The 144179-nt window shown below is 37.1% G+C and overlaps 9 protein-coding genes across 16 annotated transcripts in view; 6 read left to right on the forward strand and 3 right to left on the reverse strand.

Annotated features, from left to right (window-relative positions):
• Positions 1–3838: 3838 nt before the first annotated feature.
• LOC306843254 (AP-1 complex subunit gamma-1) lies at positions 3839–31002 on the reverse strand. 2 transcript variants are annotated; one of them, XM_079374621.1, is made up of 23 exons: positions 30892–31002; positions 20868–21071; positions 20631–20755; positions 19604–19745; positions 19407–19503; positions 18782–18858; positions 17735–17830; positions 17018–17098; positions 16841–16939; positions 16696–16751; positions 16348–16461; positions 13971–14111; positions 13472–13526; positions 12786–12908; positions 12215–12304; positions 12002–12126; positions 11784–11888; positions 11537–11678; positions 10512–10638; positions 9795–9887; positions 9554–9714; positions 7957–8055; positions 3839–7592 (listed from the first exon to the last, which is right to left on the reverse strand). In XM_079374621.1, exons 2-23 carry the CDS (start codon positions 21066–21068, stop codon positions 7491–7493), a joined length of 2451 nt encoding a protein of 816 aa, XP_079230747.1. In that variant the 5' UTR covers positions 21069–21071; positions 30892–31002; the 3' UTR covers positions 3839–7490. The 2 variants fall into 2 exon arrangements, with proteins under 2 accessions (XP_079230747.1, XP_079230748.1); XM_079374622.1 differs by lacking the exon at positions 30892–31002 and adding an exon at positions 30467–30605.
• Positions 31003–34150: 3148 nt separating this feature from the next.
• LOC306881948 (zinc finger protein 821-like) lies at positions 34151–47611 on the forward strand (the record flags this gene model as incomplete). The annotated part of the gene is made up of 6 exons (XM_079436338.1): positions 34151–34190; positions 42821–42952; positions 43151–43263; positions 45612–45710; positions 46587–46750; positions 46834–47611. 6 exons carry the CDS (start codon positions 34151–34153, stop codon positions 47609–47611), a joined length of 1326 nt encoding a protein of 441 aa, XP_079292464.1.
• Positions 47612–60515: 12904 nt separating this feature from the next.
• On the reverse strand, positions 60516–66882 carry LOC306882711 (ataxin-1-like; the record flags this gene model as incomplete). Its single annotated transcript, XM_079437551.1, has 3 exons — positions 66764–66882; positions 63371–64473; positions 60516–61814 (listed from the first exon to the last, which is right to left on the reverse strand). The coding sequence occupies exons 2-3, from the start codon at positions 64346–64348 to the stop codon at positions 60516–60518; spliced, it is 2277 nt and encodes a 758-aa protein (XP_079293677.1). The 5' UTR covers positions 64349–64473; positions 66764–66882.
• A 1535-nt stretch (positions 66883–68417) lies between these two features.
• Positions 68418–73688, forward strand: LOC306883112 (elongator complex protein 5-like). The gene is made up of 8 exons (XM_079438213.1): positions 68418–68595; positions 68667–68727; positions 68807–68887; positions 70636–70847; positions 70976–71151; positions 71588–71683; positions 71768–71868; positions 72879–73688. The coding sequence occupies exons 1-8, from the start codon at positions 68541–68543 to the stop codon at positions 72985–72987; spliced, it is 891 nt and encodes a 296-aa protein (XP_079294339.1). The 5' UTR covers positions 68418–68540; the 3' UTR covers positions 72988–73688.
• A 2382-nt stretch (positions 73689–76070) lies between these two features.
• On the forward strand, positions 76071–85973 carry LOC306879130 (CTD nuclear envelope phosphatase 1A-like). 3 transcript variants are annotated; one of them, XR_013784987.1, is made up of 8 exons: positions 76071–76542; positions 80083–80149; positions 80289–80407; positions 80871–81059; positions 81192–81303; positions 82424–82554; positions 84360–84444; positions 84531–85650. XR_013784987.1 is itself a non-coding variant. In XM_079431857.1 (7 exons), exons 1-7 carry the CDS (start codon positions 76429–76431, stop codon positions 84589–84591), a joined length of 747 nt encoding a protein of 248 aa, XP_079287983.1. In that variant the 5' UTR covers positions 76071–76428; the 3' UTR covers positions 84592–85973. The 3 variants fall into 3 exon arrangements, 2 of the variants coding, with proteins under 2 accessions (XP_079287983.1, XP_079287984.1); XM_079431857.1 differs by lacking the exon at positions 82424–82554 and having other exon boundaries at positions 84531–85973; XM_079431858.1 differs by lacking the exon at positions 82424–82554 and having other exon boundaries at positions 76074–76542; positions 81192–81210; positions 84531–85658.
• Positions 85974–86304: 331 nt separating this feature from the next.
• Positions 86305–92311, forward strand: LOC306882321 (gamma-aminobutyric acid receptor-associated protein). Its single transcript, XM_079436867.1, has 4 exons — positions 86305–86749; positions 88913–88991; positions 91423–91541; positions 91630–92311. Exons 1-4 carry the CDS (start codon positions 86660–86662, stop codon positions 91693–91695), a joined length of 354 nt encoding a protein of 117 aa, XP_079292993.1. The 5' UTR covers positions 86305–86659; the 3' UTR covers positions 91696–92311.
• Positions 92312–92982: 671 nt separating this feature from the next.
• LOC306882307 (uncharacterized protein) lies at positions 92983–103267 on the forward strand. 2 transcript variants are annotated; one of them, XM_079436845.1, is made up of 13 exons: positions 92983–93194; positions 93350–93487; positions 93577–93625; positions 94815–94886; positions 94978–95102; positions 95218–95301; positions 95382–95495; positions 96395–96503; positions 96687–96718; positions 98347–98477; positions 98732–98825; positions 98940–99037; positions 102316–103267. In XM_079436845.1, the coding sequence occupies exons 1-12, from the start codon at positions 93147–93149 to the stop codon at positions 99009–99011; spliced, it is 1068 nt and encodes a 355-aa protein (XP_079292971.1). In that variant the 5' UTR covers positions 92983–93146; the 3' UTR covers positions 99012–99037; positions 102316–103267. The 2 variants fall into 2 exon arrangements, with proteins under 2 accessions (XP_079292971.1, XP_079292972.1); XM_079436846.1 differs by having other exon boundaries at positions 92997–93194; positions 94845–94886.
• A 454-nt stretch (positions 103268–103721) lies between these two features.
• Positions 103722–120070, reverse strand: LOC306882330 (excitatory amino acid transporter 3-like; the record flags this gene model as incomplete). Its single annotated transcript, XM_079436879.1, has 12 exons — positions 103722–104436; positions 106145–106279; positions 106382–106576; positions 107672–107794; positions 108876–108983; positions 110406–110590; positions 110665–110769; positions 110851–110893; positions 112172–112286; positions 112366–112458; positions 115203–115343; positions 119971–120070. The coding sequence occupies 12 exons, from the start codon at positions 120068–120070 to the stop codon at positions 104196–104198; spliced, it is 1584 nt and encodes a 527-aa protein (XP_079293005.1). The 3' UTR covers positions 103722–104195.
• A 4221-nt stretch (positions 120071–124291) lies between these two features.
• The window catches only part of LOC306843391 (rap1 GTPase-GDP dissociation stimulator 1-like), a 48407-nt gene continuing 28519 nt past the window's right edge, over positions 124292–144179 (forward strand). For 3 of the 4 annotated variants that reach the window (XM_079374866.1, XM_079374863.1, XM_079374865.1), the window contains exons 1-4: positions 124294–124655; positions 128582–128692; positions 131466–131588; positions 143379–143504. In XM_079374866.1, coding sequence (XP_079230992.1) covers positions 124652–124655; positions 128582–128692; positions 131466–131588; positions 143379–143504 — 364 coding nt within the window. In that variant the 5' untranslated portion in view covers positions 124294–124651. Of the gene's footprint in view, positions 124656–128581; positions 128693–131465; positions 131589–143378; positions 143505–144179 lie in introns of all 4 variants that reach the window. The other variant, XM_079374864.1, reaches the window with a different exon arrangement.

Here is a 144179-nt window from a genome sequence, read left to right on the forward strand (position 1 = left end):
CACTGACCTCTGTCACCCAAACTGGAATGATTAGCTCTTCTTGTGCAATGTGTTTTGAAGCAGTTAAACTTTAAACTGAACGTACATTTTGTAGCACGCTATAAATCAGGCATATTGAGATAAATGTGACGTTTTAGCAAATATAAAGCATAAAGTCTGTGACTGTAAACGTGTCAAGGAAGCTGAGTAGGAAGTTGAGGAAGAAATGAGGACTTACCAGTCTGACAACAAATTACATAAAACAGGTTATGAATTCACAACTGTTTTCTCAGCAGTAAGCACTTATATATTCTCTTTGTGTTATATGACAGTCACATTAAAACTAGGCTATCTAAAACGGTCAAAACTGATCTTGGGAACAATTCAAGTTCAAGTTTATTTGTATAGCGCTTCTAACGAATCGGTGCAAAGCAGCTCTACAGGAAATTAAGTTTCCACAATATATTTATATATTGCAGAACCTTAATATATTTCACTTATGGCAAAATTAGGTAATTCTGTATGTTGTCTGAGCTTTGGCATCCTCTGAGGTCCTCTGAGGGGTTGGCATCATCTTTTCTCAGGTGTTCGGTCATCTCAGATCATTTAAGGGTTGGATCCAGACTGAAGCTTCTGTAATTCCTAGTTACAGAAACAGAGAAACAAATAGAGACATAATTAGCGTAGCTGCTGTTCCATCTAAGCAGAAATGATTTGTTCAACCCAAGCTAAAGAATAATAATAATGTACATCAGATATAACTGAAGTACAAGATTATAAGATGCATTATGTGAATGCTTGGCTAAAGAGATAGAGTAGTGGAAAGAGTAGTGGACTTTGCTATCCTAGGTACTACCAAAAGTCCAGAGTTTTGCGACCTTAGGGAGAGGGTTGGATTGTAGCGTGGTAGAAGACAAGTTAGGTACGCAGGAGCTGAACCATTTAGGGCCTTATAGGCAATATTTTGTAAATGATACGGAACTTAATAGGTAGCCAGTGCAGAGACTGTAAAATTGGGGTAATATGATCATATTTTCTTGACCTGGTAAGAACTCTAGCCGCTGCATTTTGGACTATCTGTAGCTTGTTTATTGAAGATGCAGGACAACCACCTAGCAGTGCATTACAATAGTTCAGTCTAGAGGTCATGAATGCATGAACTAGCTTTTCTGCATCAGAAACAGGTAGCATGTGGCAATGTTTCTAAGATCAGGCTCCTGAAGTCCCTCTTCAGTGTCTCCGTCTGCCGCAGCTTGGTGTCGTTAACCCCCGTGTGCAGCACGGTCCGATGCTCTCGTCGCCCTTCAGGATCGCGGGTATCTGTGCAGAAACATCGAGAACACGAGCACCGGGGACACAGTGAGTGTGCACTTTACCTTCAGCTAACGTAACACGGACGTGCCGGACGATGGAGTCTCCGACGATCACAGCGTCGCGTTCCGTCTCGAGGAGGGGAGCGAAGCGGTTCTGGGTGGAGATCTCGAAGACCGGAGGGGGAGAGGTCGTCGCTCAGGGCCTGGCTCGCGTCTTCCGCTGCTGGTGCACCCAGGGTCCATGGCGTCCCGGCGCCGGAGTGAAGGACATCTGGGAAGATCGCGTCCTGGGTGCACAGGGTCTGTGCAGAGAAACACACGGAGTAGAGGTGTTGGGAGTGTTAGCAGCGTGCTGTATACTTACCCCGGACTTGTGAGCGTCAGCCCGGGATGTTTCCAGCGTGGCTCTCCGCTCTCTCAGCTGGGCCTGCTTCTCCACGGCCTCCAGCTCCAGCTGCACCGAATGCAGCTCAAATGTGTCCTCACCTGCACTCAAAGGTAGACACAAATCTGCCATTTAAGCAAGTAACAGTGAAACAATGGTAATGTGTGTGAATAGAGTATTAGCAGTGTAAGCGAGATTAGCGGCTGCTATGCTGCTGATGCTAACGGGCTATAAGCTAACAGCAGACTCGAGAAAACAAAAAACTAGTGATAACAAGGCGCTCTGATTGGTTTTGTTTTAGAATGCTATAGGGGATATATTCACACGTTATAGAAACGAAAATGATAATGTATAAAATAGCTTTTAAGATAGAAAATAGACGATAAAGAATCAATTTGATGAAGCTCAAATTCAAAACAGTCACAAATCAGCGTAATTCAGTCTTTTAATATGAAAAGTCATAGAAGTGCTATTTAATCTGTAAAACACAAGTTATTACTTTTGATTTATAACAGACATTTATAATGTTTGTTTTTTGTAGCGTCTAACGTCTAATTTTCACACTAAATTTGATCAAATGTTAGAGCTTTAGATGACATATGAGACATGTCATGTGTGAAAAAACAAAACAATGTAATATAATTTTATACCCACATGTTGGACATTGCTACACTCTTAAAAATAAAGGTTCTTTTTTTGCCATTGTTTCTTTGAGGAATCTTTCATGTCCATGGAACCTCTCCAACATACAAAAGATTCTTTATACTGGACAAAGGCTCTTTACATTTTTAAAATGTTCACAAAAAAAAAAAAAAAAAAAAAGATTATTTTAAGAAATTTTCTCTGAAAATGGTTCTTCCGTGGCATCACTGCTAAAAACTCCCTTTTGGAACCATTATTTTTAAGAGTGTAGTGGACAAATTTAGTTGTTAATTGACGAAACACCTTAAAGGGGTAGTTCACCCAAAAATGAAAATGTGATGTTTATCTGCTTACCCCCAGGGCATCCAAGATGTAGGTGACTTTGTTTCTTCAGTAGAACACAAACAAAGATTTTTAACTCAAACCGTCTGTTGCAGTCTGCCAGTCATATAATGGCAGTCAATGGGATTCATGGCTTTTAGAGTCAAAAAAACATACACAGACAAAACCAAATTGAACCCTGCGGCTCGCAGCGATACACTGGGGGTGAGCAGATAAACATCAAATTTTCATTTTTGGGTGAACTATCCCTTTAAGTACAAATGAGATGGACACAGACATGTGGACATGTCATAACTTCAATATAAAATTTTGCAATCAATGATAGATAATTTCCTGATCTCATCTTTGTAGATAAAGAAGGTCTTCACTGTGGTGTCAAAGACAATTTTATTAACTTTCACAATCTGTTTGAGGCCTGAGAGACCTTAATAGTTTAAAACTACAATCAGGTTTTATTCATACTCTGATCAGACCCATGATATACAACATGAATAAATGCAATTAATTACAATCATTACTATGGTAGCCAGAAGCCACAGTTTAAAGTTAAATGCCTTAATGATGGATTTGTTTTACAAACACACAGCTTATACTTCGCAAGGCGTTAACTGATGGACCGGAGAGGTGTGGATTACTTTCGATGTTTTTATCAGCTGTTTGGACTCTTATTCTGACGGCACCCATTCACTGCAGAGCATCCATTGCTGAGCAAGTGATGTAATGCTACAAATCTGTTACCATGAAGAAACAAACTCATCTACATCTTGGATGACCTGTGGGTGAGTAAATTGACATTTTAGGGTGAACTATTCCTTTAAACACTTCGATAATTACTGTCTGATGGGTTTTGATTTTGGTTGAAGGACATTTAAAAAGAATTTAAAGGGGAAATTTAGTTTTTTTTACCATTTTTACAAATACAACACTGGAGTCAACTGAACCGAACAGAGGGTTAAGATGAACAGTAATAGAATAGGATATGAATAGTTATTGCATAATTTAGACATTGGCTTCCATGCCATACTATTGCAGTTTCAAAGTTTAACACAAGAGGGTGACAGTAGACCACACTGAAATAAAACTCAGTCCAGAGATCATTCACAACAGTGTTACCCAGATTCTGTTCAGCTATAAAAAAAATAATAAAAAAAATTTATTTCCACAACACAACAAACATCAAGTTTGACTGTTTTATTATTTCATTTGATCATTTTCTCCAACCCAAAGACGACAATACACAGCATAAGTCTAAAATATCCCATGTCATTTTCATCCATCATCATGAACTCAGTCCAACACTCGTTCCTCGAGGACATGGGACTGTGATTCAGTTCAGCATGTCAGACTCAATGGGGTCGTCCTCCCCTCCTGCACAAGTTCAGATGTGCTGAATAGCAAGTGTAAAACATCTGAGAAGGGGGCACATGTATAGATACACTCAAAAAACAAAGATACCTTTACAGATTACAAAGGGATTCTGATGGAGAAGGCAATCGTCCAAGCATGTGATACAAAGTCCACCTGGTCAAGCAGTTACACCCAGTCCCCCTGATTGATTGAAATCTGCTTCTTAATGAAGATTAATTGAAGAATCAACAGTATATTTCCAAATGTACAAAGGTCTGTGCATGTATTGCAAGATATAGTGAATAGTGGTGACTTGAGAAATCTAACAAGATGTTTACATAGAGTAGAAATGACTATTTACATTGCTTTTTTCACATGCGGCTGAAAAACAATCATTGTTTGTTGCTGACTCGGCAAGTTGAAAGATGGTTGTTTCGCCCTCTTCAACGCGTAAACGTCTTAGTGTAAAAAGCAGCAGATTCAGAAAGTCAGATTTTGGAAAGGCTCTCACGCAGTACCATTTACTATCATTACGCACCTCTCAACCGCAGGCTGTCGGTTAATGTAATGTAAGCTCACCCAAGAGGCATCGAAACATTCAGGGACGAGAGCATGTTCTCACACCAGGTATATTTCGCTTTTCCCAACAACATTTTATATGAAGTTGTGCCTCAACTCCAAGTGCTTCACCGTTTGGGAATATGCATGGGCCTAAACTGAATGGAAGCATCAGCAGAGATGGTTTTTGGGAAAACTGTAACTATAAACTTTGGTTTTTAAGCTTTCCTCAATGTAGCAATGTCTCTATAAAGAGGTCTGAAGATACACTCTTAAAAATAAAGGTGCTTAAAAGGTTCTTCAAAACAATGCCATAGAAGAACCATGTTTGGAAGAACCATTCAGTCAAACCTTCTTTCGCTACAAAGAACCTTTTGTGAAACAGAGGTTCTTCATACGTTTAGGTTTCTTTATGGAACAATTTAAACAAAAAAGGTTCTTCTATGGCATCATGAAGCACCTTTATTTCTTCTGTGGAACACAAATGATGTTGAAACTTAAAAACGTCTCCATATAATGAAAATCAATGAGTCTAGTCTCGATTTGGACAGTTGACATTCTTCAAAATATAGTCTTTTGCGTTGCACAGAAGAAAGTCATTTATATGGGTTTGGAGTGACATGAGGGCGAGTAAATGACAGTTTTAGGCCATCAAATTGAAAGGAGAAATGATGTGTGTCCATATGCAGCATTTCATTCTTTCAGTTGCAATCCACCGCACATCTAGTCCAAACAAAGCCAACTCAAGATCATGTGCACATGACACCCCTAACTGAACGTCATGGGTCTTCAAATGGGATTTTTTTATTTGATTTGATCTGTTTGATGCGTTTTACAATTATATACAATATACAGGCAGCACATAGTACATTTTCTTTCCAATAAACAATCAATCAAACAGGTAAGTTGTTAAATTAGACTATTTTCTGAGGGAGAGCTTCAAACATTATACACTGTGCAGTACTGGAAGGAACTCTTAGAAAACAGGATCTTAAAAAGGGATGAAGAGAACAGCTGATGCATCTTAAAAGCCCTCCGTATGTACAGAAAAAGCTAAGAAATTGAAAGAATCCCAACAAAAGACAAAGAGGCCAATAAAATGAGAAGTCTTTTTTTTCTCCATATACATAACATTGCTAAGAAAAAAATCCCAAGCCCAAAGAACATCTCTTGATTTGGTCACCAGACTTCAGTGTGGCATAGCCAATATAGTTATGCAAAGTGATGAAGGAAACAAAGAGCAGCGAGAGACGACGTGAGGGTACGGACGCAAACTGAGCATTTCCATGACTTGATGAAACAATCATAGTGCTCTTCCGAGCCGACAAAGACAAAACAAGACGACAATGTGAGGTATATTCAGGTTAATGTTGCGAACTGCCAGAAGCTGCAAGAAGAGACACTAACGCACGCCGACAGTATGCCCTCTGAACAAGAACTCGAATGAAATGACAAAACAAAAAGGTCCTCTACTCTTCAGACATCACGTTCTTGCTCTTCCTATACTGATAACTGTTCATGTCTCAGGGTTTTCTTTTTAACTGGTTATGACAAAGGCACATTGCTTTAGTTCAGGCAATATTTCCGTACTTCAAATCACTGCAGAAAGTCAAACAAAAGAAAAAAGTCCATTCAGTGCATATAACTACATTCATGAAGGCCTTATATTCATAGTCTATATTTACAGCATCTACGCTGACCGTAACCTCATTATACATTGCCGAGCCTATAGTTGTGTTAATTTAGTGAGAAATCAATTTGAATTTCAAGATCACGCTCCTTAACTACATTTTTAATAGATTTCGATCCTTAAGGACTGCGCTAAAAATCAAACGTCTTTAGTGTAGGCTATTTTCAATCTATATAAATGTATTTTAAGATTTAGAAAAACAATACAAGAACACACCATCTGTGATGAGTAGAGGCAAACAAAACTATATGCCAAATTAAGGGGAAAAGTGTCCGGCTTTGATGATGCAAAACTATTGGGTGATGTAATCCGCACCAACAGTAACAAGCAACACTCTCTCTCTCTCTCCGTCACCTCAAAAAGAGGCGTTCCAGTTTCATCATCAATGACATTTAGACGCTGTCCTGAAGAAATCAAGAATCAAGGTATGAGCTTGCCTATTCATGATGATACATGTGATGAAGGTCAAACACTTCTGGACAGATCTGTTAAGTGTGTACCTTATGGTTTCATGTGAAATACGGTGTAGCCACAACATAGCTTGTATACGTAGCATTCATCTGGTATACTTTATTACAGGACATTAGATCAACCTTACACGAAAATTAAGAAATGCCATGTACGACAATAATTTAAGGCGCCATCACAACCCATTTTCCTCTTGATTCTGAAATACTTAAGGTGCAAATGTTCAGACTTTGCAATTAATTCAGTATGTTGTTGTTGTTTTTTCTTTACTTTTCTTAAAATACACCAAACCCATTAACAAGATTAAAAACATGGACAAAATCAAACAAAACAGACAAATCAAACAAGCAGCTCCTTTGTATAGTGGCCACGAGTGATGTTTCCCCATGTATGGGCCCTGGGCGGCAGGGTGAGCCGGAGTGCATTACAGTGACAGATTAAGTGAGAGTGCACAACGCTAAGTGTGAGTATGGACATTTTGCACTAACCCCGAAGCGGAGAGAAAGACAGACGGGCAAAGAAACAAATGAAAAGATATGCATTGAGATATTTGTGATTTTTCTTCATCATTGTCACTGTAATCGTCATCCTCATCAGTCTTCATACCATCAACTCTTGACTGTGTCAGGAAGATTCCACTGCTTCCCATGCAACCCCAGGGCAGCGATCTGTGGTGATGTCACGGGGGATCATTTGGGAATGGGGAGGGGACATCTTTCCCATAGTTCCCTTGCTGGGGGTCTTTAAGATTGAGAAGGGTAGCAAATCACTGCCAGGACTGAGGGGGGAAATTGTTGACCTCGGCCAGGTCTTGTACAGGAGAGCCTTTGTGAGTGTATGTCAGCTTGACCCGCATTCGTAACTGTTGCTGTAATAAAAGACAGGATATATATAAGTCAGTATATAGTCGGAATCCAAGAAAAAAAGTCTATCTGAGGGAGAGATTTCGGAAAAACGGTAGATGTGAGACCCTTCACTGAGTTGATTTAGAGTCAGCTAGTGAGACGCCGCCTTCAGCTTAAACCATCAAAATCACAGCGATTTACTTCTAATTTTAAACTAAGATCCATAATGGCTGGCATTGGCTTCAACTTCAGTGTAACTATATTCAGCTTCGCTCGGCTCAAACACTCATCAGACTTCTGAAGGTGTTTCAGGATGAATGGACTGATCTCTGAAGATCTACTGCGATAGGAAGCTGAGTGTGGCCTGGGCTCACAGTAACATCTTACCTTCTGTGGGTTGAGAACCCTGATGACCTGCGTGACACTTCCCTGGTTGAGTGCTGGAACTACATTACTGCTGGGGGACAGAAGCTGCAGCTGGAATGTCTAAAAACACAAACAAATGATTCATTCGACTGGAGCAGAAATGCTATAATTTGCATGCACATGAATATTCCAATATTAAAAGGAATTTGGTCATGTTCTGATTGTGTATGCATCACGTGAATGCATTAACCTGATTCCAGAGTTAATAAAAAAAGGTTACTTCCTAAGATCTGCACAAATACAATTAACACTGTATGTCCATACAGAACAAAACCATACAATCTTTTTTTTTAAAGTTATATTTATGGGCTTTTTCCTTTATTTGATAGGACAGTAGAGAGCAGACAGAGGGTGGGCAGGATCGGGAAAGGCTTTAGAGACAGGAATCAAACTCGGGTGAGCACAGTTGCGCTATGTGTTGGCACACTAACCACAAAGCTATCGGTCCAGACAAACCCATTCAATCTTAAAATAAATGATATCTCAGATCCCTTTACTTAAACAGGCTGTTAAACACACTGAACTGCAAAACAGGGCAACAGCAATTTTAAAATACTTACGACATGTTTTAATCAATACAGACATCTGTATTAAAATTGATTTATGTGCCAATAGGCCAAGACATGAATAATAGGTGGATCAATACTGGATTTTTCTTATACAATAATAATGTGCTCAAAGAAAGACAATTAAAAAGATTATTGTGCCAATGCTAGTAAAATCAATATAATGATTGTGTTAATGTCATAACCATTTTCTTCCTGTGACGGGCGGCACAGAGAGAAGCCACTGAATTAAATGGCAGATGCAATTTTTTGGTAACCAAAATGCCCGTAGTACCCAGAAAAAAATAAATATATAAATACATAAATAATGCATAATGTGGGACTTTAATTATAAATCCGCCTGAAACACACCGGGACTCTTATTTTGAAATGTCTATGCTTTATTGCCTCTAGCTGCTCATTCAAAAAGATGAGGGGGATAAAAAAAAAAAATGCTTTCTTATAACCTTCAATCTAGAACATAACAGTGCTGCCTTTTGACTTGCAGCACTCACATTTATTTAATGAAATAATAGCCTTTTGAAGTTTAATAATCAAATTAGACTCACAAATCCTGTTTTTCTATCCCCAAATTTAATAATGACTTTTATTATACCATTTTAGATATTTAAGACTTTTGATGACCTTAAATTTGATCAGGACTCGTGACAACTCTGTGATTGGCATAATCTGATTAAACAAATATTCTGGTTTTTAGAATATATTATACTAGAAAAACATTCTGGGATATGCCATTTAAACGCTTTATGCTCCATATCCACAGTAACAGAATGTGCATGTCTACATTTATTCATAACATTCTTATTAAACATATGCAGGAGTACTCTAATAGCACTGGATTATGTAACCAAAAGGTGTCAACCAGTCCTAATATAGGACATTGTATTTAAATAATCAGTAAAGAGGGAAAAAAAATTGCATTTTAAATCATTAGCCAGGTTAACCAACTAAGGTTCTCCGTAGACGGTACTAGTAGAGGGGAAAGAACAAACCTTTGGTACTGCAGCCTGGAACACAAATTCTGTCATGTCAACCTCGGTGGAGTTGGTGGCGTGGATGGTGATAACTGCAATATTGGGACTGGGGTTGGACCTCTCAAATGTGAACTCGATTTTCAGACCATTTTTGTTGTATGCCGTCATTGGCGGAATGACTGCAAGACAGAAACAGATATGATAATTGCACTGTCCTAATTTGCATGAACCTCTATGATGAAATTTAATGCAAGCTCACCTGCTGCAATGTCATTGAAGAGGGGTTGCGAGGTGAGACCGTCCAAAAGGAAAGGGGGCTGGGACATGGGCACAGGGGTGGGGGTCGGACCACCTAAGGAGGGAGAAGGAACAATGCTATGAGCAGGGCTTCACCCAAAAATTTAAATTACAAGTGAAAAGAAGTCATTCAGGTTTGGATTGGAATGAGGATAAGTAAATAACAGTATTTTTATTTTTGGGATAACTCACTAATTTTAAAACAGTAGATTGCGACTGGAACAAATCTAATCCAATTTCAGATTCTAAAAGTTGTTATATGAACCCTAAACACTGCAACACGATTCACATATTTGTTTGCATGTGCATTACCTGTATTCCCAAAAAAATTGCAGCATTCGTAAATTGTAAAACATAAGTAAACAAATGCATCATAGCACAGTGCATGTGCGCTAGGTACTTCTGAATCTGATGTCAGATTCACATGCTTCGTATTTTCCTGTTGATCAGAATATTTCAGCTCTCATCTGATCAAAATTTAATTCAGATCAAGCTCAATCAGAACGACCGAGGAGTTTACATGAAGGCTTTTCAATCCGACTGAGCCATCAATAAACAGGTTCTTTAGGTGCACGTAAATTTAGCTACTGTAAAATTGGTCAGTGCTCAAAACAAGAGGACACAGGAATTTCAGGGTGTGAATTTGCTACAGAGCAGCAGAGGTGTGCAGCAGGCTGACCTGTCAGAGAAAGGTCTCCCAGCAGATCCAGCAGTTCTCCTCCAGCTGATGCAGGCTTTGTGGGAACGGTTGTTTGGATAACAGGTACCACATCATTACCTCCGAGTAGGTCTAATAAATCATTTGCCTGTAAAACAGGAAACACAGAGCATTAGCATACAGTAAATATTTCACCACAGTTCAATATCTGCTCAATCATACCAGAGAGATTTTTTCATTACTCTAGCAGAGGTTATCAAACTGTTACAGACTCCAACGCACCATACATTTTGTACATCTCCCTTACCTAGTAGACCAGCTCATCAGATCAGATTCATTAGTAGAGCTCTCACTGAACTAAACTATCACGGTGTCCGAATTGCCAAACTGTAGCTTAAAAAAAAAGTACATAATTTGACTAGATGAGGTATGCAGAATAAATGCATTCCCAGACACTACTGACAGACTTCTGACCGCATGTTCTCTGACCCATAACATGCTAATCACCATGAAAATAATTTACTCAGCTATTGTTCAAGAAGCACAATTGAACCTTGAGGAATGGCGTTCTTGGTGCCTAAAATTACTTGCGTTTGAGCTGCCCCGCTCATATTCCTCTGCCTTTTATTTTTTTCTAATCTGACGGCACTGTATCGCCCACGGCATCATGAAATTGACCTTATTTTAAGGTCAAATGCCATACAGAGTTTAACATTGACGAAAATTAGGCTGTGAGGTATAGACTGACTTAAATTTCACAAGTGACAACTTTCAAACCTTGGGGAATTTTTGTCTATGGAAGTATTTGGGAAAGACGTTACATCAGCTGATCAATCGGTATTTTGTTAAATGATAGCACAATCCTTAGAACACACTGTACTTCTTGCAAAGTAATGATGTGTCATGTATACTGTATTTTTGACACCCTGTTTTTTGCATAATGTCTATGAGGGAAATACTTAAGAGGCTGAATACACCGTCAGATTATTGAGATTCCTAAAAGGTGTACAGGTTTGGATTGAGAAAACATGCTCTAGAAAACCCACCTGACTGGCTGGTTGAGTGATGTTGGGCAGATGTTTTGTGTCCAGTATGGTTGATTCTGTTTCTCCATTGGTCTGGACAATCTCTGCTGGGCCGTTAGCGGCTGTTTTTTCCATAATAGGCATTCGCTCTAGTAATGCAGGTCTTCATGGGAAAGAGGAAGAAAGAGGGTGAGAATAATAAACTGAACATTAAATGTTAAAATTAAGTGTGACAAACACGAGTCTGGAACAGTAGGTGAGCTTTTACCTCATGTGATCATATTTTTTGAAAAGTGCGTTATATTCCACAGCTCTCTGCTGTAGCTCCACATCTATGCTGCTGCCGTATATCGACACCACTTTTTTGATTCGACTGTAGAGCAAATGAAAATAAATGAAAGATCAGGGCCTCATCCGTTTGGGTACACAAGCTCATTTCAAGAAAAAACATCCTCATGTGACTCTGAACAGGCAAGGCATGCTTACTTCAGGCTGCTGAAACGGGTGGACAGCTTCATGATAGCAGTCAGGGAATAACCTCTCGTTACAGGGGCGGACAAGTTAGAAACGAGGAGACCTTCTAAAACATCCAGGACCTCATCTTCAGAAACCTGAGAGATGAAATTGGATACAATTGTTCTGCCTTTAAAAAAAAAAAATGTGTTTGTGTTTGGTTTGAAGGGAATACAGGTCATTTACCTGAATGGGTTCCTCCTCCTCACACTGGCCTGAGACCAACAGGTCTCCATACTCTCCTATGCACCAGGATGCCACCTGTACAAGAGGTTGCTACAGGAAGAGAAGTTTGAGTTAGTTCACACAGACATAATTCTGTTAACATTTAGCCATCCAAATTTCATTCCAAACAATCTTTAAATGGGGTCTGATGCATTCAGGGTCCAAATATAGCATACATTCTACTCTGTTGCTCACACAAAGCTATTTTTGACTTCAGAAGACTTGGAATGTAGACAAGTTGAATGATTTTTTTTCAACAGTTCTCTGTCATTATCATCAAATTGGAGATCAGCATCTGATACCATTTACTTTCATACAGTGGATGGAAAAGAGCAGCATGAACATATTTTCAAACATCTTTTGCATTTGAACGAAGCCCAAACTGTCACATGGGTTTGGAACAACAACATGCTAGTTTTCAGTTTGGGCTGATTCATTACTTGTATGAATCTAACAGATGACAAGTTTTGCAACTTTGGGTTTGCAAGTTTAAAGTCCAGTGAAGAGAAAACAGTGTTAAGATGACTCTAACCTGAGAGATGTCATCCAGGAGGGCTTTGTAGAGTCTCTGTACAGTGTAGGCATGCATCTCTACACTATTTGTGATGAGCTGGATAAGGTTGGGCACAGAGTCATCTCGGACATAACTCCCTGCCTACAAAAGCAGGTACATCAGAAGGGCATTTTAAACCACTTTGCCACCAAAAGGGTGCGTTGTGTGCATTTCCACCAAAAAAAAAAAAAACACACTGTTACAACACTTTGGCTTTTAACCAGGAAACTGCTAACAGCAACACTGCAAATCTATATTGAAATAAATTGTGGATGTTAAAATGTCCTCAAGTTTATTTGTGGGCAGGTTATGTCATCATTTGGCTCAAGTTAGTAGAAATGCAAGCTGAAAGATGTCTGCAGATCCCTGGCCAAGCACTGGCTTTAGCGTGAGCAGCATTTTGGTGGAACATTAAATAACATACAGAACTCAAAACACACCTCACCAAGACTAAGATTAAGAAATGCAGTCAGAGATAATAGGATTATTTTTCACATTCTATACTCGATATCAAGAATTCATCAGCAACCGTTACAAAACATTGTCCATTCCTCAGTGTACTTTAAATTTACATCACGTGATAAACTCAATCATGAATGTGATCTAGTTTAATGGTAGGAGTAAAGCAGATTATTAGTGAGAAACAATGAAAGCAAGACATTTACCGTTGTCAAAACCCTCATAATGGTGTCTATGTGCCATCTTTTGGAGGGTGCATACCTGAAATAAACAAGTGTTAGATATGTGCAAACCAGCAGTATAAAGCTTACAAAATATAAAACCAAGCCACACCAAGGCAAAAAGCATCAAACGAAGTAAAACGCTTTAAAACACTCTTAACCAAATCCCTTTTAGTGCTGTCAGATATAAAAGTGTCAACAGAATGAGATTCTGACGATGGATCACTCATTTTATCATCACACAGCCATGAGTTGCTCTACTTAAACAGCTCTTTAGCTTTTCAAGAGCTTGCTTATTGAATTCGATCGGATTCACTTCACTAGGCTTTTACACAATTTTAACTAATAAAAGAGGACTGCAGGATTTCAAAAAGGCTGCAAGGACGTACAACATGACTGCTGTGAATATGGAAATCACTGGTGCTTCTTCTCGCATGATTTCTGCACAACATGATTTGCATGATTTCACAATAAACAGCCTTACTTCTCAGCAGCCAGGAAGATTCCCGATGCGCAGTCCGCTTTGAAATCAGGGTCACAGGAGTCCAGGAAATACAGAAGCTCTTTCATCATGCCCCGGATGTTGTTGCCGTTAACCAGGGCAAAGCTCAGCTCCATCGCTCTCCTGTGAAAAGGACAAGCGTAATCAGCTATGTTTCCATCCACCTATTTTTAAGCACATTTTGGAATAATCGCATATATATATAAAAAAATAAAAAAAAACTTGTGCACAATCGAGTAGGATAAACTCTTTATCCGATAAGAAAAAATGCGCCTAAACTACGATGGATACACATTAACCGAATAAATTCCACCATGCACAGTGAAAAAAATCATGTGATTTTGCCGGGATAACTTGACTAATCAGCGGAACAATCTCGTTCACAGCATCTACAGGTCCTTCTCAAAAAATTTGCATATTGTGATAAAGTTAATTATTTTCTGTAATGTACTGATAAACATTAGACTTTCATATATTTTAGATTATTACAACACAACTGAAGTAGTTCAAGCCTTTTATTGTTTTAATATTGATGATTTTGGCATACAGCTCATGAAAACCCAAAATTCCTATCTCAAAAAATTAGCATATTTCATCCGACCAATAAAAGAATGGCCATTATGTTCATTTATGCACTCAATACTTGGTCGGGAATCCTTTTGCAAAAATGACTGCTTCAATGCGGCGTGGCATGGAGGCAATCAGCCTGTGGCACTGCTGAGGTGTTATGGAGGCCCAGGATGCTTCGATGGCGGCCTTAAGCTCATCCAGAGTGTTGGGTCTTGCGTCTCTCAACTTTCTCTTCACAATATCCCACAGACTCTCTATGGGGTTCAGGTCAGGAGAGTTGGCAGGCCAATTGAGCACAGTAATACCATGGTCAGTAAACCATTTACCAGTGGTTTTGGCACTGTGAGCAGGTGCCAGGTCGTGCTGAAAAATGAAATCTTCATCTCCATAAAGCTTTTCAGCAGATGGAAGCATGAAGTGCTCCAAAATCTCCTGATAGCTAGCTGCATTGACCCTGCCCTTGATAAAACACAGTGGACCAACACCAGCATCACTGACTGTGGGTACTTGACACTGGACTTCAGGCATTTTGGCATTTCCCTCTCCCCAGTCTTCCTCCAGACTCTGGCACCTTGATTTCCGAATGACATGCAAAATTTGCTTTCATCCGAAAAAAGTACTTTGGACCACTGAGCAACAGTCCAGTGCTGCTTCTCTGTAGCCCAGGTCAGGCGCTTCTGCCGCTGTTTCTGGTTCAAAAGTGGCTTGACCTGGGGAATGCGGCACCTGTAGCCCATTTCCTGCACACGCCTGTACACGGTGGCTCTGGATGTTTCTACTCCAGACTCAGTCCACTGCTTCCGCAGGTCCCCCAAGGTCTGGAATCGGTCCTTCTCCACAATCTTCCTCAGGGTCCGGTCACCTCTTCTTGTTGTGCTGCGTTTTCTGCCACACTTTTTCCTTCCCACAGACTTCCCACTGAGGTGCCTTGATACAGCACTCTGGGAACAGCCTATTCGTTCAGAAATTTCTTTCTGTGTCTTACCCTCTTGCTTGAGGGTGTCAATGATGGCCTTCTGGACAGCAGTCTGGTCGGCAGTCTTACCCATGATTGCGGTTTTGAGTAATGAACCAGGCTGGGAGTTTTTAAAAGCCTCAGGAATCTTTTGCAGGTGTTTAGAGTTAATTAGTTGATTTAGATGATTAGGTTAATAGCTCGTTTAGAGAACCTTTTCATGATATGCTAATTTTTTGAGATAGGAATTTTGGGTTTTCATGAGCTGTATGCCAAAATCATCAATATTAAAACAATAAAAGGCTTGAACTACTTCAGTTGTGTTGTAATGAATCTAAAATATATGAAAGTCTAATGTTTATCAGTACATTACAGAAAATAATGAACTTTATCACAATATGCTAATTTTTTGAGAAGGACCTGAATATGTTGTTTTGGTCATTCTGAAATGCCTGAGGAAAGTCCGTCAAAGTATTTCTGTATAATTACTGTCTTGCACGACTGCATTTCCAAACAGCAGGCATCCACCTCTGAAAGCAATGACCGCATTTATTGTGTTTCATCTGCTCGCTCTGAGGCACAAGTAATTTATTATATATGAAAATGATAATATTCAGTGGCTTCTCCTAGATTTCTTAGAGATATTTAGTGCCAGTTCATCAGGAAGTGACGATTTTGTCCTCTTTGACTCGTTGGATGGAAATGTTTTATGCGATATTCCAGTTTTGCGCATAAGTTAAATTCACATCTTTGGATGGAAACCTAGCTAGTGGGACTCATCCTCTTATGCCATACGTGATATATAAATCCATACACAGCCTGCACATAACTTACCTTTTAATGGACACATCAAGGTCTTTCAAGCAGTCCACGATAGTGCTTCGATGTCTCTGCACAGCATTGTGGTCTGTCTGCACAGTCTTCAGTAGAGATGTCAATGCCACATATCTGATCAGGGAGAGTAATAACGTCAAAGCCCTATAATTTTGACAATCATGTCTAGAGTGGACAGCACATGAAATGAGCCATTTCGGTCCACGGTAAAGCTGATGTCAGAGACAATGAGATCAACATTTGAAACACTCAGTCGATGGATCACTCAAGGTCTTCATCACTGAACAGCATTAAACTGCTTTCTAGCTGGCCACTTCATGAACGTCACACTCTGGTCAAGTCACATACCTGATGTTTTTGTCATTGTTGAGAAGAAAACGTCCCAGAATGTTAATTGCTAAAACCTGTAATAACAAACAACAGCATTTTCAAACACTTTCTGCACACACCTTTGAACCACTCACACACTACTGCCAATCTGAGTAACACTCACCCTTAGTCCACTCTCTGATTTGATGTCCATAATAGTAAGAACCGTTTCGTAGAGGATAGCATTGCCTACATTTTTACTCGTCTCTGTGTTTGTTGCAACCTATTCAAAATAATTAATCTTTAGATGTTACAAAGGAAAGTTATGTGGTTATAAAGAGGATCTAATCAGACTCCTTACCTGTGCAAGAATGTCATTCATAGCTTCACTAGAATCATCATCACCCTTTCCCAGAATTCTCAGTAGCCTCAATATCCGCACCTTAAAAATGCCAAGAGACACAGTGTGGCCCAAAGGAGCTCATCAGATTGCTTCAGGGTATAAAGAAGAGGTTTATCACCTCATATGGGCACAATGGATTGCAAACTTAAGGACCACTCTAAAAATCAATTTCTTGCATCTGACCAAACAAATGACATGAGGTACATTACAAAATTTAATTCACATCGACTGCAACATTAATAGTGCTGTAAGAGATTTTATTTTATGTAATGGCACTCAGAAAATCTCTACTGAATGACATATCATTAAAAATGGTGTCCTAAAATAACCCTAAGTGTGGTAAAAGGGGTTGAGCCAATCAAAAGAAAAAAAATGAAAGGCACTTTCTGCCTGTCAGTCATTTCACATGTTCATAGATCAGTACATATAAGGGAAGCAGGAAGTGGAGCGCATGTTGAAATGAATCATTTAAGTAAAGCGCAGAGCAATTCTGAGTTTGTCATGGGAGAGTGCAATTTTGCTACCACTGCAAAACTACAACTGGAATAAACGTTATCTTTGCAGCATCGGTTTTAGAAAAAAAGAGGTGTGTCTAATTCAATAAAACAGGAGAGCCAACATCACTTAGGGGACTTTTAAATTCACCAACATTGACAAGAGATGATGCGTCTTTACCTGCAGGAAAGGGTCACTGATGCCAGACACATCGTGCTCGGGGGAGTAGCCTGACATGATCAGGTTCTTCAGGATTCGTACAAGTTGTGGAACCAGCTAGAAAAAAAGAAACAGTGGGAGAAGAAATGAAAGACTATCAGCAAGTTCACAGCAGGGTCGTAGAGATTTCAAAACAGGACAGCACATAAAAAGGGTCAGTAAGTGTCAATACACGTAGGCACCCTGAGTTGATCATCTTCCAATAGAATGGTTTCACTATACATTAAGACATGGAGATCATGTCAGTGTATATTGTAATTGTTTACCACTTTTTCAATGTGTATTAACAATCCTTATTAATTTGGCAAAAGTCTCCATTTCATATGTGCCCCCACTTTAATGTACATATTGGAAAAACCACAACCCAATAGTGACCGTATGAAAGTGAAATTAATCTAAAAGGTAAACGCAGGACAAGTGAAAATGTATGTGATGTCTACGTTATCCTGAATAAAAACAAAAAGAACACACTTAAAATGACAATTGCCAAATAAACAGTACATCAAAACCAAAAATTGGACTACATCTACAGTGACTATGATGATGAGACTTTGTTTTGTTTTCTTTAAGCATGCACCAGCTATGAAACCAGAATGTCCTCTTACCTTCTCATTCTAACACAATGCAGGAATTGTAACGAAGACAAATGACAGAAAAAATATGAAGTAGATGTTAGGGGGGAATAGGAAAAAAAGTCACTTTCAGAGAATAGTTTAACATAATGCTACGGTTATGAGCATGAGAGGTGGGCGTGCTGGCACAGTAGATCAGGCTGGGGGTGGGAAGAGAGGAAGAACCTGTATTCATCTCCCAGTGAGATAAACACACCTGCAGCTAAATCCAGGACAAGCATCCAGATTTCAGTACGGACTACAGTCTCATTTCAGTAGTCATGTCAACGCTATCAGCAGCGGATAAGAGTGCTTTTGTCTCAGAGTGGCTAATGTGGTGCATAAACAGTTTTAGAGGTGACTGCTGAAGGTCAAGGCATTAACGCTTGCTACGTACCTTCCTGAAGTGAGAGAGCATGTCAGGACTTCGCTCACACATTTCAGTGAGCAGGACAACAGATGTGTGGAGAACTCCTGCAGAAAACACAGAAAAATACACAGATTTCCTTATCAGATTTCATTATATAACTCACAAGCAAGTTTGTTTACATGAGGAAAATTAACAATTTTCTCCTGTTGTTGCTGAATGTGAAAGACTGACTTAAATCTGAACATATTAAAAAAAAAAACTAAAGTTTGCTAATGCTTAACGAGGGACTGAGTAATTTTACACGGGAATATCAACTTCACATTTTAACATTTTTGCTTAATTTGATATCATGCAGGTTTCTGTAATTTTGTCTTATTCTGTTTATGGAGGATGATGGGGGTCCATAACAAATTGAAACAATATTTCCAAGAAAACATGTTTTGCTTAGAACATTACATTAGGAAAAAAACCTTCAAGAAATTGCAAATAATCCAAGTTTACATTTTTTAATTAGCATGCATCAACTTTTCCAATATGTTTAGGCATATACGATGAAAATGTTCTGCTTGGTAAGAACGATACATCTATTTATTCGTAATTTAATGACAAAACAATTTGACCTATGGGAAAGGTTAAAAAGTGCAGCTCTCACCATGATTTTTCTCGCTGAGCAGGTTTTTTGATGCTGGCAGGAACATCTCCATCAGCTCCGGGACTTTGCGGATGACGTGAACCGCACACAGTGCTGCCTGAGGGTGAAGAGCTCATGTCAAAACCATTCACACATTCAGAGCTCGACATCCAACTGGACATGAAGTCGACGTTCAGCTGTGGAGGAGTGTGAAATACCTTTTTCCTCAGATAGGAGTTTGACGTTTTGAGGAGTTTCTCCACTTCTCCAGCTAAGTCACGGCACATTTCGGATGAGCCCATGCAGCCCAGGGTGCACAAGGCTAGTCCTTGCACATACTGTGTACTGTGGTTCAAGTCACTGCAGAGAGAAGATTAGATAAGGATGCACAGCAATGCATACAATCATTTAAGACAATGGTTCTCAATTGGTGGGATGCAGCGGAAAAATGATGCTAAAATTAAATATATTTCAATAGTTAAGACAAAAAAAAAAAAAAAAAAAAAAAAAATAATATATATATATATATATATATATATATATATATATATATATATATATATATATATATACATACACTTTTAAAATGGAGAAATTGAGGAAGCCTTCTGTATCTTTTGTTTATTTCAAAGGCTGTGCATCCATTCAAACACTATTATATTTTAGTGCAAATTAATCTAAGAAGAACTGACAGCAAAGCAACCAAAGTCATTCATTTTCAATGAGAGCTGGCAATTACATGCAACATTCCTGTAGTTCAAACAGCAGAGCATGGTGCTAGCCACACCAAGGCCATGGGTTTATTTCCCAGGGAATGCACAAACTGATAAAAATGTATATACTGAATGCGATGAAAGTTGTTTAAAATGCATAAAATATGGTTTGTTCGGACCACAATTTGTCGTGAATTACTGGTTGTTGAGAGCATCAAACAATCAAATTTAAGCTATGCTCAAGACACCACAATTGTTTCCTGTTCAGTCATAGTTTCTTGAGTCCTCAAGAAAAATCAAAAGACAATTACAACAACATGGGGCTTTTTTGCCTTTTGTCTTTTTTATAAATAATGTTTGAGATACAGTAAATGGAACAAAGAAAGAGAGCAATTTAAGATGCCATCACACTCAGGAAGCAGATCCCCATCAACCTGCACTTTACACTCTCCACCTACAATGGTCTCATTAACCTCCCACCAATCACACAGCCAGCTGTGATTCATGGAAGTGTTGAAACAAGCTCACTCACTTCTTGATGCAGTTTGTCATTAAGAGATGGACGTCCTGCCTCTCGTCCAGAAGTAGCATGGCTCCCAGGTATCCTATCCGTTTGTCTGTGAATTTCTGTGATGCAATCAGTTTCAAGCACTCCAGCTGAAAATTAGATTTTGCCCATCAAACACTGCAAAACTCTGTCTGTTTAAAGTGGGCGCTTCCTGCAGCCCTTTTAAAGATTCCTGTAATTTCTGAAATACTGTTTTCTCACCTGGCCAAAGTGTGCCGGGTAGCCCAACATGTGCATATAAAGCAGCTTAGCCACATTTCTACAGCGGTATGTGTTGTCCTCTTCTCTAAAGGATGACCTAATGGCAGCACACTCTTTCTGGATCATCTCTCGCTCCTCGGCCTGGGTTCGAGCCGTCCGGATTGTCCGGATCAGCTCCCGCAGTCTGATCGGAGCTGGCATCCTCTGTAATGAAAGCACAGTGTCAGCCAGTGGAGTGTCACAGCAGTGCCAATATATCTGCCAAGACAAATGATGATTTATACAATGCTTGCATTTGCCAGAGCAACATGAGATCAAGTGAACATGAAACAAATTCACAGTTTTAAGTGGCAGTTTTTCTCAAATGAACCTGTGAAAAACTTGTGAAGTGACTGTCAAAGCAGCTCTGGAGATGAAGTTCATGTGTTAATGTCCTCAGACGCTGAAAACACAAGAGTTCGTGAAGTAGACAAAACTACGCCACTCATTCACACAGATATACGCAGAACATGTAGACTTAATGACATGCGCTGACTGGGCTGTTGTCGTGTTTTATATATATATATATATATATATATATATATATATATATATATATATATATAAGGTCCCATATTGTACACCTTTCTGGAGTTTTATTTTAGGTTTTAATGTCCTTAAGAATATATATTTGTGGTATAAGTACCAAACACCATCTCAATATATTTTTACAACTCTTCTTTCTGGAGCTCTGCTATGAACAGGTTGATTTTGGCCTGTCTAATTATTATTCATGAGCCTCTCTTCTGATTGTCCTTTGTTTTCTGAGTGACGCACGGCCAGGCCAACCACAGGTAACTTTAGCTGGAAGCAAAAAGGGAAAACTGGAGGCAGCCCATTCAAACCAGAGCAGATTCGGATACATAAGGAGCTTAAAATATCATCTTGTTATGATGTTGGGTGCCAGAATCGCCATAATAAAGCCTCAAATTAGAAATTTGATCGCATACCTGCTGCCACTGCCAGACAAAAAAAACGACAGCTGTGGTTAAACGTGATAAACCGAGTGGACTGGACAGAAACGATCATCAAAAATGCTCGCGTTTGCAACACACGCTTCTTATCAGAAAAGGTTCAATAAAGTACTGTCTTTTGTTGTTATGGGTGCGTCTCAAGATTTCTTGCATCTCATATCAATAAGGTGACTGAGTAGTTCGGACATGACATTTTAGGGAAGTCACAAGGGCTCGTGAAAAGGCACAGCTACTTTATGCAGGCTGTGTGCATTTTACTGTGGATTGACTGTTTTGAAACTTATATGGTAGTTACATAGCCCCTAGACCTCTATTATCATGAAAAAAAATCAGTTTTGACAATATAGGACCTTTAATATGATATCAGTGTTTTTCCTGGGTCAAAAAAGGTCTTCGGTGGTGGCTGATAGTCATCCACACACAGTAAAGTACCCTACCCACGTGATCTGCAAGCCCAATACTGACCACAACTACAATAAATGTAAAAAAGAAACAGTTTATGATTTTTGCTTTTTATTTTAACTAATAGTCTAATTTTCTACCATACATCTGAATAAAATTAGGTAATTTACTACACATTGTCATATAAATAACCAGAAATGACTGGATTATTAAGGCTAAATCTTTTATTATTATTATTATTATTAAGGTCAAATCTTATTAAGGCTAAATCACACTTATGATCTCATATCTGAGGTGTTCTGAGCAAATGATTTGTTATTGTTATTCACCGATTCAGACAGTGACGTCTTGTGAGGTGAGTGTTGTGACAGGTGACAGATCAGTTGTTTTAACCATTCGTTAAAATAAGTCATGTCATGAATCAGACATTAGCAGACGTTAATGTGTTGTGCTAATCCCAGTTGTTAGGGCATCGCAAAGGATTTGTCTCAACACGGAAAATGCTTTTTTTATTGAAAGTGTGTTTTGGGTTAGTTGCCTGTGCTGAAAGTCAGACAAGATAAGCAGACATGTTTTTGTCACCACATGAAACATGGATTCGGTCTTCCGACCTTTTACCGTCAAGTCAGTTGATTTTAAGGGAGGGAGAGGTAAGACAGTTAAACAGAGAGAGTGTGCATTGAGGGGCTCTCTGCTCTCTCTCTCCCTCAGTTCGCGTGCACACTATCACAAGTGCAGCAGTCATTTACATCACTCATTAATTACATTGATCAAATAAGGCTTTGGCAGGACAAAGTCATTTTGGCGGCCACCAAAAGAATTTCGATGCATGAAAAACCCGGGATATTAATGTATAATGTATGTTTAAGACGTTGACAGGATGCAATACAGTTTTCACACTAAACCCCCTTTGCACCTTTAAATCCTCTTTAAAAGCACCACATCTACATCCATATTCTTTCAGACCAACTTCCATTGTGTTGCATCTCAGACTTTTTTTGGGACCATCTCATTACAAATTTTTTTCCAATTAACAGCATAATTTTAAAAATGCATCTATAGCTCACTGGATTCAGCTGGTCTTATATAAATGCTCACAAAGAAATGCATCCACATAGGGACAGATGAATCTTAAACCTGCCTAATTATACAGGCTGTCCTTAAGGCCAACTAGTTGACTAGCCATTCAAGCAACACACTAGTTGATTTTTAAAATATGCAGTTTACAACCCCCATTCAATAAAAAAAACAAGGAAAATCTTTTCAGACCTTTTTAGACATCAAGCTTAATGAACGATATCTGTTTATATAAAGTAGGGCTGGGCGATATGGCTGAAAACTGTATCACGATATCAGTGTTTCATATCGGTCGATGTCGATAATGATTGATATTTTTTTAAGGTGGTAACGTTACATCAAGTTCGTGGTATTACCAGTCTTGGCGGGGACGACGGTCTTGCATAATTTGCAGACGACATTTGAACTGCCATACTGGCGAGCTGACTTTCTCTTTTATTTACAATTTCCTCGGTCGCTGCGGCACTCATTTTCTGCTTATGAAGAGGAATCCAGCAGACCAGCCAATAGGGTCTGGCTGCAGACGTGCACTCTCAGCCGCACGTGCGCACTTAGACACGAGACAATGATATGGCGCGGCGCAACCAAACTTGATACTGTTACATGATTGGCTGTTAGCGTGTCACTCCCTACGTTGCTAGGTTACCAGAGAGCGAGTGCCTTTGTTAATGCAACCAAACTTGCTTCGCAACCTTCGTTTTCTTCCGACGAAGAATAAAAAATATCGAACGTTTTATCGAACACATTTTTTATTGATATCGTTCACGTGTCTATCGCGATACATATCATTATCGTTTTATCGCCCAGCCCTAATATAAAGCATGCTTTTCTCATGACATTAAGTAATAAGTTAGCTTTTACAGTCCATAACATCAACCAGTTGTCAAATCTAAATGAAGCGTTGCCATATTAATAATGTAAATAGGGAAATCTTTCTTGCTCTGTGAGATGAATTAAGCACAACACCCCGAAGCGCTCTCTTGATCAGTCGTTCTGCAGAGCTCTAAGAAACTCAAAGGACGCCGAGCATCTCATAATTGACTAGCACATGTGGGATCTTTTCTATGGGGACAGTCAGTCTGGAAAAGGCAGACATCAGAGTATGGCCATAATCAGCTCTATCAGCCAATGTGACACAAGCAGGTGGAATCACCTGTGAAATTCCATTCCTTCAACAGAATCAGGTTTCAATCCGCTGGAGGCTGATTAAAAATTAAAAGTGAGCACATACAAAGTGGTAAGATTACATGACTGCAGGCAGCTGCGTGAGCCCATTTCTACCTATTTCTTCAATCCAGTTCCAACACAAACATCTGGAGCAACCAAAATGGAAAAGGGCACTTGAAAGAAACTTTGGCTTCACAGTAGGAGGGACATTGTGCAGTAAAGTTTCAAGATACTTTAGTTAATTTGGTTATCTTTTGCTTTCCAAAAATTATACCTGACATCTAATAAAGAGAGAAACCCAATAAACATATATTAGCATCCGAAATGAAGGCAAATAACGATGCAGATATACCGGTAAAGAGAGCACAGAAAGTAGAGGTCAAACTAACATCTGCCACACAGGAGAAAACTGATCTTCAGCTCATAAACAGTGAGAATTAGATTGTTATTGGCATGGAAGGAGTGAAATGGGGCTGCTAATAGAAAGAGAAGGCTCATCTATCAAAAACCCTCTCTGGATTATTGTAGGAAGGTGTCGTAGGATGTGCAGGGACAGCTTTGTGGCAAAAAGAGCAGTTAAATATATGAACGTAGAGCATATAAACAGACTGAACAGGAAGTGACTCATCCTGTAGACTGAGGTTGAATGGACATGGCATTCAAGTTCAAACAGTACAGTACTTTCACCCCACACTAAGAGCAGCTCGTCACAATGAGGTGATGGAGTGTATGGATAGTGGGAGGTCACCTTGTAATTAAATGTAAGTTGCAAAAGCAAGTAATCAGTGGCACTGTAAAGACGGAGCACTACAAGTGGTTTACTGTTCTGAGAACACACATTAATCACACCAGGAGATCCATCTCACACACACATGCATACAGAGCCAAGACGCAACACAAAGTTAATATTCCTCCCTTGCTCCATGCAGAGATGAGAGCTGCTTTTGGCTCTCCATCACAGAGGAGACCCGCACTTTAAATCTGTTAGCATGCAGCACCTAATTAAGCTGCTCGAACCAGAAAGGAACTGCAGTAATTACTTGCTAAACAAAGACATTCTCAGCATCTCCCAGCAGAACAACAAAAGTTATGGTCACAAATGGATGGATAGTGCAAAGAAGAGTGTTTAATGACAAATATGCAATGTCATTGTCCAATTAAGCATGTAGTGATAAAAGCAAAGTGTTATTCCATGGTATAAAACATGCAGTTGCCTTTTTCTCAATTTCACAGTATTGAGAAATACACATTTTCATTCTCATGGTTTTAAAAAGAGGAATTCAAAGAAAGGACAGCTAAAATTATATTTTTGCTATCATTAATATTACTCTGTACTGTTATGACTCCAAAACCAGTTTGTAAAATAAATAATAGTACAGACTCTATAAAATACAACAGAATGACAAAAACTATAATAAATTGGCATATTCCATGGACTTTTAACATCGATATTGTTGTTTAAAAATTATATGAACCTAAAGTATATCTTTGGGTCTTTTGATACATACATTTTCCCCATTTTTAAACACCTTTGTCTTCACTAGTTAATTCTGACTGACACTTTTGTGTGGAGATTTTTGTTTCTTCTTCAAAAGTACAAATATTGTCTCAATTAATATGAGGTCATAAAATCTGCATGCATATTAGCATTAGAAATTAGGGCTTGAGAAGTTAATGTAATTTGCTGACAAAATTTCAGTCAATTCGATTTCGCAGATACTATTTAAACTAATCTGGCTAGACAATGTCATCTCTGAATTCAATAATGAAATCCCTTAACTGAAAATTGAGTGTTTAATCTTATTTTTATACATTACTGACACTCTATCCTCCAATTTGATACTGTTAAGTGCTGACACAATCTGTATTGTTAAAAGCGCTATATAAATAAATGTGACTTGACAAAGAACTTTGAGTCTGTTAAAATGAGCACTGACAACCATGTATTAAATGAGATATTAGTCACAAAATTGTATAAATGTGGGAAGCAAATAATCCCAAAAAGGCTCAGAACGACTTTTTTTTTTTTTTTTTGACACGCACAAAATGACAATCAAACCAGCGTCTCCAGCAATAAGTAACTAGCCTCTTGTATCGTGTCAGATGCCTTCACACAGTTCTTGGTCTTCTGCCAGTTTGATGAAAGCCAAGTCTTCTTTCTTTGAGGAAAGGATACTTCATTTCTAAGTGCCTCTTCAGCTTACTTGGCACTATGTTAGCATTAGAAAACCTCTCCATGCAGGCTAAGGGCAATTAGCAGCCCTGGCTTAACTTAAGCTGCAAAGGCAGCCTGCATACAAATCACAATCAAAAAGGAATGCAAAAATTGTTGCGTAATTATTGGTACATCATTTGCTTAGCCAAATAAAAAAACAAAACAATCTATTAAAATCGATTTATGATTTTGTAAGACATTAATTAAATTATGCAAGCAAAGTCCATTGAACAGGTTTGCTATACTGTTAAAAAAGTCACAGCTAAAGGGTGTCGTTCTGCTGGTACGTTGCATTTACCAACAAGAAACCTGGACCAGAACTACCCATTGTAAAACACAAGTAGTGATTTGACACAGTCAAGATGATTAATCAAGCTGTAGGTCACCCAAAAACAACACCTAAAAAAATGGCTTGCCCTCATGTAGTTTCAAACCTGTATAGATGTGGAGCACAAAATATGATATTTTGGAAAACATCTAATTATTTTCTGTCAACACAATGAAAGTCAATTTGGTCCAAAACCTTCAAAATCTCTTATTTCTCACAGACAAAATGCAAACAGACTTGAAACAACATGAGGGTGAGTAAATGACTGCATTTCTTTCATTTTGGGTGCACTAACACTTTAAGGCAATGCAGCAGATTGATACCGCAGTACGAAATCACAACTACAGAGATACTCAGAAAACACTACAAGGACATACCGTTCCTGGTGGACTTCCCAAATAATTAGTGCTGCTTTGGATAAAAAAAAAAAAGGGTACTGTAAAGCTATTAAGAAATGTATCAGAACAACCCATCCGAAAGTTTAAGAGTGGGACTCTTATCAAAATATGCCTGCCTGGCATTGCAGAACTATGATAGATCTACATTGAATTGGCTGTATTTATTCTCCCACAAGCCCTACTCTCCTCTATACGTAGTTTGCAAAGCACAGAGAAGATTAAATTTAGGCCTACTCCTGGATATGATGCTGTTTAGACGGCTCAATCAAGGGAATAAGTGCGAGACAAGAAAGTGCTTCCTATTCCCGGTACGGCTCCTACCACTGAGCTACTCTCCCTGGTTTTAAAATGTAATGGCAGTCTGCGTTCAAGACAGAGAAACACAAGATGGATTTTCCACATCCAACGAGCTGGCATCCAACTACTGTGAATCATGGCCGTGTATAAGCAGATCATCAGCTTCATGACAGCTTGTGATTCAGCATCCAATATTGAGACACCAGTACTGCCATAACCTTTACAGATGAATGAATGAATGAATGAGGAACTCCCCTTTATGACATTAAGAAAGCATGACTACACACACCTAGCATGCTATTCAACTACAACGTTCAGAAAGAAGCTGGACTGCTTTTCATACACACACTCTTCAACTTATAGCTCACTGCTTAGAAGACAGAAGAGATACAATAGAGGGACTAAGGTGACCTTAGGTGGGGTAGCTTTATAGTTTAAAAAGAATACTTTCTCCAAGGTCAGCTTTATGTGACCATACCTCTCATTCCCAGATAATAAGAGCATTGTTGCACTGCAGGTCTCCTGCCAAAGGCATATAACTGCAAACTTTGGGGAGACTCTGGTAAACAGGTGATGTAAGGAGATCTGTTGCACTGGGGAAGCTATTCTGTTTTATAGACAGTTTAAAAGAAGAGTTTGCTGATGCAATCTGACTCTACAATTGAATCTTTTTAGCTAAATAACACAAGAATGGACTAAAACCACAAAAGTGGCTGTTGTCCAATAATATTTTACCATATCTGGGACAGTAACACGATAATCAAATCACTAAAGGTGTATGAAAATAAGCACTAATATTGTGCCAGGTTACGATAATGGAAAACTAAACAGTTTTTCTAAATTTAAACTGTGGGCCCGAGGGTGTTACATTCAGTTATTGAAAGAAAATATGATCTCAGTGTTGACACATAGTGAAGATTTCTCTCACACCTGCCTCCAGAGAGTCACGTCTGATTACATGGAAGCTGTGCTTGGCAACTATAAAAGAAAAAAAAAGACAACCTCCTCAAGGAGATGACGTGGAGAACAAGTTTCATCAAGTAATGGTATAAACTAAATAGAAAACATCTCATCAAATGAGATCAGAAGACAGGATATAGGCCTATGCCTAGGCATTTTAAATGCTCACTACTTGCATATAACTAAAACGTATTGCCTTATTACTCACAGTAAGGATTAATCTAATAAGCATTAGTGAAAATTAATGTTTACTAGTAGTAAAAAAAAAAAACTAATCCAAAAATAAAGTCTTGGTAATTCTGTTTGAGAAACACTGTATGCTGTTCAGTGTGTCGTGTTCTCGGTCGTAGTGAACCAGTTCTCTCACGATATTTCAGCCAAACAAATTTTACATATTGCTACTCTAGCATAATATTTGGTCACTGTGAAGTGCATCCACACTGCTGATGTTTACCTGTTGTAGCTCATCTACATTGTGTGCACGAAATAGATGATGACACAGTCAAAACATCATTAGAGAAGTGCTAACCGTTTCAGACAATGATTTCTGACCTCCAAAACCATTTCAGCTGAAACTGAAAACTGTTCTGGCTGAATATCTTCATTTCCTGAAATTTCAGTGCATCACTTAATAGTTAAGTAATAAAGCACTAACAAATAATGCTCAATACTAGTAATATATCGATATTGGAGGACCGCCCCAGTAATTAGTGCTGCTCTGCATAAAGGTGTACAATAAAGTGAAGAAGATAAAAGCAGCAGGGGAAAAAAAAAAGAGAAAAGTTTAACGTTGTCAGGAGTGGCAAAACTTCCTGGTGTTATAGACATCATCTTTGGTTAGGATCGGACAATATTTGGCCGAGATACAACTATTTCAAAATCTGGCATCTGAGGGTGCAAAAAAATCTAAATATTGAGAAAAATCGCCTTTAAAGTTGTCTTAGCAATGCATATTACTAATCAAAAATTAAGTTTTAATATATTTACAGCAGGAAATTTACAAAATATCTTAATGGAACATGATCTTTACGTAATATCCTAATGATTTTTGGCATACAATAAAAATGGATCATTTTGACCCATACAATGTATTTTTAGCTATTGCTACAAATATAGCCTGTGCTACTTAAGACTGCTTTTGTGCTCCAGGGTCACATATATCAATTGTAAGAAATTGTTAGACGAAATTATTGATTGAAAAAAGATTGTTAGCTGCAGCTTTAAAACAATAAATAAACTCTTGGAGTGGACAGAGAATGCAAATCTAAGCCAGGAATCATGCAAAGTACAGCCGGGACACGTTAACAGCGCCACTTCCTTTATTTATGTAACCTTACTCCACAAACACAAGGAAGAGATGCCAACTCGCCTTTCATGTTCACCACAAACCAACGGGTGTAAATACTTTAGCCAGCATTAATATATAGAGTTCAACAACAAGAATGATTTAACATCTCCCTCGAAAACACCTGGTGAATAAACAAGCCTAAAACACACAACACCTCGCATTCTGAACCTTTACCACTACTACATTTCCTCAAAAAACACCTGGACTGTTTATTCCGTGACATCAAGAGAGATTGTTGAAGGTTTTGATGTTTCTGGACCCATCCCCTTGCGCTATAACGTCAAGCCATTAATGCTAAGCTAAATGATAAACAGTGAGATTGGGGGACGTTAAGATGAGGTGCATTCCAGTTCTCTTCATGAGTGTTAATACTCGTTTAAATTACAATAAATACCTCTGTTATTCCTCCGTGATGTCGGTGAATGAAGTGCTGCGTGTCCGTTGCTAACTGACTGGAGTCTAACGTTAGTCGGGCCTCAAATCCAGCGTCGATTTGACGGAGGATTAAACACACACCTCTACTTTAAACCCACCGAAACGTTCATAAACTACAGCCTACTTGGGATTTCACGGCCGGTTGTGTTAGGCCGCCCGTGGAAGTACAGCTCGAGTGATAGTTTAGCGACCGTTAGAGAGCCCCAGATTATGACAGCGTCCCGGTGCACAGGCTTTAGCATTAGCATTAGCCTGAGCGCTCCACTTCCTATGCAGCCCAGAGTCAACCCGAGCAAACGCGAATAAAACCGAGCGGCTTGACAGCGCCGAGCTCAACGGTCACATACGAAGTCGTTTAGTCGGTTAAAACGAGCTCCCACTCACCAGCCGTTATGATACCAGAAAACAAGTGCAATCTTCTCAATCGACGGAAGGAGGAACGGACCAGACATTCAAAATGGCGGCGGCCCCAGCCTCAGCACTTCTACCGCAGGCGGAAGGATACATGACCGATGGTCAGAACTTCAAATGCGGTGTAAGAAGGTGCGACCTGCTCTAGATAGGAGTGCATGATGCTGTAAGCATCGCCAACATTTATTACCCTGTTTGTGCATTAAAAAGACAATATGAGTTTAAAAATGTGGTCGAATGGTTTGCATAGACGTCGTTTAGTACAAAGTAATATGTGACCCTGGAGCACAAAACCAGTCAGAAGGCTGCTTTTTTTTAATTGAGATTTATACATCATCTGAAAGCTGAATAAATAAGCTTTTTTTAGGATAGGACAACTATTAGAAAATCTAGAATGTGCGGATGCAAAAATCTAAATATTGAGAAAATCGCCTTTAAAGTTGTGCAAATTAAGTTCTTAGCAATGCATGTAGGAAATCTACTAAATATCTTCATGGAACATGATCTTTACTTAATATCCTAATGATGTATGGCTTAAAAGAAAAATCGATCATTTTGACCCATGCATGTTGTATTGCTATAAAAAATACTCGTGCTACTTATGACTGATTTTGTGCTCCAGGCTCACAATAAGAAGAGGTTCTAGTCACCTCACTATATAAATCCCAAGCTATGAAACTTCTGATACTATGCACGTTTTCTCTCGTGGAGTATAATTGTGTTTTAACGCTAGGCTACGTGTCATTTCGGCGGATGACTCGCTCAAAGAGGCGTGCTGCGGTCAGCACCTCGTGGCAGTCAGTGATGACGTCACCCCGCGCAGTGTCGAGGCGCTTCCTTTGGGAGTCACTTCTCTGAGTCTCTTCAGGGAGCCGGGGGCCCTTCAGCCGGTGAAGTTTGTCACTACAGAGGTTTCTAACAAGTGTCGCAATGATCAGTCCTTCTAGAACAGCATCTGATGCCATTTCCATTTCTTATTCATTAAAGCAAAATGACTCATGTTTTGCGCATATTCTTTTTATAGTAAGTTGTCAGTGTCAACAGTCAGCTGCAATTTACTCACAGGGACATCTTTTATTTTTCTTGACTGCAGATTTCAGGTAAAACGACGTTAGAATTGCCCAGTCACTGTCCTCATTGTTTCAGGTAGCTTATTGTTCTCGGTGAAGCCTAAAATATACCTCTCCAGAATCTAAAAGAGAAAACAAATAAAGAATTGCTTGTACTCTTCACAATATTAGTTTGCCTTACCTACAGTAACAAAATGCATTCTGTTTATATATTATGTTTATATAGTGCCAAACATATTTTTATAGCCCTAATTATTGCATTTGGGTGACTGAGTAGTAGTAACATAAAAAAATTGATTTTCTTTTAATTTTAATGAATACTAGGCAACATCTAATATTACCCCTTGTGTGACCTTTTGGACATTTTTGATTTTTTTTTTTTTATAAATTTTGCACTAGGTGTAAAAAATAATTCCTCTCAGGACCTTAAGAACAGAAATGTCCCCATTGAAACCCATTAAAACTATTTTTAATCGCAGTGCCGTTTAACTGTAAAATGATGCAATTTTTTGTTAATAGGCTTTCATTCTGTTGGCAAGGCTTCAACATTTAATTTTTTAACTATTTTTTACCAGATGGTGCCATTTTTTCAGGTTTGGTCTATAAAGCAAAGACTCGCTTTGTTCCTGTTTTCTGTTTCTGCGTATTATAGAGCCAGTTTGATCAATAATGCAGCTATAATTGTGTGGGTGTGTTGGTATGGATGTCAGAGTGTGGTTTGTGTGTGTGTGTGTGTGCTTGTAATATTTGAGAGAGAGAATCACAAACCCAAGCACTGTGTGCACCAGCAGAGTTTTGCTGGCATCTAATGGGGAAAATGCGCCCAAACTAAATCTTACTGAAAGCTAATTTTTTGAGATATCAACCTCAAATCTGGAACACAACTTGTTTAGATTTATAGCTTTGATTTTCTAGCAGGTTTAGAGTTTAACATGTTTCATAAAATAAATATTTTATATAAAATATTGTTTCATAAACTTAAACCGCCATAACTTTTATTTGGTTTAACTTTTTTTTACTCCAACGATAATCTGCCATGGGTCTTCTTTAAAATGAGACCAAACTCTGTGCTCCCAGAGTTTTTTGACATGGACATTTTTGTCCACTATGGACCTCTGTAACTGTTTTTATTGATGCACAAGGGTTATGGTAGTTTAGTATTACTAAAGCATGTAACTACATTTGAATCAGATAGATAGATAGATAGATAGATAGATAGATAGATAGATAGATAGATAGATAGATAGATAGATAGATAGATAGATAGATAGATAGATAGATAGATAGATAGATAGATAGATAGATAGATAGATAGATAGATAGATAGATAGATATTGTCCTCCACATCCACGTATGTGTATCCCACAATGCCTCTCGTTGTTTCCTTTACAAACAAACAGGCTTCCAATCACAGAAATGGAAAAACTGCTAGAAAGATATTCTGCTAAAACTGTGATTAAAAGAGGGGTGGAGAAAACGACTGGGAAGTGATCGCTAATTGGTCAAATGCGCGAAGTTTGAGCTCCCTAAAGGCCTACAAAACTGTTTGGCTCCTTAAAACGCATTTTACTTGCATTATCTGCTATCGATCACAGGTTCACTATCAGCACAAGTATTGTGTGTTTATACATGTTTCTGCAGAACATGCTGCGACCTACTTTCCGTTGTATATCATGTAAAAACCCTTGAAATTAGATTATATAAATGACCATGTTTCCATGTGGATAAATGTTTCTAAATGAACAAAACACGTCCTGAGATTTCAATGCATGTTAACGGGAAAGCGTGTTTCTGAGCCGCAGAGCGCCCCCTGCAGGAACACACGTGTTTCGTTGCCGGACCTGGGAGGGAGATGATAACATTAGTCATTCTTCTCAGCTCATCGCTTGAAAATGCATGTAGGTGAGGAGTCTCTGCAGTGCATTTGCCCGGCTACAGTGGCGCAGGCTTTCCCTGGTCTCTTATGTTTGGAAACCGAGCTCTATCGACATGAACTCGCTCTCATCGCGACCGAGACCAAGATGCCTGTTTAGTCAAATGAAGCTAATCGCGCCGTCTGGTGCTCAGCTCGGCTTTAATACATCTGCATTGTCCTAAAGCATCTCCACATCAGTCGGATCAAAGAAGAGATTCGACTTTCTTTCATCCGGGAGGGGGATAATATGTCAAGACGCAAACAGACCAACCCTTTCAAAGTCAATTGTAGGTATCCCAGGTATTGTAAACACTTTTCATTTACTAGTTCGTCTCCTGGAGGTGATACAGTGTGGCATTGAGTTGTTTGCTTTCGTTCAGTCTTACATCCGCATTTTACTGAAGCCAGAGGCCAGGCGTCCACAAACTCTCATCACTATATATCCACGATATCAGCTGCTTTAAAACCTAATCTAGAGGATATACTCAAGATTATATAGGCTTCTTGAACCCTTGGAACTGAATCCTCAATCACTCACTTCTGATAATGTCACTGTGATAAGGGACCCTGGACCACAAAACCAGTCACGAGGGTCAAATACATGAATACACAAATAATCTTTCCATTGATGTATGGTTTGTTAGGACAGGACAATATTTGGCTGAGATGCGCTATTTGAAAATCTGGAATCTGAGGGTGCAAAAACATCAAAATATTGAGAAAATCACCTTTTAAAGTTGTTCAAATGAAGTCCTTGGCAATGCATATTACTAAACACACGAATTACGGTAGGAAATTTACTAAATATCTTCATGGAACATGATCTTTACTTCATATGCTAATGATTTTTGGCATAAAAGAAAAAACGATAATTTTGACCCATGCAATGTATTTATGGCTATTGCTACAAATATACCCTGTGCAGTCTGCTTTTGTGCTCCAGGGTCACATATTCTCGCGAAGAGACTGAAACCCTACATAAGGCATACATAATGGTCTTTAAATTAGTGCTGGGCAACGAATAATCGCGATTAATCACTTCCAAAATAAAAGTTTTCATATGTGTGTACTGTGTATAATTATGCATGTATATTTTTAAGGAAAATATGTTATATATATAAAACAAATTATAAATATATGCATGTAAATGCATATAAATATTTTCTAAATATATGCTGTATGTGTGTGTCTTTATATACATAATAAATATACACAGAAGCAGAACACACACATGTAATATGTTGACAAAAACTTTTATTTTGGATGAGATTAATCGTTGCCCAGCACTACTTTATATATAAACCACCTCCTGCAAACTATTGCAACAGTCTGCATGAAGCCTGTCCTCTTTTACTGGACACAAGAACTACCGCACATCTATGTTTGATAACCTGAATTCTGTTATAGAGAATAGACAATTTATTAATTGTCTGACTCTGAATAGACAATAATTCCTAGTTGGCTTGCTTATCTATCTGTCTATCTATCTTTGTGTGTGTGCAAAAAATATTGCTTTTTCCCTACTTCTGTTTTTTTTTTTTCCCACTTGTTTTCATCATTGGGAACATAAAGATGGTGACTCATATCTTTTGTAGTAATGCACGAAATAAAACATTTAAATGTAAGAGATAGAAGTCATTCATTATAAATATTCCTCTATGTGATTCTCTCTTTATTGGGGGACACATACCCCATAATATAATGCAATGCGACGGTCAACAATAATCTTATATTTAGGTTGATTTACACAATTTCCAGAGATGTCTTGAAAGGTTGTGAGTTGGCTACGATGCAGACAGTGTTATTGAAAGATTATGCTTGTTTTTTAGCAATTTGCAGTGTATAAAACTGATAATTTATTAAGGTGTCACATGACTGAAGATCAAAGAAAGTTATATATATATATATATATATATATATATATATATATATATATATATATATATATATATATATATATATATATATATATATATATATATATATATATATATATATATATATAACATGTGATCATATATACACACACTACACTGTAAAAGAAAAGAATGTCTTGCGGTTTCTTTTGTAATATTTTGTGAAATTAACTAGGAAAAATAGTTTCAAAGTAAATCCTACACCATTTTTTTAGTATAGTTTCCAATATCTACTGTGTGTCTCATATTTATGATTGAAAGATTTTCAGAGCCGATGGACGGGAAAGACATTACTGTAAATGTTATAATGATTCATGGCATCCAAAATAAGTTTTAACATATGAGTGTACCGTTTATATTTATTTTGCATATATAAATACACACGCATGCATGCATTTATTTATTTAAGAAAAATGTGTTGTTTATATATTAAAGATATTTATATAAAATGAATGTAAATACATCTAAATATTTTCAAAATATATACTGCATGTGTGTGTGTTTATATATACGTAATAAATATACACAGTACACACTTTTATTTTGGATGTGATTAATCGAGATGAATCGTTTGACGGCACTAAAATGTTACTCAATCAATTCTTAAATTATTATTAAATAGGGACTCTAGCAGACACAGTGGGGCGCACTATGGGAAATGTTACTCTATGGGATCTTGTTCTTCCATCATGCCTGGCTTTTGTCAATTTGGCAAAGTGAGGCCTGAATTGCTCGTCTGGGTTTATCTGATGGCTGTGTATGATTATTCTTCCAGCCCACCAATCCAGACAGCATGCTAGGGCCCGTCCCCTGCCCGTTCTCAGGATTTGTACCGTTTTCTGTTGGGTTGGTGGTTTTGTAAAGGCTGTGGGATGGTTTGAATTCTGGAGTGCTCTCATTGTTTGGCATCTGAGTTAAGTTTTGTCTCTTTTTGTCTGTTTTGTTCCCACCCACCCCCCTCCAATGACTTGAGTGTTTCTCTCGTGTCTGTTGGCTGAGGAGTTTGTCTCTTTGTCTGGATTCAGACAGACACTGCGTCACCTCCTGCCTACAGACACACAGACTCTGAGATAACATCACAGTGGCACACAGAGGGGGGAGCGAGGAGAAGACGGAGGGAGGGTGGAGAGACAGATGTACAGACAGAACTGGCAGTGGGGGATGGGAAACGCTCTTGCATCAATCACCGGCTGACTGCCGTGGAGCCGCTCTGTTGTATCCGTTAATAGTTAAACGCTGATATCCCTCATGCAAGTCTTCTGTCCTTGTAGATGCTCCCAAACACCCTTTGAAACCATCTTGAGGATGCTGGGAAAGTATGGGGTGCAAACTCTTGACAACCTTTGGTGATTAGTACTGGATGTAAAATATTACATCCGTCGGCTGTTGTTTTTCAGATGGGAATTCCTGAAACGGTCTGAGCTCAAATGTAGACTAAAGCTTGCTGAAGTTCTATCAATTAAAGTATAAAATCAGATTGTAGTCCACTTTGAACTTGGTCTCATAGTTTATCAGCTACCTTGATCAGGGGCAAACATCACTACTATTGCATATATAGAGTTATGGGATAGTTCATCCAAAAATGAAAATGTGGTCATTATTTACTCGCCTTCATGTCGTTCGATTCTTTCTTCCTTTGAGCAATGTCTCAGATTATTTTTGTACATATACTCATAAAAACAGCGGTTCCAAAAAAGAGCTTTCACAGCGATGCCATAAAAGAACTGCTTTTGGTTATAAAGAACCTTTTCCCATTAAAGAGAACCTTTTGTGGAATGGAAAGATTCCACTCTTAAAGCTAAAAGGTGTTTTATTAGCATTCCAAAAAGAACTGTTCACTGAAATGTTCTTTGTGGAACCCAACATGGTTCTTCTATGGCATTGCTGCAAAAACATCCTTTGGAAGCCTTATATTTAAGAGTGCATGGATGTTAAAGGCTCTTCATTGAACTATCGATGGCAAAAAAAAGAACCTTTATTTTTAGGAGTTTACAATGGAAATTAATGGTCATTAGAATTGTCTGGTTACCAACATTCTTCAAAATATCTTTAGTTTGTGTTTAGAAGAAAGTCACAGAGGGTGCCGAGTACACGATGACATTCATTTTTGGGTCAACTATCCCTTTAAGGATTTTAGAAAAAAATAAAATCGATGCATTGATCAAATGACTATGCAATGCAATTTTAGACCTATTGTGGTTAAATTTCATAAGTATAAAGACAAAGAAGTAGTGCTGGAGAGAGCAAAATACCTCAAAGCAACAAATATATACTTGAATGAAGATTTCCCGGAACATGTGCGTTTATTAAGGAGGAAAGAGCTTATGCCAGAATTGAGAGCAGAGAGATAGTCTATCTTTATGATAAATTAATCACATATCTAGCATCAAAAGTTAAAAATTATAGCAATGAGAAATCAAAGTAGGCCTATGGCTTCCTTAAGTTAGCTTGAGGAAATTGGATGAAATTAAAAATTTTCTTTTTATAAATATAGATAGACCATCGGGAATGGATAACTTAGATGGTCGCCTTGTAAAATTAGCAGCCAGTTGTTTGGCGGAACCAGTTTGCCACATTTTTAAGATCAGTATTAAAAAAGGGATTTTCCCTTTAGCTTGGAAAGAAGCAAAGGTCATTCCTTTACAGAAAAATGCAGCACTGAGTTTTAAATTAAGCAAAATAGTTTATGCTCTGATTTTCAGCGTGCATATCGAGTAGGACATTCAACAGGAACAGCATTAACACAGATAACTGATGATTGTTTAGTACAGATTGATGATAGTAATTTAGTAGGAACGGTATTGTTGGATTTTAGCTCCGCTTTTGATGTACTGGATCATAAATTATTGCTTGAAAATTTGAAATGTTATAAATTTACTTAAACTGTGCATTGGTTTAAAAGTTATCTGACTAATAGGAGGCAATGTGTATTTTATAATGGAAGTTATTCGGAAGTGAAAGAGTTGCAATGTGGTGTGCCTCAAGGAAGTTGTCTAGGACCATTGTTATTCTCTATTTTTACCAATGATCTTCCTTTGGTTTTAAAGCGTGCAAGGGCAGTTATGTATGCAGATGATACAACATTATATCTACCAGCAACATCAATTGAAAAATGATCTGCTGATTTAGATGAGGAGTTACAATTAGTGGTAAAGTGAGTACGGAATAATATGGTTTTAAATTTGACAAAAACCAAAAGTATTGTGTTTGGATCTAATTTTAAACCACAATTAAATTTGTCTGTAAAGAGTGTGCCTATTGAACAGGTAGAGGAAAGTTAAGAGTTATTCTTGATATTATGAAGCCTTCTATCCTTCTTGATATTCTATCAGCCTTCTTGATAGTAGGCTGAAGTGGTAGAATAGATCCAAATAAACAAATACAATAAAAATAAATGCATAAAAAACATTTCTTTTTCAGTAAATGTATTTTTTGAACAATTGGAGTACCTTATTTTGTTGTCCGTGTCCTAATAGGGATACAAGAGCATAGAAGACTGAAAGACTTGTCATTGTTCAAGCCAATGAAGAGCTGTCGTCAGACGATTGATGATCTTGTGTGGATTGATTTTTTTTGTTGTTGTTGATGTCCCAGTTAGATACAGGAGTTCAATTAAATTGTAGCCGGTTGTGTAAAATAGGTACATAATATCAATATATCAGTCGCAGGCTCCTGAATGTTATTCAAATGTAATCATATTGCAGCAAGTTTTGAAGTGTCGGCAAATATTGTACCGCTGGTTTAGAAAATCAATGTCAAGTCTTAATGAAACAACCTATTTTCACCACTACTAATGTACACTCACTGCGTTCTGTAGTAATACCCATAAATCATGATTCTAACCTTGATCTCCATATCAAAATTGACCAGAGAGTGATTCATCTTTTCTGAATCATTCAAACATTGAGTTTTTGAGGAGTTTAGCTTACAATAATATAAACGGCTGTTGAAATGGAATAGAGATTTGGACCTGGAAACAGTATTATCAAAAGGTCTATATGCCAAATTAGGTGTTACATTTATGAGAGATCAGACTCCTCAATTTTTGCCTGACAAACGATAAAACAGGTCAAAAAATAGCAACACCTCATCAGCCTTCCAGAACACTGTATCGTGTTGCACTGGCACTTGAAAGCATAAAACCTGGTTTTATTCGTATGCTGGTTGCCATTCATGTTACTGATTAAAGCAGCTTCGCAGAAGGTGTTTGGTGGATGGCGGCAAATGGGATGCATGCAGAGGGAAAAGCTTCTCCGTGTGGGCGTATGGAGTGCTTCTGGAGGAGATGATTCTCACATTAGAGGCACGGACTCGGCGCGCAGGAGATGCAGGCTGTTTCCTCTGGGACTGCAGTGTATGTTGAGCGTGTAACGTGGGGGTTGGTGAGCGTGAGGTGGAGTGTGCGTGTTTGTAATGTGTTAATGCAGCATCAACTATTGTTCTGATCACACAACACCACCGCAGCTCTGGCCTCTGTTGTTGATGCGGTCCGTCTTTTCTTTGAAATTCAAAATTTAAGTGAGAATTATTCATATTCGGGCTTTTTGATGTACATCTAGGAGTCTTTTTGGTGACACTTTCCTATGAAGCCTGTATTGATAATGCATTATAAGGGTATAAAAAAATATAATATAATACAAATTTTCTGAGTGCATTAGTTTAAGATCATGCACTGGTAACTCATTTACATCTTAAAGAAAGTTGTGTGGTTTTCATGCCATTATAATAAAAATGCTTAAAGCAAATTTTGTCATATAATCCATTCATGGCTGTTTAAAGATGATTCCATTTCTATTTATTTATAGCAGACAAATACCACTTATACATTATGACCACATTATAAAGACTTTGGATGTTTACAAGACTTTCTATGTGAGACTTATAATACATTACTTAAGTGGATATAATGTGTTCATTGTGTTATAAGTCATCTTAATTATTATAACCACAAATAATTAAGAATTAACTGTTTATGAGATCATACATAAGGCTGTATGAATACCTTCATAATGCATTAGAAATACAGCCTTCATAGAAAGTGTTACTATTTTTTTCTTCTTCATAGAAACAACCACAGTTCAGATTTAGAATTAGTTGTGAGAATACAGGCATTTCTTGTAGCCACCTTTTGGCCTAGCTCCCTCTAGCAGTTTGGCCTAAATTATATTTTACAATATGAATGGATCACTCATGCACAGTGTTGGGGGTAACGCATTACAAGTAACGCGAGTTACGTAATAATATTACTTTTTTCAAGTAACTAGTAAAGTAACGCATTACTTTTTAATTTACAAGAAAATATCTGAGTTACTTTTTGGCAACGGCTATTTGCACTATAGACGCTATTTACACCAAGTGCAAATAGCATATTTTTTTAGTGACAGATGCTATTTACACTAAGTGCAAATAGCGATGGATTCTATTTACACCAAGTGAAAATAGCAATATTTTGTAACGATATGCTATTTACACTAAGTGCAAATAGCTATAGATTCTATTTACACTATGTTAAAATAGCAAGATTTTCTGCTATTTATACTACTTATTGCAAATAGTGGCAATTATCTGCACCTCAGTATTGTAGTACATTATAAAACATACGCAATAATAACGTACTGAGTGTAAATTATAATTTTAATTCAAATTTATTAAATGGATGCCACCTTATTGGGACAATAAAGCCCTCCCTACACCTACCCTAACCCTACCCGATACTTTATTTTCAACTTTGAAATTGAAAATAAATGCCTTTCTGATGCGATATGAGATTTGAAAAGGGAGAAAATAATGTTTGGCAAAAGGTGGGCTCGAACTCAGGTCGATAGCATCAAAAAGCATACACCTTACCCTCTACACCACTGAAACTGATGTTGAACTAATTTCTTTTTTTATTGTTGACTAACCCAATCACACGTTAGTGGGCGGACTTACTGTAAATAGCCTTTGCCAACAAGATGGGCTATTTGCACTTAGTGTAAATAGACACTCCGTTACTTTTTCCCCATTTATTGACTGACAGTGCGCTGTGCGAGCATGCTGTTACTTTAGATCTAAATGTGAATGTGCATGAATTCATCCCACTCGTTAAAAACAGATTTAGTATTCATCAAAATGAATTAAAACAGTAAAATGCAAACTCAGAATATGACGCAAACTGCAATAATTAAATGTTAAACAACACAAATGTATCTAATCCCATTTTATTAACCAATGTCTTTGCTGCTGACCTTTGATGATCCAGTTCAACCATACTAATAAGCAAACAGGACTTTAGATAAACTAACAATTGTACTTCATTGTTTTTTTTATTGCCGAAGAGTGTTAAACCTTCTTATCCTGAGTTTTACTTTACAGACGTGAATTTACTTTTCCTTCACAAGATACAGGGCTTTTACATTTGTATTAATGTAATTTCTTGTATTAAAAACAATCAAGCCCTGCTCATATTTAAAAAGTAACGCAAAAGTAACGTAACGCATTACTTTCCATAAAAAGTAACTAAGTAACGTAATTAGTTACTTTTTTAGGGAGTAACGCAATATTGTAATGCATTACTTTTAAAAGTAACTTTCCCCAACACTGCTCATGCAAGCCACAAAAAAAGGGATATTTTGAAGAACATTGGGGTCTAAACAATACTGCCCCCCCCCCCCACTGAATTTTAATGTATAATGCAAAAAAATACTGATTCTTTTGTGTTCCACAGTTTTAGAACAACATAAAATAATTGTAATTTTTGGTTGAAAAAGCAGAAAGTAATAACAGTCATGAATGATGCCTCAAATCGTATCTGTATATTTGACGACAAAACAACAGAAAATCTTATATTTAAGAAGCAACCTGAGTTGGGCCAACCTAGCAAATCACCCAGAAATGCACAGAAACTCTCAAAATACCCTAGAAACCACATAGCAATGCTCTAGCAACCAAAGCAGTAAAGCCCTTAAAAACTAGTTTGAAATATAGTGGCATTCTCAGTGACCATGTCGTTTCACTCACAGGGCCTTTTCACACGACTGGGTTGTCCGGCCCGCAGCACACTTTTGAGATGGATGCTAGAGATGACTTCATTGAGGACGGGGAATGCCATAGCAACAACTCGCAGGAACCTGAAGAGCAAGACAGCACAAGTGGTGAGACACACAGCTTCAGAGGCAACTCGCGACTGCATGTCTGTCTGTGAAATTATTTATGCATTTGCTTACTGCACATAAAAAAAAGGACGACAGCTGTGATTGTTTTGTGATTGCAGTGTTGAGACAAAAGCAAGGTGACCTGTGATGGAGCCATTGATAATATTATGAACTAACTTTTTTCCCCTATGCTGCCAGACGACGGAGATAGTGATTTTGATAAAGACGACTCCTCAAATGCCTCTGCTGATGACAGCATGACGAGCAATAAGAGCAGCCACTGCCCCATACTACATGATGACGTCAAGGAGGTGAGTGATGGAGGTTTAGTGTAAGAAGTAGATGGTTGAGTGATTATCATGCATTCTTCTGTTATCATGATTTGCATGACAACAGACAATGCTCAGGCAACTCAGTTTTTTTACTGAAAAATTACTTGCAAAAAAAAAAAAAATCAGCATTGACCAGTTCTTTAATTTGAATTATTCACAAACAGATTGAAAAATGTTTCAAATTACATTAAAACATTCCCCATATTTTAGTATTTTGTGGACTCGTTTTTCACAATATTTTGGGCGATTTGCTTTTACCAGCTTTGCATGCTTTTCTTGTGATTGTGGTCCATTCATCAACGCATAAAATATTTATAATGTAAAGTACAAATTTTTTTTTCAGTCGCACTTTATATTAAGTGGCCTTAACTACCATGTACTTACATTTAAATTAATCATTTGATACAATGCACTTATTGTATGCATAAATGTTTGTACATTGTACTTACATTTTAAAAAATACTTGCGTATAATTACATCTGTACTGAATTTCTGTAATTACATTTATAATTACACTGTTGACCCATCCCTAACTCCCTAACCCACCCTTAAACCTACCCATACCACCAAACCTGTCACCCGTATCCCACCTCAATAGCAGCAAAAGTGTTTTGCAATACAATGACCACAATAAGTACAATGTACCTATTTTTTGATGCAAGTACATAGGCCTAGTATTTAAGGCCACTTAATATAAAGTGGGTCCCTGGATTGAGATGAGAGCTTGGAACAAGCTATCATCGGATATTATATCATAGCTGCCAAAATTGAGATGTTGTCAGGCCATATGTCAGTAAAAACAAATTTTCCTTGTACTGTGCTCGTAACGCGTGCGTGCTCTTCGATTGCACACACAAATACTACGGCACACCCTGTAGTCTGTATCTTTTCATATTAATATATATATATACCAGCACCAAAAATAGAAAGGCAAGATTAGAGTTTGCAAAAAAGCACAAAGGTGAGCCAGAAAAGTTTTGGAACTGTGTTTATGGACCGATGAGACAAAAATTAACTTTTATCTAAGTGATGGGAAAGCAAAAATCTGGAGAAAAAAAGGGAACTGCAATGATCCCAAGCATACAGCCTCATCTGTAAAGCATGGTGGAGGTGGAGTCATGGCATGGGCATGCATGGCTGTCTCTGGAACAGGCCCTCTCAACTTTACTGATGACTTAATGTATGATGACAGTAGCAGAATGAATTTGGAAGGGTACAAAACCATCTTGCCTACCAATATTCAAGAAAATGCCACCAGATTCATTGGGAAGTGCTTCATATTGCATCAGGACAATGACCCAAAACACCCTGCCAGTTCAGTCAAGGAATTTATAAGAGCAAAGAAATGGAAAGTCTTAGATTGCCCAAGTCAATCTCCAGATTTAAATCTGATTGAACATGAATTTCACCAGCTGGAGAGGAGAGTAAAGGCAGAAACTCCCAGAAACAAGCAACAATTGGGATTGGCTGCATTAAAGGCTGGGAAAAGTATTTCAAAGGATGAGACCAAGAGTCTGGTGATGTCTATGGGTCACAGACTCACTGCTGTGATTGTGTGCAAGGGATCTGCAACTAAATAATAGCTTTTAATCTTTTATATCTGCCTTATGTTCAACTGTCCCAATACTTATGCTCACATCAATGAGTGGGATGAACTCTAAAAGTGCTGTTTTTTTTATTTGGTAAAACATATACGTGTTGAAACGGTTAATAATAAAATGTGACATTCTGTAGTTTTTGTCTCATATTCATCTTTTAATCATATTTGCAAATGTCTTGACTCCACAGCCAACAGAGCAATTTTGTCTTTACTGTTCCAATACTTATGGAGGGCACTATATATATATTTTGAGCTACTCCAGTGTTTATTAAGCTACTCCAATGATTAATTAAAAGCCTGTTTGTAGCAGATTTCCATTCTGAATTGATAATTGAATAAATTAAGCATGTGGAATTTTTAAAGGCCACTGTACATGATTGTCGTTTTATTTACAAGTCTGTGTGACAATACAATTCTAAGGTGAAAGCATGACAAAAAATTGCTGGCATCTTTAAGGGTCAATTAGATATTTTTGTAGGGTGACTCATGGCTCTATAGCAACCCAGTTGACACGACAGTTGGAATGAGTCACGAGGGCTTATGCGTTCATTTGTCTGCCATACCACACCAGTGCCGCATCCACAGCAACAGTCATTAGCAGTTTCAGGGAACAGTCACTTGTGTGCAATCATACTATATACAAAAATATTACACTACATTTCATTACATGAGTAACAGCCTTGTTACTCATCGTTTTAACTGTTTGTTGGTGCATTATGTCTGTTAGGAGAACGAGGAGGGGACAGACCAGGGGGGCAGTTTTGCATGTCCTCTTTGTTCCCTGGAGTTCAGTAGCCCAGATCAGCTCATCGCACACGTCTACCAGGTGAGGACACCACTACCTAAGCCTATCCTATCTTTTAGACTCTTTTTGCACCTGCATCACTCAAACTACATTCAGATCTCGTCAATTATGTGCAGATTGTGAAGCACAACTAAAGGTTGGATACACAATATGACTAAAACAATAGGCGACATATAGTTGCTGACTTTGTAAACTGTAACAAAGGCTAGGCATCATACACTAAACAACTGGAGATCACACACTAACGGACTTTAAAGTCATTCTGAACACAACAAACTCAAGCAGCAGTGACACATGAAAATTGTATGTGTACTAAAATCGGCTCACAACATGTTTTATATCCTCGGACTGGATGGAATCCAAATTTGAAGCAAAAAAAATAAAAAATGTCAGTCTATGTCGATCGTACACTACATGAATTTCTGTGAAATATGTCTGTGGCTCCCCAAAATTGGCAGACTTGCTCTGATTTTCAGCTCCATACTGGAAACAGGGTAAAAATCTATGCAAAAGTTGCTTAATATATTCCAAGTTAAAATGAAAATTCTTTAGTCATTCACTCAATCGTATGCCGTTCCAAACCTGTAATACTTTCTTTCTTCCATGCATGGAAATGATGAATGATGTACTAATTGCTCTTTTCAAACCATTTATAATGAATGGAGACTTATCAGATATTGTTTACTTTTCACCCTTTTGGAAGCTTAATCTCTAGTCCCTATTGTAATTGCTTGGAAACAATGACCAGTACATTATTTAAAATCGTCTGGAAGATAGAAAGCCAAATGGATTTGGAACAACAAAAGTGAAAAATTACCATTTAAATTTTTTGACTGTTCCTTTAAGTCTCTTCATTTGAGAAGAATTAATGTATGAAATCTTATTTACTTTGATCAGCACACAGCTGTGGGTGGCAGTAAGAGTTATATCTGTCCTGTTTGTGGAAGAGCTCTCAGTTCTCCAGGCTCTCTTGGTCGCCATCTTCTCATCCATTCAGAGGACCGACTGTCCAACTGTGCAGTATGTGGTGCTCGCTTCACAGACACCAACAACTTCAACAGGTCAGTTCTTTACTCAAGACATGATTTACTAGGATGCTGTGCTTCATTGTTGTTTCTAACCGTTTACTGGTCTGAAATTGTAGAGAAAAGCTGAAGGAGTTCCTCGACACAAGCAGTATAGAGATCAACAGTGAGGGTGAGGCCTGTGCCATGTCCAACTCTTTACCCAGAAGCACTATGACTAACCCAAACACAAATCCTGGTCCTGGACTGACCTCATTGCCAGATGGTCTTCTCCCTTCTGCACCTCCTCTTCCCTCACTCTCTGACAGCCTCAGTCCTTCAAGCATGGGACTTCCGCCTCTTCCAGACCTTATGAACCCTATGCCCGTGTACCCGGCTGGGGTTTTGTTGGTCTGCAACAGCTGCATAGCCTACCAGCAGCTTGTGGATGCCCAGTCGCCGTCCATGAGGAAATGGGCGATCCGTAGGAAGAACGAACCTGTAGCGGTGCGGATGCACCGGCTTGAACGGGAACGAACGGCCAAGAAGACCAAGCGGGCATGTGAGTCATCAGAGGAGCGGGAGATGCGCCGCTTACGAGACCGTGAGGCAAAGCGTCTGCAAAGGATGCAGGAGACGGACGAACAGCGGGCACGTCGTCTGCAGCGAGACCGGGAGGCCATGCGACTCAAGCGGGCCAACGAGACGCCCGAGAAGAGGCAGGCAAGACTAATCCGTGAGAGGGAGGCCAAGAGGCTAAAACGGCGCTTGGAGAAGATCGACCCATCGCTGAGAAACCAGATCGAGCATGATCCTGCCGCAATGGCTGCGCTCACTGCTGATATGAGTCTATTCCAGTTTTCCTTTCCCATGTCCGTCCCTTCCATGGACAATGGACTGTTTATGAAGCTTCCCTAACAAGCACAGCTCCAAACACCTCTCTGCCCAACATTTGAGAAGAATTTGCCATTCTTAAAGAATAACTATCTTGACCATAGTTGTGATGAGAAGGTTATGGTCTTGCAGTTTCAAGGAGGTGCTCACCCTGACAGCGATTTGCAGTGTCATAGGCACCAGATGTCTTTCATTTTCAAAGACAGATTTCAGGCAACACGAAAGACCATGAGTTGCAATGCAACAATGTTGTGCAACTTGATGCAGACAGGCAGCAACACACATGGTGACTACCAGTGGGAGTGTAGACAACAAAGCTCACATGTTCCGCTGACTGATACACTTGGATATTGTAGTTGAGTACAGAATTGGTTCTACAGGATAGACAAGGCAATTGTTTCGAACCCCTAAGGGTGGCGGATTATAGTAGTCAACCGCAAGAAGAAATCAATCTCCTGAAAACTAAAGCTTGGCAAAGAACCCCTATAGGGGGCCTCATCCCTTTAACCACGATCTCAGTGAAAAATCAAACGAAGAGTAGGCATCATGCAGATAATGTTCCCATCTGGTAGTCAGAAGAGGAAACCAGAGTCCCACAATCACTATCAGGAACACCTACTAGTGACCAAGACCACGCCGACTTGCCAAGCTCCAATGACTTAATTGCTGTCAGTGTGAACAACCCTTTATGGATTTCTGTAACATATTACATAATTAACTGAACTTTTGAACTGAATTGCAAATCCTCTCAGTAAGCATGTTTTAGGAGACTAATCTACTTTGTTTTCAAGGCTCAGACTTTTAGCCGTCTTTCTTCAGAGCAGTGAGATGCTTCCAGAAGGAGGTTCCCTGTTTGCACACGGACCTACAGTGAGAGGAGTGAGACGTGTAGCCACACTCAGCCTACTGTTCAAATTTGCCAGTCTAAAAGGTTGGAGTTTACCTGCAACTACGGCTCACCTCCCAGAACCCAAGATTGGGTCACTACTAGCTCATACTCACAGAACAAACTACCTCACCTTGGGATCTTTGCATGGCCTAGTCACACCTGTGGCCTCGACCGGAGCCACAGGGGCTGTGCAGGTCCACACACTGACTCCATGTTCCCTATGCCAACACATACTCTTGTACAGGGGTGTAGTCCTCTAGTCCTGCTCCTGGAGGGTTCATCCTCCAGAGTTCACCCCTTAACCATCTAATCATGGTATTCAGGGTTACTTGAAACCCCCAGGCAGGTGTGTTGGAGTAGATTGGAGATAAACTCTCCATGATGTTGGCCGTCCTAGAGCAGGATTGGACACCCCTGGTATAATCATTGCCCTACATGTTCGCCGAAACGACAACACTATTTAAATGCTGGTTGAGTGCCGCTGACCCAAATGCTGAAATCTAAAGCCCCTTTTCCACCGCAGGAACTTTCCCCAGGAACTAGGGATTTTGGGCGGGTACTCGGTGTGTTTCCACCGCAGGAACCAGGATCTAAAAGTTTGGGGTAAAATTTTGCCCCTCAGAAAGTCCCTGCTCGTAAGGTAGTACTTTTTCAAAGGTCCGGAACTTTCGGGGGCGGGACTTGGGCACTGAGCATGCTGATTGGTTGAGTTCACGCAGCATTGCATTTCAACCACCATATTTGCATTATTTTTTTAAATATTACCGTTATTGTGTCATGAAATGCAGTTTTAAAAGTATTTCAGCCGAGAATGTAGTTGTTTAAAACTCAAATCTGCGGTTTATTTATAAAGACAGCGCCTATTTGAAAATGTGCTTCGCCAATTTCGCGCGATCAGCGGGCGCTCAGTGCTCATATTTTCCGACGAGCGCAGCCTGTCTGTCTGACATTTGCCGCTGGCTCTGAAGTGGTTAAATGTCAGATGTAATTCGTTTTGGTTAAATCTAACAGGTAATCTTTGGTCTTTATTCTATTAATCTATTAATATGTTAAAATAAAATTTAAGAGAGGCAATACTATTTGATATAATATTTCGTTTCATTGTAATGTATGTAACTTCTCTGAACTACATTTCTGCAGCTATTAATATGTTTAAATGAAACCGAAAAGAGGCAGTGGTATTTGATATCATATTTCATCTTATTGTAAATACAGTGAGGAAAATTGTAGAAGCCAAGGTGAGCTGACTGATGTTATCAAGTACGCTGCTCTTTGCAGAATTACTGGACTTGCATCGTCCCGTCACCGGGAGTTCACGATCCAGAGTCGAACTTGCAAAGTCCGAAATGTGCGTACTTTGTATTGAGACCTACGTCGCCAGACAATTTGCCTAATCTTCTCGGTATTTTAGACCACGATGGAAACGAAGACAGCAACAGGTCTAGGGAAAAAAAAGTTCCTGGGATAAATTGTTCCAGGTTATTTCAGTGGAAAAGCGGCTTCAGTGTGCTTGTGGTCTTTGCTTATACAGACCTTAAGGTGTCCTACTTGTCAAGATTTACAAGGATACCACATTTGCAGCCACTCTGTCCCTCAATGCACCCTTTAGTTGAGCCCGGACTGGTGCGGACTACTAACTGACAGTCTGTGTGGCATAATATCACTTAAGTGTGAACTCCACGAAAGACTTCAAGGGCTGAGGGTGCCATTTGGAACAAGGCATCTATTGGAGACTTTGTCCTTTTTTAAAAGAGGAAGGGTCATTTCTGCGGATGTACTGTTATGATACTAAAAGTATCCGTTTCAAAGCACATTCAGACACACTTCTCTGACCTCCCAAAGGCTTTATACCTTGTCACAATGCTACACGGGTTGATATTTGTCTAGAAACTCAGGGATGGTGTGGATCACCGGCATCCTCCTGAGAACACAAGAGGAGCAGGAGACCTCCTCTTCCTCATTCTTCATTATCATCACCACTTGGTCAGATCATATAGGCCTACTACATTTTACTCACCTTTACTGGTCACATTGGCCTTTTTTTTCCTCTTGTTCAGACTGCAAACTCCTCACCTGAGCCAAAATGTCGATATGGATATTACGCAACTCCATGACGTCTCAACTAACCAACCAGTCTCTGCCCTCTGCTGCTCTCACTGTACTGTATAATGTGTATGTTACCTCTTTAAACTAGTGTGGTCCCGCACTGGACCTGGGAATGCTTGTTGTTAATGGTGAGGCACTTATTATGTGCTCGATCTCTGTGGCAACATAAGTAGTGTACAAATTCAAACTGTTGCCTTTGTCACTGGAAAGTTGTGCTTTAAATGAATTTGTGTGCTAATTTTATGAGATGTGCAATGATGTAAAGATTTAGCGAATGCATGTACAATGAAACAATCAGGACGAACACTTCCAGAGAGAAATCCCTCCTGTATGAAGCAGTGATGATGATGCATATGTATGGTAAAAATTTAAATGACAAGGTAAAGACACATTTGCAAACGTTTCACACTAATTTAAAGGTGAAGTGTGTAATTTCTGCTCAACAACTGATGGCCAAAATAACACTTGCATCCCAAACACTGCCCCCTGTCTTCCATTATTCACCAAACAGGCACTCCCACCAAAAATTCTAACCAATTCAGAAGTTGACATGTTGGAACGCCCAACAAACAAAGCAAAAGCATCGCAGTGTTTATGGTAGTGGTTCTTAAACTTTTTGGGTTGACCAACAATAAAAGCAGACCACCAAATCTCATTCGGAGGCGTCATTCAATGCCCTTTTCACCGATTCTGTCATGAGCCACAGTAAATTTTCCAAAAGGCTGTTTTGTTCCTTTTTATAGAAATTAACGCTTCTTTTGATGAGCCGACTGCTTGCTAGCTTTAGAAATTGGAACAAACGCTTACGTACACTTGACAACAAACACAAGCATAAAATGAGTGTTAATGTTAGTTGGTTAATTCAGTGTTGGTGCTTTTATTTATTCAAGTCATTTTTGTAGTCTAAACTCGCAAACAACAGTTTAAGAACCACTCTACAAGTTGAGAGATCATTACACGCGTCACCTTGAAACTTTACTCACTTCTCAGTGTTTCATTTTGGGCGGATGGGCCAGTCATGCTAAAACAGAGCATCTGTAAGTATCTCTTGAAAACAGGGTAGACTGTGTATGATATGTATATCTTATATTTCATTCAATACTTATTACAATTTATTTATTACTACAGTGAATGACGCACATTTCTGTGTTTTAAATTCACAATGTTGTCATTACCTTCTTTAGAGATACCTCTAATACTCAAAGCGAAGCAGCTGAGCTTTCCCGCACAGTTGAAGGCAACTGGATACCGGTCCCACGTTTATGCTGTTGTGAAGTATTAAAGATGGGCTCCTTAAGTAAAAGAAAGGATTTAATGTACATGTGATGAAGCATCACTATGCAATTGAGAGCTGTACTCAAACTTTGTATTACTACTATGCAGTTGATATGAAAGTAAATGGACTCAAAGATCACAAACCTCAGGCAACTCTTGACAGTCAAGCCATTGGTCCTCAAATCCGTAACCCTCGACCACCAGATCCATCCTTAGTTTTGTTTTCAGTTACTACCTTGATAAGGACCGAGTTGATGTATGCACATTCAGGAAGAACAATGCAATTTTTATGACCAATTCGCTGAAATTCATTATAAAGTTATTTCATACTGTAGCATCACAGTTGTGGAAACCCATCCTGATGCAATGAGAAAATCAAATGCTTCTCTGTATTCCAGAAAGAGATGTTGGCAGGATGCATTGTCTATTTTGAAGATAAAATATAAAAGAGTATTTTCAAACCTTAACCCTATTTAGTGTGCATTATTCCTAAACTAGTATTTTTAGTGGTATGCATTGCCATGTGACATGTTATGCATTAAACGACTATTTTCTTTTACATGTCTGTGCATATAATTCAGTAACCCCCTGGAAATGGAACTTGCATGTTAAAAACTATATGTTCTAAATGCATTTATACAAGCTTTTCATTAAGGATTGGAGTTCAGCAATGTCTTTTTGTCAGCCTATCTAGGTATTTTCATGATAATGTTTACAAATCTAAAAGGCCAAAATGAATGAAGCTTAAAAGTGACAAGGTCACAATGCCAAATGGTCCTGTTCAGAAAGCATGCTCTGTTATTGGGTTAACAGACTGAAAGCTCATCATAAAAGCAGGAGCAGAATGTGGAATAAACATTGACTTTACTGCTACGAGTCTGTTTCCGTCTGTCTCTCTGGAAAAAATGTATACATATGTAAAGTGAGATTAAAACATTGAGACCATGCTGAAAAATCTGGTATTCAAAAATTGTGATGCTGATAATATTATTTGTAACGGAGCATTTTTACAAATGCTCTCAGACTTTCAGGCCCCACCGTAAAAAAAAGATGCACTGCAGTTGATATAATGCATTTCGTCTGAAATTTGGTCACAATACATTTTGATTCATTTATCTTAATTATTTCCAAAAGCATGCTGAAAACCAAAAATAATTCACCCCCTTGTGGAATATTAAAAAAAACAAATAGCAATACACAAAGTTGTACATTCACAGACTCGAGGGTTGTATTTCAGATTTTTAAAAAATGAATGCATAATACATTGGGTATTATTGTAATCATAGTCTAATATTAAACTCTGCATTGTATTCTTCAGGTGCGTCGATGTATTTTACAACTCTATTTAGAATTTATTACAATTACTAATTGAATGGAATGCATATGAAAAAAACAGACGTCAAGCCAGCATGTTAATATTATATAGATATATATATATATATTATATTGTGTTTACTTAAACATGATAAATGCAATGTTTCCAAGAAGTTAGCTGTAACAATAAAAATACAATATCTTTTTGTCCTTACATAGAATTAAAACAGGAAAACAAAAATAAAACAAAACAGCCCTAAGTAGTTCACAGAGAGGTACAAATATACAGTACAAATCTATTTTATTCAAAAAAGGTACAAATAAAAACGCAACAAAATAGTTATTAATGCTTTGTAAAGTTCAGGTAGGTGTAGGGTAGTCTAAGGGAGCACTTTGGGTAGACAACTCTAAGGCTTCTGAGAAGAATTAATACATATTGGTACGGCCATACGATATTAAAATGTACTATACAAAGTTTATACAACCTGGATTATACTTGAGGATTGAATATTACACTTACATCATTGCATACATTTCGTAGATTTTATGCATTAAACAAAGATGCCATCTCTTTTAAAACCGGTCACACATCACATAAAAAGCAGTGTCACTTAGTGCCAAGAAGTACAATGTCAAATTCGAGAGTATATAAGGATTCCTTTAAAACCTTGCAACCGTTAGAAACCTGATTTCAGCCGACATTACTGACTCTGGCCTGCCGTGCCACCGAGTTCTGTCTGGGATTTACACAAACCGCCATGTGTTAGCTTCATAAAGCCTTCCAAAACAATATATACATTAAAAAAAAAAAAAAATCAATTTGAAGCATTGATTCCAATATAACGCACTGAAATGTTACCGATACAGAGCTGCACATTCATCCATACCCCAGGACTCTCAGCTCAAACTATATCAATAACTGCAAAGATTCTCGATTTATATCTTCTAACACAGACTCCAATAAATTTAGCTTTCACTCACTTCCTCAAACCATTTTAATGAGAAAAAAAAGCTAGTTCCAGTGATCAAGAGCCATTTGATTTTGGGGCAAAATATGGGTTTGTCAGTGTTGGGGAGTAAATAGCTACATGTAACGTAATTACAAAATAACAGTAACTGCAATCCATAAAAGTTTCATTAAATTACAGTTACTTATGGAAATGTTAACAATTACAAAGGGGGCTACTTCTGAATATTTTATGTAAAAGCTGGGATGTGTTAAATAATATTAATTTGTTGCTTTTCCTGTTTATGATTTGCACGATGCCTCCTGCTATTTATAGGCCGTTTAGTAAAGCGAAGCTATTCTGATGCTTTCGATTGGTTCTCGTTTGAATTTGGAGCGTCTTCTAATTACATCAATCCACATTGCCACTGAAAGCTTTAGGCTACAACCTGTCTGACAGTTGATTAAAAGTTGAAAACATTCGTTAGAAACTTAGGGAAGTAGCCCAATCAAAACGCAACCACATTAATAAATTCATTGAAATCGTAAGTTAAATATTCAATAGGGTAACTTGTAATCTGTAACCCATTACATTTCCAAAGTAACCTTCCCAACACTGGGTTTTGTGAGATTCGTACATCACACGCTTTCTCTACAAAGCACTGAGGAAGTGAAGGATGATGTTTCCGAGCTAGAATCAACAGCGCAATGCATCAGTCTTTACTTCTGCCCTACTAGCAAGAGCAAAATATAAATACAACTTTTAACGCATGTTAAGCTTACATTGTGTTCAAAAGATACACATTATGAGCTAGTCACAAAATATCGTCTTACAATCAGTAAGTGCAACGTCACTAATTGTTGTCAGTGAGCAACCCGAGCCACCTTTACAGAGGAGTCCATGGTCAAAACAACTAGAGACTTTGTCTCCAAGTGAAATCGTACGACCTTGCAGAGCGGGGAGTCACTTCTACACAGCGTTACGAACGGTGCACATCTTAAGGCGTTATTGACAAGCTAATACTATACAAAACTTATCTTCATATCTGTACAAGCATACAAATGAATGATTGTTTTACGTGGGTTTCAAATGATTCAATAGGATGGCAAAACTTTTACCGTAACACTACAGGTGAGGGGAAATAAGTGCAGAACATTTCATTGCATCAAAGTGACAAATGTCTATATTACATGATTAGATGAGGCTCTATGGAAGAACAACATGGAGTATAGAAGAATAGGGCGTCTGCACACCAGATATACTCTAGAAATATCCTCCGATTTCAATGGGGAACATGAAAATCACCACATCATGCAAGTGTCATGAGAGCAGCGACCTAACCTGAATTTGAACTGCAATACTCTCTAGTCTGGTTGTGCTCTTTGGAAAATAAATTCCCACTTTATTTCAACTTATCCAACTCTTTCCACATTCAAAATGCTTTCTAACCATGAAACCCCTGTGTTTATCTAGTATGCAGATGCCCTAATCATTAAAGGGAGATGAAATGCTTTCAAAAGAGATGCTGTACTCGACATTGATGCAAAGGTGAGGTAAGGACATGATTTGATTAATTTTCACACATCCGTAGAGGGAAGGAAATGCAGATGTAGCTTGTGCTAAACCCTTCTGCGCTGTTACCATTGAAGATACAACATCAATTTAACCCTGAATCACAGCTTGAGGGTCACATTTTACACATTTCCCCCCAAAATTTATCTCGCGTTATTAACCAAACTACAAAGTGCTGCAGGGATGACGCAATTCTGTAGGCCAAAACCTAAAAACACAGTTTAGCGTTTTTGGTTAAATGCCTGAAAAAAGGTCTGTGGTGAGCACAAGCTCAAGATATGTTCACGTTTTATTCTATGACACATAAATCAGTAACGTGTTTTTTTTAAGCTTTTACGTCTCTTGAAAAAGGCATCTAAAATGGGACTACAGTGGTTTTTCAGACATTAAATGTCATCAGGCCAAACAAGGAAACTCATCTACTCACTTTTACAGCCTCAGTGTGTTTATAATTGCGCTCTTGTAAAATATTATAACTCAGATTTTCAAGGAAAATGTTTTCACAAAGTTGTCAATCTTAATGGCGGTGATGTTGAAACATGCAAATAATCCAAAAGCCAATGGAAAAATCTTATCGGTTTTTGCTGAGGGCACCAAGGTGATGAACTTTCAGGCTGGCCTTCAAAAATAAGTAATCACTGCAGCACTCTATTTCTAAATTTCTATCGTAATATCTCTAATTCTTGTATTTAGGATGCCATGAAGTTTCGCGCTGATGTTTAGATAGGATCAAACAGCACAGTAGGGTTTTCAAGCCTGTGAGATACATGACGTGATGACATTAAGACATTAAAATGGAGACACACAAATCTCCCAGAGTACAAAGCTTAATAAGACAGACCAGAGTAAAGTTAAGACATTGGGAAGGCACAAACATAGCATCAACTCTCCTTGTTTACAGTGCACATGATAGTAGCTCAGTTCTTAATGAAAGCGTACGCAGTCCATCTCCGCCTCGAAGGTTGCAGATTGGAGATTTCATCTCGATAAGAGACGGCTGGTAAGGCAGTGCATTTGAGAAGACCGGGAACAGTGCACTATTGCTGACAAATACAAAAAACATACAGCACCAAACAAGCGACACCAGATAAGCTTCGGGTTACGTGACTTGGTAGTGAGATAACTAACCACTACTATAAAGGTCACAGAGCCTATGGGTTACTAGAAAAACACAGAATGTGCAGCTGACTTCTGGTGAGATCTGAGTATTGAAACTGCATTAGGGTGCTGACTGAGTCTCTACTGCATAGCTCATGCTAAAGCTGTATCGTTCTGCTATTTCGAGTCAAGTATTGCTTCAATTCAATTCTACTACTTAAAATAATGGAACAGGTCTGAATGTTGAATAACAAAGCCATTATACACATCACATTTTTCCTGTCTGTGAAGGAACAATGTAATAATTTAAACCAGCTGAAGCTGGCCTCTCAAGCTGGCAGACCAACTGGCTTGAGCCCAGAAGACCAGACCAGGCCAGTTTAAGCTGTTCTTCCTGGTCGGGACGATATTCAAATTGTCTGCAAGACTTTAGGTGACAATTGTGGCCCTTTTAGACAATTCACACCAGGTTGAACGTGAACTATAACAAAGTGTCCTCTGTGAACTTAAAGGGGTCCAAAGTGCCACCATAACGTTCTGGGACAAAGGGGACAGAGGAAGGAAGAAATAACATGAACTAGATTTGAGACCAGATTATAAATAGCATGAAAGTGGGACTGCTTTTAAGAAGGAACAGGATATCTTCAAACAAAATACTAACAGATGATGCTTGTGAAATGTTCATAAATGGAAACAACAAATGGATTTGAACCAATTTAAGGTGATCAAAACCAAATACTGTTATACTCTATACACGCATTGCCACTTCTTCATTTAGTTAAATCAGACTTGTTGGTAATGCCGAAAAACCAGGTGGGTTTATACCAGAGTCGTAATCGACAGGGACGCACCCTCATAATTAGTCACGAGTCCTGTGTATTTAAGTGACGACCCTTGTTTATACCCCTTCCGAACTTCTTCTCTTTAACATTAGAGGTCTAAGAACTTCACAGACATCTGGTATCGTTGAGGTCGATGCCATTTGGAGGAAGTCGAAATCTAACTGGTCCAATGCTAGCGCTACATTTATATAAAAAAATATATTATTTCTTACCTAAAAGAACACAAAATTCTCTTAAAGCCTTGAGTGATAATAAGAGGCCAAAAGAGTTCAATTAAATCTTGGTCCAAACACAGACAGCCCAGCAATCCCAAGAGCCAACAACGCAGAGAAATATCAAAAGGTCTCATGAAAGAACTTTGGCCGAAATGGAAATATAAATTTGCATCTGACAAATCTGTAAGTGGCATCAAAATATTGAAACTATAAAATCAGAAGAAAAAAAAAAACAACAGAAAGTGGGAATGTCAGGCTTTTTCTGGAATGCAGTTTTGAAATAAAACATGAGCTTCCTAATGTTTATAATATTTGGTCTAATTGCACTTAAGTCATGATTTCATCTATCTGAAAATGTTCAGTAACTAAAAAAAGTGAAACTGCAGCATTTTCTCTTGGCTAATTTGTAAACAGTGTCAACCTTGCCTGTCAGTTTCTCATGAGCCAAAAACCACCAACAAAACTGAATACTTCAAAACAACACAAACATTTTCCCTTCATTATTATAAGAAAAAAAAAAAACACATATCTGATTCCCATTAAAGAGTCAGCTTGAATCAATTGAACTTATCTGTGCAATACAAGACCTGCAGTACAAGTTTTAAAAATCACTCGTTGGTAATATTGCCAAGAAGAGAGACAGAACGTTATACTGTACAAGAGTTCACCAATTACAAAAACCAAAACAGAAACATCAGCACGGATTAGAAACTGTATTAATGAAGCTCTTTCCAGAGAAGAGCGGTTTCGATATAAGCTTTCAGTTCAACACTGGTCCTAACCAGGTATGATTTGACAAGTTTCCAGTGAATTTGTCCAGTCAAACTAAACGCAAACATGCCTGCGACAAATTCACAGCCTGTCAAAACCTATGGAACGAATTTGGACCTTTGAGGTTAACAGTGGGCAGCACAATACCACAAAAAAAAAAAAAAAAAAAAAAAACGACAAATGTGAAAGACAAAACGTCCTGTTGCTTAGTGCTTTTTGCAGACGCGACACTGCAACTCAAGCATGACTTTTATCGCTTGTCTAATTGTGCTATACCTGGTTAGGACACAATATAAGGGCCCAAGATCTCTCTATAAAGTACAAGAGCTGATTCTGAACATCCTAATCAGTGGGTGCTTTAGAAAAGCCCTATTTCGAGGTGTGCCTTCATATTAGTCATCACTAAAGTCAGAAAGAAAACCTACCTAAAGGAAAGAGGTGTTGTTTTAAGGGTAACTGCATGCTTTAAATTAAGTCCTGTAGTAACTGTTAGAATGAGGATTATCACAAAGTAAAACTGCATCATCTTAGAAAATCAAGAGAAGCGTAGGATAAGGTTAAAAACATCTCTACATACAGACGGCAACTGTTGCACATAGAAAAATTGAAATACAATAATCTGTTTTGTACGGGATTAAAAAAAAAAACGAAAACAAGAAAAATGTGTTCTGACAACTATTGCTTTGATTTTGATAACTGAGCAGGGTCAGTTCACACCCAACAGCAGTAACTCAACACTTGTGTGTGCTAAACGCTTCCACAGGACGACTTCATTTAACCTGCATGCTTCAGAGCAATAATCCGTTTCCACAGGAACTTGTTCGCAAACAGCTAGAACCTGTTCTGCATTTGGTCTCAGCTTCGCAAGCAGGGCTGATTTTGGCTGACACCACATGTTGTCTCCAGGAAAAGGGCACAACAATGTAGGATTAAATAAAAATAGTTAATTATCAGACTGAAGGATGCTTCCAACCATGAGGTACTATTTAGAGGTGGTTTTCTTAGGCCGGCCTTTCTGGGAAATGATAACTCCAATGGGATGGAGAGGAGAGATCACATCGAAACTGGAATGCAGATTCAGAACCACTGCTGAATCAAAACTAAAAACCTCTGAGGAGTTGTTAATGCAACTGTTAAGATGCATACTAGCCTTCATCTGGAAATAGTTCCTGATTGTAGAAATTGTTGGATCGATTGATTGATGTGACGGCGCTGGGCAACTGTTCTCAAACTCCAGACTAGAAAGGATTCCTCAGCAGAAGCACCCTGAGAAGAGGCAGGGAGAGGAGGAGAGTGTAGGAAAGTGAGGACAAACACACCTCTAGAGAGACACGCATTAAAAACTGTCCAAGTTTTAAGGTCTTAGCCAACAAAAGCCTGGCTGCGCAACAAAGGAAACAGTCAACGTTTAGAGAGAAAGAGCCTGTCTTTTAGGGGGAAAAAAGTTGTTGAGCAATCTATCCTCTTTTGTCCTTCTTTAAAATATATATTTATTATTATTGTAAAGGCTTGTCAAGACTCTATGGCTGTATCCCATTCTTATCCCTGGCCTTTCTGAAATAAACATCTACTCAAGGAACTGCATGATATCTTTGCGCAAGTGATCACTGCCAAACATGATAGTTCACCCACAGGAACACACAGACGACGCAGGCTTTGGTACGTGATTTACCAGATAAAGCTGCCCATGCAGATCATTGCAAATGCTGACCATGACCTGACACAAAAGTCCTCTGCTCGAGACCAGAACCGAAGAAGGGGGCGGCAGGGGGAATCTTTCAATATGTGCAAAATCTCAAACATTCTGAGGCTACATTCTCTCTCCCTCCGACCACGCTCCCTCTTTCGCATCCGTTCGTCGACTGACACTTCACTCCCATGGACAATCTCTTTTGTCTGCTACTTCCCGGCGTTCGAGCGGCCCTCGATGGAAAGCTTGACCTCCTGAGGGATAAACGACGGCCGAGAGGAGCCAGAGGTGGCAGCTGATGCTAAACTCCCTCCCTCCTCGTGTTTGATGCTGTATCTTTGGAAGCCAGGGGCAGACCAGCGCCTCTGGGACGCCCCTACGGAAGAGGCTCCCGCTCCGGTTCCCAGTGGAGCATGACCCTCAGTGTGCAAATAGTAGTTGCTCTGGCTCCGAGTGTGCTCTGCTGAAGTCCTGTTCGGTCTTGGGGGCACGTCGACATGTCGCAAACCCCCAACCTGCATGTGCTCCTCCTTGTCCCGGTCCCTCTCTCGATGGATGCGCTCCATTTTTAATTGGCTTTGTGGCCGAGGGGTGTGCTGGGGTGCAGGGGGGCCCATGGTCTGAGGTGGGGCTCCTGACGTGGAGTTGACTTTGGTGGGAGTCCGGGCCTGAACTTGCTGGGGCGGTTTCTGCTGCGACACGGCTTGCTGCTGCAGTGTCACAGATACACAGACATCGCCCACTTGCAGATGGTGGCAGGAGAGGCCGTACAGTTGGGCAGTCCGCTCAGGGCTACAAGACGACCAACCCTGGCCGAAAACAAAAAACGGGTGTTCGGGGGGAACATTTATAGTCACTTTGCTCTGCTGTTCCCCCACATTGAAATGCAGCGCCACTAGACCGGGCCGCTGTTGACTAGCGCGGATGTCCACCACCATACTAGAGTCGATCTTCAGCCCACCGCTCACTTCTGCGCTCCGCACAAAGTCCTGAGTCTGCAGATCTTCTACACGCTTGAGCTCTCCGGTAGCCAACTGGATGATGGCACCCTTCATGAAGTGCGATGGGCCGGAGGGTGCCAGCAGAGGAGCCTGTGGGAAAGTACCAGGAGGCTGCTGGGAGGGCTGTTGTCCCTGTTGGGGAGGCAGCTCCACCACAGCCCGCTCCGGGAGGCATGCTCCTGCATCCATGGCTTTAGTATATGCAGCGGGAGAAGCAGCGATTGCTGCCGAGGCCACATCGTTGGGTTGGAAATGCTGCTGCTGTTGGTGGTGATGGTAGTCCAGAGGCACAAGAACAGGCTGCCCATTGGCCAGGATAACGGCATGGCCTTGTTGAACGATCTGCTGCTGATGTGCTCTAGATTCAGCTGGATTTGATGCATAAGGTGTTCTGACTTCGCCCTGAGTCTCTCGACCCCTCTGAGACAGGTTCAGAGGGACATGTGCTGCTTCCTTGCGACTAGTGCCGTGGACAGGAGAGGCAAGTCGTCCGACCACCTGCTGGACCTGAAAAGAAACCAAATTTAAATTGTCATTTTATTTTAGAATTTGTATGGGAGCACCACAAGCTGGAAAGTAACTGGACTCAGAGCAGATTTTGATATAAATCAAAATCTCTGTTGTTTCTAGGAAGTAGTTGCCTGAGTTACTCAATCCTTAACACACCCAAAGAAGAGCTAATAAAGGAAGGAAGTGGTGTAACTGGTGCTGACTCACAAGAATTGCCTCAATGTATTTTCAGAATTTTGCCTTTTTTTTTCTTTTTACATAGTGATGAAGTAGGAGACATTCACAGTACTAATATGTGACCCTGGACCACAAAACCAGTCTTAAGTCGCTGGGGTATATTTGTAGCAATATCCAAAAATACATTGTATGGGTCAAAATTATAGATTTTTCTTTTATGCCAAAAATCATTAGGATATTAAGTAAAGATCATGTTCCATGAAAATATTTTGTAAATTTTTGATTAGTAATATGCATTGCTAAGAAATTAATTTGGACAACTTTAAAGGCGATTTTCTCAATATTTGGATTTTTTAGCACCCTCAGATTCCAGATTTTTAAAAAGTTGTAACTTGGCCAAATATTGTTCGATCCTAACAAACCATACATCAATGGAAAGCTTATTTATTCAGCTTTCAGATGATGTATAAATCTCAATTTCGAAAAATGAACCCTTATGACTGGTTTGTCGTTCAGGGTCACATATATGATCCAGCTCCAGTGCAGTGTTGTTACTGTTAATTAAAAAGTCAGTAATTAAAATAAAACTGAAATAAAGTAAAATATAAAGTTCAGAAAACCATAAAAACCTAAACGAAAATTAGAAATGTTGCCTTGAAATCAAGTTTAAGTAAACTAAAAATAAACAGAACATTAAATAGAAATATAAAAAAAACTGACTAATTAAAATGACAAGAGCACATAAAATTACTTGAGCTACAATTGAATATAAAAATAAAAGCTAATTCAAAATATTTCTAAGAAATATAATAATTTATAATAATGCTAAAGTAACACTGGCACAGCCAGATACAAATTCCAGAAAATCTGATTTAAACAAGAAAATAAACAACATTATAAGATTTTTCATTGTATCCAGCAAACACATTCATTCTAAAATCATTCATAATTTAAAAACAGCAATTTAAATTTTTACAACGTTTTGTTATTTGTTTAATTGGGTTCTCCTCATTTATATATATGGATTAGACAAAGATTTGAATCTCATATAGCCTATTTGAAAATTTGTGATGCAAAATGATTAACATCAGAAAAACTGCTAGATAAAACATTTTCACTACTGTTTTAAGTGTTGAATTCAAGTTTCCCCATCTTTTTGAAACACTTTTCAGCTTTTTTAAGGTGCAGTCAAAAGTCATGCGATGTGGCAAATTAAGTCAACATGAAATCAAAACATCACCCTATTTACTTAAAGCACTTTCCTGGTGATATAACTTGCTCTTCCTCTGAAATCACTTCCCTTTTTCAAATAGTTATTTAGGCACTTTTTAGCAAACCCTGAGTGAGCCTATGATAGTAAACCATCCTTCCCTCACCTCGAGATCAGTGTCCGGTGTGCTGCTCTGTCCTGGCGACATTCTGCCCTCCAGCCTGCGGCTTTTCAAGCTCTTGTCTAACTGGGGCTCAGCGGCCTGCAGCAGCCGTGCGCTTCTGGCCGAATAAACTGCATCTTGATGGCTCTCCCTGCCTCCGTGCTCTCGGTCCCCGCCATTCACCTCTCTCTCCTGCTCCATGGAGCTGCTGTGCAGGTCTCTTTGCGGTTGGACACCCCTAACGGTGGGGTGGTAGTACACAGCTCTCGGGCTGAGCTCCCCGGCAGGCAGCATGCCTACAGTCCCAAGCGACGCTTGTGTCACCGTTTGCTCAGAAGGGAGCACCAGAGGAACTCCCATCTTGGTGTATGCATGGGTCGAGACCTGCTGCTGCGAAGAGGCAACTCCTTCCTGAATGACTGACGGATACGGAACCAGGTGAGAAACGGAGTGCGGCTGGGATATAGCGGACTGAGGTGATATCAAAGGGCTTGGAACGAATCCCGGGGGCACGGCATAGGGAACCGCAGCCCCGTAGGGAGAGCTAACAAACTGCAAAGAGGAGTGAGGGATCTGGGCGTAGCAGAGCGGAGGGTAGGGAACGCTCGTATGCTGTAACACCGGGGAGGGAACGGTGTAGGCAGGAGAAATGTGGCTAAGAACAGGGTGCAGATTGGTGGGTGAGTAGGTGCCAGCGGGCAGAGCTACTTTATAAAGCATGCTATAGTGATCCACGGGAAGCCCAACGAGACCCTCGGCACCCTCCACCCCATAATGCATGCTCGGCTGGGCTCGCACCCATTCGCCACTACCTTCTCCGCTCACTCCAGAGCTTTGTGAAGACGGGGCATCCTCACCTCCTCCTCCTCCTGCACTGCCAATGCTGCCGCTGATGCTACTGCTGTTATTGTTGTGGTTAACAGGGAGGTCCCGCTTCTTGGGAGGGAGGCACTCCTGGTTGCGCTCGTGGACTGGCTTCATGGTGATTCGGGATGAGAATGAGCGCTGTTACTGAACAGAGGATGGGACAAAGCCTGGCAGCCGCGGAAATAGCTCCACTGGAATCAGCTCTGAAACCCTCCCGCTGGCCTCTTCCATCACCTTACCTACATGCATAAAGAAATCATGTATAAACTACACATGTCTGGTCACCGACATTAACAAACCATTAACTACGACTTTTGCCTCAAACTTCTAATTTGCTGCTTATTAATATTTAGTAAGGTAGTTGTTAAGTTTAGGTATTGGGTAGGATTAGGGATGCAGAATATGTGCTTTATAAGTATTAATAAACAACCAATATGTTAATAATAGGCATGCTAATAAGCAACTAGTTAATAGTGAGAATTGGTTACTCCCTATACTAAAGTGTTACCATATGTTAAATGCATTATATATAGGCTTGTGCTCAACATATTGGCCAGACCAATAAAACAGCTGACAGCCTAGTCATATAGATATTGCACATTTTCTATACATTTCAAATATTTTTTGTTAATTTTGAGTACATATCGTGTAAAAAAAGTACCATATTAATAGCAATTTTGCAGCAATATACAAAAATATGTATTATATAGCAATTTAGTTTTCATTTGACATTTTTAAAGGACAAGTCTGTCAATTTTCAACCAGCTTTGTATTGCAATGTCAGTAGTATATGTGAATAATGAACACTGTAGCCTAATCTTTCTCCATGTTACCCAGATATCGCCATTTAATTTTTAGTTTGAAAACCTCTGTGTTAGATAACAACAATCAGCATTGACTCAAACCTTTAGATTTATTAGCGTTCGATTCATTTCAAATTATTTAGACAATATACACCTATAACCTAATTTTGCAAATTAAAAATAAGCATGCCTTGCTTTAGAAATGCTGCCTTGACAACTGAAATAGATAAGTATACAATGAAGTACTAAAATTACTAAAACTGAAAGAAAATGTATTGCATTTAAATATCAATTTAAAAAACAAAAATGACAAAAGCGGCACATAAACTTTAACATCACAACATTACGAAGCTGGTTACAAACTGTCAACCTTGTCCTTTTGGAAAAACATATTGACAACATATTTTTTGAGGTATGACTGTGCGTCATTTATATTATCGAGCAAAATGTGGAAGTCTGAGTCACGTTAACCATAGACCGTTTTTACTCAAATCAAGAGTCAATTTTCTAAAAACCCATTGGAAACTACCGAGAAAATCCACAAACATGCCTCCCAGTTTGGCCTAAATATATCAACACAAACAAAACTGCAAAATAAAATATTCATGACAAACAACATTAAACTTTGTTAATTTTGTAAACTTCTGTTTTCAGATAATCATACAAAATGTAAAATTCACTATATTTTACTTAATTTTAATCACTAATTTTAACATCTTACCCTAAAAAAAATAAAGCAGCTATTATATACTACAACCATTTGATATAAAATAACATTATTTAACCATGCATCTCACAGGAAAATAAACAAATAAAAAGAAATCACAATAAATAAACAAGTGCAGCAACAGAATTAGGCCTAAAAGATAAAGCACTCAAAATTAATTCTTCCAGGCTAACTCTATTGTGCCTGTGATGCCTCTGAGATTCAATAAAGAGAAAGAAAATGCCATTTGCTCATGTTCTCTTAAAGAAACAGACACTCATTCTCATACATGTTTGCCAGATCAGAAAATAACCAATGGCCTATAAATTAAAAACAGCTAATTTGATAAGATTTGGTGTATTTCAATCTAAGCACGTGTAGTTATGTGTTTAGTGCAGCTTTTGATTTAAAGCATATCTGACATAAACACATGATTAAACTAAATATCCTCCCATAAAACTGAATTTGTTTTGAAAACTGCACACTTCAGGTGCAATTATTGCCTCGTAGTAAAAGTAGATTTCTGATACAAGTGGATAGAAATGCATTTTATAATTTATAAACGCAGTAATATCTGGTTTTAGTAGCCAATTTCACAAAATCACACAAAAGTCGCCGAATTAGCCGCAAACATGAAAAGTACGGAAACTTCGCTCTTAGCCTGACACACTTGATCTGCCACAGAAAAGCAGTGATGAGGGGTCTTTAAGAGCAGAATAAAGCAGATTTGGGTGTTTTGGGAGAGTAAGTGAATCGTGGCACAAACGCTACTGATGTTTTGATGAAGACTCGAGCGCTAGCAGCTGCTATTAAAGCCTGTAACCTCGCTAGCCACACAGCTCACACGGTGAATATAACCTGTCGTTTGTAGAAATAAGTTTGGTGCGTTCGTTTCAGTCCGTTAAAGCGAAGTTAGTCCGTCGAAGCGTGTTTTAAAGTAAAGCAGGACGGACCGCCGCTAACGGGCTAACCGCTCTTCCCACAAACTCAAGCAGCCGCTTCCGCGACCAAAACACTCACCTCCGCATAGCATCGTGTTCACGACGAGCAAAAACACACACTCTCGGTGGAGCTCGAGCAATAAATCAATGGTTAAATGCGGGCTGGTGATAGCTGCCCATTCCGGAGGCCAGCAGACGGCGCGCGCTGATGACGTCACGGAGGAGTTGAGCCGCGGCGCGTGCGTTACAGAAGGAATATTTCGTTTTTAGGGTTTATAAATAGATATTTTATGAATGGTGTGTTATGCGATATAAATTAATATATTAGAAAATTATTCTGAAAGCTGAATGAATACTGATGCATGGTTTGTTAGGACAATAACTGGAATCTGAGGGTGCAACAAAAATCTAAATATTGAGAAAACCACCAAATGAAGGTCTTAGCAATGCATATTATTAAGCTTATTACGAAATTTACAAAATATCTTCATGGAACATGATCTTTACTTAATATACTAATGATTTTTGGCTTAAAAGAAAAATGGATAATTTTGACCCATACAATGTATTGTTGGCTATTGCTACAAATATACCTGTGCTACTTAAGACTGGTTTTGTGCTCCAGGGTCACATATGTTATATATTTTATATTGAAATCAGTCATATTAGTCTCAAAAACCTTTTCCACAGGCTCCCCAAATACTAAGACAGCATCTAGATATGTTAGTGTGTAAAGACCCAATTTAAGGGTGAAAAATTATTTTATAAATATGTGTAAAATCATATTTGGAAACTATTTTGTTTCTGTTACATTACATTGTATTGTTTTTTCTACTCATAATACTGCAAAATCTATTTTGAGTATTTATTCATTCTTATATAAATATATTTATTATTCAATTTTTTATTTTAATGATATCTTATTGTCTATTTATTTGAAATGTATTATTCAAAATGTATGTATTTATTTATTCTAATCTTTTTTTTAATTATTATTTAGTTTTGAAACTAAATAAACATTTTAAACTAACTCAACACTTCCTCAAAAATTGCAGCCAAGTTTGATTCAACTCAGATTATTTGGACATATAATATAATATAATATAATAACAAGATAAGTGTTGACTGATTAAACGTTTTCAGTGATTGGAATAAAAATAAAATATAATTAGATAATATGCAATTAATAATTATATAATTAGATGAAACATTTAAAATAAAATAAATAAATAAATTATATTGAAAACTGATAATATGAAAAATAAAGACAAAATAAAAATATTAATAATAATATTATAGTGTATAATATAATATAATATAGTATATAATTATATAATTAAATGAAAAACTTTAATAAATATATATTTTTTAAATATTAGTAATACTATTAAAGTGTATAATATAATATAATTTGATATAATACAATGTAAAATAATATAATATAATATAATAACAAGATATGCGTTGACTGATTAAACGTTTTCAATAATTGGAAAAAAAATACAATATAATTAGATAAAACGCAATTAATAATTACATAATTAGATGAAAAACTTAAAATAAAATATATATATTTTTTAATTATATTGAAAACTTATCATGTGAAAAATAGACAAATTAAATATTAATAACACTATATAATATAATATAATATAAAACATGTTCATGCTACAGCACAATAGGTGGCGGTGAAGAAGAACTCAAGTTTGCAAACAGCCATTCAAGTAAGAAGAAGAAGAAGAAGAAGCAGAAGGAGAAGAAGAAGCAGCAGCAGCAGCAGCAGCAGTTCGATTGGTCGCTGTGTTTTTGGGAAATTGAGTATTCACTGTAATCAAACTCGTGTTGAGCATCGAGTCATGCTGTTAGATGTGCTACAGGGAGCGGAGGCTGGAGGATTCATACTCATTCAAGGTAACATCATTTCTAGTCAATCCTCTCATCATCCTAACACAATGTGTTCATTTTATGTGTCGTTGTTTCAGATTCTGTCAAATGCCCTGGGCGCGGACTCCTCAAGTGTGTTATTAATGCAGCACTGAAGAGGCAAGTTTCTGTCTCCTCTGTCTTTTGATTGTGTTGTTACACTTTGTGTAATGCTTGATTTGTTCTTAATCTGTTAAAGAGGCGAGGACGTGCATGTGCTGGGATTGGAGAGCCCTGAATCAGAAGTGTGTGCTGGTTTGGACAGGAGCTGTGTGCAAAAGTGAGTTCAATTAAAATACTCTCGATTCGAGACATGCTTTCATGCATATTATGGTGAAGCCTGAAAGCTCATAACATCATATGTGTGGCAGTTAAATTGTACTGACAGCGTGTAATTTAGCATGCACTTAATTCAAATTTTTAAAATCTTAAACTTAATGTTAATTATTATGGTGCAGTAGTTTCCAACCGGTTTTGCTTCAAGAGTGGAGACATAATGCCACACCAAAGCAGTTTATTATGTAGAAGTAAACTTTAAGTTTTTTAATTTATGCAAAACATTTTGATAAGTGCATAAACAACAGCAGAAGTAGTATTCATATCATTATATTTTAATAATATTAACCATAATATCAAGTGACTGAAGCGTCTGTGCCAATATATGCAGGTCAACCAGTTATTTGACTTCCTTAGCTATGAACAGTACTAGTTGCTTATTTTAATGATGTTTATTAACGTAACTTTTGTAAGTGCATAAACAACAACAGAAGTGTTATATTTTATTATTATTGATATTAGACATAGTATCAAGTGCGTGATTAATTTGTGGCAAAATATGCAGATTTTGACACAATAAAACTTGTCTGGTTGCATCCAATATTTAATAATTATTTGCATTTACAGTTGTTTTTCCCTAATTAACAAATTTTGTAAGTGCTCAAACAACAGTAGAAGTACTTTACTGTATTAATATTTGCCATAGTATCAAGTGACTGAAGATATTTGCCAAAAGTTGTGATAGCTAGTTATTTTTTTATTTAAATTAATTTGGGCAAAATATTCACACCTTTAAAAAAAAAAAAAAATCGGTGGTATGTCTGGTTATTCTTCTAATACATTTTATTATTTACATTTGCCATTATTTTTTCATGCTGTTTATTAACATATATTTTGTAGGTGTATAAACAACAGCAAAAGTACTAGATTTTTTTTATATTAGCCATATTATCAAGTGATTAAATAAATGTAAATAGCAATTACATGTTAAAATAGCATATGTTCTTAGCAAAAGATGCTATTTGCACTTAGTGAAAATAGCATTATTATTTTTTTTAGCGATATTCTATTTATACTGAGTGCAAATAGCTATAGATTCTATTATAAAACAGTATGCAATAATAACGTATTGTGTAAATTATCATTTTAATTCAGATTATTAAATGGATGCCACCTTATTGGGCCAATAAAGCCCTCCCTAACCCTACCCGATACTTTATTTTCAACTTTTTGATTATTTCCTTCATTTGAAAGTGAATGCTTTACCGATGCAATATGAGATTTGAAAAGGGAGAAAAAAAAGTTTGGCAAAAAGTGGGTCGATCGCGTCAAAAAGACTACGGTACACGCTTTACCTTCTACACCACTAAAGCTGATGTTCGATGGCCGTCTTTTATAGTGTTGACTTCTAGCCCAATCACACATTGGTGGGCAGAGTTAGTGTCTTGGAGACGTTGCCACAGTTCTGCTGGATTTAGCCTGTCTCAGTTTGTTCTGTTTCTTCCAGACAGACTGGAAGATGATCAGATCTCTGTGTGGAGCAAACAAAAATCTCACTGGATTATTACAATTAATGGCAAAATGAATGTTTGGAAACGTAAACTGATATTTCCTACTGACACACTACAGCAAAACATACAAATAACTGACTTTAAGCCGTTTTGTAGCTGGTGAAAATACTAGTGTGCTAATCATTTTGGCCACCACTGTATAGTTGATGCCACTGAAATGCTTTATCTGATCTGTTTAAAGGCTTCATTTTCATAAGGGTTTCCCTGATCCTCTCGGCTGGACGTGCAGATCATCTTTCACCGTCGAGCGCTTCGCTTCTCAACACATAACTCAGCTCATCAAAGACTCGCAGCAAGCCAAAGCATCAGTACTTATTGTTGACTCGCTCTCATTGGTTTTGAGACATCATGACCCTCTTGTCTTCTGTCAGACGCTTCAAGATCTCAGGAAAGGTGAAACTTTTTGCCCCAGAGACACTTTCACAGACCGTGTTGCTTTTATAAATACTAGCTTTTGATTGTTGACATTTCAGATCTAGGAAATAATGCTCTTGTTTGTTTGTTTTTCCACTGACCACTAGGAGGAGTTATTAAAACTATCATCGGTCTCCTGCATTCAGACTTGCATCAGCAAGGCGTCGTGGGTATTATGTGCTACTTAGCCAGTACTGTTATCTCTGTGGCACCTGCAGACATTGAACGCCTTTCTGTGGCAAAGACCACAAGACGCACAAAGTCAGGCAAAGTCATGCAAGAGGTAAGATATGTGACCCTGGAGCACAAAACCAGTCTTAAGTAGCACAGGTATATTTGTAGCAATAGCCAATAGCACACTGTATGGGTCAATTTTTTTTTTATGCCAAAAATCATTAGGATATTAAGTAAAGATCACGTTCCATGAAGATATTTTGTAAATTTCCTACTGTAAATATATCAAAACTTAATTTTTGATTAGTAATATACATTGCTAAGAATTTAATTTGGACAACTTTAAAGGTGATTTTCTCAATATTTTGATTTTTTTTGCACCCTCAGATTTTCAAATAGTTGTATCTCATCCAAATATTGTCCTAAATCTCAATTTTAAAAAAAAAGACCCTTATGACTGGTTTTGTGCTCCAGGGTCCCATATGAGGTTTTAGTCTGAATAAACATGAGATCATAAACTGATTATCTGTGAAATCATTTTATAGGAAGAGTATTTCAGTGTGTGCGAGGACGCTACTCTTTCAGTACAGGCCAAACCACGTCAATCTGGACATGTACAGAAAGAGCAGAATGTGTCTGAGGTGAGCAAAGCCGATTTGGCTTTTAGCACCTTCAGCTGGAGCTTTTGCATTGTAACTGTTTGTCTTTTATTGTGATCTGATCAGGCTGATCCAACATCAAACCTGACTTTCAATCTACGTCTGTCTGAGGAGGAGAGAAAAGCCAAGGAGAAAGTGGCTCTGCCGTTTGTATTCAGCCAAGAAAAGTAAGAGACCTCAATTCTCAATTGACCTTATGAATGTTGTTTTAGTATTTTTATACTACTACAGTTTTTTTTTTTTTTATATTTTAAATATTTTTTCAGTTTTCATTTTAATCTTAGTTGAAGTTTTAGTAATTTTATGTGCTTCAGTAATTTGTTTTATTAGTTAAAAAAATTATATTTCAGTTTAGCTTTGATTTAAACAGTGTTGTTTTAGTATTATGTACTATTACAGTTTTTATTAATGTTTTATTCTCTTTTATTTTTAGTTTTCATTTTAATTTTAGATAAAATTTTAGTATGCTTTTGTCTTTTTTTTAGGATTTGTTACATTTCAGTTTAGCTTTTATTTCAGTTTTAGATCTCAGTTGCTGTAAAAAGTGTTTGTGTCAGTATTATTGATATGTTTATAGTTTGTTTTTATTAATATTTTGAATTTGCTTTTCAATTTTTTTTATTTTAAATTTAAATTAAAATTTTAGCTTACGTTTTAGTATTTTGTGCTTTTGTCATTATTAGCTTTATTTTTTTATACTTCTGTTTAGCTTTAATTTCACTTCAATTTTAGACCGACTGTGTTATAGTTTTTATTCATATTTTGAATTTGCTTTTCTTTTTTTCTTTTTTCACTTTAATTTTAGTTGAAGTTTTAATAATGTTACATGTTTGTGCCATGTTTTTAGCTTTAGTTTAAAAAATATATATATTTCTATTTAGCTTTAATTTTATTTCCGTTTTAAGTATTTCAGTTCTAATTAATTAAGCTTAAGTTTTTAACATTTAATTTTAATATGAATAATATTTAATATTAAGTAAATATTATTAAATTAATATTTAGAATAATTTAATAATATTTAGATTTTATTTAACTTTATTTTAGTTAATGAAAACAATTAATACTTTTAGTTTTAGTCAACAATAGCGGCACTGGTTGTAAATAATAATTTTATATAAAATGCTTATTATATATAAAAGATCTAAAAGAGTGCTGCAATCTGTTTATTTTCCCACAGAAAATCAGCTCTTCTGAGGCCGACTCCTGGCTCCGGGAGGATCATGTACGAGCCTGATGCCTACGACGACTTTGATGAGGAAGATCCAGATGATGATCTTGATGTGTGAATGAAGACAGCCCACATCATGACCTAAATCTAGATCCAGCTTTAGAAATATATTTATTATTTTGTATCTTATTATGACTCATATAGTCTGTGGCTGTCTGTTTTCTGTCAGCTATTACGAAGCCAGGTTTGAGAACAGATATGAATTGATGAACCACAGTTCTTAGTAATGTTATGCAGTTTTTGTACTGGTTGAAAAATTGGAGGATTAAAAAAAGCACTCGTTGGAAAATATTTTGTCTTGATTAAGATCATTATTGACTTATTACTTGGCTAATTGTTTAGTTTTTATACATGTAGACATGGAGAGGCAACTTTTCTCTTATTGGCTGAGATCTTGACCAAAGCTCCCCAAATCTTGTCCCATGTGAACTCAGACATGATGCACCAAACAAAATAAATTACAATAAATGATCAATAAAATTTATATTAAGTCAACTATGCATTCAAATTTACCAATTTATTTGAAGTTTTCACTGACTTAAAGGGATAGTTCACCCTAAAATGAAAATTAAGTCATGTTGACGGTAGCCGCTGACTTACATAGCATGGAAAAAATACTATTGAAGTCAATGGTTATCATCAACTGTTTGATTACCAGCCCAGCATTTTTCAAAATGTGAACCTGGACCACAAAACCTGTCATAAGTGCCAGTTTTTCGAAATTGAGATTGAGAAGCTGAATAAATAATCTTTCCATTGATGTATGGTTTGTTAGGATCGGACAATATTTGGTCAAGATGCAACTATTTGAATAATCTGGAATCTGAGGCTGCAAAAAAAATCTCAGAAAATCGCCTTAAAAGTCGTCCAAATGAAGTTCTTAACAATGTATATTACTAATTAAAAATTAAGTTTTGATAGAATTACAGTAAGAAATTTATAAAATATCTTAATGGAAGATGATCTTTACTTCATATCCTAATGATTTTTGGCATAAAAGAAAAATGGTTCATTTTGACCCATGCAATGTATTTTTGGCTATTTCTACAAATATACCCCAGCGACTTCAGACTGGTTTTGTGCTCCAGGGTCACAAATATCTTCTTTTGTGTTCAACAGAAGAATGAAATTCTTATTTGGAACAATATGGAACGACAAGTGAATAACTTTCTCTTAACGATGTAACATGCGGTAATGGCTGTGATTGAATCTTTTTGGTGAACAAAAGTCGATTCATCAGTTATGAGTCATTCATCACTTACCATTGTTCTGCGAATTTTCCCGGACAAAATCCAGTCATTTTAATGTGCATCCACGTGACTGGAGATTTGACATAAGAGCAAAAATGTCACATTTTCCTATTGGTCATGCAAATTTCTGGCAATGACCAACAGAAAGCTGCTTGGTTTGAAAGTGATTTTTGTGTGAGATAACAGAGAAAAAGACAGTCACTGATCGCCGTCTACTGAGACATGACATGAGAGGAGAAAGAACTGCTGAACGAATCTAGAAGATTTCCGTCATTGAGATGAATCCCCAAATCTGTTGTTTATTCTTATGGGGAATTTAATATAGATTTTTTTTTTAGACCAAATCATTTTAATGATCAAAGAACCACCACTGCATTCAGTAAAAGAAATGAACATTTAGTAATTTAGCAGATGCTTTAATCCAAAGCGACTTACAAATGAGGACAATAGAAGTGATCAGAATCAACAAAAGTCAAAAGAGCAATAATATGCAAGTGCTATGGCAAGTCTCAGTTAGCCTATAATGCAGTACGCGTAGCAAATAGAATATATAAAGAACAGCGAAAGCTAGGCCTTTGTGTGTGTGTTTTATCGAAAACATGCAATTCGAAAAACAAAGTTCAAAAAAATAATTTTTTAAATAAAAAAAAAGTAGTGCTGTCAAATGATTAATCGCATCCAAAATAAGTTTTTGTTTAGATAATGTGTGTACTGTGTATATTTATTATGTAGCCTATATATAAATACAAACACATGCATGTATATATTTAAGACAAATATGCCATGTTAAAGCTGCAGTCCGTAAGTTTTGCCTCTTTGTCGCCATCTCTGTTGAAAACCTGGTATTGCAGCCAGGTGCAGAATAAACTTTATTATGAGGTCTGTACTCTGGCACGGCTTCAGCGAGGATGAATCTAATGTTTTGAGGTGAATGTGTAGCTGTCAGTCACCGCACCGGTGTGAATCAAGCACTTAGCAATCACAGATTCTAGCCTATGTCTTGAATATACGACCCAGATCAGAATTTTCACCATATATTGTTATCTGAACAAGTAACAAGTCTGCCATGTTTGTTCTGACCAACTGAGGAAATTAGCATTACCATAAATCGCGCTACCAATGGTGATTAAATCTAAAGATCGGTTATATCACATCTAATAATTATCATATTAAGAAAGGCCATAGTTTTGAACACTGGCTGGTTATGTATTTGCTCAAATATTTATTTCGGATCATTTTTAACCAAAGAAGTTATGGACAGCAGCTTTAAATATTAATTATATTTATATATAATATAAAAATATAAATGTATATACATGTAAATGTTTTCAAAATATATATACTGTATATTTGTGTATTTATGTATGCATAAACAAATAAATAAACTACATATACATATATTATGTAAACAAATACTTGCGATTAATCGTTTGACGGCACTAAAAAGAAAATAAATCGATAAAATAGAATTAGAATAGAGAGTGCTAGAGTGAGTTTTTTATTATATAATAGATAAAAAGAAAATAAATAGAATATATAAAGAATAGAGAAATCTAGTGGTCTGTTAGCAGTTAGAATTTTTTTTTTTTTTAAATAAAAGAAAACATATAGATAATAGAATTAGTGCTAGAGTGAGAGGGTCAAATAAAGTACATAATTTTATAATAGATAAAAAGAAAACAAGTAGAATATATAAAGAAAGGTCGTGTTCGAGCTCTTTTTTGCTTTAATAGAACACAAGCAGTTTAAAAATAGAAAACAGATTTTTAAAAAAAAATAAGAAATAAAACAAATAGAGAGCGCTAGAGGGTCAAATTAATTAAATGACAAGAAAAACAGTGCGCTGTTAAAGTAAACTGAGAAGAGCCGCGGCCACGTGACCACAAACTTTGTCGCTTCGCGGAAGTGACGTCAGGGAAGCGATGGCGGCCCGTGCTGCTCTTTAAACTGTCCTCAGAGGAGAGGAATTGTACTTGTTTCTCTTCGCTTCCTCCGAGAGAGGACAGTGCTGTTAATGCCGCGGCGGATGGACAGTCTCGCTTCTCTCGGCTGTTCGACGCTCCACTCGGTTTGATCATCTTAGCCAACGAGCATCTGAAGACTTCACAGAGAAACACAGTCACCAGCTCGTATTTTACTCGCGCGCTGTTGTCAGTGTTCCTCCATGCGCTGATTTGAGTCGCTCCAGGTGAAGGTTGGCAGGGTGTTTTCTGCACAGGTGTGTTGTGTTGCTCACGGACTCAGGTGCTATGGTGGACCTGCTGAAGACGCGCCAGTGTCTGCTCGGTGTGCGCACTTTCCTCGGAGTCTCCTCCAGATTATGGAGCTTCTTCTTATACATCCTCAGGAAGCACATACGGACGGTGAGACCTTTACTCCTCATGACACCCAACTTCACTCAGCAGACACCTGCCTGCCTATTAACTTCACTGCTCGTTTGTTTTGTCAGAAATACTATAGTGAAAGTGTACTATACTGCAGCATACTGTAGTATTAACTATAGTTAACTGACCAATACTGCAGTAAACAAGTGTATTATAGTGTAGTAATTTGGGTCAAATAATTGTTTTATATTGATTTAGCAATTATAGAATTACCACAACAAATTAATTCAAGTAGTATGTTCAAAAACACTATATATTACTATAGTGTTTCATGTATCCTTTAACCTTTTGGGTCTCCGTTAACACCGGTTTGTTTAGTTGTCAACAGCACCGCTAGAGAAGAGCAATGAAAAATATGTTACACTGATTTTATTAAACATACTTACATTTACAAACTAATGACAGCTTCGTCAGCTTCTAAAATTAGTTAATGTGGCAATTTCCTGTGGGCCTAAAGTGTTAATGAGCATTTACCATTAGTGTAAGAACTTGGCACCTAAATCAACATCATTTAAAAACACAAATTAGACATAGTTTTACTGTGGAGCAAATTCAGGGTAAGTTATGACTTGGTACTAAAATTAGTCATTTTTAGTTTATTTACAACCAGTAAATAATTTACCAAAAATAAAACTATTGAAATAAATTCAAAACGTTAAAATCTAAAATGATAATTATAAATGTTGACTTGACAGCTAACTAAAATATAAGTCTAAGTACCAAAATGATCTAAAACTTAACGATGTATTGTATTATATTAATGAGCATTTTAAGTGAACTCAGTTCAAAGAGATATTTAGTGTAATTTTGCCAGAATAAGTTATAATATGTTACAAAAATCTTGTGTAATTTATAACTTGTGTTTGCTGGTTTTTATTGTATTTGTTATATTTTATTTAAATAGTTTTTGCCATGAAAATAGCCTAAGATGCTGACATGGCATTAAATAAAAAAATATACCACTACTTTATTATTTAGTATTTTACTGTAAACCTGAAACAATAAGGATCAGGGTAAATAAGTTGAAAATTTGTCTTGGCGTGTTTTTTTTTTTAAATAATATTTTAATTTAAAATAATCTAAATATATTTAGAATTTAAAAGTTAATTTATTACTAATTAATATTTTAATTACAATATAATATGTGAATATCCAATAGGTCATTGTTTTTCAGAATTAGCTGATAACCGTGTCACATGCTTTAGCTCAGCGTATGTAAACAGGCTGTAATCCCACTGTGCACAACAGCCTTTGGCGATCCAGTTGTGTAATAATCTTTAAGATGATCATTAAGACACAATTATAAAGGCATTACTTGACTGGGACTCTGATATGGGTGCTGGAGTAGTGAACGCTTCACTAAACATGCTTTACAGTCACGCAGGCATCGGGTCGGTTCAGACAATATGATTGAGGCCTAAATCAAGTTGGGAATAAACAGCCCCCTTTTCAAAGTCACCCTGGCAGTTTCACTCGGCTGTGCTCTCCCAAGTCCCGCTGACACTTTTAGACAGCTGGGAGGGCTAAAGATAGCTCAGAAGAGAGGGATTTGGAGAAAGAGAGGAAGAGTATCCACATTGTGGTGGGCCGAGGGTCCCGGACCTCTTAAAGGGAAAGCCGTCTGAGTTTGAGCTCAGGTTCTTTCCAGATTTGAGTAAGTTCAAAATGCATTCTTGTCTTAGGACAACTATTGATCCACTTCAAAATTGACTACTGTATTTAATAGCAATTATTTAAATGTCCATAGTAATGCTTAACCAATACATTATTGTTATTATTATTCATTTGTTTGTTTGTTTTTTGGTTGATGCCAACTTGTATCCTGATATCTGGAGTCAGAAGTGCCCTAATGCCAATATATCAGTTTAATAGTCATATTTAATTTATTAAATATAATTTTGATGATTAGAGCTTACAGCTCATGAAAGTCAAAAATACAGTATCTCAAAATATTAGAAAATTGACATTTGAGCTTCATTAAATGACCATCCCTACAGTATAAAATTCAGGGTATCTCTTGTTCTTTGAAAACACAATAATGGAGAAGACTTGGCAATAGTCCAGAAGACGAACACTGACACCCTCCACAAAGAGGGTATGTCACAGAGGGTCTTTACTGAAAGGGGTGGCTGGAAAAGGAGTGCTGTATCAAAGCATATTAAATGCAGAGTTGACTGGAAGGAAGAAACTGGGTAGGAAAAGGTGCACAAGCAACAGGGATGACTGCAAGCTTGAGAATACTGTCAAGCAAAGCCGATTCAAACACTTGTGAGAGCTTCACAAGGAGTGAACTGAAGCTGGAGTCAGTGCATCAAGAGTCACCACGCTCAGACGTCTTCAGGAAAAGGGCTACCAAGCCACTTCTGAACCAGAGACAGCGTCAGAAGCATCTTACCTGGGCTGTGGAGAAAAACAACTGGACTGTTGCTCAGTGCTCCAAAGTCCTCTTTTCAGATGAAAGTAAATTTGGCATTTCATTTGGAAATCAAGGTCTGGAGTCTGGAGGAAGAGTGGAGAGGCACCGGATCCAAGCTGCTTGAAGTCCAGTGTGAAGTTTCTGAAGTCTGTGATGATTTGGGGTGCCGTGACGTTTGCTGGTGTTGGTCCATTGTGTTTTATCAAGTCCAAAGTCAATGCAGCCGTCTACCAGGAGATTTTAGAGCAATTTATGCTTCCATCTGCTGACAAGCTTTATGGAGATGCTGATTTGCTTTTCCAGCAGGACTTTAGCACCTGTTCACACTGCCAAAACCACTTCCAAGTGGTTTGCTGACCATGATATCACTGTGTTTGATTGGCCAGTCAACATGCCTGACCTGAACCCCATATGGAATCTATGGGATATTTTCAAGAGAAAGATGAGAAACAGTGGATCCAACAATCCAGACGAGCTGAAGACTCAATAGTGCCTCAGCAGAGCCACAGGCTGATCGCTTCCATGCCATTCCTCACTGATGCTGGAGTTTGTGCTAAAGGAGCCCCGACCAAGCATTGAGTGCAGAAATCAACATACTTTAAAGAACTTGAACTTTTCTGTTTGGAAAATCTTTTTTTAATTTTTTTTTTTATTTTAGGAAATATTCTAATATTTTGAGATACTGGATTTTTGACTTTCATGAGCTGTAAGCTCTAATCATAAAAATTAAAACAAACTTTTGAAATGTTTTAGAATATATGAAAGTTTAACTTTTTTAAATGTTACAATTAAAAGAAATGAACTTTTTCACGATATTCTAATTTTTTGAGATGTGTGTGTATATGTATATAAAAATAAATAATATGAAATAAATTGTGGATCATGTAGTGTTCAAACGTCCTTTATTCACTTGTCTTTAGAGACTAGTGGGTTGTTAAAATTTATGAATTCTTTAAAATGTAAAAACGTTTCAATAAAACCAGTATAGAATGTTAAATAAACTGTAAAAAGCGTGTTCATTGTGTTCTTCTGTATAATACATGTTTCTCACACCGTTATTTACTGAGGTGGCTGCTTCCTGTTTTGTCTCCTTCCTGTTTTAGATAATCCAGTATCAAACGGTGCGATATGACATCTTACCATTGTCACCCATTTCCAGAAACAGACTCAGTGAGTATTTCTTTTCTTCTCCTCATGTTAAAAGGTGCCGGTATGACAACCGAAAGCCTGATCTGAGTGCGAGTTGTCTTGCAGTGTTTTCATATGCTGATTTTCATTGAGTAAGATGTTAGTTTGTATTTCTGTCCAGACACCGTGAAGCGAAAGATCTTAGTTTTAGATCTCGACGAGACGTTGATCCACTCGCATCACGATGGCGTGCTCAGACCTACAGTGCGGCCTGGTACACCGCCAGACTTCATCCTCAAAGTAAGTGCTTGTTTTTATTTGCAGTGTTAAAAAAATGCACATCTGTGAACAACAACAACAAAAAAACTTAAAATATTTAATCAGCCAGCAGTTGCTCTTACAAAATAAATTCATTCATTCCTTATAATAATAATAATAATAATAATAACTATTGTTATGACTATTATAATTATCATTAATAATGGTATTATTGGATACAAATATTATACTATATCATTAAAATATAATCATAGATGTATAATAGTAATAGTATATTTTTTTATTATATTACAATGATAAGTATTATCAACATTAATGTAATTATCAATTATTATAGTGTTTTAATATTGTTTTTTTAATTAAAAATTACTGTTTTTATTAAATTCTCATTTTAAAATGATGTAATAATATTAATAAAAGATAATAAGAGTAACTGAATCAATACTGAACTAACTTGACCTGTAGAATGATTGTTGTTTTCCAGGTGGTAATAGACAAACACCCGGTCAGATTCTTTGTGCATAAAAGGCCGCATGTGGACTTCTTCCTGGAGGTGGTCAGTCAGTGGTATGAGTTAGTAGTGTTCACTGCTAGTATGGAGATCTATGGGTCTGCAGTAGCTGATAAGCTGGACAACAACAAGGGAATCCTGAAAAGAAGATACTATAGACAGGTAACCACTGAAGCTCTTGATGTTTTATGTTGCGTTAACCTTTGCCATGAGAAGAATGAAAATGGAAGAAATTAGTAAAGGATATGCAGTTTATGTTTTGTCGTCTTTTTGTGTTGTCTTTATCTTGTGCAGCACTGTACGCTGGATTCAGGTAGTTATATTAAAGACCTGTCTGTTGTACACGATGACTTATCAAGTATAGTCATTCTTGACAACTCGCCGGGAGCATATCGCAGTCATCCAGGTAAGACCAGACCTGATTTCAGCAGCACACTGTAGTGTGTAGCGCTGCTTTTGCAGGATTAACGTGTCTGTGTGTGTGTGCGTGTGTGTGGTTGTCTAGCTGGTCTCTCTGCATGATGTGCTTGTGTACTTCAGGCCATTTCACCCTCAACACTCATGTTCTCATCAATCACAGCAAACATCAGATTTAATACAGGATTTCTATGTTATATTATGTAGTCATATAAAGACAACTTTACAGAATCCAATTAGTTTGGATAAAAACATCTGAACTTTAGGTTGCAAATCTACTTCAAGGGTCATGAAACTGATCATGGAGATCAATTCAGCGGCAAAGTTTTTTCTTCTGGTCAATTCCCATCCTATTTTATTCTTACGTGTGATTGGCATAGTCAACACAAAAAAAAAAAAAAAAGATGCGCGTTCAGCATGAGTTTCTGTGTGCATGGTAAGCCGCATGCTTCTTGAACCATAAGCCATAGAATCCAGTGCTATTTGCACTTAGTGTAAGTAGTATCTATCACTAAGATATGCTATTGGCACTTAGTGTAAATAGTGCCAATCTTAAATTCATAAAATCATGGCGTTAAATGTTGCATGTACTGCAACAAGCAAATATCTTCAAATAGCTAAACATTATTACACCAAGATATGCATAAAAATGCACGAAATAAGAATGAATTAGGAATGCTTTCTCTTTAAATTAAGTTTTTTTTTTTTGAGCCCATTCGCAAATATTTGTTCTGGTGTTGATCATAAACTCACTTAATTTTGATCAATTGCTCAGAAAACAAGTATCATTTTGCATCCATCTTTATTTAAGAAGCTTTAGACGCTGATAAAGACATAAATTACTGAGGAAGAACCTCAGGTTTTTGCTGTGTCATCAGAAGGTGATTTACATTATAGCTGAGCTTTTTTTTTCAGTATGCTAATACAACTCGCTGTGATTCTTACTAGACATTTACATTTAGAGAATATATTGACATTTTGTCGATTTATTCTTTCAATGTTCTTTAATTTTAAAAAAACTCTAGAAAAAGGCTTAAATTGTACCTGCAGAAACCTTAAAATATGAAACCACTGTTGCATTTTGAATATATATTTTAAAAACATTTTAGGTGTTTATACCAAGAAGCTCTAAAGAGGAGTTACACTCACAGTATGGATGGATTGCATATGTCACAGACTAAAGGTCTGTGGAAGAGAACTGTTTTCTCCTACAATTAAAATGAAAGAATGCTAACACTAGGTATGTTTACATGCACTAATTATCAATCAGAATTAATCTAATCTGATTTTAGGTTCTGAAAGTTCTCTTTATATGAAGCATTGCAGTCCAATTCGCATATTTGTTTATATATTCTAAACAAAATCGAAGCAGATGCATTTAGCACCCAGTCACCGCATTCAGAACTGGAGGAAGACATGGTGATAATGTCACTGGAGCTACTGCGAACACAATGCCATGACGTGTCTTAAAAAAACAAACATGACATGTATGTCAGAAGAGCTTTTTGAGCAAATATTTATGAACTCTCCAGTGTATGAGATTAATATTTACTAAGACATAAGTAAACATACGCATGTTCGTGTGACATAAAACCTATGTAAACCTGCGGATCACGGCCTTGTGCTGTTTTTTTTAAAGGGGTCATATGATGCGATTTCAAGTTTTCCTTTCTCTTTGGAGTGTTGCAAGCTGTTTCTGCATAGATGAGATCCCTGAAGTTGCAAAGACTAAAGTCTCAAAGCCAAAGAGATATTCTTTATAAAAGTTAAGACTGCCACTCCCCCTAAAACGGCTCGTTCAAACACGCCCCCACATGTCTACGTCACGGTGTGGGAAGATTTGCAAAACACCGCCCAAAGAAGGCGGAACTATTATTCTCGCTGTAGTATTGTTGCTGCCTCCGCCGCCATGTCCTGGAGACGCTGTGTTTCATTGTGAAAGCGAAAGTACTTTGTTTGGGCTTTTAAAGTCAGTGGTTAAGTTGTATTTACAACACTGTTCCAGAACAGTTCAACCCAAATATTAGAGTGTGTGCAGCGTATTTTACAGAGGACTGTTTCCTGAACCTGGGAGAGTAGCCTACCAGCTGTGCACAAAGGCTGTTTCTATAAAGTGGGGCAATTCCAACTTTGCAAGGACAGTCTGGCGCTTCTGACTCTCAGCCTGCAAGTACGTTTTCTTATTTAAAGAATTTGCCACTGACGATTCAAACGCGAGTTATGAGCAGTGTAGAGAAGCGCTTGTTGTTTGTAGTTTCTCCAATCACAAATGCAGACATGGTAATGTTTACGCGGCACGATGCAACACATAAAAAGGCAGTCATTATAATCAGTAATTATGTCCCCACTGGATGCAACAAATGCCTCGTTTATAATGGGATTTACTGTTTGTGTTGTCGCGCCGGGACATGGCATCACAATACGGCGAGGGGTGTAATGTATGCTGCTCAGAACGATGAGCTTTGTAAAAATCGGTGCGTTTCAGAAAGGCGGTGCATAGAGGAGCAACAACAATGCATAGTATGTGGAAAATGTTTTTTTTAACCTTAAACCGCATAAATACATTGCATTACACCAAATACACAAAATGTTATTTTTAGCAACATCATATGACCCCTTTAAATCCGCCTGAGAAAATAGTCCGATTCAAGCATTTGCATGCTCCGTTTTTTTTCTGTTGATTATTCCAGGTCTACACCATTTTAATTCAATCAATTTCATTTGGATCAAACGTCAGTTTGATTGAGGTGTTTACATGAATAATTTAATCTGATTGAGCCATCAATGAGCGTAAACGTAGCTGTTGTCTTTTACAATGTGCAACACAAGAAAAAGTAGTCTAGTATTTCATGACCTTAATGACCATGAAGAGAAAACGCAGTCAGTCAATACCCCTTCTTACATCACTTTAGAGTAGCAGTTTAGGAGAACCGATCAATAAATTATTAGCTCTGTCTTGGATAAAACACATTGAATTTGTGATGGGTTTTTGTCACTATTAGTCACAAATTTATATGCAACATTTTTCCTTTTTTTTGCCCATAGATAATGCAATACCTATAAAGTCATGGTTTAGTGACCCAAGCGACACAGCACTTCTTAACCTGCTGCCCATGCTGGATGCACTAAGGTAAAGATCTAAAACATTCAAAACATGCAAAAGTGATTTTTATGGTGTTAACTTGAACCCCACTTCACTTTCTGTTCCCTTCTCAGATTCACGGGAGACATACGATCCGTCCTGAGCAGGAATCTCCACCAGCATCGACTCTGGTGATCGTCCGACCGAGGGCTTTCCTCAAGTCTGCTCTTTTATTTAATTTTCTTCCCTATTTGACATCTGCCTGTCCGTTCTCCCTCTCAGAAACGGCCTTACGTGAGGGCCGTAGGGAGGAGAGTCTGTCCCGAACTCAGAAGGGATGGAAAAGGCAAACTTTTTGGGAAGCTTTTTTCCCTACGTTTTTTATTTTCCCTTCTTCGAAATGGAGTCTCTGCCTTACAGCTCTACCTATGCTGATCGCGTGTTTGTGGGATGTGTGTATGAAGACATCTGTTGTTTTTCTTTTTAAATATTTGAAGATATTTGAGGCAAGAAAGACAGACCTTTTCACGACTTGCGTCTTGGGACATCATACCTCAGTTTCTGAAGGTGGTGCGAATGGAGATCTACTAAACGGATTGGCTCAGAACTGGCCATCAACACTCTGCACATCGAATAGAGTTCACTGGAAAACTGTTGATAACACGGATTATGACAGACTGGTAGATTTCAGGGTTATCATGGTAGAGTTGTATATGCTATTATTGAGGTACTGTCTTGGAAGACATGGGGTTTTAATGACTTCTGTATGGTAGGCCTGTCCAAATTCAGATCATGGAGATAAATTCTGTGGCAAATTCTTAAGTTTTATTCTTCTGGTTCTCATCCTATTTTATTCTTGGCAGTATATGAATTTGTCTTGATTATCAGGGAGGATGTAATAGAATACGAGCTTTGAAGAAGCTGAATGACAGATTTTAAACCTTTCTGCTCTAATTCTTCTCTACAGATTGTATGTGGTTGGTTATGAAATCCTACCACTTGGACGCCTTTTTACAAATGTGTTTTTTTTTTTCCTGAAAATGTAATAATGGCAAGACTTGAATTTATAAAACTTCATTGTATTGAAGAGCTGACTGAGCAACAGACACCTTTTTTTTTTTTACTCAAGGCCTTGTTGGTTTCTCTGTGCACCTGTCAGATAATGTCAGTTCAATTCTCATCAGTCTAACACTTAAGTCTCAAGGCAGCTTAGTCCATAGACCTGTGCACGTTACTAATAAAAACGTGTCATCCTATACTATGGGTTCAGTTTTCTTTTACCATCTTATTTAAAGTTTAGGGGACCAGCTGCAGAAAACCATTTCTAATGCTAAATATTCTTTATGCAACACATTTCCTTCCCTTTTGATGCAACAAAAGGGCAATTTGTTTCAATTTAGTTTGAATTGAGCTCAATAACAAAACAAAAATAACCAAATTTGTTGGCAGGGTACAACAAACATGTTTAGAAATTTTTGCACAATTTTAATCGTTTAAAATCCTTTCTTAAACCATTTTGTTTAATTGTTTTTGTTAATCTTGTTTTACATTAATTTAGACAAGACAAAAATGCACATAAAAATATATAAAAAAAGTGTGTGTGTATGTATATGAGGGGCCGTACAAGCCATATATATATATATATATATATATATATATATATAATTATTTTTAAAGAATATGTTCTATTTCCTTACGTTATGAGCAATTAGTAATTTTTTTTTAATACAAAAATATACAAATTTATACATAAAAAGACTGTTCGTAACCTTTGTCACATTTGCCCCGGTGTTTACTTTAGTATGAATGAAATTAGTTTAATTTAATTTTAATTAAGTTTTATTTAATCATTCCAGTTAACGTTTATTTAATTTCAAGTAACATTTTTTTAAAGACTTCTGCGTCACTGCGGATACCGGAAGTGAGGGCGGATGGTCATATGACTGGCCGGAGCACCGCTTGTATATCTGCGTGAGCGGAAAAAGTAGTCCCTACCTTACAAACACAACATAACACGATATCAGAAACGTCTTTAGTAAGCGTCGAGTGTTTTTAATAAGACTTTTATCAGAAATTTTAGCAATTTTCTGTATGTGTGATTTTCGTGAAAATGCAGTTTTGAGTTGACCAAAATAATGTAAATATAGTGTGTCGGTATCAATGCGCAGAAGGGAACGCACACAGCAGCAGTGTGTGAAGCGCTTGGTAACACCTCTCTCTCTCTGTGTGTTTGTAAGACTAATTTACTCTTCCTTTAACAACCATGAAGTTTCAATACAAAGAAGAGCATCCTTTTGAGAAGAGGCGATCTGAGGGAGAGAAAATCAGGAAGAAATATCCAGACAGGGTTCCTGTAAGTCGGTTTGATATAACGTTAGTGTAAACAGAAGCTAGCTTTACTAGTAAAACGTGAAGGGCGTGATATATCGACACGATTTAATCGATTCTGCTGTCTTAAAAACCAAATTAATCTTGTGTTTATTCGTCCTTTACACGAACGTAAATATGTTTAGCTTTAGTAGCGTTAGCATATGAAGGGCGAAACTGCCGAGGGCCTTGTTTATCTCTCAGCTTCTTTATTATTATTTAAATAAATGTCTGTTCGTGTTATGCTTACTAACAGCGTATTTGAAATCACTCTTTTCAAATCAAATAACGAACAGTTAAAAGTTGTATTGTTTGATCTGCTTTAATCCTCAAGGCTGAGTGAACTCTTATAGTGTAATGCGGTGGATATGTTTTTGTTGTCTTATTTAAATTGCATTTGTGGGGTAAAATAATACATTTAGGACCTTGTGGAAGTGGTGATTCCTAAAATAGCCGAGATGTCTTACAGTCAACATGTTTACATCCACAAGGCTGGCTTTGTTGACCATATACGTAACCAAAACAAGCAATCCTCTAACGATTAAATATTGCTTATACATTTTTTTAAATGTTTTTTTTGTTAGTTTTTTCTTTCTCCCATGTTTGGACCTGTTACTACCAAAATATTTATAATAATAATGTTTTGTACCATATAAAACAGTATTGACAGCTTGATTCAGCTGAATCAATTCTTTGAAACACTGTATGAATTGAAGAATTCACTACGGGGCAATTTTCTGTGACATTTTGTTCGCATTTCCTCCAAGCCCTGGTTAATTTCTGACCTTTTAATGGATGTTTTTGCATATGGGGAAAAACCCTGAATATACTTCTGAGAAGCAGCATAGTAGTCTTAAATATTCATGAGTCTGAAGTATTTCATACGGATATCTTGTTCCTCATCTGCAGCCTAATTATCAAAAATAGCACAGCTTTTCTCAGATCCTCTTTGCTCGGAGTCAAAAATCACACATAGTGGGCTTGAAAAGCAAAAGGAATGAGTAAAATCGATTGAAATTCAACCAGTAGTTTCTACCAGTTTCCTCTAACGCTGGATTAATGGAATCGTTCACCCAAAAAAGAAAATTAGCTGCAAATGTCACCCTCAGGCTATCCAAGATGTAGATGACTTTGTTTCTCCATCAAAACAGATTTGGGAACGGAAATGGATGCTCTGTAGTGAATGGGTGCCGTCAGAATGAGAGTCCAAACAGCTGATAAAAACATCACAATAATCCACACCACTCCAGTCCATCAATTAACGCCTTGTGAAGCGAAAAGCTGCTCATTTGTAAAAAACAAATCCATCAAGATATTTTAACTTCTGGCAAAAGTCCATAATTCAGAATATTGCTTCCTCTAGTGAAAAAAATCCATCCTGTTATACTCCCATATCAAAATCCACCAACATATGTGACCCTGGCCTGGACCACAAAACCAGTCTTAAGTGTCAATTTTTCGAAATTCTAAATATTGATTAAAATCGCCTTTAAATTTGTCCAAATGAAGTTCTTATCAATGCATATTACTAATCAAAAATTTTTTTTTGATATATTTACAGTAGGAAATTTACAAAATATTTTCATGGAACATGATCTTTACTTAATATCCTAATGATTTTTGGCATAAAAGAAAAATGTATAATTTTGACCCATGCAATGTATTGTTGGCTATTGCTACAAATATACCCCAGCGACTTAACAAGACTGGTTTTGTGGTCCAGGGTCACATATTTGTTCAGAACTGTACAGTTGTTGCTTGTATATTATGTATAGATGACTTGTATTTTAACCGCAAGCTACAATTTGAAGTTAAAAATCTTAATGATGGATTTGTTTCTTACAAAAACACAACTGTTCACTTCACAAGATATTAATTGATGGACTGGAGTGGTGTGGATTATTGTGATGTTTTTATCAGCTGTTTGGACTCTCATTCTGACGGCACCCATTCACTGCAGAGCATCTATTGCTGCAAGTGATGCAATGATAAATTTCTCCCAAATCTGATGAAGATACAAACTCATCTACATCTTGGATAGCCTGAAGATGAGTACACTGTCAGTTGACTTTCATTTTTGAGTGAACTGTTTCTTTAACTGTACACTACATTTTCTACACTTACAAGTGTTTGTTTGATTCTGTATTAGGTAATTGTGGAAAAAGCTCCTAAAGCCAGAATAGGTGACCTAGACAAGAAGAAATACCTGGTCCCCTCTGACCTGACGGGTAGGTGCTTTTATGTTTCAAAAGATTTTTTTTAATTATGATGTTCATTTAAAATGATGCTGATTGTATCAGAAGACATACTAATTATTATAATTGTCTTTTGACCCTCTAACTGTAGCACTCTCTATTCTAATTATTCTCTGTATTCTATTCTATAGGCCTTTATCACAGTCCACGTGTCGTCACATCCGGCTCTGATTAGTAACGTAAAGGAATTTCCGCCTGCTTTATTGTCAATGGACAGACGCCAGTTTTGTGAAGAAAATGAAACTAGTTTAGTTGAACATAGACGCAGTAAACATCAATGGTAAAACTGCGTATTTATACCGATTCCATACCATGTATCATGTCATCCTTTATTTTAATGTCTAACATTAGCCTCTCTGAGTGACTCGATTAATCAAGTACTTTCCTGTAGCTCAAATAGTAGAGCATGGCGCTAGCAACGCCAAGGTCATGGGTTCGATTCCCAGGGAAAGCAAGAGCTGATAAAATGTAAAAACTGTAACTTGAATGCAATGTAAGTCGCTTGTCTGCTAAATGTAAATGTAAATGAAGAGCATGCAGCCAGAGCAATACTCGGACTGATGTAATTTTATTTTTTAATATTATTTTGTTTGCTTTTGAATTATATTTTTGCTGCTCTTGTTCACAGTATAATGCTATTCAACCATTGCACGCAATCACAGAGAATAACTCGATTAAGAAACTTATTTTTAATTATCGTCTATGGGCTGGAAATATTTCTTTATTTGAACAACTTCAGTTATAGAGGATTGCATCATAAAGTGAAAAAATGTGAGCATTATGTTTAATACGACAAGTTTGCCCTAAACCTTTAATTTAATCCTCCTATACAGCCTTTTGTCATAATTAACGTTTTAAGCTTTGGCTAATTCTAATGCTTATTAATGTGATATGTTATTTGTATAGTTTTCTCGCTGTTCTGTAATGAAATAAGGTGATCAGACAGTGAATAGTGATTTGCATATACGCATACAGTATGGCTCGCGCGCTCCTGTTTAAGTCACGAAATAAGCATCGGGATATCGTGACAACATATGCCTTCGTTTCATAATACTCAATTAATAGTTGTAAACTGAGATTGGTGTCTTTAGAAGACGTATATGTGTTGAATTGTAGATAAATAATCCACAACAATCCCGTGCTATGGGCACAGCCATTGATAGCGGCTGCAGCAGAAGTTCTTTTACGCTACTATTTGAATCTTCTGCTTTTTGAAAGCGGAAATGTGATAAAGGCCTATTCTCTATTCTTAAAAAAAAAAAAAAAACTTGCACTCTATTCATTTACTCTTTAAAAAAAACTAACACTAGCTTCTCTAGTCTTTTTGTACGGAAGCTCTAAGTGGCCATGTATTATTATAATTTTTCTGTCTTGTTTTCTCGTGATCACGACTTAATTTTCTCGTGATCTCGACATAACGAAAGTTGTTTTCTCATGATCACGACTTAATTTTCTCGTGATCTCAACATAACGAAAGTTGTTTTCTCGTTATCAAGACTTAATTTTCTCGTGATCTCAACATAACGAAAGTTGTTTTCTTGTTATCACGACTTAATTTTCTCGTGATCTCGACATAACGAAAGTTGTTTTCTCATGATCACGACTTAATTTTCTCGTGATCTCGACATAACGAAAGTTGTTTTCTCGTGATCACGACTTAATTTTCTCGTGATCTCGACATAACGAAAGTTGTGTTCTCGTGATCACGACTTAATTTTCTCTGTGTATTCAGCATGAGAAAATGCTATAGAAGCAGCATCATCTTCTATATGATGAAGAAGAAGATTCGCTTTTACTTTGATCAGGGACTCACTCAAACTGAAATAGCTCTGTGTCTGTCAGTGATTGACGACTTACACATAAGTGTTCGACACTTGAGAAGGAGGCTGTCGGGTCTGCAACTTTATCGTCGAAGACAATATAGCGACCCTGATTTTCTCACAATAGCTACAATTACGTCGTGAGAAAACGTTTTTTACGTTGAGATCAACAACTTTCGTTATGTCCAGATAACCACAAAACAACTTTCGTTATGCCGAGATCACGAGAAAATTAAGTCGTGATAACGACAAAACAACTTTCGTTATGTCGAGATCACGAGAAAATTAAGTCGTGATCACAAGAAAACAAGACAGAAAAATTATAATAATGCATGGCAGCTTAGAACTTCCGTACTTTTTGTATTCTAGCTGTTTTCTTTTTTTATTATACAATTAACAAAAAGCAAAAAAAAGGCCTCTAATGTTAGCTTGCTCTATTCTATTCTTTTTCTATTCTATGTTTTCTTTTTATTTATTATATAATAAAAAAGCATTTGTCATAGCACTTTTGTTGATTTTGCTTCCATTTGTAAGTCGCTTTGGATCAAAGTGTCTGCTAAATGTAATGTGTTTTTTTTTTTTAGTGGGCCAGTTTTACTTTCTCATCCGAAAGCGAATCCACCTGAGGGCCGAGGATGCTCTCTTCTTCTTCGTAAACAACGTCATTCCCCCTACCTCCGCCACCATGGGCCAGCTGTACCAGGTATTTCTCTCTCTTTCTTTCACTCTGATTGGTTTGTCAATATCAATATGAGTTTGTTCCTCTTATAATGTCACTTTCTCACACACAGGAACATCACGAAGAAGATTTCTTCCTTTACATCGCCTACAGTGACGAGAGCGTGTATGGCGAATAGAGCCAAAGGGAAATGACCCTCATCCCCTCTTTCTTCCTTTTAAAAAAATATATAGACGTCATGCTGGCAGCCTAGGGCTCTCAGAACTGAAGTATCAGATGCACTTTTGCTTTCAGTTTATCATATCTTTTGTGTTTTTATCATCCTATGGTCTGACATTCAATTCTGATGTTTATTAAGAATTTACCATTTTTTGTTTTTCATGGTTCTTACAAAGCTCTAATACAATAAAAATGCCACTGATACTGTTACAATTTGAGTTGATTTCCGCTTGTATGCAGTTGTGTATCTATTTATAATATGCAGACCGTTCCTAGTCAAGCTCATTTCAAATATTTCTGACCATAAATGAACGTTTGCTCTTCTAGATGGTTTCTAGCTAGCATGTGCAGTCCAGCACTCGCTGGTCAGACAGTCTGCTAAGACTAATATGCTGTCGTTACCTTGATTTGCTTTTATTATTGTACCTAAAAGAATGTAGATGGGTAGATTTATTTTAAGTTGTAAATCTAAAGTGCAAGTTTTATTTGCAGTTTTGTTTAGTTTTTTTAATCTTGGTATTCAGTTGTATTTCTGGTACCCTTGACAATGACCATATAAACCAAGTGCACACCAATTTTGTCTGTTGTCGTTTTGTCTCAGACCTGGTGAAATAACTGGCTATATTTAATATGGATGCTCAGATGGAAACAGCTGTGCAATAATTAAATTGTCAGCAGCTATAGTGTCCACAATTGTAGGATGTTCATTATTTCCTTCTTTCCTTCTTTGGCTCCACTGTCAGATTTTTTGAAAGTACTAAATCTGCAAATACATCATACATTGATAAACACACACACACACACAAAAGGCGATGTTTGTGGTGTGAAAAAGTAGTGTAAACTACTTAATAAGCTACAAAACTACAACTCCCATGTTGTGTCCAATCTAATTTCAAAATAAAAGCCCGCTTCGTTACTTTGAGAAGCTTTTCATCTGTTGAACCGGTTCACAAATATGACTGAATTATGAATAATATTCTGTTATAAGAATAGTTAAAAAATACAATTTTTAAAAAGCGACCTTTATTCATTTTAAATGCATTTTATTAATGTTTAAGGTGAATTCAAATTATATTTAGGCTTTTCAAGATTTTGTTTTTATGAACTGAAAATGTCAACAAAATGGGACACATGAAATCTCAATAATTACAATAAATAATTAATTAAAAATTAACTTTATTCGTGCCATTTACAATGCAACGCCGTGGACCACGTGATGATATGTCGGGGCGTAAAAGAATCAGTTGCGTTTGAACCGATTCTTCAAAAAGAACCGTTCGAATAAACCGAATCGCGGAAATGAGCCAGACTTCCACAATGCCATGGAAACGCGACGCTTTCCTGGACTGACCGTGTTATGAATGACCTCGAGAAAATAAGAGTTTGTTAGCGGTAACAACAAGACACAACATGCCTCACAAAGCAGTTAAAGTGGTCGTTGAACTCCACCTGAAGGCGGTGAGGATTTCCAAACAATTATTAAGCTTAGTGAGATCAACTGAACAATCCAGAAACATTCAAATGCTAACGCTAACTTACTTAAATGAATAGCCACAGTATATTTCTTTCTGTTACCTGCGAATATAGAGATATTTGGTTATATTTGTCTTTAGATAACCTGTCCAGGGGTGCATCTACCAGCCAAAGATGATGTTTACATCAGTGTGAGTCTGATGAATAAATACAGGAAGACTGAATGTGTTCCTGCAGTGTTTCCATTACTGATCCGGGAGAAAATAAGGGTTGAAAAGGTGGAGTGATTTTATTACTCTCTCTATTTTAAATCAAGTTTTGAAAAGCAGTCTTACTGTTTTATAAACGCACACCTTTGTCCTTGTAGATACTGAATTATGGCACCGACCCTGCAGCAATAGTTGAACTCCTGAAGTGTGAGATGCTGCTTATTTATTTTTTCTGTCTTCAGTCTTCAGCATGCTTTCCAAACTAAAAAGAGTTTTATTACAAAAATAATATAGGCCTACTATAAAGAAAAAACGACATAAGTGCAAAATGAATGTTTTCAGACACTTAATTACATGTTAATTGCAATTAAATCAGTCTATTTAGTGTATTATAGTTCATATAAATTTATATTAATATCAATTAGCTGAACTTTAGTATGTTTTTGACCCACTTAAGAAGGCCCTGGTGCACAAAATGTGACCCTGGTGCACAAAACCAGTCTTAAGTGTCAATTTTTACAAAATTGAGATGTATACATCATCTCTGAAAGCTGAATAAATAATCTTTCCATTGATGTATGGTTTGTTAGGATCGGACAATATTTAGCTGAGATGCAACTATTTGAAAATCTGGAATCTGCAAAAAATATTGAGAAAATCTCCTTTAAAGTTGTCCAAATGAAGCTCTTAGCAATGCATATTACTAATCAAAAATGAATTTATGATATATTTATGGTAAGGAATTTACAAAATATCTTCATGGAACATAATCTTTACTTAATATCCCTTTACTTAAGAAAAATGTATAATTTTGACCCATACAATGTATTTTTGGCTATTGCTACAAATATACCTGTGCTACAGTGACTTAAGACTGCTTTTGTGCTCCAGGGTCATCTGTAATTTCATAACTACATTTATTTTTCTTTGAAATATGATCAAAGTACTGCTAAATTTATGGTAAACTAAAATATACTTTAATGTCATTCCTATTGAAACTTGGATGGCATGTATTTAAATACATTTGTAAGGATAGTGTATTAAAATGTTAACTTTAAATGCAATATTAAATAACATTACAGCTAAAATTATAATCAAGTGCATGTGCTTTTGTATGTTAGTCAACACATCAAAATACTTCTTTATAGCATGACATAAAAACAATTAAGTAAAATTTTTAATTTGACATTATTACAAAGTACTCTTTTTTTAAATGTACTTAAGTGTGTTAAGAAACATCATGAATGTCTGCTCTCTTTAAGTACATTTAAGTGGCCTTTCAGTTGATTAATATTTTATTATCTGCAAGTACATTTTTTAAAATATACTTTTAAGATTGCAAATGCACTACAAGTGCACATTCAATACAATTAAGCACACATCTTATTCACTACAGTTATTGTAGTGTTTTTCTCCTCCTCCTCAGGTGAAACAGTGAAAATTGAACTCATTCAGTTGATTCCTCCAGGTACAACTGATATTATTTCTCAGGTATTGCTAAATTATTCATGTTGCAGATTGAATATAATGGTATTTGCTTTTGAAATTCCCTTTTGCAGCTGGAGAAATACTGGCCAGTTTTGAAGAAGATGCTCGAAGTTTTCTTTTCCCAGAACCAAAGCTTGTCCCATCTTTCTCTGGAGTAGAGAGAGAGGTATTAATGACGCGGCATCCCACTTTTCCTGTAAGTGCGTATTGATCTACCACACTAATTGAATTGATTTGCTTAACAACCACAATAATACATTTTTGCATTATTAAAATAAAAAAAGGTCTTTAAATTCATTGATTAATTTCAGGGTATCTCTCCAAGATTAGAGTTCTCCACAAAGACAACATTCAGTGAAATCTCCAGTGACAATGGTTTCCTGACTGTTCCTGTGGTAAAAAATACAGATTTTGAAATTCAAGATTTTAGCTTGATTGCTTTATAAAGTTTTGTAAGATGCTTTATTGTCTTTAGAGGGCAATGACGAGAAAAACCTCCAAAAAGTCACGGAAACAGGGCAGCACCTCATCCCGAAGACATCTCTCTTTTGCTCCATGCAGTCAAAGAGAACATCACGACAGAGATCAGGTATCAGATGCTTCTCATTTGTGCTTTTTTTTTTTGACAGACAGGACAGCAGTAAATGCTTGCTAATATGCCCTTGTTAAAAAGAAGCACACTTTGGCAAACGTTTAAAAAGTAAATAATATATTTTGAAATTGCATACTTAAGTCTGAATTAAATGCAGTGTTTTTAGCCAGTTAATTGCATGTTATTTGCAAATAAATGAAAATGCCTTATAATTAAAATATATATTAAATGCAATTAGTTGAATTTAAGAGTGTTTTTAACCCACTTAAGTGGGACATAAGTACATCTTTAAATGCAATTTCATTATTATTTCTAATGTCTTTGAAATATGGTTAAGTGTACTACTAAATGTATTGACAAGCACTACAATGTATTTTAATGCCATTTGTATCAAAACCTTTAAGTTATGTATTGAAATAATTACAAAGTATATTTAAAATATATTAACTTTAAGTGTAACATCAAATGACACTACAGTTCAATTATAATAATAAAGTTATTCAACAAGTTAGTCAACATGTCAAAATAAATGTACAACAAAAGATTATTCAAACATAGTGAAAAACAGTCATCAAAGTGTCTCTCTTTAAGTACACTTAAGTGAAATTTTAATTAATTAATATTACAATATCTGCAAATAAAGTTTTTTTAAGTGCACATTAAATGCATGCATAAATAAATAAATATTTTTTTCCTCTAAACAAGGACTTGAATCATGGACCTTGATTCTCTGCAGGGTTACAGTGATGTTCAAATCTGGTCGTTGTGTTTTTTTGGTGAATTAGTGATGGCCAGCAGAGGGCACAACAGCTTATTGTAGGATCAAACACTTTTATTCCAGTTCCTGAAGGTGTGTGTGTGTGTGTGTGTGTGTGTGTGTGCTTGACCCCCTGTAGGTTCAGAGGTCACGTGGACGGTCCTCTTCCCATTATTCACCCGTCTCTGACAGAAACTCCAGATTAAGGAGTTTGTCACCGCATCAATCAAAACCATCAGGAGAATCAAGTATGAGCACTGTAACACTCTTCATGCAATTTGTCAAATTAGTCCATGCTGTGGATCTGTATAAGATTTACATAAGTTCTCTGAAAAGTTTAGTGATGTGTGACAGGACATGTTTTGTTTAACCAACAAAATGTTAATTGGTAAACCAAACTATACTATTAACTGCATTTTTTTATTCTTCAGGAGCCCGAAGAAGAAGCTATTCCAGACCTTGGGTTAGTTGTGTATATTATTCATCCCTCTCTATACTATACACCAATAAACAAATAATACTGATTTGGAGGTAAAAAAAACTTTCTAGATTAACTAATAGATAAGTCAGATGAGGACAACCCTTGTGAAAAAGAAATACTCTTTAGCATACTTTCTAATAAAAGACTTTAAATGAATATACTTAAGTGTGAAGATACTGTAACGTTTTCAGACACTTAACGGTATGTTAGTTGCGATTAAATGGAAATGGCTTATAGTTTAAATGTACTGTAAATAGTCTTCATAGTGTTTTGTCACTTCTATTGTTTTTGAAATATGGTTAAAGTGTGTTGTCATGTATTTATATACACTGAACAAAATTATAAACGCAACACTATTGTTTTTGCCCCCATTTTTCATGAGCTAAACTCAAAGATCTAAGACTTTTTCTATGTACACAAAAGGCCTATTTCTCTCAAATATTGTTCACAAATCTGTCTAAATCTGTGTTAGTGAGCACTTCTCCTTTGCCGAGATAATCCATCCACCTCACAGGTGTGGCATATCAAGATGCTGATTAGACAGCATGATTATTGCACAGGTGTGCCTTAAGCTGGCCACAATAAAAGGCCACTCTAAAATGTGCAGTTTTACTGTATTGGGGGGGTCAACAATATTTGAGAGAAATAGGCCTTTTGTGTACATAGAAAAAGTCTTAGATCTTTGAGTTCAGCTCGTGAAAAATGGGGGCAAAAACAAAAGTGTTGCGTTTTTAATTTTGGTCAGTGTATATTTGTATTTACATATTTGTAATGAAGTTCCAATTTGGTGCATTTAAAATATATTTGCCTTAAATGTAATATTGAGAGAACAGTCTTAACAGACTACAGATAAAATTATAATCAAACATTTTGTGTGCTTTAGTGTGTTAGTCAACATTAAAATAAGTCTTTAAAGCATGACAAAAGATTACTGAAGCATGATTTAAAATTCCTTTAAAGTGAAACCTTTAATTTGATAACATTACAAAGTCCACATTTTAAGTGTACTTAAGTATATTCAGAAGCATAAATGCCCTCTCTTTATACACTTGAGTGGCCATTTATTTCATTAATATTATATTATCTACAAGTACAGTTTTAAAATATACCCTACACTGCAGAAAAATTATTTTCTTACTTAGATATTTTTGTCTTGTTTTCAGCCAAAATATTTTAAAATTCTTAAATCAAGAAGGATCTTATTTAAGTAAGAATTATTGTTGTTTTCAAAAACAAAAAAACAAGTCAAAATTAAGTGAGTTTTTGAACAAGAAAAATTATCTTATTTCAAACAGAAAACAAGATTATTTTGCTCACCCCATTGGCAGATTATTGCTTGTTATGCTTGTTCTAAGCAAAAACTTAATTTTGACTTGTTTTTTTCTGAAAACAAGACAATAATTTTTACTCATTTTAAGAAAATCCTTCTTATTTTTAGATATTTTGGCTGGAAACAAGACAAAAATTCTAAGTAAGAAAAGCATTTTTGCAGTGTACAAGTTTACATTAAATACAATTAAGTGCACTTCTTTTTCACAAGGGTATTTCAACTTGTACTTGGTTGCATATTCTATTGTTTGATGACCTGCCACTGCCCATCATTATTTCAGATGGCTGAGGAAGACTCTTCAGACACAGACGATCTCCTCGACTACGCAGAGGAAGTGGGCCGTCATCATTCCCTCATGGGATACGAGGGATCTTCCAGACACTCCAGTACGGATACCCAGAGGCACAATGGGTATGTTTGTATCTTTGTTCCCCAGGTAGAGTTGCATGAATGAATTTGCTTGATGTTTTTTTGTAGAACCGACTCAGACTTTCCACACCACATCCATGCCATGCAATCTAAAGTATACTTCATGTTCATAGCGGTATGAGTTGCTTAATACACTGGTTCAAGGAAGTTGTTCAAATCGCTGACTTTAAATATCAGCAAAAGTAATAGTAGCAATGCCTTATTTTTTGAGATAAATGATGTGTTGTTTTCTGCAGATCTCTCTTGGGTTCTCCTGACCTGTGGGAGGAAGTTCAGGAACGGGTTCAGAGTCTTTTGACTTCTCCCAAAGCGGTTCATAGACTAGCCTGTGTGAGTAGCACTCAAACAAACACACATGCTCCCGTTTTTAATGAACGCTGTGGAATGTTATGTCCATCGTGGGATGGATCATTCAGCCTCCTCTGCCTCTGTTTGTGATGTCAGGGTGCCACTGACTCTGAGATAGATGAGGTATTGACACGCAGATCTGTTTTGGCCCACTCGTGTCCGTTCTAAACACCAGCGTGTGCTATAAGAAAGTGGTACGTATGTGCTTATGTAATGGTTTAAGTCTTTACATATAATAGAATTCTGGGATATTTATTTTGTTTCACTTTAACATACTTTTAAAAAGAGTACCTTTATTATGGAAATATTATACTTAATTGTGAACTGAATGCCATGTTTTCAGACATGTTAATTGCAATTAAATGAACATGTATTAGTAGTAAATACAGAGCACAGAATGACCAAAAATTTGACTGATGGTGATCTTTGACCTTGACCACCCATGTCACGCTTACCTAATGTACTTAAGTTGGTTATGGTCATTTTATAGTATTTTAAAAAATGTTGTTCAATAAAACCATGAAATTACTTGATTTTTATACTTTATTTGAACAAATTTATGATTGCCTCATGGTTAGTTTATATATAAATATTAAAGCCTGTTTTTCACTTAGGTCTATTTTTATTACTAAAAATATCAGATAAATCAATTGTCAAAATAATCAGTAGATTACTTGATTACCAAAATAATTGTTAGTTACGGCCCCAGATTAGTTAAAACATTTAAAATACAACTGCATAATTTAGCATTTTGTGATTAAAAAACATGTTTTGTAATTGAAAATTTCTTTAAAATAGAATTAAAATATTGTTTAGTTCTAGTGAACCAAGCATCTGTATTTCGTCTCATCTCATGAGCTAAGTGAATTAGTGTCTACGAGCGTGATATAGCTCATAATTTTCCAAGTGTATGATATAGCTTTCACTCTTCAGGTCAATCATGCATTCATAAAATAAAATCAGTTTGAGTAAGGAAAGCGATAACTTTGCCATAGTATCCTTTTAAATGTTAAAGGTGCCAAAGTCATTGCATGCTTTGCTTGTGCGGCACTTTATTTGTACCATTTTGTTTTATTTGTTTATTAATTAGAATTTGAAAGATAATAACAGTATTGTTTGATAAGTGCGATCTCTGATTTTAGTCCTTGAAAACCCCCAAAAATAGTGCTTGAAAAGTCCTTGAATTTCATTTTGCAGCATCTGTACCAACCCTGCTTTGAAATTTCATTATCTCTGGGGATTATTATGGTCTTTGTCCTTTTATTTGACATTTCACATGTTTACCCATGACCTTTCATATCCTCTGGGGTCGATTTTGACATTTGACATGACATACCTGGAGGTTCCATTTTTTACCTTTGACTTTACATACACTCACCTAAAGGATTATTAGGAACACCTGTTCAATTTCTCATTAATGCAATTATCTAATCAACCAATCACATGGCAGTTGCTTCAATGCATTTAGGGGTGTGGTCCTGGTCAAGACAATCTCCTGAACTCCAAACTGAATGTCAGAATGGGAAAGAAAGGTGATTTAAGCAATTTTGAGCGTGGCATGGTTGTTGGTGCCAGACGGGCCGGTCTGAGTATTTCACAATCTGCTCAGTTACTGGGATTTTCACGCACAAACATTTCTAGGGTTTACAAAGAATGGTGTGAAAAGGGAAAAACATCCAGTATGCGGCAGTCCTGTGGGCCAAAATGCCTTGTTGATGCTAGAGGTCAGAGGAGAACGGGCCGACTGATTCAAGCTGATAGAAGAGCAACTTTGACTGAAATAACCACTCGTTACAACCGAGGTATGCAGCAAAGCATTTGTGAAGCCACAACACGCACAACCTTGAGGTGGATGGGCTACAACAGCAGAAGACCCCACCGGGTACCACTCATCTCCACTACAAATAGGAAAAAGAGGCTACAATTTGCACGAGCTCACCAAAATTGGACGGTTGAAGACTGGAAAAATGTTGCCTGGTCTGATGAGTCTCGATTTCTGTTGAGACATTCAGATGGTAGAGTCAGAATTTGGCGTAAACAGAATGAGAACATGGATCCATCATGCCTTGTTACCACTGTGCAGGCTGGTGGTGGTGGTGTAATGGTGTGGGGGATGTTTTCTTGGCACACTTTAGGCCCCTTAGTGCCAATTGGGCATCGTTTAAATGCCACGGCCTACCTGAGCATTGTTTCTGACCATGTCCATCCCTTTATGACCACCATGTACCCATCCTCTGATGGCTACTTCCAGCAGGATAATGCACCATGTCACAAAGCTCGAATCATTTCAAATTGGTTTTTTGAACATGACAATGAGTTCACTGTACTAAAATGGCCCCCACAGTCACCAGATCTCAACCCAATAGAGCATCTTTGGGATGTGGTGGAACGGGAGCTTCGTGCCCTGGATGTGCATCCCACAAATCTCCATCAACTGCAAGATGCTATCCTATCAATATGGGCCAACATTTCTAAAGAATGCTTTCAGCACCTTGTTGAATCAATGCCACGTAGAATTAAGGCAGTTCTGAAGGCGAAAGGGAGTCAAACACAGTAGTATGGTGTTCCTAATAATCCTTTAGGTGAGTGTATCTGAACTCCCCAGGACCGCTATACCTGGACGTCCCATATCTGTACAGCACGTGTTTCATTTCATTTCAGAGATTTTGAAAGGTCAAAAGTGACCGCAACATGGGTGGCCAAGGTCAAAGGTGATTCTGTGCTCAGTATTTTCTACTTATATTATACTTGTACATTTATATCACACACAAATAGCAAAAACTTTTTGACTCACTTAAGTAGGCCTTAAATACATCTTTATATATAATTTTATAATTCCTTCTATTGTCTTTGAAATATGATTAAAGAACTGCTGAATGTTCTGACGTGCATTCATGATAAACTAAAATATACTTTATTGTCATTTCCATTGAAACTCGTATGCCTTGGATTTGAATATATTTGTAATGAAGTTACAATTTAGCACATTTTCTTTAAAGCATGACAATATATTACATTACATTATAAAAACATAAGATTTAAAATGTAAAGTAAAATGTTTGACATTACTACAAAATGCACATTTTTAAAATGTGTTAAGAAACATGGTACTTTAAGTGCTTTAGTGTGTTAGTCAACACATTAAAATAGTGTACTTCTTTAAAGCACGACAAAAGGTTATTGAAACATGATTTAAAATGACTTTAATGTAAAATGTGTAATTTGATAACATTAAAAAGTGCACTTTTTAAAAGTGTGCTTAAGTGTGTTCAGAAACATAGTCATTAAAATGCCCTCTCTTTAAGTGGCCTTTTATTTCATTATGATAACATCTGGAAGTACAGTTGTTTAAATATACTTTTTAAAGTTTGATGTGCACTAGTTTGCATTTAATACAGTTAAGCATACTTTTTTGTGCACAAGGGTTGTACAGCCTCAGTGGGTATTTAAATACTGTTCTTTTTATCCACAGATGAATCAGAGGACTGTGTGATTTCCTGTGGCATTGCATCTTTTTCCATTCAATTACGAGTGTGTTTGTTTGTAGTGTTTGTATTGCAGCTTTGAAATGAATCAGTATATTTCTAGTGTTTTTGAAGCTTGGTGGTTTTTAACCCTGTTTCTGGAGGCCCCCAACTGTGCACACCTGATTCAGCTCATGAGCTTCTTAGAAGAAACACTTGAAATGTGTGTTTCAGTGGAGACAGAGAGCAAAACGGACTCTTCTTATGGTACATGTGCTTAATATAAAATGGCACATGTGCTTAATATTACCCTCGTAACAAAAAAGGTTGGAGCAATAGAATATAGTTTGGTTTGAGACCAACCTGCATCGCGTCACAATCCAAGTGCTAATGAAGGCAAAAGTCCAGAAACAAAGAACTTAGCAAAAAACAAAAAGAGATAAAATCATCAAAAGTGACAAATCAGTAGTGCTTTGATCACATCCTTTGTTCCTCTTTTTAGCATTTTTTTTTTTTTTTTTGCAAATGCTGCTCGTTCATTAGCAATTAAAATGAAATGCCTGCTTTAGTTGATTGTCAAGTTCAAAAGGCTTATTCTGTTTGTATCAGGGAGCCGCAGGTGTGTTTTGTCTATGGCATTTCCCCTTGAGACTGAGTATTAAATGAAGAACATCTATCTATCTGTCTATCTATCTAAAGTTAAAAAATAAATGGAAAAAAGTCAATTCGGGGATTTTTTCAGGTATTGACATATTTGTCTTTATTATTTTGTGGATACACATACAGTACATGTTGAATCATACAGTATAACTAATTTGACTACTGTACTGTATAAATACAGTCGTACAATGGTGTGCTTTACAGTGTTTCAGAACCTTAAACGCAGACCATTAATGCTTCACATTGATCATTTTCTCTAATTTCTGATGTAACCCAAAGTATAAAGAAATAAAATACTGTAAAAGAAAGTTCAAACTGGCTCAATGGCAGAAATTTGGCACTGACAACATCATCGGTGCAGTCTTTTCAAAATATTCTCCAGAATAGCTCTGATTCAACAACAAAAGAAGAAAATAATGAATCAGTGGCTTGCTGAAGAAACTATTAAGGCTTGCCACCTTCAGTATCATGACAAAGTAATTGTGTACAAAGGATCTGATTTTCATTCCAAAGGCCATTTCTGTACCCCACATCAAGGCCTTATCATGCAACGTTTGTATAAAAATGTTCCCCTTCATATCAACACATTCAATTTGGCACAAATCTGAAATGAAAGACACGCAAAGCTCATAAACATTTGGCTTTCAATAGCAAGTGCAAATACAGAACTGGCGACATTTCACACATTAGGCTACTGAATTTGAAACTTGAACATAATTTGCCAAGAAAGTTTTTGAAAGCGGATTTCGATAACCTTAAAATCAGCGTTTTCTGAGTATAATAACATTGGCTAGTCAGCAACATGCGTACGTTACACTAATCTGCCCGGGTTTCTTTCAAACCGATGCGCGATATTGCACAGAGCTCCTTCTCAAACACACAAATACGAAAATCGCCTACTGCTAAAAAGCTATTTGTTAGTACAAAACCAAAGGAAACAACCGCCGTTAATAAAAAGAAAACAGCAATTTGCATAATTCATGGCAACATGTTAATGAACTGTGGAAGCACAGTTTTCTCTCAGTCTAGCGCACACGTAAGTTCAAGAGCACGGTTGGGAAAATGAAGGAAGGAGAACTGCAAGGGCAGGTATTGCTAATGTCCACACTCAATCATGTCCTCGCTAATGACTTTCCGTCCTAGTCATGGCACTGGTTTTATGAATGGCTCCTACCTCTCTGAACTCCTTTCACACTGTCACATGTTCAGCAGCGACCGCCACTCGCCTCTAGAACTGGGAGGTCTCGGTGAAGGAAATGGCGTCGCTTTTGTCGATGGTGAATCCACCGTTGACGTAAGATTTCTTCTCGCACTCGTCGTCGTCCAGCGTGGTCTCTAGGGCGAAGGGGTTGGCCGCGTCCACGTCTGAAGTCAGGTCCATCCTCTCTAGTTCTCGCTTTGACAGCTTCTGGACTATTCCAGCGCCGTAGGCGTCTCCCAGCACGTTGATCATGGTACGGAAGCGATCGCTGGTTTGATGGGAAAAAACAATGGAAACTTCACACTATAGCAGCTATAGGGTTTTAGCAGCCATCACTCCAGTCTTCGAGTCACATGGTTTTCCTTCAGACACCATGTACTTCAAATCATGTCAGAAGTTCATATTTAAGACCTCCTAGGACACACGTGTTAAACTCAGTTCCTGGGGGGCTGCAGCCTAGGAAGTTTGTGTTTATGAGTTAGGAAGTCGTAATTACTATGTCAGGTGTGTTGAAGTCATTTGGTCAGAGAAAGATTGAGGCTTGTTTCCATCACATAATAAAAAAGCCTTTTCATCTCATACAATTCAGATTTTTTTCTTTCACTTAGAAAAAAAAGTATAAAGTCAGAATTGTGAGATGTTATGCGAGTTATAAACTCCCAATTGCAAGAAAAATTCAAAATGTGGGGAAGGCAAAAATGTCACAATATCCTTTTTTATTTTATTATTCCATGACAGAAATGGGCATCCATAAGATGCCAATGTACCTTTTATACAAAAAAAAAAAACTACGTATACAAAATGATGAATAAAGAATGTGCAACAGGGAGTTTTTCCATTTATATGTGTTCTATCGTAATTGTACAATATCATCATATTTCTTACATGCTTAGATAAAATAAATTATTGTTAACTTATAATTGCATCCATCACGTCTGGCATGTTTTCTCATTGACACCCCCCCCCCCCCCCCCCCCCCCAACTCACAGCTTAAAGAAAGTTCAGAGTTTCCCACATGTAATTATGATTTTGCTGTGACATTCATGTGCGTTAAACACAGAAATACAATTTTTTTATTTCAGCCCTGAGTTTCTGAGTTGGGGGCATATCAGTAAGAAAATATGGCACAATGTATGCAGTGTCTGTGTTGACTGTAAATTTGTTCAAATTAATTAAATTATAAGATTTTTTTCATTTAAAATAAAAACTAGCAAAGTACAAAGTACAAAATATGACAGTATTGTAGAATTACGATAGAATATATAACGATTCGATTTTCAGCACCTTTATAAAGTTAATAAAAACATAAAGCAAAAACACACCCGATGTGCAGTAATTATTCATCTTTTTTTTTTTTAGATGTTGAGTTATAAAATCTTTTTGCAATAAAAAGTACATTGCCATCTTGCCCTGACCAAAGTGATTTAAACACACCTGATTTTGTAATTACAACTTGCCAACTCGTAAACACAAACTTTCCAGGATGACTTTGACAGGATGAACCAATAGATTGCTGCAGGAATTATGTATTTTTGTAGGCCAAAATCCAGAAAAGACTTAGCATTTTAGCACATATATAATAAAATTTTTACTTGTCTTGAAAAAGGCAGTTGCTAAAGTTAAACGTCATCACAATGAACAGGTAAAATACTTAATAGCTGCAAACTATTCTAACTCAAACTTTCAGGGAAAATGTAAAAAAACTAAAGCGTTGTCAGAAACTTAATGGTGGTAACATTGAAGTCATGTGACTGTGGTGAAGTTCACCTGTAGCCTACGTTTAGGTTTATACTTCTGCCAATTGTATTTAAGCATAAAAATTGGAGTTTATTTTCTGCAACAATCCAAAAGCCAATGGAAAAATCCTATTGGGTTTTTGTCGTGGCAAGCTGGGTCATATGGGTTGGCCTACAAAAATACGTCATGTGTCACATTAATTAAACCTGACACTTTGGTCATGAAAACCAGATACTTACAGCAGCCAATCAACAGCGACGATGAGGGTGACATCAGTGGCAGGAAGGCCCACTGCCGTGAGCACTATCACCATGGTTACCAATCCAGCATTTGGAACACCTGCTGCACCAATGCTGGCGACTGTTGCCGTGATACTACGGAATGAACGTTTAAAAAAAAGCATCATTCAGGCCTTCGTCCTTCATGAAGCCACTTAACTCTATTATATCACACCAATTGGCTTATATCCCACTTACCTAATGGTAACAATCTGGCCAGCGTCCAGGTCGTAGTTGTTCAGCTGAGCTATGAATATAGAAGCAACAGCTTCATACAGTGCAGTGCCATCCATATTGATAGTCGCACCAACTGGAAGGACGAAGCGAGTGATTCTCTTGTCGATCCTGTTGTTCTCCTCTGCGCATCGGAACGTGACCGGCAGAGTAGCTGAGCTGATACAGTAAAGACACTTGTTATTGCAAAATTATTCATAGCATTTAAGAAATGGATGCCTTTTGCTTGTGCAGAATCTATTGGGACACTCAAGTGCCATCTAAAATGCCTGAATTTATTGCATTAAAAAACAGGTCTTTCTTTATGTCTTTAAAAAAAGTTCACATTACTTTCTTAGTATTAATAAAAAAAAGTTAGTTTTATATATAAAATATCCAAAGTATGTTCTAAAGATCAGAGGTACACTTTAGCATTGTTTAAAAAAAGAGTACTTGTTGTGGAATTATTACTTAAAAAAAAAAAAAAAAACCTTTTTGTGTCAAACATGTTAATTGCAATTAAATGAAAATGCATAAGATTTTACATTTATATTAAATGCAAACTGGCTGAACTTAAGTGAGCTTTTTGACTAATTAAGTGCATCTTTATACAGTATATAGTTTAATAATTAATTGTCTTTGAAATATGGTTAAAGTACTGCTGAATGTACTGACAAGCTTTTATGGTGAATTCAAATATACTTTTAAGTCATTTCTGTTAAAACTTGAATGTCAGCTATTTAAATATGATTTTTTAATTACACTTTTGTACTAAAGCTGCAATTCAGTATGTTTAAAATATATTTAAATTAAATGTAATACTGAATAACACCACAGTTAAAATTATACAGGTAAAATGTGCTTCGGTATGTTAGTCAACACAACGTACTTCTTTAAAGCATGTGAAAAACTTACTTTACATTTGATACTATTATAAAGCATACTTTTTAAAAATGTACTTAAGTTTAAAATGCCTCTCTTTATGTTCACTTAAGTGGCCTTTTATTTTATCAATATTACGTGCACAAGCACTGACTCACAAGGCTTTTCTGTAAATCGGGCCAAAAATGTGTTTTGTGTGAATTTGTTGTGTTCAAAATGACTATAATATCTATTAGTGTGTGATCCTCAGACGTTTCTAGTTTTTCTCTGTACCCATTTACAAACTCAGCAACTGTATGATAGACAGTGTTTTAAATCTCTTTCGATTTTAAGTTGTGTAGTGTATTTCAGCCTTTAATCAATATACCAATGCTAAAATATTCATCGACTCACCTTGAGGAAATCATGAGAGCTGTTAGCAAAGCCTGTGCCATTCCCAGAGTGAAGGTGAATGGATTCTTCCTCACAAACACAAAGTAAATCAGGGGGAGGAATACTAAAGAGTGGATGGCTAGTCTGTGAAAGGAAAACATATTTTACAACATAACACATTATCATAAAGAATGAACATTAGATTAGATCTTTTAAAATAAAAAACTATCTTTGTAAAATATTGCTTTAATTTCAGTGGAACTTAAAAGCTTTTTGGTGTTATTTAACTCCTTCCCCACCAAAGTTGTTTTTTAAAAAAGTTGTGAGCCACCGCCAGCATTTTGATCATTTCACAGCCCCCAGAATATTCAGTCGTATGAATATCTGAACATGCAATATGCCAAAAGAAAAAAAAACAGAGCCTCAGCTTTTAAACCAAAAACAAGCAAACAAAAATATTCTAGCTTATTGCATTCTTTTTTTATCTAGATAAATCTGGAAGTTTGTAAAAATTAAGATTTGAAATATTTACGGTAGGAAACAAAATATCTTCATGGAACATTATCTTTACTTGATATCCTAATTATTTTTGGCATAAAAGAAAAAACGATCATTTTGACCCATACAATGTATTATTGGCTATCGCTACAAATATACCCCAGCAACTTAAGACTGGTTTTGTGCTCCAGGGTCACATATATATTTTAATTTATTTAACTTGAATAATTATTAATCATGAAATAATCATGAAATTATTAAATTTATTATAATTTAATTTTAAGTTAAGTTAAAATCTTGCTCACCCCCTGTAGGATCACTGAATACCCCCCCCCCCCCCCCCCCCCCCCCAAGGGTTGCGATCCACTGCTTTAAAGGCATCCTGTATTTTTTACCAAGGTCACTTGGATTTATATCCTCTCTATTCGTAACAGCTCCACTGTATTCTGTTTGACTCAGCAGTGTGCTTTCAGTTCATTCCACACGAGTGCTGATGGCATTTGTTTAACTGCAGCTACAGAATCTCCTGACTGATGTTCGGTCGCCTTTATCACTCAAATTAGTGGAAGTTTGGAGTTTATGAAATGTATAATAAGCACATCTGCAGCTCGAGCAGTTTTAAATGTCCGCGTGTCTATTAAATGTCTCTTATCTGTGTGTGAACAGAGCCGACAGTAAATCTGCTCCTCTGCTAATCAACAAGGGAACATTTGAGAAGCTTGTTCACCCGCTGAGCACCGTCACCATATACAGGCCCATCTTCCTGAAGATCTCCCAGTCGTCCACCTCCATGATCTTGGCAGCAATTAGGAACAAGATGCCAACGGGCATGTAACTGCCAGAGAAAATTCATTGCATTTATGATCAATATTACTCATAATTTCAAGAAACATATCATTTGTTTACATTTTCTTAAGAAAACGTGAGTCGTGCTTCTTGTGGGTGGTAGCTAGTGTGTTACTATGTGGTTTCTAGGGTATTCTGAATAGTTGCTAAGGAATTGCTATGTGGTTTCTAGGGTATTCTGAATGGTTGCTAAGAAATTGCTATGTGGTTTCTGGTGTGTTGCTATGTGCTTTTTAGCGTATTCAGAGTGGTTGCTAAGGAATTGCTATGTGGTTTCAAGGGTATTCTGAATGGTTGCTAAGGAATTGCTATGTGGTTTCTAGGGTGTTGCTATGTGTTTATTAAGGTATTTTGAATGGTTACTAAGAATTGCTATGTGGTTTCAAGGGTATTCTGAATGGTTGCTAAGAAATTGCTATGTGGTTTCTGGTGTGTTGCTATGTGCTTTTTAGCGTATTCAGAGTGGTTGCTAAGGAATGGCTATGTGGTTTCAAGGGTATTCTGAATGGTTGCTAAGAAAGTGCTATGTGGTTTCTGGTGTGTTGCTATGTGCTTTTTAGCGTATTCAGAGTGGTTGCTAAGGAATTGCTATGTGGTTTCAAGGGTATTCTGAATGGTTGCTATGGAATTGCTATGTGGTTTCTGGTGTGTTGCTATGTGTTTTTTAGGGTATTCAGAGTGGTTGCTAAGGAATTGCTATGTGGTTTCTAGGGTATTCTGAATGGTTGCTAAGGAATTCTTATGTGGTTTCTAGGGTGTTGCTATGAAGTTTCTAGGGTATTGTGAATGGTTGCTAAGGATTTGCTATGTGGTTTCTAGGGTGTTGCTATGTGCTTTTTAGGGTATTCTGAATGTTTGCTAAGGAATTCTTATGTGGTTTCCAGGGTGTTGCTATATGGTTGCTACGGAATTTCTATGTGGTTTCTAGGCTTTTCTAGGTTGTTATGCAGTTTCTAGGATATTCTGACTGGATACTAGATTGTTGCTATGTGGTTTCTAGGGTAATCTGAGGGGTTGCTATGTTATACCTAGAATATACTAGGGTGGTCTCTAGGGACTTTCTATGTAATAGCTAGGGATTTCTAGGTGGTTGCTATGCAGTTTCTAGGGTACTCTGGGTGGTTGTTAGGGAGTTGTTAAGTGGTAGTTCTCAGTTGTAGCTATGTGATTGCTAGGGTGTTCTGGGTGGTTGCCAGGGAGTTGCAATGTAGTTGCTAGGGTGCTCTGGGTGGTTGCTAGGGAGTTACAGTATGGTTGCTAGGGTGTTCTGGGTGTTTGCTAGGAAGTTGCAGTGTGGTTGCTAGGGTGCTCTGGGTGGTTTCTTACTGACCTAGGTCAATAGAACACATCCTCAGGTCTGAGTATGAGCAATAATGACAGTGATTCTTGCCTGTAAGGTGTCAGAACTAACCACATAATAATCTGAACGAGTCTCATGGTGGCCTCATTCAGAGCATCAAAGAACTCCAGCAGGATCCGGCCCCTTTCTCCCATCTTTCCGATGACCAGGCCGAAAGTCACACAGAATACGATCAGACCGAGGACATTAATGCCATCTGAATATGAGCCCACGATCTTGTAGTCTTTGGTCAAATTCTACAGCAGAAAGAAGCCAAAAATCAATACATTCTCCATCTTTACCGTTCATTTACTCTTCATCATTCTCTCACCTGTGCAACTGTTGAAATAATGGTGGTGAACGGTGGAAATATAGTCGTGTTACTTGTGCTTATGTTGGTTTTCGATGGTTCAATCTCTTTGCGCTGCGTCTTATACTAAAACACAGATGATGTTTATTTAAACTGAATAGTATATTTGCATGACTTAATATAAGTTAAGTTAAAACTATATTTTACCTGCTGAAAACAGGCTTGCACAAGATTTTCAGGAAACATATTCCTATGAAGAAATGAGATAAACAAACCACTTGGTTAAAGTGCTTGATACAGATTCATGATCATATTATTGCTAACACTTCAGTTTAGAGACCAATTCTCACTATTAACTAGTTGCTCACTAGCGTGCATATTACTAGCATATTGGCTGTTTATTAGCACTTATAAAGCACATATAAATGCCTTTTTTTGCATGACCATATTTTAAATCCCTTAATCCACCCCATACCTAAACTTAACAACTAACTATTAATTAACAGCAAATTGGGAGTTTATTGAGGCAAAAGTCATAGTTAATAGTGAGAACCAAATTCTTATATTATATTATATTATCTGGACATATACAGACAATATATACGGTCATATACTGTAAGCCATACCTAACATGGTCATCTCATTGCACAAATTTGTTATTTATTGCAATGCATATCATGCATTTTTAAGTATTCCAAGGGGTCATGAACTGAGAAACCAAAATCCCCTTGATTTTTTTATATATAAGAGGTCATTGTACTATAAAAACATCCTGTAAGTTTAAACTCAAAACTTTCTTGTTAGTCTAAAAACAGCTTATATTGAAGCCAGTCTGCCAAAACAACAGCTTTTGGAATGTTCTACTCTATGACGCAGTAGTGTGGATAAACACAGAAGAAGATCAACACCTGCTTCTACATCGCTGCCTGTTTAGCCCCGCCCACAGATTTGGGCATGTAGTGTAAATAACGAGAGATGCGTATGCAGGTCTACACAGAAACCAAATGATAAATTTCATTTTTAATGAAGATCCAGACCGCGTCAGTAAGAACTGTCCTTTGTTCACTTCATTTTACGATTCGTTTACAAACAAGGCACAATACAACGCAGGATTTTCAGAAAGATTGAAACTGAAAGACGATGCTGTGCCGACTATATTAGATTCGAGAGTAATGTCGCAACACAAGTGTGAGTAACTGTTTGAGCAACTGCTTGGTCTCTTCTTACAGATCGCTTGATATGTACTGAGTTATTTATGCATTTTTGACCTAAATCACAGCAGCGTTTACCACGCCTATTCAAACAGAGCGCTCTGATGAGGGGGGTTAAAAACAGCACAGAAAATAGCTTATTACTTCTAAATTATGATTTTTTTTTATAACATTATAAGTGGATCTCAGAAAACAGTACAAAATAAAATACAAAGGCAGTTTATGACCCCTTTAAGTGTTCAAATATGCATATTATGTATTTTTGTATATTATTATCTTTCATACAACATAGGTAGACCAAGGTGTGCTATTTTTACCTAACCAGGTCCAGTAAGGTGTCAACAGTGGTCACATTCGGAGTGCTTCCTGCTCTCTCGATATTATCAGCACTCTGAGACACCCCGGGTTTAATCGTCGTCACAAGAACGATTCCTTTTAAGCACAACATCATTGTTAAACAATCACAATTTATGTATTTAAAGCTTACCGATGTCATATTTACGTGACTCACCAAGAATGACAGCAATGATGGTAGTGGAGAGGTAATACACCACCGCACGCAGACCGATCCTGCCCGACACCTCCGAGTCCAGCGCTGCCACTCCTTCACAAACAAGGCCAGAAGTTAATACTACTTCATTAATTCTCCAAAGAGCATACTTGGCCTACTTAACAATACCAGCAACGAATGTTAACCAATGCAAGTTACATTGCAATTGGGTTACACTGCAACAAAAAAGCTCTGTAGCTACAGTTTCCCTCCAAATGTTTGGAAGCGCTGTAGACGTGAGGTTTCAGACATTATCAATAGTGTAAATCTTTATCTTTTTGTGATGATTTGCACTGATAAGTGACAATGCAAAGTTTGCACACATTAAAATAATGAATTTAGAACACAGATATTCATAAATGATCTCTAAACTGTGTACATACTAAGCTTAATTGTCAATCAGTCAGATAAATAAACCTGGGCCATTTTAATCCTGTAATCAAGCATTAGATCTGCCAAAGGAATATATGACTGTGACGTGTATATATTGCCATTATTACAGTATGTAATCAAAATTAAATCATTATTGCTGATCTTCACTGATTACTGTAAGAACTTTACTGCCTTTATGCCCAGAAATAATAAGGATCGTGTCCAAAACACAAACTCATATTGTCCAAAAATTAGACACATATTGCGTTTCCATCCTTTTGGATGGCACTGTATTTCTGTACATATTTCAGCAATAAAATATTTGGCCAGTGTTTCCTAAACAAGAGTTCATAAACCCCTGAGGATTTATGATGAAATTATACCTTTTGTGATTTAATTAACAAAATGTAAAATTAAAATAAAAACATTATTTTGAAATAAATCAACTCAATTAAATCAACTCAATTAAAATCAACCGCTTACTAAAAAAAGATAAAATACAGTGGTGTGAAAAAGTGTTGGCCCCCTTCCTGATTTTTTATTTTTTTGCATGTTTGTCACACTTTAATGTTTCAGATCATCAAACAAATTTAAATATTAATCAAAGATAACACAAGTAAACACAACATGCAGTTTTTGAATGAAGTTTTTTAAAAACAAAATCTAAACCCACATGGCCCTGTGTGAAAAAGTGTTTGCCCCCTAAACCTAATAACTGGTTGGGCCACCCTTAGCACCAACAACTGCAATCAAGCGTTTGCGATAACTTGCAATGAGTCTGTTACAGCGCTGTGGAGGAATTATGGCCACTCATCTTGGCAGAATTGTTGTAATTCAGCCACATTGGAGGGTTTGAGCATGAACCTCCTTTTTAAGGTTCATGCTCAAAACTGGTTCAGGACTTTGACTAGGCCACTCCAAAGTCTTCATGTTGTTTTTCTTCAGCCATTCAGAGGTGGATTTGCTGGTGTGTTTTGGATCATTATCCTGCTGCAGAACCCAAGTTCGCTTGAGCTTGAGGTCACGAACAGATGGCCGGACATTGTCCTTCAGGATTTTTTGGTAGACAGCTGAATTCATGATTCAATTTATCACAGCAAGTCTTCCAGGTCCTGAAGCAGCAAAACAGCCCCAGACCATCACACTACCACCACCATATTTTACTGTTGGTATGATCTTCTTTTTCTGAAATGCTGTGTTACTTTTACGGCAGATGTAATGGCACACACACCTTCCAAAAAGTTCAACTTTTGTCTCGTCAGTCCACAGAGTATTTTCCCAAAAGTCTTGGGGATCATCAAGATGTTTTCTGGCAAAACTGAGACGAGCCTTTATGTTCTTTTTGCTCAGCAGCGGTTTTCGTCTTAGATCTCTGCCATGCAGGCCATTTTTGTCCAGTCTCTTTCTTATGGTGGAGTCCTGAACACTGACCGTAACTGAGGCAAGTGAGGCCTGCAGTTCTTTAGATGTTGTTGTGGGGTCTTTTGTGACCTCTTGGATGAGTCGTCGCTGCACTCTTGGGGTAATTTTGGCCGGCCGGCCACTCCTGGGAAGGTTCACCACTGTTCCATGTTTTGGCCATTTGTGGATAATGGCTCTCACTGTGGTTCGCTGGAGTCCCAAAGCTTTAGAAATGGCTTTATAACCTTTTCCAGACTGATAGATCTCAATTATTTTCTTTCTCATTTGTTCCTGAATTTCTTTGGATCTCAACATGATGTGTAGCTTTTGAGGATCTTTTGGTCTACTTCACTTTGTCAGGAACAGGTGTGGCAGTAATCAGGCCACAATTAATATTTCTGTTTAAATTTTCTGTTTTCACTGTTTTCACAATTTTAGTTAAAGTTTTAGTTATTTTATTGTGTTTCTGTCATTTGTATTTTTTTTTTTAATATGTCTCCATATATTATTTTTATTATTTTTAAATGATTATTTTAGTTAAATTAAAATAAAAATGTCACCTTGGAAACTAGGTGAAATCAAGTTAGTTTTTTTCATATTTAATTTTTATTTCAGTTGATGTTTATTTTATTTCAAGTAATGAAAATATTTATTATTATTATTATTTATGTTGTAGTTTTAATTATAATAACCCTGTTTGGCCGACAGAAATGGAAGTCATAAATATATATGACTAATGTTTCACATATTTAATGATTTTCAAATATAATATAAAATATATAAAATATAATATAATATAATAGTGTTTTTTTTTTTCATTATAGCTAGTGGGTGATTCTGAAATTCTATGTGATTGAAAAAGGCAAAAGACCCTGGCAGGGCTGCGATTAATCTTTTATGGGTGGACCCTCGTCCCTGAAGGTGGCCCTGGACACTGGTAACATAAGGACAACATTTACAACCTCCGAATTTTCACAGCCAGTCATAAATGGAGATACTGTGATGGGCTGAAGAGAGAGCGATACCTGTTATCATGCTGGAGACGATGAGAGGCAGGATGACCAGCTTTAGCATTCTCATCAGGATTTCTCCTGGGAAGCCAAAGTACTGCTTCTCCAGCTGGGACAGAGAGGTGTAGTCCCGCACCAGCACTCCCAGCGCGATCCCTGCAGACACAAAGTCAGATAGCACGTCAATCCGAGTGCAAATGTCAAACTCTCCATTGTCCCTAATGTACACGAACCCCAAAACAAGACAGTCTGAATGTACAGAGCTACATATTCCAATAATATCTCAAGATCAACTTCATTTACAATTACTACTGACTGTATCAAAATGATTAATTGTCATCACTGATCTTTAGAGTGATTTCCCAGCAAGTGTAAGAGACTCCACATCTCCAATCTCACAGACATTTGGAAAGGGTGCAATGAGAATAGAGAGCTGTAAATAATATTCCTGTATTCGTTGCCAGATGCACAACACGAGATGTGCTGAATTAGCTGCAGCTGTTAAACTAAATAAAAAAAATTCAGACAAATGTGTCATTTTGAGATTTGGATCATCTCAGTTTCATTCTTTTATGAAGATGGATTTGGATATAGTCAGTTATATCAAATAAACTAAAAAGCTTTCCAATACACTTAATGAAATCTGGTGGACTGCACTGCAGATACAGCAAATAAAATTTTTATTTATGTCTCTTTCCAATGCCCTTCTATAACATCAGGCATCATTTTCAAAATGCTGCACACTTTTATCAAAACCCAGATCAAATGCGTGCTGATATGCAGTTGTCATTCTTTTATTCCTACTCAAAAAGAATTTGTAGTGTACATATATTTTTTATGATATATATATATATATATATATATATATATATATATATATATATATATATATATCAGGGGCGTTTCGGTAGTGTCTCCTCAAAAAATTGGATGAGAAAATAATCGATATTACAAACATAAATCGAAAATTAAAAGTATAAAAGTCACTCGTTTTTTATAAAGCAACACTGTCCAACAGCGACACCCGCAGGTAAAGTTACAGCGGAGGCTTGCCTCCCTTCAGTCCATAGACTTAAAACAGAGACCCTAAAGCGTGCGCTGACTTTCCTGGAGGCTCATTGAAATGAATCGGGGAAAGTCACGTGAGAGGAGGCAATGCCTCGGTTATGATTGGATGTGATTGGTTCGTGTGATAAATACCGCCTCTTGTTTTCGTGCGAGCTCTCGGCCTGAATGAAGAAAATGATGGCGTTATTGACTAATTATAAAGTAAGTAGACAACTCTCCAGCTTAGATATCACTTCTTTGTATATCAAAAATAAATATAAAAATGAATAAAAACACTATGAAATGTATAATTAGTATTAAAAAACAATATTAATGAAATACTAAATATAATTATATTTGTTCCTTTTTTATTTTTAGGAAAATGTGACAACATTAAGTGTAACAGGGACACACACACATACATATAGCTATATAAAACTGCCTCCTCATTTTAAAACACCACCGCACGCCACTGATATATATATATATATATATATATATATAATATTAATGAAATAAAAGGCCAATTAAGTGTACTTAAAGAGAGACACTTTCATGACTGTTTCTTAAGTCACTTAAGTAGATTTCTAAAAACTGAACTTTGTAATGATGTCAAATTAAGTTTTACTTTAAAGTACATTATAAATCATTGATTTAATCATGTTTTGTCATGCTTTAAAGAAGTACACTTATTTTGATGTGTTGACTAACATACTAAAGCACATGTAAAGTACTTGTTTATATTTTTAATTGTAGTGTGTCATTTAATATTAAGCCTACATTTAAAGCAAATATTTTTAAAATGTATTAAATTGCAACTTCATCATTCCAAATGTTCAAAGACAATAAAAGCAATTATGAAATTAAAGTCCTACTTAAGTGACACCCTAAAGTTCAGCTAATTGCATTTAATATGAACGTAAACTATAACACAATTTCATTTAATTGAAATTAACATGCAAATCTGAAAACATTACATTGTTCATTTATATATTTTTTATTCTAAAGTATATTATTTTTGTGCTAAGTATGCTAAAATGTACTTGGGATGGCTTCACAACTATTTGTGTATCTCAAATGCAATGCCATACATATCTGATATTCTCACTTTCACGTACACATCCTGAAGACGTCTTGAATGTTTAACGAGGCTAAACCAAACCCAGGTGACCACAAATGCCACAGTCAATTATAGAGTCTCTGTTCTACTTTAACATATCTTCATTACATTTGATCATAATAATTATGGTGCTTATGACGGAGTAAATAAAAGATGTTATAAAACACTGAAAGAGTGATCGGCTTGACCTGCTTTTTGTTTTATTGAAGGTGACTGCACAAGCTTGCATGGCATCAAAACAATTTTTTACTTTTTTGACCAGTGCACAAACATGGCCATATAAATCCAGAAAATTAAATAAAATAAACATAGCATAATTTACTATAAGTATTAAACAACCACAGGATTGAGAGTTTGTTATACATAAAACAATAACCACTATTTTGGCTATTTTTATAATATAAAAATGAAATTATGATAGCAGTATTGCATATATCATAAAAGTATATTAATTTTATATAAAAAATAGTACATGCCGTCACTGCAGTCAAGCCTTTTCTCATTGTCTTGTCAGTACATATAATGTATAATCTATGGCTGCTGCTTAATTGCCTCACCGATCAGCTCAGAAATGCCTAATAGAGCAATAGTAAGATTTTTATTGGACAGCCTATAAGTTCTGAGCATTTCTCCAAGCATTAAACCATTAATGTTGTGATGACTAAGCCTTCACGAACTGGCCAGTTTGTGGCAAGGCAAATAACTACTCATTTATGATTATTTACAATTGAATATACCATGCTTTTATTTTCAAGAATTGTACATTTGCTATTATAAAGTGGTTGCCGTAAAGACTTTTTTTTGTACACTTCTGCACAAAAATGTAGGGGAGAGTTGGCATTCTTGTCTCAGTAACTATAAAGCTATACATTTTAATTACACAACTGCCTCATCACAACTGTATTAAATTATTACGTCGTGAATACTGGCCTCAAGATGCAAAAAAACATACAAACAAACGCACATAATTAAACCATGCTGGCATACATTAAGACGAGGTTCAACTCTATGATAAGAATATATTTTAACAGCAAGGTTAAACTGTGTTCACAGAAATTTCTCACAAGTGTCCTGCATGTTGTAATTGATTGATTACTGACATTTTGTATCACATTTTACTGTTTCGTGGCATGTTGAATTGTTTTGTTTATCAACAGTTAAAATTTTCACAAGTCTTAGTTTAAGCTGGTTGTATCTATAGGCTAATTCAAGCTGATTTCCCAGTCTGGCCTCAAACCAGCCTGGCCAAACTAAGACCAGCAATCATCTTAGGCTGTTTTGCACGTACAATACAAAAATTTTGTAGAAGATCCTCTGCAGTGAATGGGTGCCGTCAGAATGCGAGTCCAAACAGCTGATAAAAACATCACAATAATCCAGTCTATCAGTTAATATCTTGTAAAGTGAAATCTGCATGCTGTAAGCAACAAATCCTTGATTAAGGTGTTTTATCATTAAACTGACGCTTTTGACCAAAATGTCCAAAATAAGCCATAATAAAACACATCCATCCATTATCCATAATAATGCTTTCTCCTGTGAAAAAGTCCTGCTGTTGTCCTCTCACATCAAAATCTACTCACATATTTGTTTAGAACTGCTTTGGACTGTTTTCACTTCTAAATGATGCTTGATCTGTGCATATTTCTCTCCTAATTGAGATTAAATGACCTTTTCACTGGAGAAAGGTGTATTATGGATATCATAGAGGACTCCTATTTTAGCACGGAAGCAATGGTTGATAAAGTTGAAAAAGTCTCGATGGATTTGTAGCTTACAAACATGCAGCTTTTCACTTCACAAGACATTAACTGATGGACTGGAGTGGTGTGGATTATTGTGATGTTTTTATCAGCTGTTTGGACTCTCATTCTGACGGCACCCATTCACTGCAGAGCATCCATTGCTGAGCAAGTGATGCAATGATAAATTTCTCCAAAATCTGTTCCGATGAAGAGACAAACTCATCTTGGAGCAAATTCTCAGCAAATACTCATTTTTGTGTAATTATTCCTTTAAATTAAGATTTGATGTTTTTGGAAAAAAGGGGCATGTTGTCACAAAAGATCAACATATGTCCACTGAACTGTCTATTTTTCCTAACCAGTAACTATGGGCATGTTCAGTTAGGTTTTAGGAATTTAAACAGACTTTCTAAAAAAGCAAAGTGTGACAACTAGCCCCGGTCTCTTTATACTTTATAATATTTGTCATTGCTTGTGTGAGATGAAGCAGAGATTTGACTGTGTCACTGGAAGTCTGGTCACGTTTCTCTGTGGCAGTAGTAAAATATCTAGACACACACACACACAACACACACAACACACACAATGATCAATGCCTTCATTCATCACATTCACCCATCAACACACCTGCAGATATGTGCAGCTAATGCAACAAACATAAACACTTTAATTGCTCTTATTGTCAGACTAGCCAGTGAATGATACCACAACGGCGTTGCAGATGCATCTAACAGCAAGCACAGACAGAGCGAATTAAACAAGAGCACTGCATACATGATTAACGGCATGAGACGTGAAAGAGACGTGAAAGAGCACAAGAACGAAGCGAGATGCGCGATGCGGAGAAATGTGGCGCTCCAGCCCATCTTACCCAGTATCACCGAGGTGATGGTTGCTATGAGAATCCAGTTCCTCTTCAACAAGCCCTTCACATCCCTGCCTCTCCGCTCTTTCTTCCCCAGCATATCCATAACAGACAGGCACACAGGCTACACGGAAAGCCGAGTGAATCTGGCGAGGCTTGAGTCTTGCTCTCTGGTTCAGTCACGGAGCGCCGGAGGAGAATGATGTGAAGCTGCTGTTGGGAGGGGGATGTGATCTGCTGCTGCTTCTGTCTGTGCCAGAGTCTCCTGGCTCTCAGGATAACCTTTGATCGCTCGTTTATTGCAACTAGACCTTTGATTTACGGCCAATTCGTTTCATATGACTATACATGAGGCATAAAAATATTAGGATTTAGAAAGCACGACATGGTGTTACAAAGCCACGTAATCTATATTGGTATTAGGCTATATTGTCACAAAATTTTACTCAGTAGTCAAACATTTAAAAATAAATAAATAAATAAAATGTATATGTAAATAGCCTGTTTGGTCAGATTAACAATTAACACTCAGGTTAAGAGGAAAGCACGTTCACACACTTGCTTTCTCAAATAGCCTACCTTTTTAGGCAATAATTGTCTTTCTGGGACTTTTAGTCTGTTTTATTGTCGCGGGGATGGGGTTCATACTCCTATTTAACTGCTGTAATATTTGTTTTATGGCAGAATTGGAATTGTAATTTACTCTGTAAAGAAATTAGCCTAAAAATAGACCTAAATCAAATTACATACAAACCTTTGGAAAAAGTCAAATGTATTTTGTATTTAAATACATTTAATCTTGGTATTTTTGTATACTAGGAAATCAGCAGTCTAAAAAAAAGGTTGATTGACAAAAAGTATTTTATGTATTTTGAAAATACAAAAAGACTAAGATTAAATGTATTTAAATACAAAATACAAAATAGTATGTATTATATTGTAAATTGTATTTGAAATGCCCATCCCTGCATACATGCATACATACAACCCAAATTCTGGAAATGTTGGGACATTTAAAAAAAAAATGAATAAATGAAAACTAAAAGACTTTCAAATCACATGAGCCAATATTTTATTTACAATAGACCATAGATAAAATAACAAATGTTTAATCTGAGAAATTTTACAATTTTATGCACAAAATGAACTCATTTTCAAATTTGATGCCTGCTACAGGTCTCAAAATAGTTGGGACGGGGGCATGTTTATCATGGTGTAGCATCTCCTCTTTTTTAAAAAACAGTTTGAAGATGTCTGGGCATCGAGGTTATGAGTTTCTGGAGTTTTGGTGTTGGAATTTGGTCCCATTCCTGCCTGATAAAGGTTTAAAGCAGCCGAAGAGTTCGTGGTCATCTTTGATGTATTTTTTGTTTAATGATGCGCAAAATGTTCTCTATAGGAGAAAGATATAGACTGCAGGCAGGTCAATTCAGCAGCAGACTCTTCTACTATGAAGCCATGCTGTTGTAATAGCTGCAGTATGTGGTTTTGCATTGTCCTGCTGAAATACACAAGGGCTTCCCTGAAATAGACATCATCTGGAGGGGAGCATATGTTGCTCTAAAACCTTTATATACCTTTCAGCATTCATAGTGCCTTCCAAAACATGCAAGCTGCCCATACCGTATGCACTTATGCACCCCCATACCATCAGAGATGCTGGCTTTTGAACTGAACGCTGATGACACGCTGGAAGGTCTCCCTCCTCTTTAGCCCGGAGGACACGGCGTCCGTGATTTCCAACAAGAATGTTAAATTTGAACTCGTCTGACCATATAACACTTTTCCACTTTGAAACAGTCCATTTTAAATGAGCCTTGGTGAGTGATGCAGTGTCGTCTGAGGGCCCGAAGACCACAAGCATCCAATAAAGGTCTTCGGCCTTGTCGCTTACGCACAGAGATTTCTCCAGTTTCTCTGAAACTTTTGATGATGTCATGCACTGTAGATGATGAGATTTGCAAAGCCTTTGCAATTTGATGTTGGGGAACGTTGTTTTTAAAGTATTCCATAATCTTTTTACGCACTCTTTCACAGATTGGAGAGCCTCTGCCTCTTTAAGACATCCCTTTTATAGCTAATCATGTTACAAACCTGATGTCAGTTAACTTAATTAGTTGCTAGATGTTCTCCCAGCTGAATCTTTTCAAACGTTTTGTGCTTTTTTAACCCTTTGTTGCCCCCGTGCCAACTTTTTTGAGACCTGTAGCAGGCATCAAATTTCAAATGAGCTCATTTAGTGGATAAAAGTGTAAAAATGTTCTCTATGTTCTATTGTGAATAAAATATTAGCTCATGCGATTTGAAAGTCTTTTAGTCTTCATTTTATTCAAAACGTCCCAACATTTCCGCAATTTGGGTTGTACATTTTATGTATTATTTGTATTGAATGTGCACTTGTGTACTTCAAATCGTAAAAGTATAGGCTACTTTTTAAAATACTGTACTTGCAGATGATATAATATCAATGAAATAAAGGTGTACTTTCATGACTATGTTTCTGAACACACTTGTTAAAAATGCACTTTGTAATTTCAAATTAAAAGTTTTACTTTAAAGTACATTTTTTAAGTCAAGTTTCAATAATCTTTTGTCATAAAGAAATGCACTTATTTTGATATGTTGACTATCATACTAAAGCACATGTAAAACACTTAATTATACGTTTTACTGTATTGTGTACTTAAATCCTGCTTAAGTGGGTCAAAAAGAACATATTGCACATGTAAATGTATAATGTATAAATGTTAATATAAATGTATTTACACATGCATTCACATGTATGAAGATTTAGCTTTCATATGAGTTATTGTGAGACACAACAGTTTGGGTATAAATGTACAAAAAAAGTACCATGCAGTAATCTATCGGATGGACAAGGTAACCATTTAGATCCATGCTATGTATCAAAGTACCATCACCTTACCATAATACAGTAATGTAAGGATAGCCAACAGTTAAAAAAAAAAAAGCGGTGACTAACAGAGAAATATCTCTCACCATAATTATCTGTATACTAAACACAGCTAGAGTGAATACAGAGCTGCTATTCCCTGCTGAGTGCTGTTGTGGCACTGCTATTTTATATTACAAATATCAACTTTCATTTAATGTCAGTTTACTGAGGACAGGCCATTACAACTGCATTTGTTTCTGAGAATGACTGTACAAATGAAATGATCCAATATAATAAACCGATAATGCATATAACACAATATATATTAAACTTTACTAGTGTGTGTGTGTGTGTGTTTGCAGCTGAAGAGCTAGTGCAGTGATTAAGAGAGCCTGCTTGCTTTTTTAATAATATAAAGTAAAATACAATCTGATAAAACAATAAGCTCACATTAATTAGCTGGTGTAATTATTTATATAAGTACATTTTATTGCATTGCATATTTTTAATTGACCAGTCCTTGTAGAATGTAATGCAATATAGAATGTGATATTAATTCATCTGATTTGCTACAAATCTAACAGGTCATGAGTGTTTCACAGAAGGGTGGTAATCACCAAAATTAAATTCTACATGTCTTTTTGTCCATATATAACCAATTTAGGTGCTGCTGAATTTGCATGAATGGGTATGGAGCTGTATAATATATTTTAATAATACTAATATATATTATATCATTGTAATTTTTTATTCTCAAAGTTACAAAATCACTAATATCGGGTATTTTGCATACTGCAAATTGCTTTGATCATTTACTTCACAAAAATGTCCAGTAGAGGGCGTAATATTATTATTTAGTGGTGTGAATAATACCAGTTGACGTTCTCCTACCTGCTGTTTTCTAAAATTAATCAAAAAAATTAAATCCACCAGTACATGGGGCTAAAAGAGAGTTGATCTTAATAGCATATGCTCTAAATAATAGCATTTTATTAAGACATGCACAACTTTTCCAATAAAGACATGTGAATGACTGAAATTATGAATTATGAATGAAACTATATTTAACCTGTATGCAATTTTATGAGCTTTTAAAAACTCAACTGGGACACATTAAATGACAATAAACATTTTTACTAATAAAACTTAATAGAAAATACAGCTTTACTGACCACGTGATGACGTAATTACGTCATGACGCACACGATTCGCTGATTTATTTATTTATGTATTTGTTTATTTTTTTTGTGTAACCGGTTATTCAAAGTGAACCGTTCTAAAGAACCGATTCGCGTAAACGAGTCTTATGTTTGAGTTGTAACACAAGCTACATAACTCGAGCAAACGAGCGTGGCTTGTTTTATTGACAGCGAAGTCCACCAATCAGCGTCGAGACACGAACCTTCTATGCGGATCACAAACCAATCAGCTGAGAGGGAGGCGGGTCTGCTGTGCGGAGAATCAGACAGCTCGCGCACTAGAAGGAAGTGCATCTGAAGTGCCGCTGGTATTTATTTTGTTGCACATGAGCATTCGTCTCTTCGTAATAAAATAACGTAATCCCCGACATCAGCACAGAGGGGTTTCGCCCGGTTGTATGCATCTCCCCGGTTCATCTGTAGCGGGAGCGGCTGTTTTCACCGGAGCAGCGTGGGTTAAGGTGGGCCTTGCCCGGATATCTGTCTGACAAGCGAACCAAAACCGATCCGGTACCCGCCTCAAGATAACCAGCGCACTTAGTCCTCCAGAGACCACACTCGGAGCCCGTGGACTATCACACACACTAGCCAGATGGGTAAGTAAAGCGAAACATGAAGATATCTGCTGAAGAATACCAGTTCCTCATGATCAGTATTTAATATTTGCAAATGATAAATGCACACTAGAGAGTGTGTGAGTGGCTCAGGCAGTAATAATGGTTTTGAGGCACAACCAGAGCGTGCTCACATTATGTGCTTTGGACAAACTCATTTTGAGAGCCCATCCTTCAGAGAGGCTGTGATGTAACGTTGCCATGGATTATTAACAAATGCACATCAGGACCACAACATGCTCATCATCCTGCATCCTTCATTTTTGAGCTAATTATATTCATCTGGCTTGGTGAGATGATCAGCAGTGCCTGAAGGAAATGAGTGTTTAAATTTGCAGTGCATCTAGGAAATGAAGTTTGGTAGTAATAACACATCTCATATTTCTTAGGCATCCCCAGTGCATCCCGGTGCATGTGTGATTGACAGCCTGTGATGTAATACTTGATACTATATGTGAACTAGATACTGGGAGATGCATGTGTGGTGAACTGAATGTGCATGTCACTGTGATTCAAATGAATATGAACAATCTGGATCATGAAACGGTAAGATGGTGAGTCACATATAAGCAGACATACACTGAATATTGTGATGGAGGGATGGGTTGCGGTGTATGTTTGGGGCAGTGATTTTCAACCTTTTTTTTTCTCTTATTTACTGCAAGTAACGTGATTCGACAGAAAATCAGAAATATGTTCTTATTAGTGCTGTCAAACGATTAATCGCGATTAATTGCATCCAAAATAAAAGTTTTTGTTTACATAATATATCTTAAAACGGTGCTGCTGTTACGGCTCGCGGTCCGGATAGATGCCGGGGTGCGGATGCACTTATAGAAGTATTTAAGCATAAAAGACTCGAGTTGCTTTTAAAATATTCACAAGTATTTTTCCTCGAGTCGAGTAAAGTCTGGAGTCATTTCAGGTCAAGTCAAGTCTGAAGGCTATAAAAATGCGAATCCCGAGCCCATCTCTGCCTTGGGTTGCATCAGACACATTTTGTTTGCATTTATTTATGTCTTATATTAAGTATCCTGATATACATAATGTTATGCATAAACACCATTTTAAAGGAATGTTAAAATGTTGACTGTAAAAGGAATATTTTTTGTGATTATTGATTTAACATTATTAGCCTACATATGTATCAAGCTTGAAGCATCGGTATCGGTATCGGTATCGGCCGATCACCATGACAAGAAATCGGTACTCGGCTGTAAAAATCCTGATCGGAGCATCCCTAGATAGTTCAACCAAAAATTCACAGATCTGCATGAAGCTATTTTAAATAATGTTCCTTTGACTTCCATTTTATGGAAAAAAATCGCTGACAAATGTTTCAAAATATCTCATATGATCTGAAACAGACGTTGCAACTGACCGCATTATGACGTTTTCCTCAGTGAAACAGCTGAAAAATCTTATAAAGCTTTTACTTTCATTACAATGTAAAACTATAAAAAAATGCATGAATGAATAATTCACAATATGATCAGTAACATGCACCAAGATAATAAATCGGATCGATTTTGATTTCATGCTGACTTGAAAATAAAGCTGAAAAAAAGTGAGATTAATCTTTTTAAATTGTTTGTTTGTTTGTTTTAAAGATCGGCATGAAATGTAAATTCACCCTATTCACCTAATTTCTGAATGCATGTTTTTAATGTAATTATTCATCCATGCATATGTTATTTTTTTGATCATTCTTAATCAGAATATCCTAAGTTGATCTTCTGGTGCCCGCCGCTCTCTTACGATCGACTGTAAGCTTGCATTCAGAGCTGCCTCCATCCAGTGAACAGAACCGAATTCCCAGCCCTATATTTTTTCTTTTACACTGAGAGGAATGTCACAATACAGAAGCTAAAACTGCTATAATAATAAGACCATCTCTGGAAAAGCTCTGTTGCTTCTTGTGCCACTACAGATGTGAAGCCACCTCAAGCAGTCAGTCATATGTCACTATTATGGTGGAGCTTTTTCCTTTTTAATCTCTGATTAAATCTGCTAAAATCTCTGATAACAAGTTTCTTCGTATACATTGGAAAATTAAAACTCACTACAGATATGCATTGTATGTTTAATTCATTGCATTGTTTTCCTTTTAAATAATTAGTTATCTGATGTTAAATGTATAATGTTTGTTAAACAGCCGTTCCACACTTTTAAAGGAATGGTTCACCCAAAAATGCCATCATTTACTCGTGCCTATAACATGTTGTTCCAAATCTGTATACATTTCTATCTTCTGTTAATCAATAAAGAACATATTTTGAAGAATGTTGATAACTGGACAGTTGCTGGTATCCATTGACTTCCATTGTATCCCCCCCCCCACATACTATATATCTATGTCAATGGGTACCAGCAACTGTTTAGTTACCAGCATACTTCGAATGATCTTCTTTTGTGTTTAACAGAAGAAATAAACTCAGCTTTCAAATACAGGTTTGAAACAACATGAGGGTGAGTAAATGATGGCAAAATTATTATTTTTGTGTGAATTATCCCTGTATTTTAATTGATAAGATTAAGGTAATTAATTTTGTTTGCATGCTACTATTTTGGCCGAGTTTGGTATAATTGCAACATATTAATTTACACCAAACGCGTGTTTGTCTGGATTCTGTAACCCTTCTGCAGTTTTTTTAAATTATTTTAACACATGAAAATTTGAAAGTAATTTTATCTGGTTTTAACAATTTGTCATTCAAATTCACTTTTTTGGTATCCAAATGAACACAAAGAAGACACAACCATCTTGTGTAGAAAATTGCACTATTTATTTTTTTGTAGAAAACCCTTTTTTTTTTTTTTATGGAACTTAGAGCTGGTTTAATCAGTATTTTTGTATACTATAGTAGTTATGCTTTATGCAGGAGTATCATGTAGTTAATTTGCAGCTGAAAGTTCTTGGGAATTTGTGTTTTTTTTTCTTTTTTCTAGACTAAATATAAAGTAGACGGGTGATTTGATGATAGATCTGGCTCATTGTCTCTGTTGGCCTTTATCTCGACGTGATTTGTTGGAGTCTGTTAATGGAACGAAGGCTTCGCTGGCTTTAACCACCCCCAGAGTGACAAGTGTATTCGAGAATCACCATTCGGACTTTAATTGGCTTCTTTCTACCCTTGTCATGTTAGTTTAGCTCTTCTACCTATTAAAATATCTTCCAAGCATGACAGATGTTTCTGTGAAACAAACAGTAGAGCATGGCACCTGCAACACCAAGGTTATGGGTCCGGTTCCCATATAATGCATGCAAACTTTGGATTAAAGCATCAGCAAAATGAGTTTATGTAGTATGATGGACCCGAGATCTGGACTCGACCCTGTTAATCTCAGTGCTTACTGTCAGCCCTTGCACTGTCCTAATGAAGTTAAGGCAATAACTTGGGAGGAAAAAACATACAGATTGTAAGACAAACTTTTTTATTAGTAATTCTAACATTGTTATGTACAATCATCAAAGTAACCATGTAAAGCATGAAATAACTCTGAAAAATCACATTTAAAAAAAATGGAACCGTTTATTGAACTATTAGACAAAACACTGGAAAAAAAGTTTTTTATTGAGTATAATATTTAATGCATAAGGCTTTTATGACTCGTATAGTATGATATGATAAGAGAGTATGGAGCTCATACTTGAGAGGGAAAAAAAAGGTTTATTTAGAGGCCCAAACTGAGAAAAAATATGAAATTAGGTACAGTTTCTGATATTAATATGGTCAAAAATTAACATGAAATTATGATGTTGAGTAAATCAAATGCATGTAAATATTATGCTACTTTTTGATCATGCTGATTATTTAGATGAATAATAGGTGTTTTGTCGTTTCCTGATTTTGTGCAATTGTAAACTATTGAAGAGCTAAAGCTGTTCATTATTTCTCGTCCATCAGCGGATAACCTGAGCGAAGCCCTGAAGACGCTGAAGCTTTCATCGGCAGACAGCGCTTCAGACAGTGTCGAGGGCTGCTTGGACTGCCTGCTCAAAGCTTTGGCCCACAATAGTAAGTCTGCATTTCTTTTATATAGCTGTTCATTTTCCTCATTCCTTACAGCATCAGCTGAAATGAAAAATGATTGAAAAGGGCAGGAGCCTTGACTGAAGGACAGATTGCAGGATTGAACTAAATCCATTTTGTTGATAAAAACCTTGCAGTTATTTTTTATTCTACTGTGTGTCACATTGGCAAGAAAAATGTAGCCAACTAAAAACGTGATTAAAAATCTGTCTGAAAACGTTTTATGTAGGGGTGCTCCGATTGATTGGCTCCCTATCACTATCGGCAGGCCGATAATCGCTTTGGGATGCTTGATCGGCAGTCTCTAAAAAAACGATCTCAAGCTGATGACGCGCCTACCGTGAGAGGTTTGGCACGACATGCAGCGGCACTGTCTCTGAAATAATTATAATACTGAAGGTGAGGTACAATTCATATTTCTTCATTAAATAACTTGTAATTTGAAAATTGTCTGTGAGACATAATTTCACAAACAGCCTGAGTGAATCACCACGCGATCTGCACTATAAGCGAGCTGCACAGTTGACACAGAACTTGTCACTTGTACAATCAAGGCAGTGTTGCATCATCATTAAAGTTTATAAATTGCATTTCTTTTTAATTCTTGCCAGTGTTTAAACCATTCAGTGCTCGCGTGCTCTCCTGGAGACCGTGCGCTCATGCACACTCGAAGCGCACACACATAACGGCAGATTCACATTACTCCGTTTGCAGTGCGTATGCGGTGTGTATTTTTCTGTGCTCATGTTGACGGATTAAAGCGTTCACACTGCACATGGTTGTGGTCCGGCAGTGCTTTCCAGGAGCGGTGCGTCTGCAGTGCAGCGATCGAGTCTGTTTCCACTGCACATGCTGAATTAAAATAACAGCGCGTTGTTTGCGGTAAATATGAATATGGATTGACACGAAAATGTAGTAATTAAACCATAAATGCCTATAATTAAAGTCTACTGTGTTTCACATAGGCTATGGCTTTTTGGCGCACTGCAAACGGAGTATGTGTGAACCAGGTGATATACAGCTTATGAAATCAGGCTTGTGCTGTGTGTAAGCTATTGTGCAACCACTGTATGATTGCCAAAACAAAAATGCTGTGCATGATCAAACATTTAGGCGAGATAAATATATATTTTTGAAAAATATCTCCTCCACCCCTCAAATTAAAAAAATCCCCTCTCACAAGAGTCACCTAATAGGGGAATTAATTCAGAAAAATTAAATTCAGGCCCTGAATAAATGTCTAAAAATCTTGATTGGATCATCACTATAAATAATTCTACATGATAAAAACAATGCTTTAAAAAGATCGGTGATCGTATCGGCAGATACTGCTTTCTGTGATCGTGATCAGCCTCGAAAATCCCGATCGGAGCACCCCTAGTTTTATGTGCCATTTAGCAGGGAGATTAGAGATCATTTTGGGACAAAATAAATAATTATATACAAAAGAAGTGTGTAGACTTTGTGATTAGTATTTCTGTCTGTCTAAAAGTAATAAACATGACTACATAAACTTGGTTTATATGGTTCTGCTTGTGAATGTCTAGTTTATTGAAATGCCTGTAAATTCAATCCTTAGTTCTGCTTATAGTATCAACCTTGTAAATCAGTGTTATTTTAGTATTATTATATACTGTTAAAGTATTCATTATCATTTTAAATTAATTTAAATTTTATTTTAAGTTTTAGTATTTTTTATTGTGCTTTTTTTTATTTTTTTTTATTTTATTCTATTTATTCATTTAAATACTTCAACTTTTATTTCAATTAATTGCCATGGCAGCATTTTTAATTTTCTTTTAAGTTTTTAATATATAATATTTATATTTAATTTTATTTCAGCTATATTTTTAACGAAAACTTTTGTCTTAGTTAACAATAACAAAACTATTGTAAATATGACTTTGTTACCAGGCGGATAAGAACGTCTTTCTAGTTTTGATGTGCTTTAAAATGAATTAGTTTCAGCAACTAGTTATTGCTCTTTATATGTGGTTGTGTAAAACCTCCCCACAAACCAACAGCGGTGTTAACATCAGTTGTACTGGTTTAGAGACTTAACAGGTATTCTTGTGTAGATGCATTTATTCCAAAGATTAGTTAGAAATTAAAATCTATCCCACCAATCTTTTCTAGTAATCATGAACGACTTTAAAGGACATGTACGTCGTGGAAATTCATTGTTTAAAAAGGGAATCCTGTGTAAGTCCTAAATGGACCATTTTCACATTTCTGGTGCTCTCAGAAGAGCAAGTCATCATACAAGGATGCATTTCTATAGTGGTGAATGGAAGACTACAGCAAATGTATTTTTTGTGTGTGTGTGTGTGTTTCCATTTGCTCTATTAGTGAAATTTCCAATAGATTTTGATTTATGGCAATCAGAAGAGCGAAAGACGTCAAATTTACCATCACAACATCAGACAATGTGTTAGAAATGCTCATAAATTGCAGCAGTGTTAATTACTGTAATTTATTGCCAATGTACTGTAGCACAAAGGCACTTGTTATAAAAGTACAAGATTTATGACGTTATAACTGGCAAAATAACCATAACCATTGTTCACAGATTCAATATGAACATGTCAAACCAAAATCACCATATCTAGACTAGATGTCATGTTGGAAGTGTTTTATTTCAGTGATGCTTCACTTCCTGGGTCACTACTTGTGGACTGAATCTGAAACCTTTGTGTTTGCAGGTCAGATTCTTTCTGATTATCATATAATTCACTGATGTTCCTCGCTCTGTTTTCAGATGTTGAGACCAGTGGAAAGATCCAGGAGATGGGGGCTCTTGCCATGATGCCTGCTCTTCTGTCTGCGCAGAACTCATGTACACCAAAAGTAGCCAACATCATTGCAGAGGTGGCCAAAAATGGTAAGTGCTACTGCATCACCAGTTGTTGCTTCCTAAATCATTTCGGACTTACTGACACCTAATGGTGTGGATGCAGCTTCACGCAAAAAAGCAGTTAGATATGATTAATTTATTCCATAAGCATTAAGTGTCCGATAGTAGGAGGTGTTATGAATAAGGATTAAATTGGTCATATGGTTTCAACATTGCACATTTTGCATTCTGATGACAAGAAATCGTCTGATGATATAGTAAAGGACGTACAGGAGTGGATATTTCACATGAATCAACTGTAATTTATGCAAAACAAAGATTAAAATGCGGTCTACGTCGAAGACTTTATGCACGTACAGGAGGTGAATACTAGCCTTTTTAAACTGCACTCTAGATCAGATAACTATTTTACAATGATGAACTGTCATAATATAATCTGTCCCCCCACAGTTTTGTAGTGAACACTAATCGAACAGAAAATAAAATCACAATAGAGTAGTGTGCCTATCATTTGTCAAAGGATATTGCGGTGGGATTCCACACAAAGCGCAGTGTTCACGCGGCAGCTGATGATTGACGTCTCAGAGCGGCTCCAGTCAGTAAATACAGCATGTGCTGTGAGTTTAACCTGCTTATTTTACAACTCCTCCGTTGCATTCATTTTGTTCTTGCATTGATGTTACATTTGTAGCAATTTTGTACTTTGACAGTCAGTTTGAGATGATGTAACTATATAACTATATGTTATTATTGTGTCTATCAGATAGTTTACAAAATCAAACAATTGGGACACTTTTTGTAACTGAAATGAGTTGGAAAAAGTGCCCCAATCAACCTGAATTCACCCTATCATGATTGCATTACAATATGTTGTATTAAACCCCACATGTCTTACTTATAACTTCATTATGTTTTACTTAAAAATTGAAAGTAGTTTCAATGTAGCTAGTTACTTTTTGATAGTAACTTGTAGCGTAGCTCGCTACTTTTTCAGAAGGGTAGCTTTAATGTAGCTTTACTACTTTAATTTACGAGTAGCTTGTAGCTGGTCAAGCTACAGTTTCAGAGTAGCTTCCCCAACACTGTACAATAAAATATAAGAAAACTAAAACTTATTTTGTTTCTTTAACTTGATGTACTAGAATAACTAAAACTGAAATTATGACTGTATTTAGATGAAATCAAAGCAAAACAAAAAAAAATTAAACATAAAAATGACTAAAACTAAATTGAGAAAATGAAAGAAAAAGGGAAAAAAACAAACAAATTTAAAATAGTAATGGCCCAATCCGGCCCACCAATCATCTTCATCTGGCCCGAGGGAAGAGAACGCACATGTCGCACATACGCCTTAAATAATTTTGCACTAATGAGTTTGCCCACAAGGTGGCAACGTTGGTCCGGGCCGTTGTTTCGCAGCCGAAAAAGAAAAGGAAGAGACACAACAACAACAATCTACCGAAGACCACGACATCAGTAGACGACAGCGTTGACAAGCGCTTGTGTGAGGGAGTTATGAGAGATCCACAACTCTAGTTTAAATGAGTATAAAGACAGTCATTCTTCTGGCGAGAAATAGCGCAGACACTGGACTAAGATGATTATCAAATGAACTATAGTTTGAAAGTCTGCGCCGATTCAGATAGCATGTCAACAGACAAAAACAGTCAAAATGATGTCAAAATGCATGTTTTTGGCGAGTGACCTCGTAGACATGGTCTTAAATGAGTTATAAAGTCCGTAAAGAGTTGGGAGAAAGTCGGATGTGTGTCAGATCAGCGTCGGGTTTTAAAGAGACAGTGCTTCTTTTAAAGTGAAACCTGCTGCAGTCTGTCATTTATGTAAATCAAAGAACAAAAAAAGAGAAATCCCTCAACTGCTCTAGTCGCTGATTAACTTTTGTTGCTTGAATAAAGATTAATCTATGTAGTTTACGCACATACAATTTATACTTTATGTGAAGATTGTTTCAAGTTCACTTTAATTGAAAGTTATATTTTTCAGAGCCTATTAAATGTTAAATGTGTAATGCTATAATTAATGGATCAAATTGAGGGGAAATGCATTTCATAGAGACATCAGTAGCATTATTGGTATCAATGATACTGGTCTTCATTAATAGGCTACTTGGTAAAAAAATAAAAAAATAAAAAGATGCCGCTAAACATATTTAAAATATACCCTGTTTGTTTGTAATTAATTTGGAGGTTCAATGTGAAATTATGATAATATTAATATATTAATATGTGATTAATAACAGAAAATGTGCGATTATTTTTATTATTTTTTTTTTATCGATTGACAGACAGCACTAATGTTAACCTTTTATTTCATATTACTGCAGAATATGCATTTAAATGTAATTTCTAATTTTATTGGCCCCCAGAAAGAGATCTGGACGGCCCCCTACCCCCTTGGCCCCCTTCAAATTTTCAATTGGATAATCCAGTCCTCCAATGAAGCTAATTGAAAAGCCCTGCAATAATAGTATCTCGATGATAATAAAATAACACCGGGCCCGTGTTATGCCATTTAATTTAGGCTACTGATATAACTGAAATATTATAAATATTATATATAAATATAAATAATGGAATATCAAACACACATTTATCATATTTGATCACATTTAGTGCTGTCAAATGATTAATCACGATTAAAGTACTGTTCAGTTCTTCAGAGATATATTTTTGTAAAGAAAAAAAAAAAACCTGAGTGAATCTTTAAGAGAGATTTAGGTAATAAAAATAACTGGCATTGTAATAATCAGTGTCTTAATTTTTGTGAGTTCAGTGACTTAATATACTGCCTTCATTTCACTAGCCTTAGTACAGCTCTATATTATCATTCCCAATAGAAACCTATTTTAAAATGATAAAATAAACCTGTTTTGCCACTCAGGTCTGTTTGTTTGTCTCTGCTATTCTCTTCTGCTTCTCCCCAGTTTCACTGACGCTGTAGTCGAGTCTGTGGCCGTTCATGCATGCCTTTAATATTGCTATTGACAGCGTGAAGGAAATGATAGGCTCGCATGTAAGCTATAAGATCAGCGCAGCAGAACCAGTCGATCTCAAAACAGACAAACAGATTCAAATTGAGTTGACACTTAAACACATTGCACTACGCGTGATGTATACCTGAGATAGGCAGTATCTGAGAAAATTAATATTCTAACTGCAGTAAGCACTTTTAATTTACTACTCTTGATAAAATTACATTTTTCTGCATCTAACAATTGTTTTGAAAGTAAGTGCCAATTATTGCTTTAATTTATCAATAAAATGTCTAAAAAATTAAATAATAATATGAGAATGTATGCTGTATGGAAAAGGAATTTTAAATATAAATGTGTTATTAACATTATATATTAATATGAATTGCATGTAGGTTTTCTCACTAAAAACATGCATTACTTACATTACATGAGTTAAGTCGGTTTTATTACACTGCCTGTAAAATATTTTAAATATGTGAAGATATTAAAGGGATAATTCACCCAAAAATGAAAACTCGGTCATCATTTACTCACCCTCGTGTCGTTTCAAACCTATAAGACTTTCGTTCATATTCAAAACACAAATGAAGATGTTTCTAATATTCTGTGCACCCATTAATAGTCAAAAAGTACATAAAAACATCATAAAAACAATCCATATGAATCGAGTGGTTTAATTCAAGTTTTCCTAAAAAAAACTATCTTTTCATATGAGCAACAGATTTAATTTGTAAATAATGTGCATATTATGTAAACAAAAACTCTTATTTTGGATGTGATTAATCTTGATTAATCATTTGACAGCACTAAATGTGATCCAATATGGTAAATGTGTGTTTGATATTCCATTATTTATATTTATATATAATATTTATAATATTTTGCTTTCATGAGTGTACCATTTGCCAGTTTTGACTGTTTTTAGCGACATTATTCTCCATGGATGTCTTTCTTTTCAAAATCCAATCACAGATGTGATGTTAACAGGGTTGAATAACAGCTTGGCAGACTAAACTAGAATACAGGAGAGCTTTCTGTGTGGAACTGAAAATGTATTTATCCACTTTCAGTCTGTTTTTGAACTCTGTTTGACAGAACCAGTCGTTTGCCAATCAGCAATTACATTTATTGTGTAATTCTGTGTTCTTTGATCAGCTTAATTAGTCTCTCTGACCACTGGTTTCTAAAGTAATAAATCTTTAAAAATATATATTTCTTTTTTTTTTTTCTTCTTTTGATTTTTATTAACTTTTATTAAATATTTACCAGGCTCTAGTGTGGTATCTTCAAAGAAAATAGGCCTGAAGAAAAGCAGCAATTACTAAATCTTGCCCAAATCGCCATTTTAGAAGTCACTGGGGTTTTACGTCTGCGTTTGTAATTACAGATCTAGCAGATCAACCTGCAGTCCTGCAGAGTCAGCGTGCCGCTTCTCCTAAAGCTTTTAGTCTAATTACACAAGTGTTTCTTTAAAGCACACTTCAGACAGATAGAGCTGGGGTTTGGAAGTGTATGGAGAGTGCCTGAGATAAAAAGGTTAAAATAATGAATGGCGTTTTAGCAGTTTGCTAGGTAGCTAATGACAGTGGCCTGCTGGTGTGCCAGATCTCTGGCAGCTCTTGCTGGCATTCGGCGGTCAGCGTTCCTCTGGGAACATCTGCGTTTCATCTGCAACGTTTCCAGTACTTTCTAACAGGATACATTTTAGGATTTAAGTGATGCATTTGCTACAGTACGGTTCACTGCGCTGTTACTATGGTGCATTGATTATGGTAATTCCTTAGTACCAGCGTTGCTGTTTTTATTGTTGTTGTTAACTAAAACTATTAAAAATGGTAAAATAAATAAATAAAATTAAATTTTATTAATTTGAAATGTAACATATTTTTTAATTTTGTAATTTAATTAATACTAAATATATTACAATTTATTAATTGAATTAAAGCTGAAATTAAAATCTACATATTAGGTGAAACACTTGAACTTGTGCACTAAACCTTCCATAAGAAGCCATTATTTACATAATTTCTGTCACGAACTCAGCCTCTGTGGCTCCCTCCGATCACCACCAGAGAGAACCCTTACCTGAGTATTAACCCTGTCATTCGGACTTTATTTCCCATCACACCCCGTACCTGAGACTGATTACCTGCACAGGTGTTCCCCATTGACTGGTCTATTTAATCTGCTCCACCCTTGCTCTCATTGCGAAGTCTTGTTCTTGCCATGCAGACATTTCTGAGCGTTTATCCCGTGTTTGATTTCCTGTTGCCGACCTGTACTGTTTACCCGTTTATGAAAGAACTCTGCCTGCCTAATCTGACTCTGCCTGCCTTGCTGATCTGTTTTGTTATCTGTCTGCCGCCTGCCCAGACCTCTAGCCCGAACTCTGTTTATGATTCTGCCCTGCCTACGTGGTACCTGACGCCTGTGATTGACTTATGCTTGTATGACCATTCTTGTGTGATAATAAATCTGCACATGGATCTTAAAGACACTGCCTCCTCTTTACAGAAGACTTCGCCAGAAATCGATCCAGCAGCGTTTTACCATTTCACCACTGAGGTAACTGCTCAAGCTATGATCTTAACCACGCATCAGCAACAACTTAATCACCTTACCCTGTTGACCGAAGAAATGTTACAGGCATTGTGGGATCTTCGTCACCAGACACCCGCATTCCAAACACCTTCCTCAAGCTCACCTCTCCAAGCCCTTACCCCATTTCCATCCACCTCTGTCCTCGACTGGCGTTCCCAGATAAGTTTGATGGCTCACCCACGAAGTGTAAGGCCTTCCTATTGCAATGCTTGATGTTTTTTAGTCAACAACCCATGCTATATCCCACCGATGATAGCCGCATCGCATTTGTTTGCTCGCTGCTCACAGGCAGAGCACTGGAGTGGGCCACTGCTGTATGGAGTGATGATCATTCTGTCTTTACTACTTTCACTGCCTTTATCCAGCGGTTTAAGGAGGTGTTTGAACATCCCGCTGGTGGGAAGGAGGCGGGTGAGCAACTGATTTCGCTAAAGCAGGGAGGAAGTTCGGCGGCGGATTATGCCCTCTCCTTTCGCACACTCGCAGCTCAAACAGGATGGCCAGACGATCCGTTGAAACTTCACTTTCGCAAGGGTCTGAGTACGGAACTACAGTCTTGAGTTAGCATGTCGGGATGATGGCAAAATCTTGGATCAGTTCATTGACCTGGCCATTTGGATTGACAATCTTATTCGTTCCCGACGTCAACCTCGTTCCTCCTCGGCTCCAGTCGGCACTCCAGTTCCATTCTCTAACTCTGAACCCATGCAGATCGGATTCACTCACCTCAGTGAGGAGGAGAGAGAGAGACGCATGCGCAGGAATCTATGTCTGTATTGCGGACTCTCAGGACATAAGAGGGCTACCTGTCCCACTTGGCCATCTCGCAACCCCCTGGCGGTGAGTTCTAATTTGAATCCATCCACTGTTCTAGAAATACCAGTCACTCTAACTTTCGACGGGCAGATCACGGAGGCTAAGGCTTTAATAGATTCTGGAGCTGCGGGAAATTTCATTGATGCTAGTTTTGCCAAAGCTTACAACATTCCTCTTGTCCCCTGTGCATCCCATCTGGCAGTGGCAGCGCTAGACGGTCGCCCGCTGGGTTCTGGCCGGTTTCAATTCATCACCGAGGACATTCAATTAAGCGTTGGAGTTCTTCACACCGAATCCATCAGCTTATTTGTTTTCTCATCACCGCAGACTCCAATCATCCTGGGATTACCCTGGCTAGAGAAACACAATCCTTCAATCTCCTGGTCCGAAAGGCAAATTACTCAGTGGTCAGAATCCTGCCGACAGAATTGCCGGCAGGAATTCTACCTCAGCCCAAAAAGTGACATGCACGCACGAATTACCGCTCCTCTCAATTCCCAATCAAGAACTCATCATTCCATCCTCCATCATCCTCGCACCCATTCAATGGGATATTATGACGGAAATCACTAACGCCCACAACACTGAACCTCCACCAGCCGAGACTCCACCTAACCTCACATATGTGCCCCAAGCTCTACGACAACGAGTCCTTAGTTGGGTCCATTCAACCCCCAGTTCAGGACATCCAGGTATAACAGCCACACTTCAACTAATGAATAACCGATTTTGGTGGCCTTCCATTCAGCCTGAAACGATCGCCTTCGTCAAGAACTGTGTTATATGCAACATCTCCAAATCACCTCATCAGTTGCCTGCTGGTCTGCTCCATCCATTACCCATACCACAACGTCCATGGTCACACATAGCCATTGATTTTGTGACGGACCTCCCAGCCTCACAGGGCCATACCACCATCCTCACCGTTATTGATCGCTTTTCCAAAGCCTGCCATCTGATACCTTTACCCAAACTGCCCCCAGCCTTTGAGATCGCTGAGTCTCTGTGAAATTACATCTTCAGGTTTTACGGTCTTCCCGAGGATGTGGTCTCGGATCGAGGTCCCCAGTTCACCTCACGAGTATGAACAGCATTCTGCCAGAAACTCGATATCAATGTAAGACTCACTTCCGGTTATCATCCCCAATCCAATGGCCAGGTGGAACGCCTCAATCAGGAACTCACTCGATTCCTTCGCTCATATTGCCATAGAAACCAGTCCGACTGGAGCCGCTACCTATTCTGGGCCGAATATGCACAAAACTCACTCTACAAACCTGCTACTGGAATCACTCCCTTCCAATGCACTCTGGGATTCCAACCTCCTCCCTTCCCCTGGTCGGGGGAACCCTCAGAACTCCCTGCAGTCAACTCATGGTTACAGGTTACAGCGACGTGAGGAGACATGGAATGAGGCTCATACCCATCTCCAGAGAGCAGTTCGTCGTTCCACTGAACAAGCCAATCGTCGACGATGCATCAATCCCACTTATCAACCTGGTCAGTGGGTCTGGCTGTCTACTCGGGACCTTCGTCTCCGACTACCCTGCAAGAAGCTCAGTGCCAGGTACGTGGGTCCATTCAAAATCCTCAGACAAATAACTCCTGTTTCCTTTCGTTTGGCTCTACCTGCTCATTACCGTATCTCACCCACTTTTCATGTCTCCCTGCTCAAGCCCGCTGGTGGTCTGAGAGGAGCGGAGGTCCAGGAGGAGGCTGGTGACCAGAGGGCTCCTCCCATGATCATAGATGGCGAGGAGGCATATCAAGTCCAAGAGATTATGGACTCTCGTCGCCGGGGCAGGATACTTCAGTATCTAGTGGACTGGGAGGGGTACGGCCCGGAGGAACAATCATGGGTCAGTGCGGAGAACATCTTGGACCCTTCTCTTACCGCAGACTTTCATCGAGACCATCCGGATAGGCCGGCCCCGAAACCCCGTGGAAGACCCCGGCGTCGTTTGCCTCGCCCTCACCTGAGTATTAACTCTGTCATTCGGACTTCATTTCCCATCACATCCCGTACCTGAGACTGATTACCTCCACAGGTGTTCCCCATTGTCTGGTCTAATCTGCTCCATCCTTGCTCTCATTGCAAAGTCTTGTTCTTGCCATGCAGACATTTCTGAGCGTTTATCCCGTGTTTGATTACCTGTTGCCGACCTGGACTGTTTACCCATTTATGAAAGAACTCTGCCTGCCTAATCTGACTCTGCCTGCCTTGCTGATCTGTTTTGTTATCTGTCTTCCGCCTGCCCAGACCTCTAGCCCGAACTCTGTTTATGATTCTGCCCTGCCTACGTGGTACCTGACGCCTGTGATTGACTTATGCTTGTATGACCATTCTTGTGTGATAATAAAGCTGCACATGGATCTTAAAGACACTGCCTCCTCGTTACAATTTCTTTGGAAATTCAATCATTTACAAACATTTAAACATTTAAAATATTAAATATTGTTTTGGTTAGTTTATGGATATCTTAAAAATACCTAAATTTTTTTGAAAATGTAACTGATGCAGCTTGTCAGTGTTGTTAACGTTGACTTGACTAAAATGAAAATGTTTATTTATTTATTAATGCTAATTCAAATAAATCTGAAAAAAAATATTAGATTAAAAAAATTAAATTTAAAATCTTAAATGTTGCATTGGCAGCTAACTGAAACAAAATAAATGTAAGTTCAAGTACTAAAATTAAAACTAAATAAAACTAAATAGAAATATTTAAAAGCTAATAAAAATGAAAAATGCACAAAACAAAATTACTATAACTTGTACCAAATTAAAAAGAAAACTGAAAATATAAAAATAAAAGCTAGCTAAAAATATTAGGATACTAAAATAGTAATAAATAACATGATACAGTGTACTAAATGATTATTACATTCATATACCACGGTAACCTAAAAGAGAACTGAGGTATTATAATCTAAAACATGCTAATACCTTGGTACCAGTTACATAAACATCTCTAGTCATCAATCCTAAAAAAATACAAACAAATTGTTAATTGGATGAAATAAGAAGTACAACCCGAATTCCGGAAATGTTGGGACTTTTTTGAATAAAATGAAATGTTGGGACTTTTTTGAATAAAATTTGAATAAAATGAAAACTAAAAGACTTTCAAATCACATGAGCCAATATTTTATTCGCAATAGAACATAGATAACAAATGTTTAAACTGAGAAATTTTACAATTTTATGCACAAAATGAGCTAATTTCAAATTTGACGCCTGCTACAGCTCTCAAAATAGTTGGGACGGAGGCATGTTTATCATGGTGTAGCATCTTCTCTTCTTTCCAAAACCGTTTGAAGACGTCTAGGTGTCGAGGTTATGAGTTTCTGGAGTTTCGGTGATGGAATTTGGTCCCATTCTTGCCTGATATAGGTTAGTATCTGCTGAAGAGTTCGGGGTCGTCTTTGACGTATTTTTCATTTAATGATGCGCCAAATGTTCTCTGTAGGTGAAGGATCTGGACTGCAGGAAGGCCAATTCAGCACCCGGACTCTTCTACTACGAAGCCATGCTGTTGTAATAGCTGCAGTATGTGGTTTTGCATTGTCCTGCTGAAATACACGTCGTCTCGAGGGGAGCATATGTTGCTCTAAAACCTTCATATACCTTTCAGCATTCATAGTGCCTTCCAAAACATGCAAGGTGCCCATACCGTATGCACTTATGCACCCCCATACCATCAGAGATGCTGGCTTTTGAACTGAATGCTGATGACGCACTGGAAGGTCTCCCTCCTCTTTAGCCCGAAGGACACGGCGTCCGTGATTTCCAACAAGAATGTCAAATTTGGACTCGTCTGACCATAAAACACTTTAACACTTTGACATGGTCCATTTTAAATGAGCCTTGACCCACAGGACACGACGGAGCTTCTGGACCATGTTCACATATGGCTTCTTTTTTGCATGATAGAGCTTTAGTTGGCGTCTGCAGATGGCACGGTGGATTGTGTTTACCGATAGTGGTTTCTGGAAGTATTCCTGGGCCCATTCAGTAATGTCAATGACAGAATCATGCCGATGAGTGATGCAGTGTTGTCTGAGGGCCCGAAGACCACAAGCTTCCAACAAAGGTCTTCAGTCTTGTCCCTTACGCACAGAGAGTTCTCCAGTTTCTCTGAATCTTTTGATGATGTTATGCCCTGTAGATGATGAGATTTGCAAAGCCTTTTCAATTTCATCCCTTTTATAGCTAATCATGTTACAGACCTGATGTCAGTTAACTTAATTAGTTACTAGATATTCTCCCAGCTGAATCTTTACAAAATTTCTTGCCTTTTCAGCCCTTTGTTGCCCCCGTGCCAACTTTTTTGAGACCTGTAGCGGGCATCAAATTTGAAATGAGCTCATTTAGTGGATAAAAGTGTAAAATTTCTCAGTTTAAACATTTGTTATGTTCTCTATGTTCTATTGTAAATAAAATATTGGCTCATGTGATTTGAAAGCCATTTAGTTTTCATTTTATTAAAAAAAAAAATTTTTTTTTTAAACATTTCCAGGATTCGGGTTGTAATTAAGATCAATTACTATGCAATAGTAACATTTATCCAGTAGGATTTTAATTGATTGTTAGAGGATTTTTTTTTGGTCCCTTTATGCTCATAATTTTGAAGGATGTTTTGTGAAGTCATGATTTAGACATGCATAAAGAGCATTAGTTGAATTTACCACACAGATATCTACTGATTTTAAAGGATAAGTTCACTTTTAGAATAAAAATATCCTGACAATTTCCTCACCCCATGTCATCCAAGATGTTCATGACTTTCTTTCTTCAGTCGCAAAAAAAATTAGTTTTTTTGAGGAAAGCATTCCAGGATTTTGCTCCATATAGTGGACTTCAATGGTGGCCAACGAATTGAAAGTCCAAAATGTCGAGGAATAAGGGTCTTATCTAGCGAAATAATGTCATTTTCTTAAAAAAAAAAAAATGTATTCACTTTTATTTGAGGATATATATGATATGAGGATAGTTTTACTCAAATGAAACGGTCAAATGCTCATGAAGCGACTCTCAGTGCAGTTCTGGAGATGTTGTTCATGTATTAATGTCCTCATTTAGTGAGACGAAAGACATTAATATCACCGCAAGCATCACATGCGGTTTAGTACGAGTAGTACACAAAACCCTGCGTCTGCGCCATTCATTAACACAGACATGCAGAATTCATATTTAAATAGTCGTTTTGTGGCTTAATATTTACAAATACTAGTGGGAGTGCAATCTGTAACCTATTACATCTCCAAAGTAACCTTCCCAACACTGGCAAATTATCTGCTAATTTTTATTCTGGAAGTGAACTTATCCTTCAAATTCTTATCCTTCCTTATCCTGTTTGTCTGATAATGTTTTATTGAGCTGGAATGGTTGTGTTTCTCTGCAGAATTCATGAGGAGCCCGTGTGTTGAAGCAGGACTCATTCCTCCTCTGGTTCAGCTGCTAAACTGTAAGGACCAGGAAATACTGCTCCAGACAGGACGAGCCCTCGGCAACATCTGCTACGACAGCCGTAAGTGCCCATTATCACTCCCTGAGCCTCTCCCGGCCCCACCGCATCGACTGTGAGATATCTCAGAGTGTCTGGGGTGATCTGAAGGGGAGCTGCTGCTACAGTTGTCTGAATGAGTGACATGAGGCAGGCAGAGCAGCTGATAGTTGAGCGAGAAGATGTCTAGCTAAACTTTTCCTGCTCTTTTTCATTTCGCACATGATTTCCAAAGGTAATTGTACAAAAGCTTATACCATTGCTGAATTCTTGATTCTGATTGGTTGACGACCCAATAGCTTTGGGCGATATGCTAAATTTTCATATCGTTTTATCGTCAGCCTGTGAGATCGCGATTCACTACATTATTTATTTACATTACATTATTTTACATTACACTACTAATTATTTATTTATTTACTTAGTTTTATTGCCGGAAAGTGAACCAACTCCAGCATAAGTCTTAAAGCAGCCTAATATGACTGAATTTGTATTTAACAGAACAATTTAAGTTATTAATCATAAGGCTTACATTTCCTCAGTTATTCAAAAATCAGCTACAGAAAACGAGCAAAGAACATGATAACTGACTTCAGTCTAGCGCGAGTTTATGCACTTTAAATAACACTCCCGTAATAATCAGTGAAGCTGTCTACACTGTCTGATGAATAAATCTCTTACACTTACACCACACATACA

This window comes from Barbus barbus, assembly GCF_936440315.1.
Source record: "Barbus barbus genome assembly, chromosome: 2".
Lineage (NCBI taxonomy): Eukaryota > Metazoa > Chordata > Actinopteri > Cypriniformes > Cyprinidae > Barbus > Barbus barbus.

Bases quoted from the DNA above. Each gene is read 5' to 3' on its own strand.
- LOC306843254 (XM_079374621.1), bottom strand. From the start codon at position 21,068: ATGCCAGCTCCGATCAGACTGCGGGAGCTGATCCGGACAATCCGGACG. The intron at 16,940-17,017 runs GTAAGGAGTCTG...TATTTTGAATAG, and splicing joins TGAATGACATTCTTGCACAG to GTTGCAACAAACACAGAGAC. The intron at 12,909-13,471 runs GTAAATGTCTTG...CTGCTTTTGTAG, and splicing joins TTATGAGGGTTTTGACAACG to GCAGGGAGTTATGTCCGAGA.
- LOC306883112 (XM_079438213.1), top strand. From the start codon at position 68,541: ATGCTGTTAGATGTGCTACAGGGAGCGGAGGCTGGAGGATTCATACTC. The intron at 71,152-71,587 runs GTAAGATATGTG...ATCATTTTATAG, and splicing joins CAGGCAAAGTCATGCAAGAG to GAAGAGTATTTCAGTGTGTG. The intron at 71,869-72,878 runs GTAAGAGACCTC...ATTTTCCCACAG, and splicing joins TTTGTATTCAGCCAAGAAAA to AAAATCAGCTCTTCTGAGGC.
- LOC306879130 (XM_079431857.1), top strand. From the start codon at position 76,429: ATGGTGGACCTGCTGAAGACGCGCCAGTGTCTGCTCGGTGTGCGCACT. The intron at 76,543-80,082 runs GTGAGACCTTTA...TTCCTGTTTTAG, and splicing joins TCAGGAAGCACATACGGACG to ATAATCCAGTATCAAACGGT. The intron at 81,304-84,359 runs GTAAGACCAGAC...TTTTGCCCATAG, and splicing joins AGCATATCGCAGTCATCCAG to ATAATGCAATACCTATAAAG.
- LOC306882321 (XM_079436867.1), top strand. From the start codon at position 86,660: ATGAAGTTTCAATACAAAGAAGAGCATCCTTTTGAGAAGAGGCGATCT. The intron at 86,750-88,912 runs GTAAGTCGGTTT...ATTCTGTATTAG, and splicing joins AATATCCAGACAGGGTTCCT to GTAATTGTGGAAAAAGCTCC. The intron at 88,992-91,422 runs GTAGGTGCTTTT...TTTTTTTTTTAG, and splicing joins GGTCCCCTCTGACCTGACGG to TGGGCCAGTTTTACTTTCTC.
- LOC306882307 (XM_079436845.1), top strand. From the start codon at position 93,147: ATGCCTCACAAAGCAGTTAAAGTGGTCGTTGAACTCCACCTGAAGGCG. The intron at 93,626-94,814 runs GTGAGATGCTGC...TATTCACTACAG, and splicing joins AATAGTTGAACTCCTGAAGT to TTATTGTAGTGTTTTTCTCC. The intron at 95,496-96,394 runs GTATCAGATGCT...GACCCCCTGTAG, and splicing joins AACATCACGACAGAGATCAG to GTTCAGAGGTCACGTGGACG.